The 144,179-nt window shown below is 42.5% G+C and overlaps 1 protein-coding gene and 2 pseudogenes across 2 annotated transcripts; all 3 read right to left on the bottom strand.

Annotated features, from left to right (window-relative positions):
• Nucleotides 1-3,174: 3,174 nt before the first annotated feature.
• LOC135705534 (uncharacterized) lies at nucleotides 3,175-8,574 on the bottom strand (annotated as a pseudogene).
• A 51,479-nt stretch (nucleotides 8,575-60,053) lies between these two features.
• Nucleotides 60,054-94,165, bottom strand: LOC135705521 (uncharacterized). Of its 2 annotated transcripts, XR_010517845.1 has the most exons (5): nucleotides 93,244-94,165; nucleotides 63,840-63,887; nucleotides 61,605-62,108; nucleotides 60,816-61,366; nucleotides 60,054-60,662 (listed from the first exon to the last, which is right to left on the bottom strand). XR_010517845.1 is itself a non-coding variant. In XM_065227297.1 (4 exons), exons 1-4 carry the CDS (start codon nucleotides 93,604-93,606, stop codon nucleotides 60,878-60,880), a joined length of 1,404 nt encoding a protein of 467 aa, XP_065083369.1. In that variant the 5' UTR covers nucleotides 93,607-94,165; the 3' UTR covers nucleotides 60,054-60,877. The 2 variants fall into 2 exon arrangements, 1 of the variants encoding a protein (XP_065083369.1); XM_065227297.1 differs by having other exon boundaries at nucleotides 60,054-61,366.
• A 7,933-nt stretch (nucleotides 94,166-102,098) lies between these two features.
• Nucleotides 102,099-129,571, bottom strand: LOC135705555 (uncharacterized; annotated as a pseudogene).
• Nucleotides 129,572-144,179: the final 14,608 nt, after the last annotated feature.

Genomic DNA, 144,179 nt, shown 5'->3' with positions numbered 1-144,179 from the left:
GTCACGTCATTCGACACATTCAACATATTTTAGGAGCAGAAATCCATGGAATTCTAGGGATGTTTAAATGTGTTTACGAAAATTCCATTTATTTTAAAGCAGAACCGAGATCTTCATAAGAGTTGAGAGTTTTAGGGAAACTCCGACAACATCAAGACAGATCAGAGAATTAAAGGGCAGTTCTAACAACTTCAAGGAAATTGCAGGAAATTGCTTTTTACAACTATAAGTCACTAAAAGGTCACTTATTTCTTCAACATGGTCGCTAAAATCACTCTTTTTGACCGCATTGATCGCTACCAGTCCTGGATTTATGTTGTAGCCAATGAACTAACGCATCGGAACAAACCTATTATTGATTTGTGCACGGTGAAATCATTGATATTATTGATCTTTTCTGATCGATAGAACGGAAATGGGCGATTACGATGAAGTAGCGCTGTACCCTACATCAGAATTGATGGTCAACGAATAGTATCATTTCTGAATATATGATGGTGACTTCCATTTTTCAAAATTGCCTGCCTGCTCACCCCAGCAGGCCTGGGTTCAATACCAGTCGGCGCCGCCGGGATGTTCTGAGGCATAACATCTCTGATCACGCCTTCCTAGCCTAGGGAAGTAAAGCCGTTGGTCCCCGGTTCATGAGTTGAAGGGTCGATAGGTATGAGAGCTGCCTCCCAGGCGTCAGAAGCATTGGTGCTCAGCATGGAAAACAAGATCGACGGAAAACAAATCAAGGAAAAAAATTGCTTAAAATACACTTCACTTTTAGTTTTTTCGGGATCAGAGAAGACAAGACACATCAATTTTTCTGTAACGCTGCTTTCAAAGGCTGAAGACATAAATAGCATAAGTTTGATTTTAAAACTATTGATTATTTCGTTTGATTTACCTTCGCAGAACAGATTCGCCTTTTGCTATTGAATAAAGCAAAAAGCTTATCGTGCATTTCTATCAAAGAAGTCGTCTGCACTGCACGTTCTATGAAGCTCCCCTGTTTCTAGGCAGTATCTTGTTCCAGATCCTACAGACTGGCTCAGTGTCCTTGTTGCTAATGAGACGTTCATGGGTGCTAACGGAGGAACTCTCACGTGTTTCTCAGTTAGTTTTGGAACAAGTCGAGGATTTGATAGTGAATCAATGTTGTCGAAACTGGCAACAAGCTGGTTAAATGCAGCATTGTGCTCCTTCACTTGCACTTTTCCTGAAATGGGGTGGATCCCACCGGATATACACAGGTTTCCCATCTACTTAGGAGTAGGGATTCTCAGTAATGTCAGTAGTGGTACCAGCTTCTTTTGCCTTTTTGTTCGTAGATCCATTATTAATATCAGTGGATTAAGTCCAATATCCCTGACAGCACGAATGGTACTTTTCACCAGGTTCAATTGATCTTCGCTTCCAAGAGTATTGTGTGTTAGAAAGTAACCCAATGCCTAGAAGATTGAGTATTTATATTATGTATAATTGTGAATGAAATTCACATTTCACATTCTTGATTTGTAGTCTTGCCGGCGCCAGTGGTGTAGTGGTAAGCGTGACTGCTTTCTAACACCCCGATGGGTCTGGGTTCAATCCCAGCCGAGGTCGGTGGAATTTTTCTGAGGCATAAAAATCTCTGGTAAAGCCGTTGGTCCCGGCCCATGTGTGTTGGAGTGGGTGCAATATCCTACGCAGGTTTGGAAGCTGCCTTCCTGCACATTCGATTGCCGTCAATGGATGGTAATCGATGACCGTCGGTGATTGGCACTAGATTGCGGAACAGAGACCAACGTTGGTATGGATTCTAACCACTACGCCGGGATCGCCATTAACACGCTCTCACATATCGCATCAATACAACCAGACGTGAAAATATCTACACGGAAAGACGAAACAACTCTAAATTAAGTCATTTGCACTCATCTTGACAGCTAAGTGCAACCACTCAAAATTGAGTTCTTTGCTAAGTATCCAATTTAGAGTATTTTCAAAAGACATCTCTTTGAGTGAAATTGAACTGTTCCGTGATGAGTCAATAGTGGGTAAAAATGACGTAAAATCAAGTTTTGGGTTTGAAAATATTACTTGGGAAAAGAGGGCGTTTTGATTTATTTTTCTTCGATATTTCTAATAAAGAATCAACAGTTTATTAAATTTGAAATCAATACGACGTTTTTATTTGCTCTTATAAAACAACCCAGAAGGTTTTGACATTAAAAAACTTAAAGAGAGGAATTTTCGAACTCCCTTATGCGTAAGGTAAGTTCCGTTACCTTGGTGCTCGTGGAACATTGTTTAATATTCCAAACATTTATTGCAACAAGATCGTACAGCTTTTTGAGCAGGACGGGTACGTTTATGCCCAACACTGGAAAAAGCTTAAGCAAAACGCCAATCGCCAATTCTCCTGAGTTTCCACATGGAATAATGTATTCTGCAAAGACAACATATACGTCACCCTTTTTGAAGATTTCAGCGCAGCATACAATATGAGGAGGAAGATCACGGTGAGCATGTAGATGGTTGTTAAATGCAATCAAGTTGGTTGTATCATCGTCAATCTGTAAATAAACGAAACAACTGATAAATGAATTATGAAAACAAAATTTAAGCAAGATTTTCTCTAATAGGCTTGTATTATGATGATAATGCTATGCAAAAATATTACTAATAAGTTAAATTAAGTTTTTTACTCCTAACTCTTATATATTAAATCTCACTCAGCTTTACCCAGCAAATCAACGGTACCGCCAGGAACTCCTCATTTCTTCTTCCATCTTTCTCTTAATGCCACAAGTGTCATTTTTTTTAAAAATCGAAGGGCACCACGGATGTGAGCTGAAATAATTATCAATTATTTATAGTCAATTCTCTCTACCAGGATATTAAGGTGATTCGCTGTGACATCCTTATTCTCGGAACCACTTCGAAACATTAAGTGCACAAATATACGACATGTGCAACGTTCAAATTGTTACTCCACGTTTGCTGCACTGCAGCATACATGAAGTAGCAATTTCAGATGAAATTGGGCACTGATTTCCGCGATTTGTGTAATTGAAAATTTGAAGTGGAAGTGCATATATAGCCTACATAGCGGTCATTTGTGGACTCTACTAGAAATCACCTTAAAATTATTTAAAGGGCATCGAGTAAGAAAGAATATCGATTTGAATTGGAATAAGGGAATTAAATACCGTCTTCAACTGAGCTCCAAGCATTCGTTTCCACGAGGAGACCGATCTGTAAAAAAGAGCTCATGCTGCAGTCCTTATTTGCATCGGGATGGAGTCGCTCAAATACTTGCTGTATCTGAAATGTGCCGAAAGTAAGTCAGTTTAGAAATGACATAAATAAAACCAAATTCATAAGGTCATAATCTTACCATAAGTCCATTGTAGGCCAGCAAATGGGGAAATATTCTCAAAATTGAGTTGCAGACATCAGTTTTCTGCATGAGCAACCATTGATGCAAAACCGTGCAATGCACCATTTTTTCTGATAGTTCGCGAATATTTTGTAATGACGGTGTTAGTGTTGCTGTGTATGACGCGGTTTCGTGGATACCATCAGGCAATATAACGGGATCATTCTTTGGCCTTTGGAACAGTCGTTCCTCCGAGGGCAAATCCTTACGCATGTTTCCTACGCGCGTCTCTATTATTCCGTAATGGGCACCTTTTCCTCGTCCCTTGTTACGCCAGAAGAAGTATGACTAAAAAAAATATATATTCAATTTAAGGATAATTTATTTATATTTTGTTTTGTTAACTTACCTCTTTAGGAGCATCTGCATTCACTCTTGTTTTTTTCCAATTGTGGAAAAGCTTCAATGATTTTTACAGCTAATTCCTGTTTTTCATGCCATGATGGATATCTGTAAAAGAAAAAAAAAGTCAAGCAATAAAACGATGAATTTCTCGCGTAAAATTTGAAAACGGTCTAAATATTTTTGTAAACAAACTTTTGTAGGCCCTTTACCCGAGCAAAGTCGGTTAACAAACTGAAAGCAAATCGATATTAAAGTTTGCAGTTCCTATCACAATGAAAACTTATTTTGATTTCAATTGTCACGACATTAGTCTGATATCATATTGTGCTTCCATTATACAGTCAAGACTTTTTAAATGAAAGCAACTTTAATGTAAGCTCATCTGTCGTTTAACTAACGATTATTGTTTATTTGTTTTGTTTAACACATTTTAGAGCATTCGTTACTTGCCCGTGGTTAGATTTGAGCTTAAGCCTTTCAACGTGAGAAGCATGGATGCTAACGATTTACGCCAGGTCCGTATTCAGTTAAACATTATGTATACAAAATCAGAAATCAAAGTGATTTCTTTGAAAGCAAGATTAGTTTTCCGTTTGATTCAACAGTGTAAAATTTTGCTCTCATTTCTGCTGTTAAGTCAACCAAAATGAGATCAACTGGATTATTCAAAATAATTTACATCATAACAACAAATTTTGATTTCAATTTGATCTCCAACTTTGCTCGGGTACTCGCCACCCGAAGTACACCCACGCAAACCAACATCATCGGGAAGGGGAGAATTTGCGGGTAGTGAGCAAAGGGCCTACAAAAGTTGGTTTACACAAGTTTAAAGGCCGTTTTCAAATGTTACGCCTGATTTTCTTACCAAAGCCTTACCTTTTTTCTTCCTGGATCATGCGTTCAAAATAGAAATTTGTGAGAATTCTGTTCATTCTCAACAGATCTTTGTTATCGGGTATGGTACCAGCGTTAAGGGGCTTAAGAGCACGCTGGATCTCGGTTCGCTTGCCAAAACCGATTGAACTGTCTGCAATACATTATTAAATAATATTTCTATTAGAAATCATAATGCAAAAATTACTGTTTTCTGTATATGGAACAAAAGTAAGATACATATTTAATTGAAGTGATCATTACCTTTTCATGCAGTAGGTGAGTTGCCTCCGGAGGAGTCTCAATTGTTTCACGTTCCAAAATTAATTGAGCGATGACGCTGAGGATGATCTTTCTTGGGCCCATCTCCAGAATCCCTAATTCTGCCAGGTCATTTGCATCCAAATGGATCAACGACTCATCAGTGATAAGATTGGCTGTTAATAAATAAAACATTTTGATATTTAATTAGCACAGAAGTTTTGAAAAATGTGTCAGTAGTATTACCACAGGCAAACAGACATAACACATTGAATATTTCTCACTGTAAAACATCGTAGCTAAAACATTACCGCCATCTGTTGGGTACACTGTGGTGGGTAGTACACAGAACAGATGGCGGTAGTGTGTAAACGTCAAACTCATAGGAAATGACTATGCGCGCCTCAGTTGGCGGTACTACCAACTACGATTCTTTTAAATTGACCGTTAAATGCTTGTTCGATGAACAACTTGCGAGCGTTATGTCTGTTTGTCTGTGGTATAACCATAGAGGTAACTCTAAGACCAGCAGGTCCCGAAGAAACATGCTCAACTTTTTGGCTCAGTTCTAGTACTATCTTCGGTCCCAAGCTTATCGATGCACCCCTCGAAACATAAGAAAATCCATGAACCCCTCATTTTATCTGTCAAACTTTCATAGCGAATCAAAACAAACATAGTGTAGTACTAGAATTTCAACTAGAATGGGGTACGTTAACCGATTTGCTTGGGACCGATAGGCTCAAGTAGTGAGCCAATTTAAAATCGTTAGTTTCGACCGGTTGGTATTACTGTCAAATTGAAGTGAAAATTCACAAAATGGTTGGAACCCAGCCTAAGATCAAGAGATGAACTAGCCTTAGACTAAAAATTTCTCTAATAAAGGAAAAAAAAACAGCCTAAGATATAAATACTTTCGTGAGTAACGTGGAGTTCCAGGAAAGATCGAGTAAGGGAGACTTGACTGTATTAACAAAACGGCTAATTTTGAAAAATATTTTTAATCAACATGATACGACAACACATTCTATTACAATGTATGTAAGCCTACTTAATCGTCGTAGTATTTTAAACTAATATAATAATGAATATCATCTTTCTTTAGTTTCCACAAATTATAACATTTACGTGACAACAGTTTATCTTTTGTAACTCTAATCAGGTTCTGAGAAAGCTTGACTTTAAAAGCAAACAATGTAAAATCAAACTGATCAATATCTAATTCTTGATTAATAGTTATTATTTCATTTTGATGGCAAACTATTAATAGAATTATGCCATAGTAACTTCCAGTGTGCTTTAGATATTTTACTACATATCCTGGCCGGAAATCAGTTTTTTTTATTTGCAAGTGCTGAATTACCTTAATTTGTTGTGGGAGATCAAAAAGTAAACCATATGAATCTATGATTGTTTTGTCTATCATAGTGGATGTAATTATTAACGGATAATCTATGACATAAGAATGCTTCAAAATTGAGTTGATTTGTTTAAATGCCAATCTTTTCGTTAGGCTTAACGTAAGATTTTTATAATTTCCACAGGTCTTGCCTTGGCCCTTGGACTCCTTAAATTTGGCCTCATACAACAAACAACTAGCATTATATAGCGGTCCATTTTCTACACATGACTGTGCATAATGTGCAATATGGTGCATTTTATTAATAGCAATAGATGATGAGAAGCACTCTTTGAAAATACAATGAAAGTCTCGAATAGCATTATTCAGATCATTTACCATGTCTTGGGTCAATCTATGTGAAAAACAAACGTAGCTAATTAGGAGCAGCGATGAAACCAGTTGTCCTAATTTGGAGTCTTGCTGAAGGACTTCATCGAAAATGAACGGAAATGCACGCATGAGTAACCAAGTCTGAGATGCAGTTTGGCTCAAAGCATTTGTTTTCGAATTCAAAACTTGATTAGAAAAGTTTGAAGAGGGTTTGGCAGAGTCTTCACACTCTCCGTAATCGAATGTATTGATGAGATGGTTGATCTCTTGTTCTGTAGTTATTCTGGACTGTAGCTTCAAAATCAATTTGATAGTCATTGGAGAAATACCTTCCAATACATAATGCATTGGATCAAAACAAACTGTATTAGCCCATCTGAAGAATCGCAATTCATGTAACGCACAATCTGATCGTATCCCACATTCCTTTGGGGTTTTCTGCTGGTTTAATACGGAATCACGTTTTCTACGGTTCTGTGGGTAAAACTGTCGCCTAACTCACCGGATTTGAGATCTCGTCTCGAAATGCAGCACGATCATAAGAAAAGGTTGGCTGAAGGTCCAAGAAGCCCATATATCTCGTGGATAGCTAAAGTATCACCCAGAATATTTACAAGAACGGCGCGTAATGTCCAGTTTTCTGACTTTATTCTTGTAACTATTCCCTGCGGTGACTCAAGTGCAAGAAGATCTTTAAGCATGTCTTTTAGTACTATTGCATAGCCGTATTTCTTTAGTACACTCGATTTGACCATCAATGCCAAGTAAATCTTATCCATTGATGAATTAACTCGTGAGTCAAAATTTTGAACCTTAAAATAAAAAATTGTCAACTTGTTTTTCCCTTTACGCGATCCAAGTGGGTTCACATATTCGACATCGTCGCGTGTAAAGAAAGTCTCAATGCATAAGGATGGCTTTGAAGGAAGGGATGTTGTAAAAATTGCTTGCTGTCTTTGAAGGATACTATTGAGCCATCCGTTTTTGGCTCCTCAGCATCCACCATAGATCGAGCTTCTGGATTTGCCATGATCAGATGCAACGTGCCAACTATCGGAATGTAATGTACAACATCTTTCTGAATTTTGACAGTGGGAACAGAATTTGTCAATTTAACCCTTCTTTGAATTTTTTTTCCTCTTGCTCGTCCTAACAGCGTACAATTATTTAACCTAGTTTCTCCTAATATAGTTTCGATCGGTTCTAAAACCGTACAATCAGCTTTGGCAATCAAAAAATTCATGTTGTCTTCAAATGTGAGCGCGTTTTTGGTTATATCGGGGATAAACAAAGAATTTATCAAATTTATCGAAGGTTCTTGATCAAAAGAGTAGTTTTCGTTATTCAAGAACCGCTTCACTTGTGACATAGCGTGTCGTTGACTCCAAAGAACAATCGAGGAAAACCCAGAAAGAAACTTCTGCACCTTTTTTTCTGGAAGAGACACATCACAGCGAAGTTCCGTGATCATCTCCATAAATTTTGCCGTTATATCTTCCAGCGACACGTCGTTCTGGTAAAACACTGGGTTTTCAATTGCGGTAAACGGCATCGGATCATCCTCAAGGGTCGGCACTGGTGAGGGCGAAAGAACTGCTAGCTCAAAAGAGTTTTCTTCAACATCTTCCGTGTTGCCCGGAAGAGGGTTATGAGTAAGAAAATGCTTTTTGAAGCTTAAAAAAAAGCTGAAAATCGAGCCACATAGGGGACATCTCAACGGGACTGACGACTTCCGACTTGTTGCGATTTTATGGACCGTGGAAAGGTGCTGCTTAAAAAGCTCCAGATCACCTTTGATGAATTCGCTGCATCCATCAACGCAACATTTCATCCCTCAAGAATTTAAAGTTGAAAATGTACGTAATATCCACTGATAAATTAAATAATAAAGCTTACCTGTCAGCTTTTGGTAGCTTCCTTCGTCGATCTTTTTCTTTAGATGCTCCATTTTAATTGTTTCCACCAATTCACGCAATTTTAACACGGTAATACCTTCAAAACTTTGCAAAGCGATTGCTTCCAGGAGGACGACAGAGCTTAAATGAAATAAATAGGATTTTTTCATCCAAAATAAAGTGAAATCGCAACACTTCATTTTGGATACTTTCAAAAAGTGGAAAAGGAAACAACTCAAAATCAAGATAGAAAGCCCTCAAAACAAATAACTCTCAAAAGACTACAGTTCTGAGCACAATAAATGTAAAAGTAACTATTTTTGTTATACTTCAAGATTAAGTTAAAAGTACTTATCAATCAGAATAACAATGTTTCCAAAATAGTAGTCTTTCGAGAGTACTTATTTTTAAGTACTTTCTACCTCGATTTTAAGTTGTTTCGTTTCTCCGTGTATACTTTGACCATATTTTGCGTACACTGCGGGAAATCAGACTATGGTAATGGTGATATGAGCTCTGTTTAATATTAACCCACTAAATCGCCGTTAAGCAACTATTACAAAGTCAAACTGTTTTATCTGAAGTTTATAACCTCGCTCAAAACGAAAGGGTCAAAGTCCAACCACGTCAAACATTAGGCATAAAGGCCCAAGCGCAATGACAGCGGAAGCCGAGCGTCAGCGATAGCGAAAAGCCCGATCTGAGTAAGCCTGAAAACTATTTAGAACCAAATCGACTTTGGTTAGGCTTCTTGATGTCATTTGTAACAACTGTCAAACTTGCCATTTCCGTTCCACTTCCGCCCACATTGCGTTTGATCCTTAAGTGTTGCTATCAAAGCAAGAACGGCATCATCAGGTTACGAATCGGTGTCGCATCTCCATAGTTCACAAAGGGCCACCGACAGTGTAGCAAATGCACTAGTTCCCGTAGAATTTAGCCAGCACAGAGGGTGCGTGAATAAATTATGCCAGCAAACAATCCTTGTACCAACCGAAACGACGATGACTGACGACGAAGGACAGACTAATACAGCTAATGGCCAGGCAGGCAACAGTAGCAGAACACCCTCATCAGGAAAGATGCATCCTCACGCTTTGCTGATCAAAAAGATGCAACCACCGAGATGGAACGGAAAGCATCCACTGTGCGTACGAACGTACCTACGTATATTTGCATAGCTGCACATAGTTGCAGCATTCGTATTGAGTGTGGGGAACTTTTTTTATGTTGTACCTCCAAGTGATCATCGGAAGATAGGAAACTATTCTGAACGCTGGCAGAGCGGAGTCTAATGCTAATTTCTATGGAATGGAAGTTAAAAGAGATTATGTCAATAGTTTTTCCTGTTTGTTTTTTTTTTCGAGTAGAAAAGGCAAACGGTGGCCTTTTTGGAGCAAGGTTTAAAAAGTAGCATCGGCAAGCATGGAATTGAATTTGAAAGCTGATACTCTTTGCATGAGTTAGATTTACTACATAGTTGAAAAGGAAGACTATATATCACACATGAAAACACATCAAGTCAAGTGTCAACGATTTACAAATTTACGGTTAAGTTTTAAGTTGAAATCAAATATTATAAATTAACCATATGGTTCACTTCCAGATAAAATTAGGGGTTCGTGGATTTTCCTATGTTTTTAGGGGTGCATCGTCCGAAGAGAGTACCAGAGCTGAGCCAAAAAGTTGAGCACGTTTCTTCGGGACCTACTATTCTTAGAGTTACCTCTATGGTGATACCCTCTCGCGGTGAGAAAGGTGTCTAAAACCATTCGTGGTATTATTATTTAAGCGTGTAATCAATTCATATTAGTTAAGTAAATTAAAAGGTGTGGCAAACAGTATAAGCTTTCTCATGCATTCTTATACGCCTACCCTGACGTCATGATATTATACTACGGTCGGATTATAGTTGGTATCACCTATATTACGTGATATCAGCTATAGTATTGAGACCTATTCTAAGCCGCGAGTGGGGTGAGGTGACTCGCTGTCACTAGTGAGGTGACAATAGTCACCGCGAGTGAGGTACCTCTCCAATTGATTTGCACGGAGAGTCACCTCACTGATGACAGCGAGTAACCTTACCTCACTTGCGGCGCAGAATAAGGGGACTTAGCTTAAAGGCGAACGAAACAAAGGAAAGGTAGCTTATATCTGCCATCCCTTTTTACATACCAGATTGGTAACTGATAGGAAGCAAACTGCCAACACGCTAAGAATGATTAACCCAAATTTGGGTAAACAATTTATACGGCCACTGAGAATAGCACTAAGTACCTGCAGATTTTTAAAAATTTCTCATACAACTGAGTAAAAGTGGCTCTCTCTGGGGGCAGGATCGGAGTTCAGATTTAGTAAGACGTCAATGAATGATTGATTGATGAGACTTAGAATGATTTTATTGAAACGAAATATGGAGAAGGCAAGTTCGGTGAGCGAAGCGAAGCGTTGGTGACAATGTTTGTAAAATAGAGTTTATTGTTGATGCTCATGTGGTAACAATTACGAAGGTCTCAAAATAAGGAAAACGGAAAAGGTTTAGCTGCTGACTGTGAGGTCGCAGTTTTGAATGCATAAAGTGTGTCATAAAATCTAGGAAGGATGAATCTATATTGTTGGGTTTTGACACATGTTAGTCTTGTGTGCATTGTTAGATACTACTTTACATGGGAATTAAGGAAGAGTAGTATGGCTACTACACTCTATCTGAGTTATTCTCAGTGGCCATGTACACAGATTTAGGGCCTCCCTTAGCTCAGTCGGTAAAGGCACAGCTACAAAGCAAGACCATGCTGGAGGTGGCTGGGTTGAATTCCCGGTCCGGTCTAGGAATTTTTCGGGTTGGAAAATTTCTCGACTTCCCTGGGCATAGAAGTATGATTGGACTTGCCACACAATTATACCAATGCAAAAATGGTACAGGCATCGAAAGCTCTCAATTAATAACTGTGGAAGTGCATCTAGAACACTAAGTTGAGAGCACGCAATAAGCTAATATGCGATATGCAATAAGCTTGAAATACCAAGAAGAAGAAGAAGAAGAAGATGTACACAGATTTGAATTCACATGCAATTATCACCGATTGCCTGCAAAAAACGCTGTCCCTAACACAGATTTCAAAATCGAATTCTCGCCGAACGACCAGTGTGTGGTGGTGTCCGATCAGTCGTCATCAGCAACAGCAGTGCTTTCGGCGCGTGGCGTTGAACATTGTTCTCCAGTAAACAACGAAAAGCTGCCCGCAAGCAGCTATCTATCAAAGCAGTCCTCAAGAGCCCTCGATTCACCGAAGAAGGAGGAAGAAGCCGCACCGCTACTGATCGGATTCAGTAGCTCTTCGTGAGCCGTTGTGGGCCATCTATGTCAAGCGCGTCACCCTCGTTCCAAACAACATATACAGCTCGCCAGCCTCATCTGCATTGAACACGAAAAAACGATCCTTTTCAGGATCACCATATTTTTTTTCAAAGAGTATCTGGACATTTTTCAAGAGGAGTAATTAAATTGAGTTGTTAACTGAATGCAGGCTATCTTTCATTAAATTCCATTTAAATAATTTTGGTATCTCTGACAGATACGTATTTCGATTTCAATGGGCAGTCTTCATCAGTGTCATTCCCACTAAAGAACTTATCAAAATCTAACTACATAACTAAAACAAAACAAAGACTTAAAGTAAAGGAGACAAATCTATACAACTCTTTAATAAGGCAAAATTCCCAAAGGCTTGGTAGCCATTATAATGAAGTAATGAAATTGGGTTGTTAGCTGAATGCTTAAAGGTTATCTTCCATTTATTCCGGGAGATTTTCAGATCGCACGCCCCAAAACAAATTGGCACCTTCCCATTCTGGATACCTTATGAGAAGGTTGTGCTCCGTTACCATTTGCAACGTACCCAGGAGCACATCGCCCCTAGTGATGTCCACTTGCGCTTTCGTTTGCGTTTGCACGTTTTGCAGTTTTTGTTCCAGGTCACTAGTCTCCTCAACGATATCTCTGATGTTCTTAAAACTACCCGGAAGTTTGCGCGGTTCTCATGAAAAAAAATTGAACTAGAGAAATTGGATGTAATGTCGGCCTAAATGTCCCCAATTTGGGCCCATACATAAACTCAGCAAATAACTAAATTTTCAATAGCAAAAATATCCATTGGTACCGTCCCAATGACGCGTTCATCCAGGTAAAATTGATAAATTCCAAATTTTTAACGATGAGCCCAATCTTAGATCCATAGGCCAACATTGGAGCCATTTCTCTGAAGTTTTCTTTAAAGGGTGTCCCACATCAAATTGCATCACGTAAAAAACGCTTTAGAAAATTAACCATTGGGTATTTTTTCTTGAAAATTCGGGTAGAAGTAGTTAAGAGTGGATTGTTTACACTGTATTTTTATCGCTGTCAGTTTTTCGAAAGTTGGAAAAAATGGCGTCACCCGAAAACGAACTTCACGAATTGATTTTGCGCAAGCACCAGGTAAATCTTCAACTCTCTCCTCGGGACATTGGAAAACAACTCGGAATCGTGCAGTCAACCATGAGCCGTGTGATTAAACTTTACTACGAAACTCTGAGCATCGAACGGAACGAGAAATGCGGTCAGAATGGATGTTCTATTAGTGATCAGGATCACAAGCGTGTCGTGAAAGCGTTTAAGCGGAATCCCAATGCTTCGGTCAGGGATGTGGCCAAAAAGTTGAATCTGTCCAAGTATTTCATTCAGAGAGCCAAGGACCGTACAAAGTGCAGAAGGTTCCAAATCGTGACGAACGGCAAAATACGGTGGGAAAGTCACGGGCCCGGAAACTGTACACCCAGATGCTGACGAAGCCTCATTGTCTCATCATGGATGATGAGACTTACGTCAAGGCGGACTTCCGGCAGCTTCCAGGGCTACTGTTCTTTACCGCCCAGCACAAGTTTGATGCTCCGGAGGAAGTAAGGAAGCAGAAACTTGCAAAGTTTGCCAAAAAATACATGATTTGGCAAGCGATCTGCTCATGTGGCAAACGGAGTGCGCCGTTCGTGACTACCGAGACTGTAAACTAAAATGGTTTTTCGGATGGATGCGGAAATTCAATAAGAATTCGACACAACTTCGAGAGTTAGTTTAATTATTCGTGATTAGAAAAAAACAACATTGAACATAATGACATTTGATATTAAAACAGTCAAGTCTCTGTAAACGGTACACAGTACAGGCGATGTATGAACATAGGCCTGGTTGCCAGAGTTACTCCTTTACACTCCTGCTCAATCGCTGCGACCAGATAAGCCGATGCTTGCACGATGCCGTTCAAATGCAGCCACTGGTAATCCTTTAGTCAGCATGTCTGCTGGTTGCTCTGTCGACGGGATGAACTATAGACGAATTCGGTTTTGCTTGATCAAATCCCGCAAGAAATGAAACTTGACGTCCACATGTTTCAGCCTTCCGTAATCCTTGGAATCCTCGGAAATTCGCATGGCCGACTGGTTATCCTCATAGAACGTTACCGGCTGTTTCGCTGAACACCACAAATCTCGCAACAATCGGACCAGCCACATTTCGTGACAGTAGACAATGCAGCAAGCTCTGCTTCCGTAGAGTATAGTGCAACTGTTTGTTGTTTCCGAGTGATCCAGGACACGGTACTTCCGAAAACCTTGAATAAACAGCCACTAACAGATCGTCTGTCAGATAAATCGTTAGCCCAATCTGTGTCAGAAAACACTTCTATCATCGGTGAATTCCCATTTCTCCTGTAGACCAAGCCAATGTCGATCGTGCCTTTGATGTAACGCAAAATCCGTTTTAGATGTACCCAGTGTATCTCGTTAGGGCAGCTCTGGAATTGGCTTAGAAAGTTCACTGCTGCTCCCAAATCCGGTCTGGTCGTCATCGTAGCATACGTCAGGCATCCAACCAATTCACGGTAAGGTTTCGTCATTCTATCCTGCTCAACACCCTTCGGAAGCTTCAGCCGATTCTCCAATGGAGTCGAAATAGGCTTACAATCGGTCATTTGGAAACGCTTCAGAACGTCCAGGAAGTATTGCTGCTATCCAATCCGCAAAACTCCACCACTCATGTTGTAATCAATCAGCATTCCCAAGAAACTTCGTATCTCCCCGATATCCGTCATCTCGAACTCACGAGCAAAACAGGATTTGATCATCTTCACAGCTTTCAGGGAACCAGCAATGATAATATCATCGACGTACAGGACCATAATTATCTTCTCTGATCCCACTCGACGTGTATAGAGGCACTGATCGTTCTTGCTCCGCTCAAACTTCAATCGGTTCACCACAAAACCATCGAACCTGTCATTCCATGCCCGAGAAGCCTGCTTCAAACCGTATATCGATTTTTCCAACCGACACACAAGCCCATTGTCCTCTTCAAAACCCTCGGGTAGATGCATGTACAACTCCTTCGAAAGTGTTCCATTTAGGAAAGCCGTCTGATGAACGGCCATCCTCTCCTGATTGGCAAGCGCCAGCACAGTCCGAAGAGTATCCAATTTGGCGACTGGTGAGTAGGTCTCCGAGTAGTCAATACCGTATTTTTGGCTAAAACCTCTAGCCACCAGTTGCGCCTTATAGCGATCGGGTGTGCCATCTACACCTCGCTTTATTTTGAAACCCCATTTGTTGCATACTGGTGAACGGGATTCCGGAAGCTTCACTAACTGCCAAGTCTTGTTCTTTAACAATGAATCCAACTCTTCTTGGATAGCCACCTTCCATTTTCCCCAATCACTACGAGTTCGGGCTTCAACTACTGAGCTAGGCAGATTCTCTACATAGCTGGTTGCATTAAGAGCATATGCCGCATACTCAACGTCGTAGTCTTGATGCCACGAGGGAGCCGCCCTATTGCACTGCGGTCGTCGTCGATCATTCGGTTCCACTAGTTCGTCAACACGAGTTTCTTCATCCAAGTCAGGTTCTACTTTCGGCTCCTCATCATCCTGAAAACTGTCAAATTCATCATCAGACTCCTCTGATGAAACAGACGCTGAACCATTGCTGTCTTCCTGTTTTCTCTCCGAGGGAATAGTTAAAACGTCACCCACCGACACTCCACTTCCACCGTCAGAACCCTCAAATTCAACGAAGTCTACATCTCGAGCATGTACTATGCGCCTTGCTGACGGATTCCACAACCGATAACTATTGTGCGCATAACCCAAGACAATGCCTTTCCATGCCTTGGCATCTAGCTTGGTCCGAACCTCCTTCGGGATGTGTAAGTATACGTCACAGCCAAACGCACGTAGCTTGCTAACGTCGGGCTTGTGTCCTTCCCACAACTCGTACGGCGTCACATCCGAAGCAATGGAAGACGAAGGACTACGGTTCAATAAGTACGCAGCTGTTTGGATAGCCTGACCCCAACATCGTTTTTCAATCTTAGAGTCATCCAACATCGAACGAGCTCTCTTAACGAGAGTGCGGTTCAACCGCTCGCTAACCCCGTTCTGCTGAGCTTGTAGGGGACCGTCCATTCCACCTGGATGCCTTTCTCTTTACAAAATCGCTCAAAATCTTTACTTTTGTACTCACCGCCGTTGTCGCAGCATAACCGGTGTACCCTTTGTTTAAACTTCGCCGTTACCAAAGCCTCGTTAGCCTGAAAACATTCGAAGACTTCATCCTTTGACGCGATCAGCGGTGCAGTGCATCCCAAATATCCTTCGGGAACCGCTTGTCGTGTATGTATTCGAGCTGGGAGTCGTGAATTCTCGACACGAGCAAAGCCTTACACTATCTGTCCCTTTTGTCACGCCTCTCCCGTTTGATCTGCCTTTGCACTTTCACTTCCGCGGTATCCGATACTAGCTCCTGGAACTCCGGCAACTCCGCCACATTTGTCCAGACACACTCGTGCTCCTCCAGGAGTATCATCATCCGGAACTTCCATGCCGCGAAATTCGTTCCGTCAAAGAGTGGCAGGAAAACACGTTCGATTTTTCCAATTACATCACAAAAACTGTCCACAGCACTACGCGATTACTGGGCCCATAACCTAAAATGGTTTTTCGGATGGACGCGGAAATTCAATAAGAATTCGACACAACTTCGAGAGATAAAAAAACACACCATTTAATTATTCGTGATTAAAAAAACAACATTGAACATAATGACATTTGATATTAAAATAGTCAAGTCTCTGTAAACGGTACACAGTACAGGCGATGTTTTAACATAGGCCTGGTTGCCAGAGTTGCTCCTTTACATAAACGGGGAGATCTACCTCAAGTTCAGAAGCGTCTCTGTACTCTGTTGAAGTAACACGAGGGCCCTACGATCTGTTGGACGAAGCGGACAGGTTCACAGTGGAATTGCGTCAGAATACGGAATAAACTACCGGAAAACCGAGGACCAAAAACGAATAAAAACTCGAACGTGTTGTACACATGAAAAACGTTTAATACTTTGTAAAATACTATATAATGTTAGGTTAGTCACATCTGTCAAAACACTTGTCATAATCTTGAGACGTTAAGCATACCAGTGGTGTCGGCTAGGATAGTCGACACTAGGGGTTCGGTAAACTGGTCTAATGTAGGGGTTACCGTTGCATTCCTCAACGGTGTTCCCTCAGCCTTTAACGAAACCTAGAAGCTCGGTAAAGCGGTCATGCTTCACCGTTCCAAGCGCCTTGGTAAAGATGTCCGCCTTCATTTCATCAGTGGGACAATATTGAAGTTTCACTACGCCACGGTCACAGAGATCCCTGATGAAACACTCCTTCGTCTCGATGTGCTTGGTCCTCTTGCTCGCTCGCTCGGACCTGACGAAGCACAAGCAGCCCTGGTTGTCTTGGTGCACCATTGTGGCACACTTCTGCTTCTCATCCATGTCGTTCAGCAATCTTCTCAACCACAGCACATCTTGGCAAGTCTCGCCCAGCGCCACATATTCGGCCTCCATGGACGAAAGACTCACGCAATCCTGTCTTCTGCTAGCCCACGACACAGCTCCTCCTGCATAGAATACTACAAAACCGGTAGTATACTTGCGTGTATCTGGGTCACCAGCCCAGTCAGAGTCCGAATACGCCTCCAGCAGCTCTACGCCTACGCCACCGAACTTCAACTTCCAAGCCGAGAAAACACTTTGCATCGCCCAGCCAACACATCTCAAATTCTTTGCGAAGCTCTTCGTACACATTGGTTATCTCCTACTCAGAAGCACATCCAACTAGCAGATCATCCACATACACGATTAGGTACACCTTCTATACGGATCAGCACTGCACGCCACGAATCCAATCTTCAGCAGGACGTCCGACAGCTTCCGGTTCCAACACCTCGCCGATTGCTTTAAGCCATATATGCTGCGCTTCAATCGACAAACCTTCTGCTTCTGTCCGCGAACTTCACAACCGGGTGGCTGGCGCATGTACAACTCCTCGTCAATCCTACCGTAGAGATAGGCGGTCTTGACGTCCAGATGCTTTAGCAATAATCGCTCCTTGCCAGCCAGCACCAATAATGTCCGCAACGTAGCGTACTTGGTGACCGGAGCGAACACTTCGTCGAAATCAACTCCGTATCGCTGCGCGTATCCTTGCGCCACCAGCCGTGCCTTGAATCGAACAACTGCTCCCGTTTCATCCTGCTTGATCTTGTAGACCCATCGGCTTCCAATGACACGCTTCCCAGCCGGAGGGTCCACCAGCTCCCACGTGCCGTTGCCCACCAATTGTTCTTTTTCATTCACAGGTTCAACCACTGGCTCTTCTGCCGGTGGCTGCTTGCCACTTGCCGACTCTTCACATAGAATCAATTCCGTGTCACTTTCTTCTGGGGCCGGGAGTACAGCCACCTCCTCCTGACATTGAACCTCATCTAGCTCCAAAAACTTAGCGTCCCTACTAATCGTCACTTTCTCCGTCACCAGGTCAACAAAACGATACGCTTTATGTTGTTCCGAGTATCCTATGAAGGTTAGCTTCCGGGCCTTGCTATCGAACTTTCCCCGCTTCACATCAGGAATGTGTACCCACGCCTTGCACCCATACACACGCAAATGTCCCAGGTTCGGCTTCCTACCGTACCACTTCTCAAACGGAGTAACTTCAACTGACCGTGACGGCAATCGATTCTGGAGGTACGCCGCTGTCACGACTGCTTCTCCCCAGAATTTCTTCTCGAGCTTCGCATCCAGCAGCACCGTTGTCGCCATCTCTTGCAAGTAGCGATTTCGTCTTTCGGCGACACCATTCTGCTGCGGCGTGTAGGCTGTCGTATATTGGCACTTAATCCCCTCACTTTGGAAAAAATTCTGCAGTCGCTCGTTCACATACTCGCCGCCACCCTCCGATCGCACTATCCTGGGCTTACGGTTAAACAGGGTTTCCACATACCTGACATACTCAACCATCCGATCAGCAACTTCCGACTTCTTGCACAGCAGGTAAACAACAGTATATCGACTATAGTCGTCGATCATTGTCATTAGATATCTGCTCCCACTCGCTGTGGGCGTCCTCATTGGTCCACAAAGGTCCGTGTGCACCAAATCCAGGACTTGCGTTGACTTCCGCTCAGCCGCTCGTGGAATCGGAGTACGTGACAACTTTCCTTCCATGCAGGTCTCACATGCCAGTCGAATCCCGCAATCCTTCACCTTCGGCGAGTTTTTCCTTACACAGCTTGTTCACAATCGTCGGATCTCGGTGGCCAAATTTACGGTGCCACTGATGCTGGCAGAACTCGTTGTGTTGCTTACTCTCAACCTTCAGTGCTTCTTCGGCTATCCTTAGCTGGTACAGGTTGCCACAGCGGTCTCCTTTAGCTACCACCTTGCCGGCTTCATCCGTGATGTCACAATCATTCTTCCTGAAGATCACCAGAAATCCCTTCGACGTCAACATTGTCACAGACAGCAGCCCACTGTTCAGCGACGGAACATACAACGCTTTCTCCAGGGTTACATCGACCACTCCGCCAGAACCATTGACGGTACACACCTTCAAAGTGCCACATCCAGCCGATTTAACAGACGATCCATCAGCTAAAAACACTTCTTGAACGTCCGTCTCATCGATCGATTCGAAAAATCGCTTCTCGTTCGACATATGAACGCTTGCTCCGCTATCGATGATCCAGCTGTTCCGCCGAATCCCATCCATCAGGAACAAAACAGCGCTCTTGTCATTTGCCACGACTTGCTTCGCAGCCGGTGAATCGTCCTTCTTCTTCTTATCGCCTTTATGCTTCTGCTGCTCTGACAGCACTGGGCAATCCTTGCGTAAATGCCCTTTCTGTTTGCAAAAGAAACATGCACGTTCTGAAATGGAGACATTCCGCTTGCTGAAACTTTTCAGCGCTTTCGCTTCTCCAGATCTTCCACTGGAACCGGGTACTAGACGTTCCTTTCGACGCTCGAATTCATCCAGCAGCTTTGGCTTGACGAGCACAACTGTTAAATCTGCATCCGGTCTACTCTCAAGTGCAGTAGCGAGTCCAGAATAAGAGTCTGGCAGACTGCGCAATATCATTGCAACTTTAAGTGAATCGCTTAACTCCTGTCCAGCTTGTGTCAATTTGTCGAATAGATCCTCCACTTCAAACAGATGGATCTCCAGATCACCTCCTTCGAACAGATTCAGGCTACACAACCGCTTCAACAGGGATACTCTCGACGTCACCGTTACCTTCTCGTGGTACTGCTTCAGGCTGTTCCAAAAATCGCTGGCAGTAGCTGCTGTTTTAATTAGTTCGTATTGGTTCTCCTCGACACACAGTCCCATCGTCGCTCGGGCTTTCTTATCGTCCTTCACCCACTGCTCAGGGTCTTTTTCCGGCTTCGGAGAAACGATGACGTACCACAGATCCTCCCTCGTAAGGAGCATCTCCATACGGAACTTCCATGTTTGCCAGTTGTGGTTGTTCAACCGGACAAACTTATTCAGCGCTTCCATCGTCGCTCTGCTGCCGATGATGTCAACACGAAAACACGCACGCAAGCTTCCGAACGACCGATTACTTTCGCGAACCGTTTACACTGTTTTTCACGCAACTTCCCCTGGGCCCATAACCTGTTGGACGAAGCGGACAGGTACACAGTGGAATTGCGTCAGAATACGGAATAAACTACCAGAAAACCGAGGACCAAAACGAATAAAAACTCGAACGTGTTGTACACATGAAAAACGTTTAATACTTTGTAAAATACTATATAATGTTAGGTTAGTCACATCTGTCAAAACCCTTGTCATAATCTTGAGACGTTAAGCATACCAGTGGTGTCGGCTAGGATAGTCGACACTAGGGGTTCGGTAAACTGGTCGAATGTAGGGGTTACCGTTGCATTCTGCTAACACGATCTTCTGGCCGGATCTAGCTTCGTGCAACTATTCATATGGTGCCTTGGAGTGGTATAAAGCCGACGGGGTCACTTGCGTATCCAAGGACACTAAGGAACTACGGCCCATCGAGAAATACTGGGCTAATATGAAGCAGGCACTACGGAAGCATCCCAAGGAGGTAAAATCTGAGGAACACATGCAGAAAAAGTGGGTTTCCGTACAGAAAAAGCTGCAGCCAGATGTTGTACAGAATCTAATGAGTGGAGTAAATCGTAAGGTGTGAGCGTACGGTTATGGTATTGAGTTATATTTTATACTCTGAAAATTTGAAAAGGATCGGTCAACTCGGTAATTTTCTACAGCGTTTTTTCCGTGATGCAATTTGATGTGGAACACACCCTTTACTTCCCTGACGATTTTAAAACTGCTCAAAAGTTTCTGCAGTTTCCATGAAGCTGATGGAACCACCTTGCATTTCTCAAAGCTTCCCAGAAAATTTAATACAAGTTCTCAGATGATACCCCGCAGTCTGTTCTTGAAATTTTCCTGAAATTCCAAGTATTTTATATCAGTTCTCGACTCTTCTTAAAGTTTTTAAACAATATGTGGACCCCTCTTAAGGCCCAAGCGCAATGACAGCGGAAGCGGAACGGCAACGGTAGCGGAACGGCAACGGCAGCGGAAAAGCCCGATCTGAGTAAGCCAACTTGTCGGATTGAAAACTTGTTGGAACCAAATCGACTTCGGTTAGGCATCTTGATGTCATTTGTGACAACTGTCAAGATTTCCGTTTCCGTTCCGCTTCCGTCCACATTGCGTTTGGGCCTTTAAGTTCTCTAATCGATCCTAAGGGTCTCGTTATTCTTCTGATGATGTTTGTGGAACTGCCCTAAAATCAATGAAACTGTCCTGAAAATCTCGACGTTTTTGCAGTTCCTTGACTTTATTAGAGCTTCTGTAAAGTTTTCGAAATGTTTACTGAGTTCTTTCAACTTCCTTGAAGTTCTCTGATTTTTTTATTTTTTGGCAGTACAAAATATATTCTCAAAATATATTTGAAGCTCCCATAAGTTTCCTTAAGCTCCCGAAATTTTCCTTTTATTAATGGATCTGATTTCAAAATATCAGAACCACCACAAAGTACACAAAACTTCCCTTGAAATCTTTAAACTCAATTGAATTCATTGAAAATCTTTAAACTTCTGATGAGTTGCTGCAATTTCCCTGAATGTGATGGAGCAGTTCTTTAAATTTTCCTGAAATTTATGGAAAAGTCCAGATACTATTGGAAGCTAATATTAAGGATCTTAGAACTTTCCCGAAGTTCTTAAAGCTATCCTGAAGTTATCAGAAGCTCCTTGAAATTCTCGGACTTATCATGAAATTCTCAATACTATGATTCCCGCAAAATTTCTTGTGTTAAGGAGAAGTGATAATGTAGTCAGCAACGAACATGAATCATCTAAATTTGTAACGAAATTAAATTAATAAAGCTAAATAAAAGTGAACTAACAACTGCGTTTGTGACTGCCTCGATAACAGTAATGTGAAAGAGGTTGCACGAAATTACAAGACGACGAAAAAACGAATGCGTTTTTGACGCAGGTTTAATAATTCTGTCAATACCGCGTGAAAACCTTCAATGACAATTCACAGCACTGCCTATAATCATTTAGATGGCTACATACATACGTTCAAACTTTTTCCTGACCTTCAATAAGCAACCGAATAAATCCATTCAAAGAGTCGATTTCCAGTCAAATGGAAATGAAACCATCCAAAAGAAAAAAAAGCACTAACCTCCCCGGACAAAAGTCGTCCATTATACCATTTTCGAAGTTGGACCCGAACCAAAAAAGTTGTTAAAAACACGCAATAAATAACTGCCAGGGCGGGGATTAGCTCCTGTGTTCCGCATCGCACACGGATTATAAGAACAGCTCCAGAGGCCGCAAAAGTGGCCGCTTTTCCACCATTTTTCCTCGGTGCACTTTGCGTCGGAAGAAAGCCAACCGCCGGGGGCCAGTCATTAACCTCGGAACAGCCCCGACCGACGCAAAAGTGCGCGCTTTATCGTCCGGTTCTTGGTGGGAAATTCATCCGCAAAGTGCGCCATAAATTTGAGTTCTTCCGGAAAATGTATTGCTGTCCTCGTGGCTTTCTTTTTTTTTTTTAGTTTTCTTTTGGGCACATTTGGAACCACTATACATTTGGTAGCTAATGTAAAGAAGCGCCTCCAATATATGGAATTGGTTCGGAATAATCCGCACAGTTCCCCGCTAGTCTCCGAATGTTCGAACACGCAAACCCACCTGCTCACGTCTACAAAATGCAAAATGCAAAATGCAAATGCATCCGTAAATCGAAATCGATAGCCCCCACAACTACCAACAGCCAACAGGACCGCCAAGTTCGATTGTTATCTTTGGCATGATTTCGGAATCGGTCTCGCACGCAAATTTCGCCCGCGGCAGGCAGCTGGCCATCAGATACCAAAACCGATATTACATGGTTTCCAACACTTTCATCAGTTCTCACACCGTCAGAGGCGCTGCACCAATCAATGGTGCTGGTGTCGGAGTGAGGGAAGAGCCGCCGGTCATTGCGATACCATCCTTCTGGTAAACCACCACCATCAGTCCTGCTAGCAGTTGCATGGTGGTGGTGCTGCTACATCGTCGAATGCACAAACAGAGAACGAGAAGCCGAGCAGCAGAAGGATGAATGGATGGACACAACCTTCGTCGGCCGGTCGGTCGTCGTTCAAGTGTGCATAATATAAATATCGCAATATCTCATCATCACCATCGGAAACGTCGGCACACTTTTCACCTCTTGACTCTTTGGTTTTGGGGTTTGGTATTGGATCGGCACTGCTGCGTGCTGCTTCTTCCGGAGGTTGTCGAAGGTGCGGTGGAAGGCTGATCCAGAAGAAGTTTTCACCGAAGCAGTGAATGGCAGCCAGGACAGGAATGGGTTACATGCGCTACTGGAAGATTTGAGCCTTCGATTGGATTTGCTACGAATGCACGGTGGGTTTTCTGTGGCTGTGAATTGTGAATTGAGGATTGCAATTGGTTTAGTTGATTATTGTACGAGACGACGAAGGCCTTTGTATAAGACCTCTGGGATTGTGCTTTAAGTCTTCTTAACTCGTGCAGGAAGACCATGTCTTGGGCCGCCTTTGGACCAGTTCTCTCGATCACTGTCCGAATTACATCCACCGTAGATCTCCCTTTCCCAAATACGAACTGCATCTTCGAAAAACCATGCTAACTCTCCGTAAATTTTGTCAGCCTGTTGAGGATCATCCTTTCCAAGAATTTTCCGAGTCTATCCAGCAGGAGTAGAGGCCTATTGAGGAATAGGATGCCCCGAAGGCTTTCCTGGTTTCAGCTGCAGTTTCTGTATCTTACATCTGTCGGGGAAGTAACCTTACAGCAACGTCCTGAACATGTTCGGGAACGCCTGAATTGCCGTTCTCAAGGCCACAATGGGTATAGGATACCTGACAATGTGACTTTTTAGTGACTGGCTTGAAAAAAGTGACTCACTACCAACCTTGTGGATGTAGCTAAATTTTGGCTGCAGGTAGATTATATAAGGTTTATCGATATACGGTTGAGGAGTGACATCTCCGTCCCCTTTAAACTACAACCCTGATGTCCACTGGATATAACTGCGACCGCTTCCTATTGTTCTGCCGATCATCCATCCAGTAGACAAGTCAGAGCAGAAACTGGTAGGAAGCCTGAAATGATAAACAACCCTTCGTGTCTACCTACAATGAGAGTAGCCGATACGGAGTGAGATGCCAGGCTGTATGGGAGATTGTAGGAGTCACTGCGTATTCTAAACGCAGTGGTGAATATGCTCGTGGGAGTTGAGCCATTAGTAATGCTGGGTTTAGACTAGGCAAGTCAAATGATCAACTCAGTTGAATTCAATTGGCTTGAAAAGTTGAGACCAGTCCAACTTTTTTCAGTTCAAGTGAGTTGATCAAGTCAGTTGAATGGCATGGTTTACACGTTCAATTCGCGTTCAAGTCAGATAATATCCGATCTACGAACTCATCAACGCCAATCTGGTCATCCGGTTTGATGCTGCTGGAAGTCAGTCGTTCGAACAATGTCCAATCTGCTTGGTCGTAGAGCCATCTTCTTCGCTTCGTGGCGATCTGTGAGAATTCAGGTGAAGAGACGGTGATTGGAAAGTGGTCGCTGCTGTGGATATCCGGAAGTGTTCGCCAGATAAATCTGGGAGCTAACACCTCTGAACAGATCGAAAGATCTATGGCAGAAAACGAACCGTTTGCTGGATCCACCCGCGTGTGTGATCCGTCATTCAGGATTATCAGATGCTCCGTCAGTGTCTTTTCAGCGATGTAGCGGCCAAGCACATTCGATGCCGTAGAACCCCAGGCGGGATGGTGCGCATTGAAGTCGCCAAGTACCAACATTGGCGGGGGCAGACGTTCCAAGAAATCATTTAGTTCTGTTTGGCACTGTTGCTGGGAGTTCGGAGATATGTAGATCGACACTACCGTCATTGGTGTCGGAAGATGGATGCGAACTGCAATGGCTTGAATATCACAATTGATATCGATGCGCTCGAATGAAACCCCTTCACGGATGGCAAGGCCCACTCCTTGCTACCAGTATCGACGACTACCGGTTTGAAGAAGCAGGGTGTAGTTCTTGCCGGCAAAGTCTGGCGCGACCACACGATTATCCACTTTCGTCTCTTGCAGCGCTATAACGGACGGTTCATGCTGGCTGATGAGCAATTTGAGCTCGCTGATGTTGGCACGTAGACCACGTATGTTCCACTGGAGGGCAATACATTTCGTGGGATGACTACTGCTGACTGTTGCTGATGACGAAGATGATGCTGACGGTCTACGCGTTGGACTTGACATATCGGCCGGATTCCAGGAGGAAACAGAGGGTGCAAGACACTCGTGACTGGTCCCACTCTCGTCCCCCTGAACATCCACTTCCCTCCTGGGAAGGGGGAGGTTACTTCACGCTCTCCCTCCCCACACCGATTTCGGAATACTGTCTGTTGCAGTAATGCTGACGGTGGAGATGAATCTCGACTTTGCTGTTGACGATGAACTTCACCGGCGGAAAAATTCCTGAACCGGTTACTAGGAATAATAGTGCCTTTGGCTACACTTGAGACTGGATTTCACATTTCGCTTGAATTTGGGCTTTACACGTTGACGTTGAGCATCCCTACGAATCACCCCTGAGTTACAATTTTGGATTGCAAGTTGCACGTTTCGCATTGGGTTCCACCTGTAGTTTTGGAAGGTAAATTACTATAGTATGTGGCCGCCGAAGCTAGGGCTATGAGATATTACAGTCGGTTTTCCTCCTCTTCTCCCATAAACTGAACTGGTAACGAGCTGTATTAGTACGTGTAGTAGTAGTTTGTGACATCAGAACAACAACATCGTGAGACGATTCGTTTTTGGATGAGGTGTACTTGATCGCGGCACTGTATGCTGTTCTGTCAGGTAGGCTTCAACAGTATATGTCAGCCAAAGCCTTGGACTTTCGGATCTCTACACCATCCAATTCTTCTCTTATCGGTTTGAGCAACGCATATCAACCATGCCGACCCACGACAAGAAGCCAGCACCACTCAAGCTGTTCATGGTCCAGTTTAAGAACATCCAGGCAACCTTGGACGATATCTGGAGATTTGTGCAAGGTGGCTCAACAGCTACTTCAAGTCAGGTCACTCTACGCTTGCATAAGATTGATGAGTTGTGGGAGAGGTTTGGGGAAGTATTAGTAGATATTCAGGCTCACGATGACTTTGAAGATGAGGATGAGGCTTTCGATAAGACTAGATTAGTGTATAGCGATCGTTACAACCATTGTAAATCGGTTCTTATGGATCAGTCTAAGGCACTTCAGGGATGCGAGCAAATGAGACGCTCACGCACGGGCACGGTACACTTGATCACGTTCGCTTACCCCAGATCAAGCTCCAGGTTTTTAACGGGGATATCGATGAATGGATCAGTTTCCGCGATTTATACGTTTCACTCATCCACAGAAAGACCGACTTGCCTGAAGTGGAAAAGTTCCACTATCTCAAGGGTTGTCTTCAGGGAGAACAAAAAGGCCTTATTGACTCCTTGAAGATCACGAAGGCCAACTACCAAATTGCGTGGGACATGTTGTTAAAACGGTACGATAACAGCAAGCAATTGAAAAAGCCCCAGGTACAAGCTTTGTTCAATTTGCCAACACTGTCCAAGGAATCAGTGGCTGATCTGCACATTCTGATAGACGGCTTCGAAAGGGTGGTGCAGAATCTGGATCAGGTGATCAAACCAGAAGATCACAAGGACCTTGTACTGGTAAACTTACTCTCAACCCGATTGGACCCAGTAACCCGCAGAGGGTGGGAGGAACATTCTTCGACCAAGAATCAAGATACGTTGGCGGATCTCTCGGAACTTTTGCATCGTAGGATTCGCATCCTGGAATCACTTCCACCGAAGACTTCAGACTCCAAGGCCTCGCTTCAAGTCCAACAACCAAGGCACAAATCATCAGCTGTGAAGGCCAGCTATGGTTCTTTGCAATCGTCTGGGGGACGTTGTGCAGCGTATAAGGAGAACCATCCTCTCTACCAGTGCTCTTCTTTCCAACGGTTGTCGGTACGAGAAAGGGAACTGCTTTAGAACAGGACATCTGGCAAACAATTGTCCATTGAAATACTCGTGTCGAAGCTGCAAGGGTCGCCACCATACATTGGTTTATTTCAAGCTGGAGAAGGATAGTTCTGCAAAGGTCGCAGCGGTTGCTGGGGGCAACCATCCTTCACGCTCAAAGGATCCTGCGCGTTCCTTTCAGGTGGTCAACATGGCGGTCACCGACGTTTCGGTTACGGGTGTGACTCAACAGTGTTCATCGCATGTTTTATTGGCAACTGCGGTCATCGTCGTGGAAGACGACGAAGGTGGACGTATTCCTGCCCGAGCTCTCTTAGATTCTGGTTCGGAGAGTAACTTCATCACGGAGCGGTTGAGTCAACGGATGAAGACCCAACGCGAACATTTCGGTTTGCGGCATTGGTCAAGTGGAAACCAAGGTTAAGCATAAAATCCAGGTGGTAGTGCGCTCGCGAGTCTCTTCATTCTCGCAAACAATGAGCTTCCTCGTACTCCCGAAGGTAACAGTGAATCTGCTAACTGCTACGTTGAACACAACGGATTGGGCAATTTCTCCCGGGATCAAATTGGCCGATCCCGCCTTTTTCGAGTCCAACCGAGTGGACATAGTACTCGGTATCGAGTCATTTTTTGATCTTTTCGAATCTGGCCAAAGGATATTCCTAGGCAACACTCAATTAATCAGTCTTCGGATGGGTGGTGGGTGGAGGTTTGTCCAAGTCAAGCCAGAGTCTTGCAATGTTCCGACAACAGAGAACCTGGAAACTCTGGTTGCTCGATTTTGGTCCAGCGAAGAAGTTGATACGGTCAAGGTTCTCTGTCCGGAAGAAAAACGATGCGAGGATCAATTCCAAAATACAGTCCAGAGGAATCAGGATGGTAGATTGATGAAGTAGGATGAAAATTTTGTAGCACGATTAGGAGAGTCCAAAGAAATTGCAATCCGGCGCCTTCAAGGAACCGAACGCCGATTGGAAAGGAATGCGAATCTTCACAAGAGTTACCATGAGTTCATGGAAGAGTATGAATCTATGGTACACATGGAAAAAGTCGAAGGTGCTGCCTTAACCTCAAAATACCGGTGTTTCCTACCACATCATCCTGTTTTTAAGGAAGACAGTACGACCATAGAGGTAACTCTAAGACTAGTAGGTCCCGAAGAAACGAGCACAACTTTTTGGCTCAGCTCTGGTACTATCTTCGGTCCCAAGCTAATCGATTCACCCCTCGAAACATAGGAAAATCCACTAACCCCTCATTTTATCTGTCAAACTTTCATAGCGAATCAAAACAAACATTGTATAGTACTAGAATTTCGACTTGAATGGGGTACGTTAATCGATTTGCTTGGGACCAATAGGCTAGTCAAATAGTGAGCCAATTTAAAATCGATAGTTTCGTATTGATTGTTGGTACTACCAAAAGGTCAGAGTGGTCTTTGACGCTTCTTGTGTAACGTCATCCGGCGTTTCACTCAACGATGTGTTACTTATTTGGGCCGGTTATACAGGAAGACTTAAGGTCAATCATTCTGTGAAGTGTTATCAAGCAGATCATGCTCGTTTCGGATGTCGAAAAGATGTTCCGACAGATATGGATGCATCCGGAAGACAGACGGTGGCTATGCATACTGTGGCGCTCCAATCCGAAGGATGAGATTATCGTATATGAACTCAAGACTGTAACTTATGGTACCAAGCCAGCACCGTATCTTGCCACAAGAACCCTGAAGCAGTTAGCGATGGATGAAGAAGCTGCATATCCTGTAGGAGCTCGAGCGCTGAGTGAAGACACATATATGGATGATGTCATCACGGGAGTGAATTCAGTGCAAGAAGCATGCCAATTGCGTGAGCAGCTTAGCGACTTGGCAATTAAAGTGAGCTTCCAATTGTCCTGATGTTTTGGAAGGAGTCTCTCACGAAAATTTGGCGATTCGAGAGGTGAACGGAATCAATTTGCACCCAGATCCATCTGTGAAGACTCTCGGATTAATCTGGATGCCAAAGACTGATCAGCTGAAGTTCAAGTTCAATATCCCTACTGTGCAAGCAGATCAGCAACTTACCAAGAGACAAGTACTTTCCATTGTGGCAACATTGTTCGATCCCCTTGGTCTGCTCGGTGCAGCAATCACAACGGCAAAAATCGTGATGCAACTACTTTGGAAATTTTGCGACAGCAACGATCAAGCGCTAGATTGGGACCATCCACTGCCTTCCACGGTGGGTGAGGTTTGGAGAAAGTATCACGGACAGCTTACTCTGCTGAACGAAATCAGAATCGATCGCTGTGTCATAATACCTGATGCGGTTTCTATCGAAATCTACTGCTTCTCAGACGCCTCTGAGAAAGCCTATGGTTGTTGTGTTTACGTGAAGAGTGTAAATACAGCAGGGTTGGTTAAGGTGCGGCTACTTTCTTCTAAATCGCGAATAGCCTCATTAAAATGTCAAAGAATTCCCCGCTTGGAGCTATGCGGCACTCTGCTATCAGCGCAACTCTTCGACAAGGTTCGAAACTTTCTAAAAATACCTATGCAGGCGTATTTTTGGACAGATTCCACCTGCGTGCTGCGTTGGATCCTAGCTGCACCAACAACCTGGACTACGTATGTCGCCAACCGAGTAGCAAGGATTCACCCGTTCACCAATCCAGATCAGTGGAGGCACGTTCAAGTCCTGCTGACTTGATTTCCAGAGGTATCATGCCGGAGGACATCATCCAGAGCGATTTTTGGTAGCGAGGCCCCAGGTGGCTGGAGCAGAAGCCAGAACAGTGGCCAACATCAACAGAATCCCCGATTACGATGGAAGCTGAACAGGAAAGACGACGTACGGCGGTCGTTTACACCAGCTCTGTAATCTCAGAATTCAACAATTGGTATTTAGGTCAATGTTCCTCGTATACCGAACTCATAAGACGAACGGCGTACTGGTTGCGGTATCTGAAGTTGCTGCGTACTCCACGGGAACAACGAACACCACCGAAGTTTCTCACGTCAACCGAACTGAGGATAGCAGAGATCACCCTAGTACGGAAGGTTCAAGGGGAATGCTTTGCGGAAGAATGGAAGGCAATTTCGAAGGGAGAATAGGTTCCCAGGAAGTCACCGCTACGGTGGTTTAATCCGTACATATCCGAGGATCGAGTCATACGAATTGGAGGAAGGCTACGTCACTCAGAGGAAGCTGAGGATGTCAAGCACCCAATGGTTTTGCCAACCCGTCATCAACTCACCAAGATGATACTGCGCCCTTATCATTAGAAGTTATTGCACGCTGGGCCACAATTACTACTGGCAACCATACGCTTACGCTTTTGGCCGTTGGGAGGAAGAAGTGTAGAAGTGTATTCCTTAAACGGCCAACATTTGGGTTTTATTGAATAAGTAATCTTAGTGAAACCCTTATTTTGAGCGGCTATTGCTTCAAGAACATCAATCCAAATTAGCGGAAATTTTGCCTAAATCAGTAATGAAATAATATAAATATAATATTAAATATTTCTGTTGCATTCTCGTCCAACTTCCAGCCAACTATCAATTCCCATCGCACCCACTGTGTGCACATTCTCATCTACACTCATACCCAAGTTAAACTACTGAAACATGGTGCTCCTTGGGATCGACTTCAAGTGCCAAGGAAGGCAGCACAATCAGAGATACCGATAGTGCTGATTTTGATTTGCCTACACCTGGTACTACACACGTAAGCTTCTCGCTCTTTGGTGATCCCGATGGCCGAGCCAGACCGGGGCCCTTGTAGTGGGTCGGTTCTACACTCCATTCTTCTGTGTTCGGTAGCACGCTGCCCTGCACACATAGACGAGGTGAATTTATTCCCAGCCCTTAAACTGTCGGGAGATAAGACGACGACGGACCGACTTGCTTGGGCTTCTGTCTGCTAGTTGGGTACTACTGCTCCTACTGGTCGCTGCAGCTCCTGCATTGATGGACTGTCGACGACCTTGTTAGCCATATCGAAAATCTAAAGCTGTCGTCGACACTGGCTCCGAGCAGAGCAGTCAGTGTAGCAGTTAGAGTATGCAAAACGAAGATCTCACACCTCCGATAAAGCGGTGTCCGTTCGAGTGCAAAGTGTGAAATTTTACTACGGAACTGGAAGAAGGAATCGAATGCCGCCGCCGTTCTGAACCATGCACCACCACCAGAGTGTAATTGATGAAGAGAAATTGCACTTTTCGTCTTTTGGGACGCAAAAGGACGAGGGCTTTCGGTGGGAAGTAATTGATATTCACAGACGTAAAACCTCCAAAAAAAAAAAACTGGTTGGCGAGGAGTCATCTGCTGGCGGTGGAGCGAACTCATCTATCATCATCATTACCCTATCAGTGAAATTTATCTAAATTGTCGTGTCGCAGCAGCAATTTTCTCGCGCACCCATCTATCTGGTTGGAAACACCAGCAGGCAGCCAAAAAGTGACACATGATCTCTCCGGGTCTCTCCATAACTAATATGTCTTACGTGCTCTCAGCCAAATTTTTATGACATCTCAACTTTATCGACTTGTTTTCCTTTCTGCCACTTGCCTTGGATCTAGATCTCGTTGGACGGTGCCGAGAAGGGGAAGCAAAGTGCCATTCAGTAAACCTAAACTGGCGTGTAATTTATCGCTCCGATCAATCATCGTGATTTCTTGGAGGATTTTCCGTTCGACTATCGCTGCTTCCTCCCGCGGTGAAGGAAGGAGAAATCATGATTTTATGATACACACTCACACACTGCTGTTTTGAATAAATTGTGCGACGGTAGCATATAGGTATAGGAAAAGCGTTGATACGTATCGGAAGTCGCGTTCTCTCTGCCTCCCTCAGCGCCACTGGAGTTCCCCGGATTTTATCTTCAGTTCAAAATTTGACTCCACTCGACACTGTTCCGTTGCTACAGTGGGGAACGAAACATTCGAATAAAACTTGACGGGAGATTCTGTCTTTGCACACAAATCACTTTGTTTTCACTTCACAACACTTTTCACAAAACTTATAAATGCTCGACTATAGACACCTAATCGAAACCAATCGAAACGAAATAACTCAACATCAGCTCTCGACTACTTTTGGAACGAATTTGACAGCTAACCGCTGCGTGCACACTCAACTTGCGTCACACAATTCCACCGCAAAATTAACCCTTCCGTATCTTTTCGTCCTGCTTTTTCGCAAAACTCGGTTGCAAATGCTTTGCCAGCTACTGTCAGGCCAGGCGTTTCGTGAACAGAATTCATTCATTATTTACCGCGCGGGATGCAACCTCATCAAACTCCGCGGCCACAATGGTGCTGATGGAAACGGATGGAATAATTAGGACTTTATCCGGAGCCAACGTGGTGCGAAGTGAAAGTCGAAAAAACAGTCAGTAGAAGGTGGCTTTCACGGTGACAAGCAGGATGACGCCGTCGGTCGCTTCCTCTATACAGCACCAAAGATGACAACCGGACAGAGATGAGCTTCCTCGAAAAACTATGCAAATTTGCTCTTCATTTGATGAATAATTACCGAATCGGGTGGTCAGCGGAAACAGGAACTGAGCCGGCGGGGACTCCTTTTCGGTATGGAGTTTTATCTTTTTTTTTCGAGTTAGTTTGAAGTACATTAACGTTGCTGGTAGATTACCGGGCAACAAATTTGCTGATGAAGCAGGACGTCTGAACGTGACGGGATTATATTTGCAAGAATGTTGATGGTTTGTTTTTTTTATTATTTCAATCAGAACACTAATTGAGAGTACTACGAAGGATTTTTTTTTTAATTAGCTAGGATACTTTAAAACCTGAACGAAATTCTCAAATTCCCATAAAAGATTCTCAAAATCCTAGGACACCATCCGGATGTATATTTATGCGGTTGGTTTGTCTATTCAGCAAAAAAATCCCGTTCCACCAAATTAGGGTACACATTCATCCACCAAATGCAAACGGAACGGAACGCAGTCATGAATTTATCTTGATCTCGCCTTGGCCTTCGCCGCCCGAATCAACTTAATTACTTCGCTGACTGCCGAGCACCGTCGACCCTTCCCGGAGCATTTAGTTTTAATTAATTCACTATTTTCGGCTGATATTTAAATGAGACACTGGGAAATGAATAAAACTATTACCATCACAATGCGCACCCGTTTCGTTCGTCCGGGGGTCTCAATCTTTCTGTCTCTTATTCTCCGTTGAACACCACACAGCAGTGAGAATAAATGACGAACTACGCGGTACGGTTCTCAAGGCACAAGTCGGGGAAAAATTTTCACCCGAAAAGGGAAATTTTCCGCCCAAGCAGCCGTGTAATTTTCCACTCTACGTGGCCCCCGTCTGCGCTGTGATGGCGTGAATAAGCGAAGCGAAGCTGATGCTGATTGTGGATCTTTCTGAGAAATAGTTTCGTCCCGTGCAATTCCTATGGGTACCTATAAAGGGAACAATGGGACGCGAATGAAAGATTACTGCCTTGCTCACGGTCTGGCAGGGGCGTGCGGAGGTGCGGGGATAATTGTGTGGCAAGTACATTCGTAACTCTATGCCCAGAGAAGTCGAGATATTTTCCAACCCAAAAAAATCCTAGACCGGACCGGGAACCGAACCCAGCCACCTCTAGCATGGTCTTGCTTTGAAGCTGCGCCTTAACCGACCGGGCTAAGGGAGGCCCCAACATGGAGCTTTCAGTATTCCTAAATGATTGTGTATTCCGAGTGTAGTAGATAGAGTCAGTGTGGAATAGAAATGAGTAGAATCGAGTGAGCGTGAAGTGTGATAGACCATATGTAAACAAATTCTGATTGGTTCGGGAATTTTGATACAGCTAGAGGTATAAATAGGAGGTACCTAAGTTCAAAGACGGCATCATTCTAGACTAACATTTGAAAGGGGCGGAAGAGCTAAAATGTAAACAAACCATAGTTTGCCACATATAGAGAGAATAGTTCACAAACTACTCGATAAACACGAAAAAGTAGAAGAAAATATCACTTCAAATCATCAAAAACGTTTCTTCTTACATGGCGTATTTCCAACATTCAACTCTATGATGAATCTAGTTGTTACGCCTTGCACCAGAACTACGAATTATATTGTTTTAATATGCCAAATGTTTTGATTCTGCAGTATCTAGTCACACCCGATTCATTTGAAATGCATCCGATTGATAGTTCACGTGTAAACAACGAACAAAAAGAAGACCAAAAAATCTCCGGGCGTAATTCCACTCTCACAAAATTTGCGAACGAAGAACCAAGGCGGAACAACAAACAAAAAATCCCGAGGGTGTACTTCCACGGCATATCACCAGTGTTGGCAGTTCAAAAGGTGGAAGATCTGGGGGGTAACAACACGTATGAAATTATCAGGGCGTATGATGTTTTCTTCTCAATTTCACGACAAAGAAAACTTTTTTTGAGTTTTTAGTGATGCATGATGATAGATTACACTATTAACTATATGTCAAGCTTATAAAATCAACCAGAAAATGGAAAGTCGTGAAATAGGATTAATTTTTAGGTCAACAAAACTCAGAAGCGATTTTTTAGATATGGTCATTTTGGAATTACGTTATTTTCAAATGTTAGTCTAGCATTCATTTCGTTGCTAGACCGTCTAGCAGTATAGTTCGTTCGTTCGTTCGCTTCGCTATCGAGTTTTTTCTAGTTCGTTTTATTGCTACGTTCGCGTCGTGAAAGTGCCGTCATCGACAGGCGCATTGGCAAGTCTAATTGCATTTGCCAATAAACAAAGCATGGTACGCAAGCGTACTACTGCTCCTGCATCGGAGGGCCCTAGCAAGAAGGCCCAAACGGATCCCAGCGCTGCTTCGGATGACGCAGCAAATCGGTTGGTACAGAGCAACCAATTCTCGGTGCTCGGAGTAGAAAATGGCGGTGGTGACGCCGCTGAAATTTCGAAAAAGGAGCGGATTCCCCCGCTGTTTACCCCGATGAAGTACGTCGCCCAGCTTAGGGATGAGCTGGCAAAACGCAAATTGTTCCCGCGATTCAAAATCTGTAGCGTTGGAACAACGATCATGTGCTCCAGCCTACAGCAGCACAAGTCGGTCGGTGACCTGCTGAAGAACAGCACAGAGGAGTTTTACACTCACGATTTGCCTTCGATGAAACCATTGAAGGTTGTTTTACGAGGTCTGCCGTCGTACGAAGCGGCTACCGTAAAAGATGAGCTGGTGAGGCTCGGATTGAAACCAGAGGCAGTCCACCCAATGAATCGACGACCTATGCCCAATACCAACTATCGTGACCAACTGTTTCTGGTCCACCTCACGAAGGGCTCCACCACCCTTGCTGCGCTCAAGAGCAACATACGTGACCTGTTTCAGGTCATTATCGACTGGGAATACTACAAGCCGCAACACCGTGATGTGACCCAATGCACAAGTTGCCTCTCCTTCGGCCATGGCACGAAGAACTGTCATATGAAACCACGCTGCGACAAGTGTGCTATGGCCCACTCGACGGCGACCTGTGCTCAAGCTAATGACACCGACCCGAAGTGCGTGAATTGCGGCGGAACCAACCGTGCCACTACTCGGGACTGTCTCAAGCGAACTGAACTCATCACCATGAGGAAGAAGGTGGCTACTAGCAACCAGCCAGGCCGGCATCGAAATAAACGTGCACCACCAGCCATCACGGACGAACAATACCCGGCAATCCATCCTCGTCGTCTGGTCCCAAATCTTCCACCGCTACCTCTCAACAACAGCCAACGAGCGGCCCCTTCAACTCAGCATCGCCTCACTGCTGCTGCAGCTCTGCCAAATCAAGCTTCTGCCTCGGCGCCTGGACTATCGTTTGCCCGTGTTGCCTCAGGTGACTCAGTTGACGAATCTCCGTTAACATCAGAGGAACTAGTAACGCTGGTTGCAGAGGTGATCGTCATTCTGCGCACCTGCAAGACTCGATCTGAACAGCTTCATGCTGCCTTGTCACTCGTCACCAAGTATGGACCGTGAAGCTATAAAAATTGCAAATTGGAACGCTTGCTCACTGACGAACAAGCATAGAGAGCTACTCGATTTCCTCAACACCAAGGAGGTCGACATTGCTATCATCACCGAGACGCATCTGAAGCCCGAACTGAACGTATTCCTTCCCGACTTCCGGCTCGTCAGACTTGATCGCACCTGCTCTGGAGGTGGCCATCGCTGCAAGACAGAACATCAGTTGCCGGCTGCTACCAAACTTCCAGCTGAAAACAATTGAAGCCATCGGAGTGGAGGTGAGCACATCACTTGGCCCAATCACCATCATCGCGGCCTACTGCCCCAAGCAAACCAACATCAGGGACGGGTCGTCAGTGGCCCTCCGCAAAGACATCAAAGACTTTATCATCGCTGGCGATCTGAACGCAAAACATCAAGCTTGGGGCAACGGTCGGAGCAATAGAAACGGCATCATCCTCAATGAAGACCTGCAAGAGGGCCACTATACCATCTTGGCCCCGGACTCTCCCTACCGGTTGAGTCGGTCTGGGGTCCATGCGACCATCGACATCTTCGTAAGCAACATGGGACACAACGTCTCGCAACCTGTGGCATTCCAGGAGCTGAGCTCGGACCACTACCCGGTGGTGGCCGAAGTTGGATCCTCGGTAAACCGATTCGAAGCTTCCCGGCGCAACTACCATCGAGTCAACTGGGCGCAATATCAACACTGCGTCGATACAACCATCGACTACGATGTCCAACCGGGGACGTCGGAAGATTTTGACCGGTGTCTACAAAGCATCGAGGAGGCGATTTCCCGGGCCAGGGAACAACACGTGCCAGTATCCAGACAGGTGAGTAACACTCTGAACCTTGACAGCCCTACCAAAGATCTCATTAGACTCCGTAACACCATTCGTAGGCAGTACCAGCGTACTGGCCTGCCTAACTTGAAGACCAATTGTAATCGATTAACAAAGATCATTCAGGCCAGGTTGGTGGATCTCAGAAATAACGATTTTGCTAGTAAGATCCGCTCTCTCCCAGATTGTGCTAAGCCGTTCTGGAAACTTACAAAAATTCTTAAAAACAAGCCTAGGCCCATTGCCCCACTGACCCCAATGGATCGTCCCGGCGACCCAGTGGTTCATCTGATAACTCCTGAAGAGAAGGCTGCCGCGATAGGTCAACACTTCGTCAGCTCCCATAATCTCGGACAAAACATCGTCAGCCCTCATGAATCTGAGGTTGCTGAAAATGCAACCAATCTTCTTCAGATTCCTAACATTTTTCCAGAGGAATCCGAGATTACGGCTGACGAACTGTTGGCCTATATCAAATCATCTAAAAACATGAAGGCCCCAGGTTTCGACAACATCCTGAATCTGGAACTCAAACACTTGAGTTCCAGATTCTACAACCATCTGGCACTTCCTTCCCCTCGTGTTGGAAGTCAGCTAAAGTCATACCCATCCGGAAACCTGGGAAGGATCCGTCCTCTCCTTCAAGTTATCGACCGATCAGCCTTCTCTCAGGGTTATCAAAACTGTTCGAAAGAGCATTGTACCACCGGCTCCTAACATCTGCCGATGAAAACAACTTGTTACTCGAGGAACAGTTTGGTTTTCGGAAAGGTCGTTCGACCGTCCACCAGCTGACTCGAGTAACAAACATTCTCAGACGGAACAAGTCTGTTTCGAAAACATCTGCCATGGCGTTGTTGGACGTTGAAAAGCGTTCGACAATGTCTGGCATGATGGCCTGGTGTTCAAATTGCAGCAGTACGGTCTTCCTATCTTCCTAGTGAAGATCATAAACAACTATCTATCAGACAGGACGTTCCGAGTCTCTCTAAATGGCATCACATCGGATGCTTTCAACATCGGTGCCGGGGTTCCACAAGGAAGCATCCTTGGCCCCATCCTATTCAACCTGTTCACCTCCGATATGCCGGCTCTCCCTGATGGTGGATCGTTGTCTCTGTTCGCAGATGACACATCCATCGTCTACAAGGGTAGGGTCATCGGAGCTCTGACTGCCAAACTTCAGAGAGGCCTGGACGTCCTGTCTGAATATTTCAACAGCTGGAAGATCCGTATCAACGCGGCAAAGACCCAGGTCATTATCTTTCCACACTAAATCTCCTAGACTTGTTCCGTCGGAGAATAACAAGATCTGCCTGAACGGCACAGTGGTGGAATGGTCCAAAGAGGTCGTGTACCTCGGGCTAACACTAGACAGCAAGCTTCTTTTCAGGGAGCACGTTGACAAAACATAAACCAAGTGCAACATCTTGATAAGATCGTTGTATCCACTTATCAACAGGAAGTCAACCCTGTCCCTGAAAAATAAGCTTGCTGTCTACAAACAAATCATCCTTCCTGTAATCGAGTACGGTATGCCAATCTGGGAGAGTTGCGCTAAATGCCATCACCTTAAACTCCAAAGGGTCCAGAACAAGATCCTTAGGATGGTCCTAAACAGTCCCCCGCGGACTAGAAATTCTGAGATCCACCTCCTGGCTGGAATTCAGACATTAGAAGAACGGAGAGTATTCATTCTGGAAAGGTTCAGAGACACCTGTCTGAGATCAAATCATCAGATCATACGTGATCTAGCACGTTAGGTTAAGTTTTACTCGTAGTTAGGTAGATTATCACTTTTTTCAATTCAAATAAAACACATCCCCAAAGGGATATTCTGTAAACTAGTTGAAAAACGCAAATATTAAATTAGAATATCAAATTAAACAAAGATGAAGAGCCAAGTAGGCTAATCAATTAAAATGATAAATCAATGTACTACCATAATCAACAGAAATAAACATAATTTTATTACTACTACTTCAAAGACGGCATTCTTATGACGGACTGTGGAGAGAGCGGACAACCAGCAAAGGACCACCAGCAGAAGGGATAGCGACACTAGCGGACCAACAGAGGGATCAGCAGATTCGTGGAACCGTGACCGAGGCTGGAAACCTCGGTCCAGTCATGACATTGGCGCAACTTGGTAAGTGAAAACCATCCTTTTTCTTGCGAGGATACTACTGGCGCTCCCTGTGAGGGCAGTTGAAATTCCCCCGAGAGAGTAGAAGAAACTCCTCTGAAAGGGTAGAAGAAATTCCTCCAAGGTGGTTAAAGAACTTCCTCCGAGAAGGTAGAATAGATTTCTCCGAGAAGGTAGAATAAAGTCCTCCGAGAAGGTAGAAGAAATTCCTCCAGTCACGACACCGAGTAATCTCAATTCTTAGATGAATGAAAAACATCATTCTAGCGAATTAATCTTCTTTCAACTACCGCATCTAATTCTTAGATGTATGGAACATCTCATGCTAGCAAAGATTTCCTGCAAAATCATAGAGTGCGATGCGAGAAAATGAATTTAGAATGAAAATGAATGAAGATTTATTAAACCTTTAAATCAGATGGTCGAAATTTGCATACCCGGATTTCCCAGTTTAACATATCTCAAAATCTTTTATTTGTCGGCTGGTGCATTTCCCAAACCTTTAAATCGATTTATCTCCGTAAATATGGCTCTAATCGCGATTTGGGGGGTGTTCAGATGGTCGAAATGTTCATACCCGGATTGCCCAGTATAAAATGTCTCAAAATCCTTTTTTTGTCGGCTGGTGCATTTTCCAAACCTTTGAATCGATTTATCTCCGTAAATATGGCTCCAATCGCGATTTGGAGGGTGTTCAGATGGTCGAAATTTTTATGCCCGGATTGTGTGACTCAACGATGGGACGAACAACTGAACTAACGATGAAATGAACTCGCTGAGCAACTAGAAATCGTATCCTGGGCCTGGTTTTCACCAGTTCAGCAACTGATTATAGAAACAAAAACTCCAAAGAAAAAATCAAACGTTACGTTCGATCACACGCACAGCCTACTCTCCCAACAACAAGGCGTTTAAGGTGACTCTAGAAATTCGATGATTATTTTGATGACTTTGAAGTAGCTACAGACGTAAAGGATGATCACCGATAAACCGACATGCCACTGAAGCATTTATTTTGTCCGCAATTCGATTTGTCAGATGAGCGATTTGATCGGTCGAACGGGCGATCAGATCTGTCAAACGATGTGAGACGCAAACCCAGACAGTATAATTTTAACGTGTATTCGTGTCCTTGCTCACGCGATCAGATGAGTAGATGGCGATAGTGTTCAACGTATGTTGAATGTGGCGTCTTGGGCAAGAATTTGAATGCAGCTTCTATGAGCTGTCATGTCGGTTCGTCGGTGGGATGACTATTAAACTTATACCAAAATATGGGAGATTGATCTGCAACTAAGGGCGTTTGAGATGTTACTCGAAACTTCATGATTTTTTGGATGATTTCGAAGTATCCCAAGGGTGCTTAATAACGCTACAGATCTCATCAAAATTTTGTTTAGAGGTTGAACTGTAACAGCAGTGATGATGATTTTTTAGATGATTGTGAAGTAGCAGGTGGACGTTCTAAGTAACTATTGTTCTTTTATGAAAATAATAACAGGGAGAATGGGTTGTCTACATAAATTTTATAACAGTTTGGATAGCTTAAAAGTATGAGGAGGGCACATGGGGTCCGAACTCAAATGTACTTGAGGGGTCTATGGCATCGCACCCCCTCCCCTTGTGCACGCCAGTGTCTGTAACTACACCATTCTATGATTCAGATTGTAATCCTACACTTCAACGCTGCTTTCGAGAGAACCATCCCTTCAACACATTCCTAACCACGTCCCTCAATTCGCCTGAATTTTATTCATTAGCATTCCCATCTCCCGAAAGTTTTCGCCTTCGTTCGTTTCTTCCAGTACCTTAAGGTGCTCTTTTGTCTGGTGGATATTCAGCGCCAGCGACTGGCAAAGTCATGCAGAGCAGCACCAGAATTGAATATGTTAATTAGAGATAGTGGAGCGCATCGTCGTCGTCGTCGTCGTCCTGCACAAAGGAGTGTGTTATTTTCGTCCAATGTCATTGTTCCAAACATTTTAATGTCGTTGGAAAATCCCGCCCGGACCAAATCAAAACATCCACGTGAAGCATTCACTATGGTACAAGCACACCGCACCAACTGACAACAGTAAGTAATCATTACTGTTGCGCCCGGAGCACTGCAGTAGCAATTATCTTATATTTTTATTTGCTTTTCCTCCATGCATTACCCCCCACCCCACCCCCTCCCAAAGCCCCTCGACTTCAACCACATTACTTACGCATTAATTATGATTATCAATTGGCTTAATTATTTCGGTATACTCTATGTGGGCCGGGAGGGATGGTGGTCTTCCGTCGTAAGTGGGCTGGTTGGTTGGTTACTGATACTGGGCATCACAATTAGCCAACCGCCCTCCCTTTTCAGAAACGAACAACTCCGCGATCATCGAACTGTGGTCAGTGCATAACTTCCATCCATCCATCCATCGCCAGAGCCGCAGATCGCGCTTCGCAGATCATAGCAGGCAGGGCAGGATGCGAGGACGAGGACCAGGACCGAGGACGAGTGAAATAACACACACAGAAATTGAAATAATGATTTAATTGCATGATTTCAGCCTGCGAGGGCTGGGCCCCCAAAGGGATACAACTTCGCAGACTGGACCGGACTGTGCGGACTCCACTGCTGACAGACAGGCAGAAAAAATAAGTTTCTCGTTTTATTTTCACGATTTTTTTTTTGCGGTGCATTTTGCGAGCGCGCACACACAAAATGGCTTCATTAGTGGTGCACTGTGTGCTGCACGCGGGGGTATTAACGTTTATGCGTGTGGGAAAGGGATGGCGAGCGATTGGATTTTTTTATTATTATGGGAAGGCAACCCAAGTTCCTCCAGTAGAGGGCAACTACAGGCAGCAGTTTCCTACTCAGCCGGGCCAGTGCGGTAGATTGGCTTGAAGTTCGAAGCGCAGGGTAATTACTGTGACGATCGGACTGCTCAAATGAGACCAGCTGTCAGTTTGCGGTTCGAGTCGGAGTTTCGGAAAGCAGGGTGTGTGGTCCCGGACCAGGTTTGATGAGTTGGCAAGCAGTGGAACGGAAAAGATTGGTGGAATAAGCTTTCCTATAAGTGTCCTTTCAAGATGGTTGGGCGATTCAATGTTCAGACGAGAGATAAAATACCTATCTCGAGCAAATATTCAAACCGATATTTGTAAACAATGTCCTGAGTCAATTTATCGGAACCGAATCCTTCACTATTTTAAAATAGTCCATTTTCCTATTTATATATATTTTAGTTCAATCTTATTGCCATTATTGTCTCTTTTTTTCTAGTCAAGGATAGCCCCTTTTTAGTGAAACCTCAACTGCGCTAGGCTTAAAACATTCAATATTTTCTAACGAAGTTTACAATACATGCACTTTCCAGTGATCTGAATTGCTTACTTATAATACTTATAATCTATAACAATGCACAAATAGAAGGAAATATAGATGAAACAAGCGATGCCAAATACTGGTGACGACGATGAAGGCATAAGTGGTGGAAGCTCTGGTACTATTGATTAACTTCATTAGGGGCGTAATATCTCTAGCTTCGACCAGTCACAAAGGGTATCCCACATCAAATTGCATCACGGAAAAAACGCTCTATAAAATTACCGATTGGGTATTTTCTCTTGAAAATTTGGGTAGAAATAGTTTAGAGTGTATTGTTTGCAATGTATTGTTATCGCTGTCAGTTTTTCGAAGGTTGGAAAAAATGGCGTCACCCGAAAAGCAACGTCGCGAATTGATTTTGCGCAAGCACCTGGAAAATCCTCAACTCTCTCATCGGAAAACAACTCGGAATCGTGCAGTCAACGGTGAGTCGTGTGATTAAACGTTACTACGAAACTCTGAGCATCGAACGGAAGGAGAAATACAGTCAGAATGGATGTTCTATTAGTGATCAGGATCACAAGCGTGTCGTGAAAGCGTTTAAGCGGAATCCCAATGCTTCGGTCAGGGATGTGGCCAAAAAGTTGAATCTGTCCAAGTCTTTCGTTCAAAGAGCCAAGGACCGGGATGGACTGCATACGCACAAAGTCGGGCACGGGCCCGGAAACTGTACACCCAGATGCTGATGAAGCCTCATTGTCTCATCATGGATGATGAGACTTACGTCAAGGTGGACTTCCGACAGTTTCCGGGGCTACTGTTCTTCACCGCCCAGCACAAGTTTGATGTTCCAGATGAATTAAGATAGCAGAAACTTGCAAAGTTTGCCAAGAAGTACATGATTTGGCAAGCGATCTGCTCATGTGGAGTGCGCCGTTCATGACTACCGGGACTGTAAACGGGGAGATCTACCTCAAGGAGTGTCTATAGAAGCGTCTGCTTCCTCTGTTGAAGCAACACGAGCGCCGTACGATCTTCTGGCCGGATATAGATTCGTGCCACTATTCAAATGTTGTCCTGGAGTGGTACGGAGCCAACGGGGTCACTTTCGTACCCAAGGACATGAACCCCCCCACCAACGCACCGGAACTAAGGCTCATCGAAAAATACTGGCCTAATATGGTTGTTGATCAGAGCAAAAACGGACATTTATCAAACATATGAATTTAATGAGTCTATTATATGTCATCCATATTTTGTATACAGAATATTATCAAACATATTCCAAAGCATTAGTTGATCACAACTATCATGCATTTAAGCCTGTTTTTCATGTTTTATGCTTTTCTTAGGGGAACCATATTACCCCCATCTACGCTAATACAACTGAAAACATTGAGCAAATATTAAAAAAGCGCGTTTTAGTACAATGTCGCTTTCCACACAACGGGGGGATTCTAGATAGAGCTGGAATTAGGACGAAACAGCTTTTGTAAACAATGACTTCTCTCGATGATTTCTCGGAAGCCATGGCTCTCCCTGGCAAATCGACATCACCATCGAGTAGAGGAGGACTTCTCCTACCCGGTGGCGTGCCTTGAATTCCGAGAAATCAACAAGAGAAGTCAATGTTTACAAAGGGTGTTACGCCTTAATTCCAGCTCCAGCACGAACAAATTTCATATTAATATTGATGTGTAAATTTTCAAATTAAAATACGTTAGAAATGGCTTGCTCACTAGCACCGCCTGCATTTCAGTGGACGCCCCATCACACTTTCTAGCGCTCGTCGCAAATCGCTCTCAATGCATTAAAGTGGACGACCCATCACACTTTCTAGCGGTCGTCCCGATTCACTCTCTCAATGCATTTAAGTGGACGTCCCAGCACACTTTCTAAAGGTCGTCCCAAATCGCTCTCAATGCATTCCAGTGGACGTCCCATCACACTTTCTAGAGGTCATCCCGATTCGCACTCTATGTATTTAAGTGGACGTCCCATCACACTTTCTAGTGGTCGTCCCAAATCGCTCTCAATGCATTTAAGTGGACGTCCCACCACACTTTCTAGCGGTCGTCACAATCCGCTCTTAATGCATTTAAGTGAACGTCCCATCACACTCTCTAGCGGTCGTCCCAATTCACTCTCAATGCATTTAAGTGGACGTCCCATCACACTTTCTAGCGGTCGTCACAATCCGCTCTTAATGCATTTAAGTGAACGTCCCATCACACTCTCTAGCGGTCGTCCCAATTCACTCTCAATGCATTTAAGTGGACGTCCCATCACACTTTCTAGCGGTCGTCACAATCCGCTCTTAATGCATTTAAGTGAACGTCCCATCACACTCTCTAGCGGTCGTCCCAATTCACTCTCAATCCCACGGTCGTCCCAAATCGCTCTCAATGCATTTAAGTGGACGTCCCATCACACTTTCTAGCGGTCGTCCCAATCCGCTCTTAATGCATTTAAGTGAACGTCCCATCACACTCTCTAGCGGTCTTCCCATTTCACTCTCAATGCATTTAAGTGGACGTCCCATCACACTTTCTAGCGGTCGTCACAATCCGCTCTTAATGCATTTAAGTGAACGTCTCATCACACTCTCTAGCGGTCGTCCCAATTCACTCTCAATGCATTTAAGTGGACGTCCCATCACACTTTCTAGCGGTCGTCACAATCCGCTCTTAATGCATTTAAGTGAACGTCCCATCACACTCTCTAGCGGTCGTCCCAATTCACTCTCAATCCCACGGTCGCCCCAAATCGCTCTCAATGCATTTAAGTGGACGTCCCATCACACTTTCTAGTGGTCGTCCCAATCCGCTCTTAATGCATTTAAGTGAACGTCCCATCACACTCTCTAGCGGTCGTCCCAATTCACTCTCAATGCATTTCAGTGGACGTCCCATCACACTTTCTAGCGGTCGTCACAATCCGCTCTTAATGCATTTAATTGAACGTCCCATCACACTCTCTAGCGGTCGTCCCAATTCACTCTCAATGCATTTAACTGGACGTCCCATCACACTTTCTAGCGGTCGTCACAATCCGCTCTCAATGCATTTCAGTGCACGTCCCATCACTCTTTCTAGCGGTCGTCCCGATTCACTCTCTCAATGCATTTAAGTGGACGTCCCATCACACTTTCTAGCGGTCGTCCCAAATCGCTCTCAATGCATTTCAGTGGACGTCCCATCACACTTTCTAGAGGTCGTCCCGATTCGCACTCTATGTATTTAAGTGGACGTCCCATCACACTTTCTAGCGGTCGTCCCAAATCGCTCTCAATGCATTTAAGTGGACGTCCCATTACACTTTCTAGCGGTCGTCACAATCCGCTCTCATTGCATTTAAGTGGACGTCCCGTCACACTACCTAGCGGTTGTCCCGATTCGCTCTCAACGCATGAGTGGACGTCCCATAACACTCTCTAGTGGTCGTCCCGATTCACTCTCTCAATGTATTTAAGTGGACGTCCCATCACGCTTTTTAGCGGTCGTCCCAAATCGCTCTCAATGCGGTGCTTATATTTGAAATGACGTTTCACATTCATCTAGTGATGGCCGATTTTCATTCGAATAATTGATTAATCAATTAACGAACTGAAAGTAAAATATTTGTAATCGGTTATATCATGCCGATATAAGCATTAACTTATTCAGAGGATCATCACCCATCGTTTCAAACATATGCTGCACTCTCATTGGTGGAAAAATGGCAACACAGCGAACAAAAAATAATCGATTAGTTGTTAATCGAGTAATTAAAAAATGGGTCACCCACCGAAAAAAGCCCGAATGCCGTGCTTACTGACTGAGCTGCTGACGCTGCCGTTAAACGGAAAAGGGATGCTTGTTCATCCAACTGACAGATGAACGAGGGGTAAGACGATAAGTGCACACGACGAAGAGTAGTAATTAATTAAGCCCTGTGCACACCCTATAGATATTTTCCGGAATAATAAAACCAAAAGATGGTATGATCTCGAAAACAGTAGGCTGTGGAGTTTTGACTTTTTCAGAAGAGTTGTTTATTTTATCAAGATAAATAACTTTGCCGTCGTCTTCAAAACGCCATTTTAATGCATTAAAAAAAGTTATAGAAAAAAATACATGCTCCACTAAAATGATGAAATCTCAAAAACACCAAAATATACCTCTCTCAAATTTTGATATTTTGTTTATCGAGTATTGCTTAATTTTTGCTGAAAATGTCAGGTAGCGATTTTTTGCGCTTTGGGAGATATTAAAGTTTAAAAATTGTTGTTTTTTTCGGTTTTTCAACAATATATTTAAAATTTGAAGCTTAAACCAGTATTTTTCTTGAAAAAAGTTATTTATTTAATGCATCTGCGTAAGAGAAAAATATAACATTATATGGTTGTCTGCAAAAAAACCTAAACAGAAAGAAAAAAGCATATTTTCGACATTTTTTTTCTTTAACTCCATATAACTCGGAATCAGTAGGCTGTGGAAATTTTACGTCTTCAAAAGAGTTGTCTATTTTGTCAAGGCAAACAACTTTGCCCAAGACATCAAGTCTCCAAATCGTCAGAGAAAGCAGTTAGATTGTGGCGCTATCTTTGCTGAAGAGTTTTGAACTATTTGTTTATGTCAGTAGATGGTTCTTATTATGATGAGAAACTTTGCCGAAGACACCAAGTCGCGGAAATTCTTCGTTTCGGAGATATTAATTTTGCTCCGCTAGATTGCATTTCTGGCCCAGTGTGCATTGAAATAACATTTAAAGATTTAAGCAAAAGAAAACAATTTTGCAAAATGATGAAATCTAGGACGTATGAAGAAAACATCTACAAACCACATATAAAACGTGGGATGATTTCTGCATCACTTATAAATACAAGGTTGCAAATACTTCTTTTAATCTAGAATGATGTTTTTCGGAATCATAAAACCAAAATATGGTATGATCACGTGTTTTACTTGTGAGGTACAGGAGAAGCAACCTGTGAACACTCGTGTTTATTTCAGTTACCGTGGGATGTAATTTGTGATTAGTCCCGGTCCCTTTCAAATTGTATCATTATTTATGTACGGTCTATAAGGAAATGACGTTTCACATTCATTTAGTGATGGCCGATTTGCATTCGAATTATCGATTAATCGATTAACGAACCGAAAAGTAAAATATTTGTAATCGGTTATATCATGCCGATATAAGCATTAACTTCTCCAGAGGATCATCACCGATCGTTTCAAACATGTGATGCACTCTTATTGGTGGAAAATTGACAACACAGCGAACAAAAAAAATTGATCCATTGTAATTAAAAAATGGGACATCTCTGATTTTGGTGTGATTGTTTTGATAAAAAAAAATGCGTCAAATTTCATCTCTACCGAGAGGGCAGCAAAACCACAAAACTACCTTGCATACGGTGGGTATTAATTGGATGAAAAGAACAGTGAAAGAGAACACTAAAATAGAATGTTTTTCATCCGACAGTTTCATCTTAGTATTCTTCTTTGGGAGAAGGCTGCTATATGTGTGTTTGACACATGGAATTTGTCAATTTAGCATTCTATGAGTCACAATCAGCAATTTGCTGATCGCTGAGTGAGGGAGCGAGTGAGTGAAAAATCAGGGTTTGTGACTCCCATGAAGTTAATTTCTCAAACACATTCTTTGCAACCTCTTCTTGTATCTTACCGGTGCAAAATGCGATCATAGCACAAGGGGTAGGTCACCCCGCACACCAATCTTGAGTCATCCTTTTTGTCAGTGTGTCGCAAGTGTGCCACAGGCGTGCTGATTGTGCCGGTCATAGAGCAAGCTGCGATTTTTTTGTAAAATACCCATCTCGGCAACCCGATATTTCAGACACCTCGGATGTTTTGGTTTGCAATAATAATATCGTTTTTTATCGATCACATCTCTGTAATATCGGGTCACATCTCTAACTATCTCATGACAGATTACGGTATTTGAGGACGCCGCGAAGATTTTGTCGTCTCTTTCATTCTCCCACTGTTTGAATGGTTGATGGGATGGAGAAACATTCACATTGCCTACCCTGTTTACATCACATTAGTGCTCGTATGGGGGAAGAAACCAGAGTATTTTTCGGTTTCAATAGAGAAGAAGTTAACAGTTAAAAAAGGAAAACGAAAAGATGAAGACGATGATAATGTCACGGTTAGGAGGTTATCCAAGTTGGAACTTCCAACTCAAAGGCGGGAGTGGTTGCGAAGGCAAACGAATTTCGGCTGACGGCTGGATTTCAGAAAAAAATTCGGTGAGGAATGGAGGCTTAGATCCTATGAAAGAAATTCGTTGGTTGGGAGCTTCATACGAAAAGCTTTGGAGTGTGCTTCTGCTGTAGATGGTTAGGGGAATATAAAATTTGGGTGGGTTAATGTTATTTCCTAGGTTATTTCCGCACAACTTTTTGAAAATATCAAAAAGCAGCTGCTGCTGGCTAGCTATGAGTGGTCCGAGGCGAGGGGGACGACTCTATCTACGATGCAAAAAAGATTGTGTTTTGCTGTGGCTAGCTGGGCGCACGCTGAGTAGATAGAAAGAAGATTTATGACGATTCTGAAGATTTCCTGCAAAAAATTGATGAGCGGTGCAAGTAGATGCGACAAATGAAAGAAGATTGTTCGAAGATTGATTCGCTAGTGTGAGATTTGTTGACCATCTAAACTTGAGATTTAGATGTGTCGCCCCCCTCGGTCCGAGGTGCGATAGTGACAGACAGTCAAACCGTGATACACTCTAAACATTAAATGAGAGAACGGATGGATAATTCTGACTCATTCAAGATTATCGATGAAAAGTGGATGAAATCGGATGATATCGGCAAGCACATGGGGAAACATCCTCAAAAATCCAATTTATGAAGAAAATTTTATTGAAATCCGTTAAATTAACTGTAGAATGGATTACTTGCGCACCCCTTGGCTGAGTTACTTACTTGTCATAGCATCTAATTATTTTGTAGTTCATAAAAGCATTGTTTTGGCTTAAGTGAGTACGCATATCTAATTCTTAAAAAAAATGTATGTGTTACTTAGGAGTCACTCCTCGACTGCAATCAAATGCAAATAGATTGCCTTTTCTGAGATTCTGTCTCCTGAGTGATGTATGGAAAATCGGAGAGTGAACTACAGTTTACTGATAGAAGTAAAGTGCTCAGTAGAACCCTTTTTCTTAAAAATGCAATTTTTGTTGTTGTAAGGTAAACACTCCTCGGTACGCTAGAAGCGTTAGGATCCTATAGTTGGGCATGAAGACTCCATACACAACTATAGGAACCTAACGCTTCTAACGTACCGCAACTGTAGCAGCGTTTACCCTATCAATATAAAAGTTTAATGTTTAAAAAACAACATTTTCAGTGCATCAACACAATTCAAAATTTAAACATTGATAGAAATCACTTCAATAAATTACAATGACAGATTATGTTTACATGCACTCTTGGCCCTGGCAGAAAAAAAGTGCTCATTAGTGTGGGCCCATGCATTAATTATGTCACTTTAAATCGAGCAAAAAATTACCCCCTTCCCCCCTATTGTGACATTTCTCCTATACCTAATGCATTGCTTGTCACAAAATCTTAGACCCCCCCCCTCCCCCCTTAGAGCGTGACATAATATATGCATCAACCCTGTTCGTAATTTTAGATGAGCGCACCTCTCACTTCATTCACCTTGAATCTGTCATAGCTCATGCTCGAGGGGAACGACACATCTAAATCTGAATTCTAGATGCTTAACGAGTCTCACACTAGCGAATCAATCTTAGAAAAATCTTCTTTCATTTCTCGCATCTACTTGCATCGCGCATCATCTTTTTCCAGGAAATCTTCAGAGTCGTCGTCAATCTTCTTTCTATCTAATCAGCGTGCGTGCAGCTAACCACAGCAAAGCACAATTTTTCTTGCATCGTAGATAGAGTCACCCCCCTCGCTCATGCTGCTTATCACCTGGGACGGGACTTGATATTCGGGTAGCGATTTCGAGCCAATTTGCTGTCAAATCCGAGCCAGTTGCTGATTGGTCGATTTGACAGTAGCAATCGTGGAATATAAAGGACAGCACATCACTCTGACTGGCAGTGATGCCGGAATCAATGTTGACGTCAATGGCGTTGTTAATTGTTTATATTTCAGTGCCAACATTTCAAAGGGGCGTAATTGCTTTTGTAAACAATGGCTTTAGCCGTCGATTTCTCGCAAATAGAAGCTTACCCCTCCAAATTAACAATGCTAGCTGGTAGAGGAAATATCTTCATGAGTGAGTTTTTATTCGCGAGAAATCGACGGCTATAGCCATTGTTGACAAATTATCGAATCGAATAAAAATAAAAATAGAAGAATCATTCTGCAATCCTGGCATCATTGGTCAACTCCGTCAAACACCACGAACTAATTTTCGACGGGCATTCATCAAAAACATTAAAAAGAGTGAGAAGCTGGATTGTCAAGTCCCGTCCCGGCTTATCACGAGATATTGTTTACAGTTCATTTGGACAGATTTGGACGTGTTCGACGCAAATTTGGATATACTTTTTACGTTCTAAAATATAAACCAAGCAAATTGCCGTTGCTGTGCGAAAACTCATCGTGCGAGACTGTAAATATCAAATACCTTTGCGTAAAGTTGCAGCCATGTAAAGGGTGATACGGTCAAAATTTGGTCAAGGGAAAACGCGTGTAAATCGGTGAAATCGTTTATTTAAAAAATCAAATTAAATTTCTTTTTCAAGTTCAATTAGTATAAAATTCAAGAAAAATATTCAGTTAGGCTTCCGCTTTTCCAAATCCGAATTGCCGGGCCTTACGCTTGACCCCTGCCATCAGATTTTGTACAGCCACCTTGTCCACCTTCTTCGCCGCAGAAAGCCAGTTTGCCTTGAACTGCTGCTCGCCCTTAGCAGTTTTTTTGGTCTTCTTTAGGTTCCGCTTGACAATAGCCCAGTATTTCTCAATTGGGCGGACCTCTGGCGTGTTGGGAGGGTTCTTGTCCTTGGGAACCACCTGCACGTTGTTGGCGGCGTACCACTCCATGGCCTTTTTACCGTAATGGCAAGATGCAAATCCGGCCAAAACAGTACGGAACAACCGTGTTTCTTCAGGAAAGGCAGCAGACGTTTATTCAAACACTCTTTCACGTAAATTTCTTGGTTGACAGTCCCGGAAGCTATGAAAATGCTGCTTTTCAAGCCACAGGTACAGATGGCTTGCCAAACCAGATATTTCTTTGCGAACTTTGACAGTTTCATGTGCTTGAAAACATCTGCTACCTTTCCCCTTCCTTTTGCCGTATAAAACTCCTGTCCCGGAAGCTGCTTGTAGTCGGCTTTGACGTAGGTTTCGTCGTCCATTACCACGCAGTCAAACTTCGTCAGCATCGTCGTGTACTGCCTCCGGGATCGCGCTTTGGCCGTCGTATTTTGTTTATCATCGCGATTTGGAGTCACTACCTTCTTGTAAGTCGATAGTCCGGCTCGTTTTTTGGCTCGATGCACGGTTGTAGACGATACACCCAGCTTATTTGCGGCATCTCGGAGAGAGAGGTTAGGGTTTCGCTTGAAACTACCGGCAACTCTCTTTGTCGTCTCAGCGGCTTCCGGTTTTCGATTTCCCCCCGATCCAGACTTCCTGGCTGTCGACAAACGTTCCCCAAACACTTTAATTACATTTGTAACGGTTGATTTGGCAACTTTTAGCGATTTTGCCAACTTTGCGTGCGAGTAGCTCGGATTTTCGCGATGCGCGAGCAAAATTTTGATACGCTGCTCTTCTTGCTTGGACGGCATTTTGACAACTGAAGAGTGAATTCCAAAATCAAAATAGGAGCAACATTCTACACACACACACCTTCCAAATGAGGGGTGTTCAGGTTTTTTAAATGCAAAATTGAAAGAAATACGTCAAGTTGATATTGACCAAATTTTGACCGTATCACCCTTTACGCAGTAAGTTATTCTGGGACACAAAAGGTATGGAAAAAGGATTCAGGAAACCGGATCGGTGACGGATAAGTCAGGACGTGGCCGAAAACGGATTACTACTACTTGTGAAGATGCAAATATTGTTCGTCATGCACGGAAAAATCCAAGAATAACAAGCCGAGTGATCAAAGAAAACCTGCAGCCAGGGTTGCTTTCACTCACTTGCTATAAAAAAAAAATTTGGAATTATGAAATAATTTGATGATGAAACGATATGTTGTACTTGTAAGTAACAAGAAGAGGGTGTAGAGTATGTGTTTGACTCATAAAACCTGTCAATTTCGCTTGCAGAGCGTCACAATCAGCGATCGTATGATTCGTGAGCGTTCACTCAGAGTGAATCGTAAAATCGCTAATTGCGACGCACTGAAAGCAATATTGACAGGTTTTATGTGTCAAACACATACTTAACGATCTCTTCTTGTAAGTTACAAGTACTAATCATCATAATAACATCTAATGATTTCATAATTCTGAAAAACATTTTTATATAGAAAGTGAGTGGAAGTAACCCTGCCTGCAGCTAACCATATCTGTACGTACTGTGCGCTCTAGATTCCGTGAATCAGGATTGAAAAATAAACTGGCAGGGCGTCGCCTATTGATTCGAAAGCAGAAGAAAATCAAACGTTGAGTTTTGGAAACAAATTCGATGGAGTGATGAGAGTAAATTTGGCCTCTTCGGGACCAAAAGGCGTCAAAAAGTTTAGATAAAACCAAGTGAAATTGTTAGACCGGAATGTTCATAAAACCGTCAAACATGGTGGAGGAAACATCATGGTGTGGGGTTATGCTTCGCGTGGTCAGGAGTTGGCAATTTGACGAAAATTGATGGAATAATGACAGCTGACAGGTATACTGACATCATCAACGAGAATTTGGAGGAGTAGCTGTTGAAGGTTGGACTTGAGGATAGGTACATCGCAATCCTCAGACTTGAACCCAATCGAGAATTTGGGCAAGGTCACAAACAAAAATAAACTGTTTGAAGCCCTCGCTGAAGCATAGCTGGCAGAATATTGACGAAAATCATTTGCAGAACCTGGTTGAAAGTATGCCACGGCAGGAGGACACACGAAATACTAAATTATATGTTCATGGTTTTGAAGAATCGAAAACAGGTTCGTGCACTTTCTTGCTGCCACTGATATTCCATGAATAAATGACGATTTTATTGATAATTAAAAGCATATTAACAGTATCAGTAGTTTTATTTCATGGGTCAAAAGAAAATTCAAAGTACTGCATTTTGTTCAAATACACAAAATTTCCCGAATAGAAATTGTAATGTAGGAAACATCAGCAGACATCTTCAATACATTAAATTTTAATGTGTATTGCTGTACCCTTAATGTATTCAGACTTCAGTGTGACATCCAAGTACATAAAAATACATTAGCCTCAAACGTTACATCAGAATCAAACGTCTTGACGATGTAAAATTTGACATCAGAATACATCCAATGACAACAGAACCAAACGTTACATAAGAATCAAACTTCATCACGATGTAATTTGTTGCACGCATAAAACATCAGAATACATCCAATTACAACAGAACCTAACGTTACATTAGAATCAAACTTCATCACGATGTAATTTGTTGCACGCATAAAACATCAGAATACATCCAATGACAACAGAACCTAACGTTACATTAGAATCAAACTTCATCACGATGTAAATTGTTGTCCTTCGGTCCCTCGTCGCATGCAAAGTTTGTTTTGTCCTGAGTCAGCACTACACGGCGAATGAGAACACCCAAATTTGAGTTTAGTTCACTCATAAATCGCAAAAAGTACAGGAACTCAGTTTTGAGTTAATTTACCTCTGTTTTTCCAGGTTTTCCAGGTTTTTCCAGTAAAATTTTTCCGAATATAAGAAAAGTAAAGATTGGATTCTGTGGATTTTCGTCAATCCTAATTTTCCGGAAGATTTTTGAAGTTTTCCACCGGAAAACATGAGGCAAATCTCGAGGCAAATTTACTCATCGCTGCGTTCCTGCATTTTTTGCGATTTTGAGTACACTGTATTCAAATTTGGGTTGATCACATTGGCCGTGTACAGTTTTTTTTCGCGGTGTCCGTCGCGAGTTTTGGTGGCGATTCGGTGTCCGGCGTTGCGGCAAATCCTTTGGTTTGTTTTTTCCGTCGATCTTGTTTTCCGTGCTGAGCACCAATGCTACCGACGTGCCAGGAAGGCAGCTCCCACACCTGGACCCCCGCCAGTTTCGAAGATTGCGAGTCCCGCGATCGCCCTTGGAAAAGGAAGGCTGTTTTTCAGGTAAGTAAAATTTAAAATTTTAAATTAATGTACTGTAATTATGTTTTTTTTTTAGGAAAGTGAACCAGTGCGAAGCCGGATCCCGGTAGGGAGTCCGAAGCTGGATCCCGGCGGGGATTTCGAAGCCGGATCTCTTTGCAGGTTAGTGAATGTGTTTATTGTTTTTTTTTTATTTGATTGACAAATAAATAAATAAATAGGGGGAAGAGGGGCATAGTGAGCATCCCGCAGTTTGGCTTTGGATCTCCAGCTGCATGAAACAAATCAACTGGTAGTAGGTTCAATATCATTATGATATTGATCCTACCACCAACAATTTTTTTTTCCGAACAGCCGGAAGTTCAAGCTGGATGCTCACTATGCCCCACCTGTTCACTATGCCCCTCTTACCCCTACTAAAAGCTAAAATAAAGTGGAAAATGACGGGTTCCGTAGGCGGATCCCGATGACGGGTTCCGTAGACGGATCCCGATGACGGGTTCCGTAGACGGATCCCGATGACGGGTTCCATCGACAGATCCCGATGGGGAAACCGAATACGGGTCCCGATGGGGATTCCGTAGACGGATCCCGATGGGGATTTCGTAGACGGATTCCGATGGGGAAACCGAATACGAATCCCGATGGGGAAACCGAATACGGATCCCGATGGGGAAACCGAATACGCATCCCGATGGGGATTCCGTAGACGGATCCCTATGGGGATTTCGTAGACGGATCCCGATGGGGAAACCGAATACGGATCCCGATGGGCAAACCGAATACGGATCCCGATGGGGAAACCGAATACGCATCCCAATAGGGATTCCGTAGACGGATCCCGATGGGGAAACCGAATACGGATCCCGATGGGCAAACCGAATACGGATCCCGATTGGGAAACCGAATACGCATCCCAATAGGGATTCCGTAGACGGATCCCGATGGGGAAACCGAATACGAATCCCGATGGGGAAACCGAATACGGATCCCGATGGGGAAACCGAATACGCATCCCGATGGGGATTCCGTAGACGGATCCCGATGGGGATTTCGTAGACGGATCCCGATGGGGAAACCGAATACGGATCCCGATGGGGAAACCGAATACGGATCCCGATGGGGAAACCGAATACGCATCCCAATAGGGATTCCGTAGACGGATCCCGATGGGGAAACCGAATACGAATCCCGATGGGGAAACCGAATACGGATCCCGATGGGGAAACCGAGTACGTGTCCCAATGGGGAAACCGAATACGGATCCCGATATTAAATATTAATTTCTTTAAATTAAATCAAGAACTTTATTATTCTCTTCCGCAATCGTGGGGATGGGAGTGATAGGGCTGCAGATAGCAGTGGTGGGGGACTTGGTGACTAATCCGATGAAACTGTTACTTCTTGATGCTAATCTTTTTCGTATTCCTTTCATTATCTTTTCGCACTTTGCATATGACACCATCTATGTACATTGATATCTACATATCTACATTGATCCTACATTGATTCAATGATGTGTGGAGAGCTCATTCCGAATGATCAGTGGACCAGCCTCATCCCAGATGACCATGGCAATGCAAGAAAATTAGTTTTCATTGAAGGAAGTATCACAACACAGGTAACTGCTATTAAATATTTTTGCAGACAATGACAGATGGTGAACATGACGATCCAGTTATGCTGTTATATAGTACTATACGTACATTTAAAATTAACCATCAATCGCAGAAACTATACGAATTATCGCGTATCTCTGTTGTTCATTACATACCAAGTGAAAACCTAATCATATATTGTCGTGGAATGTTGGCAAACGTATAAGATACTTACTTTACTTTTGCTGGTCCGACGTCCCTCAAGATTTGACCTGTATAACAAAGTTGCGCCAACTAACTCGGTCCCTGACTGCTTGTCTCCAATTTCTCGAGCATCCCACACTTCCTACATCTTGCTCCACTTGGTCTAACCACCTAGCACGCTGTATTTTTCTTTGTCTTGTACCGGCCGGATTTGAGGAAAACACCATTTTTGCGGGATTGTTGTCCGGCATTCCTAAGCACGCGTCGTTCGAAAACTCCCAGTGTTCCTCGAGCATTGTACATTGTCATATTTTTCATGCACAATAATTTTGTTTATTATATATTTGCAGTTCGTCAATTAGGTAGAAGACTGGTAGCCCAAAACTTTCCGCATTTGTGGATCATCCCGATCCACGTCCAAAGTGTCATGCATTATTGACAAATTGGCACAGCGGGTCGATTTAAAGGGAGATCTGGAGGCGCAGCGATCTTATTGTCATGATTGTCTGGTAGTTCACTCAAAAATGCTATAACAATCGCCAAGCTTGCTGTAATGTCACCAAGTGCCTCGTCACCCACGAATAGGCGCCTATGTCAGTGGTCTAACAACTCTTAGCGCGCAAATGGCATAGTTCCCCTGCCGCATAGAGAGTTGCCACAATGATATTAGGTTAGCTAAGGTCAGTTAACTGACTGGTGGGAAACGGGAGCTTAAGCAATGGCTATTCTGTATGCATTTAAGAGATAGTCTACCAGAATGGATGTTTTTTTTTGTACTATTTTATGTTTTCTGATGGTTTCGGTTATGCAAAACATGAGAATTAACTTTTCCAATGCTTTCAATTGTACAAAGCATTAGAGCTAGAAACATGATCTTGTAAACACTACACACCTTAACTGGTAGTTTGCTAAAAAAAATGCTACAACAATCGTCAAGCTCGCTGTAATGTCACCAAGTGCCTCGTCACCTACAAATTGGCGCCTATGTCAGTGGTCTAATAACTCTTAGCGCACTAATGGCATAGTTCCCCTGCCGCATAGAGAGTTGCCGCAATGATATTTGGTTAGCTAAGGTCAGTTATCTGACTGGTGGGAAACGGGAGCTTCAGCATTGACTATTATGTACGCATTTTTATGATGTTATCTAACAACAATGGTGTGTAGTGTTTACACGATCATGTTTCTAATTCTAATGTGTTGTAAATATAATTGAAAGCATTTGAAAAGTAAGATTCTAGTGTTTTGTATATCTAAAAACATTAGTAAACATCTACATTTGAAAACATTCAAACAACGTTTACTTTAAACGTTTTGTGCATCTGAAAACATCAGAGAACAACAAACACGAAGTACAATTGAAAACATCCGAACAACGTTTAGTTCTAACGTTGTGTACATCCGAAAACATCCAAAAAATGTTTGGTTCTAGCATCGGGAAACATCTACGTTAGAAAACATCAGAATACATTTACATATAAAAACATCCGAACAACGTTTAGTTCTAACGTTTTTTACATCCGAAAACAACCGAAAAACGTTTGATTCTAACATCAGGAAACATCTACATTAGAAAACATCAGAATACATTTACATATAAAAACATCCGAACAACGTTTAGTTCTAACGTTATGTACATCCGAAAACATCCAAAAACGTTTGGTTCTAACATCAGGAAACATCTACATTAGAAAACATCAGAAAACGTTTACATTTAAAAACATCCGAACAACGTTTAGTTCTAACGTTTTTTACATCTGAAAACATCCTTAAAACGTTTGATTCTAATGTCAATAGATTGAAATTTTTGACGTCAGACCGACATTAGAATGGCAAAATTTTGTTCCAAAATTTCTGATGTATACACCATGTTACGTTGCTTAAATACAACTAAATCATAATGTTTTCTAATGTTTGACATCAGGCATACATTTGATTTCGATGCTGATGTAGACATCAAAATCAAACGTTGGGCTAATGTAAATTTCTATTCGGGTTCTACAACTGCAAATTACCAACCGGTGGAAACTAACGATTTTAAATTGGCTCACTACTTGACTAGCCTATTGGTCCCACGCAAATCGATTAACGTACCCCATTCTAGTCGAAATTCTATTACTTACTATTGTTTTGATTTGCTATGAAAGTTTGACAGGTAAAATGAGGGGTTCGTGGATTTTTCTATGTTTCGAGGGGTGAATCGATTAGCTTGGGACCGAAGAGAGTACCAGAGCTGAGCCAAAAAGTTGAGCACGTTTCTCCGGGACCTTCTGGTCTTAGAGTTATCTTTATGATATTATCGTGCCAATTTTAAATTCGTACACAGCAAAAAAAATGTAATATCGATCAACGTAATTCAAGCTGATGTATGAAATAATGATGTAATAGCAAAAAGCAGATACAATATTACATCAACGGATGTAATCTTGTTCGCAAAATCGATGTACATCGTACAATGTGATATTACACAACCGATGGATTGACCAGGTTGCAGCAGTTTCGATGTAATATTCAACAACTTTTTTTGCAGAACGTCACAAATTAATGCATACCATTGCCGTGTAGCTGATAAATCATGGTTTCTGTTTTTTCAAAACCACTTTCATTTGAAAAAAAAAATAAAAGCCTAGCCAAATGACACATAACACACATCAACGACACGACACATATTTTCATATTTTCATACCTCTCATTGCAAACTCTTTGGCAGAAGTCTTTATGTTTTATTAATGATTTATGGAAAACTTTTGGAAATTTGGTGAAGCATTAAGTGCTTCTTGGAGTACTATCTGTAATGCCCTGCATAAACTTGAACACTTTCCTTTTACTTAACACTTATAAATTGCACTTTTTTCTCGTTTTCACACTGTTAAAACGACGAAAATCTGATACAGATCCTCCACATTTCAGGTCTGCCAGATTCTCTCCCGGACTCCCTATCAGTGATCAGTGATGTTGTCGAAAAACACCGAAGGCAAAACACGACTGCAGAACTATTCACAATCGTTATCAATTTATTAACGCCGCCGCGAAAAATCTTCATTTTCAAAGAATCACACAACCGAACTTCGTGACAGCGCAAGAAACTCAACCGTTCGCGAGCAGAACCTACTTCGATCAATCCTGTAAATTCAAAGTGATCAAATAATATAACTTACCATTCTGCATCTCATGAGAAATTTCTTTCAAAGATAAACCAAAACAAGCACTGCATCCATTATTTCATTATTTCGAGTTTATTTATTTTACATTATTTTCAGTCTTTTTACACAATGTACACAAGGATGATTGGTTTTCTTTTTCTTTCAGTTAGTTCTCACCTATTTTACAATTTCATTTATTCGTATTTGCCTCAATATTTGTTTTTGTTTTATTTGTATTGATTCTCCTAGTAACTTTGATAAAATTTTCCCATTTTCCCGTACTTTTGTTTTCCCCCGTCTTACTATCTGCTCTAACTATAAACACATTCACTTCTAATAATAAAGACTTGACATTTTTACTTTCTCTCGCTCTCTATCTTTCTTTTCAATCTTCCCCTCGCCTTGCTAATTTCCCTGTCAAATTGCTCATCACAGCACTTCCATGTTCGCATCTTTCCATAAACACTCGCTATCTGTCTCATCTCTGTCCCATCGCTTTCACTCATTCTCAAAAAAAAAGGACTAGTATCATTCTTTAATTTCTGCGATTAGTTTTTAATTATGTTTCACGATTTCCTGCTCAATACGATCGCTGCTGCCCGTTTAGGTTTAGCTTAATTTTGACATTATTGGATATTTTCTGGACCTTTGCCAATGCTGCAGTGCTCGCCGCACACGATGATAACCTAATCGGAAATCAGAATGTCGATCAAATCAATAATTTACATACTGGAAAGGAGTGAGCTGGCATTAAATTAGAAAGAAAGCTTTTTTTCATATTTGTTATTTAAGTAGGAGGAGCAAAAGGGAGTAGAAGCCTAATAAAAACAGCTATTTACAGAAAACACCCTCCGACTTCGTTGTCGTCGTCATCGCCATAGCCGTCCAGCCGACTATCCTATCAAACGTGCAGGATCTTCGGTAGGACCTCGCTCTCGATCAGCAGTTCCCGGTCTTCGATTTGGTCCTGCTTCCGCCGGACCAGAATGACGACGGTCAGCACGATCAGCACGAAAGCCAGTATCGCAACGAACACTCCGAGGATCAGCACTTCCTTGGAGTTTCCCGGCAGCTCGGTGGCACTGCTGTAGATTGGCCACAGACTGTGGCGATGTTGAGCCGGGTTCGGTTTTGTTTTTTGGTAGCTGACAGCATTCTCGTCGTCGTCGTCTGCGTCATCATCGGTGTCGACGTCAGCGGCGCTTTCGAACGCGGTAGCCTCCTGAACCACTTCGATTTCCTCGATCACCGAGCGATTGATAGCGGCCAGGGGCCGAGGCGTCGAGGTTGTTGTGGTTGTGGTAGTGGTTGTGGTCCCGTGAAGGCTCACAACCAATGCATCACTGGTGTCGATCAACAGCGGAGCCGACCGGATCAGTTGGTCGGTTTCCTGTTTCCGGAGAGGGGGGAGGAATGGAAGGTATTTGAGGTTAGAACCGTATTTTTGCACTTTCAGAGACGTGTTGCTAGTCCGTTATAATTTTTGAGTAACGTTGAATAAGCGTGCATAACTGAGAACACTGAAGCAAAACTTTTCTTTTAACCAGTGTCTTCAGTTTGTCTAAATGAAACTAAATTCAGAAATTCGCAATTTTCCTACGTGGTGGTTAATAATTTCTTCAACTTACCCTATTCCGACAGGTGACGTGCACGTGGTATTTGGTGTTTGGCCACAGGGAGAGCTCAACTTTGGCAGTTTCGGTAAGCAGGTTGCCGGTGAGACCTCCACCGGAAATCTCCCACGATACTAGACACTGATGGAAGGTTTTATCGCCACCGCTGCCGTTAGTACTGCTGCTACTGGTCACCGTTTTCGATTCCGGTCCCAGCAGTGAAGACGCCTGACTGAGGGCCTGAATGATTTTCGATACCGACGAGGATGAAGTCCCATTCGAACCGCTTCCACCGTCCCTCGCGATTCGACTCAGCCGTTCTACGTTTTCGCTGGCTGCCAGCGGTGACGGAGCGCCCGGATGCGGCTGGTGTTCGAGCAGTTCCTCCGGCGTGGTCCACTCGATGTCCGCCGTCACGACGGATTCGTTCCGGATCATGCGATTCAGGCTCAGAAGCAGCCGGTGCACTAGTTCGTTCTCCTTCCTAATCTGGTGGTTACGGTTGCACACGTCCCAGCACTCTAGAAAGAAGGACCGGTTAGAGAACTTCTGACGCACAGGGAGAAGAAGAGGTTAGGAAAGGGACTAAATTCTCCGAAATGACCAGTCATAAACGAAAAGGGGAAAACATCAAACTAGAAAACGAAACATTCTCGAGAATCATCGTTTCCTTATCTGGCAAACAAGCGGAGGTTATTTTTATCCATTTTGGCTCCTTCACTCGGTCTCATTTATTTTTACGACATCGACCTAAGGTAGCGCGCGTCTCCTCCCGGTCGTTTGTTTTAAGAGGGAAATTCCTCCACCGGCATCTTTCTCTCGCTCTGGAAGGCAAAGCCCTGGAGACGTTCGTCTAATAAATTATCAAACCTTCCTCTTTGCCCGGCGCAGCCAGCGGCCGGTGGCGGCGGCGGTGTTTCCAGAGAAGATTTGTTTATTGGCTACCAAAATTAAAATCCAGTTTCAACCTGGACCACGGATGGTCGACGGACGGCTCCTGCAGAGTGCACTCCTCAGCCGTAAATTACGGGCATGTTTTTTAGATAACCACGCCGAATAGCAGGTGCACTCTAAATTCCAACGAAGAGAAAAAAAAAGGGCACAACTAGTCTCTTTTTTTCCAAACGGTGGCAGCCTAAAACTAGAGTGCTGTCAACTGACGTGTCATCTGAAGTAGCACGAAAGAGGGCGTACCTATATGAAGATTAAATGAAGCGGAACGCTCTCACGGCGGCATCGATGCGCGTCGCCATTAAGAGTACTGAAATATAGCCTGAAGCCCCATAATACTACAACAAACACAGGAATTGTCATCTCCCTCCGTCCGATGGCGACGGCTTCGTCGTCGACGACGACGACGACGATGACATTGGCCGGAAGGAAAACTAACACATTTAATTGCTTCCCTTTCTTTCGGCGCTGTTGGGCCTGGACGACGCTTTTCCTGAGTCGGCCGGTGAAAGGGAAAATTGTAAAAACACACCAATTTCCGGTCTCGCTTTACACTTCTCCAGATGTGGAGAGGGCAAGGCAGCCCGAACAGAAATTCCTAAGATTATCATTGAATGCTGGAGCATTACGATTGAAACATGACATCTTTAAAAAAAAAAAGATTTGCTGATGCGTGGATATTTGACGTGCATATTTAACACAGTGTAAGAAATTTTGACACAACACAGGAATGCACGGTAAAACAGTTCTGAGGATGTTTATTCAAATTGCCACTCAGCTGTGGATACTGAGGTGGATACTCAACGTGAGCCAAAATAGACCTTTCTAATCGGGTTACCATCGTCTTGTTCTTGAAACGTTTGTTTACAGTGATCGACCAGAATCTCACCGCTAAATTTCCTCTGCCAGCGAACCGGGGAGGAAAAACGGTCACTTATCACTTCCAATAATCGTCGCCTTCAGAACCAGCTCACACCATAAACGATTCCAAAGTCGATGTACCGGAAGTAATCGGGGTCGTGTCCTTCTCCGGCTCCGTTCGCATCTGGTTCGGTAGCGACTGACTGTGGCTGTTTGCCGCCGATAAACGTCACCAGTTTCAATTAAACCCGGACCAGACCCGCTCCCAAAGGAGAACGCAAGCAGGCAGGCAGTCAGGAAGCTGTAAAAGGACAAATGGTCCTTTCCGGGCTTCGATCCAACTGTGCCCAAACAGAAGGAGAAGCAGAAGGATAACGACGGTCATTGCGGAGAAAGCATACGTACATATGTACATACGAGAACGGAAATATAGCTTACCATGGCGCACTCGCGCTGCTGGGTGCACAGGATGTCCTTGATAGAGCGCTGAAACGAGAAGCAAAAGCGAAAAAGGCAAGTTTAGATTCTTGTTTACCACTAGAACTGAGATCAAATTTGTCAAAAATTAACGAAAATACAAGCTTCATTACACACAAAATACACGTGGCCATGTTGTTTTGATTGAAACTATTGGTATTGTTGCTTTTTCAGAACTAAATTACGCCGTCAACAGGCTCGAAACCATCACCAAAGACGAATTCATCACTAACATCCGGCTGACGTTGCGACTGGGACGCATTATACGAACTGAGACACATTTTGCATATCGAAGCAACCTATTAATTTTGCCATGGAATCTGAATATGCCTCTATACCGAAACATCTAGTCCCATAGGTACCAGAACGTCAAAATTTTGTGAAAGTGGAAGTATTTGAAGAGTGGAGAGGACCAAGACATCAACCTTTCCAAGTAACCAGAGGATTCTTTTGAATCATCAAGCAAGTCAATTTTTACAAAACAGAACAGCGCTTCTGATCTTCTCGACAGCATACCAACCGACCTGTCAGATGCTCTAGTAGGCGCTGGTCATTCGTCAGACATACCATCTGCTCACTGTACAGTACTTTCTGCACGAAACGAAAATTAATCATTTTGATCATGTGTTTCTCTTATACATTTTTTTTTTGCTAGGGGGACAAAAGTAATCCATTATACGTTTCATTTAACAGTTAAATAAAATTTACTCAATAAGTGTTAGTTTCACTTTCTTGATCGCGAAGAAGAAAATCTCGAGCTTAATTGTTGGCCACTACACTGCCGTTCTACGCATAACTGTCCCATGTTCTATGCACCTCACCTGCCAATATTCCGTCCAGTTGATGCAATCTTGGCCCCAAGCAATGGCAGCCGATCAGCTACTGCAAATATGACCGGGAAAAGGATCCAGCAGATGCACATCTTAGTTTCCTAAATTTAATTCCAACGTCTGGAAGGACAGAACTAGAATCCACCATCGAGGTCAAGTCAGCCGATCCAAACTCTCCACTCCACTTCATAGGGAATCCGTCTTAAATACACATCCCTTCCCTCCTCTGTCTCTGGTCCATGACCACCGTCCCAAACGCCGACCCACAGACTCCAATCGCAATAATCTGCCTGAATATCAGCGACAACACCTCGCAAATCACCTATCCACTCCCCGGTTGGCAACCCATCAGCAGCAGAAGGAGAATCCTAACTCCGGCACTCGTCCTATACCGCTCCCAACCAATAACTTCCCTCGCAAGATCCCGACATCCTTTACTCCGAGTACTCCCGAAATCCATCCATCAAGCAATGCTCGTTTCCTCTTGCAACCACCTCAGCCTCCCACCTGGAAGATACCCAATTTAATGATTTTAATCAGTGCAAGTATCCAAGCAAGTACCGCAAACCTGCTGCTGCTCTGTCAGACGTCGGTCTCACCTTTTCGGACAGAACTCGTTATCCAGGTTGTAATCAGTGATGTCGAAGCACCTACATTTCATGATCAAACTCTGACGAAATCCTCCTCAACATCTCAGTTCGACACTGAGAGTTTATAAGGGCAAATGCCGCAAACGTAAACAATGTCTTCTTTCGAAAAATTTCCGTATTTCAAAGTCTATCAATATAAGCCACTAATTATGTCGGATAGGGGGACTCTTCCTTTACACAATCATGTGGTGGTTTACTTGAGCGAGTTTTCATCGTCGAGAAATTCGTGGAAGAAGTAATTCAGTGCCAACATTTCAAAGGGGCGTAATTGCTTTTGTAAACAATGGCTTTAGACGTCGATTTCTCGCAAATCAAAACCCACCCCTCCAAATTACAAATGCTAGCTGATACAGGAAACATTCCTCTGCATGCTGGTGTCATTCATTTTCATGAGTGAGCTTTCATTCGCGAGAAATCGACGACTAAAGCCATTGTTTACAAATGCAATTACGCCCCTTTGAAATGTTGGCACTGAATTGTCTACGTTTATGACATTGGCCTTCATGAAAGAACAGGAGGGAGTTGTTAGTTGTTAGTTAAGAGGAAGAGCAGACAACTGGCTTCTTTTTGTCTGTGACGAGTTGTGACGTGTGCGGAAACGACCGTGCAAAAACTGTTTCATTATGGGCGACGTAGTCGACTGTCAAAATACAAGAAAATAGATTCCCTGTTGTAAAAATTCTCGCGTTTCAATTAGAGGTGGGCAAAATATCTCATCTGGCTGAGCGGATCAGACCCGTCCAGCTCATTAAAAGGAGTCGATTCTTTCAAACAGCTCTTTAGCTCACCATGAAATTATAGAAATTTTGACACAAATTTCACACGCAATGATATGATCGACATCGTGTTACACGATGTTACGCCTTTTCACAAGCTATACATTCAAGTCTACATACAGATTTTATTTCTGATGTTAATTCTTCCGCAGATTTGCTCTCACTAGTCTCGGCTTCAGCTCCAGATCATCAGCTCAGATCTAGAGATGGGCTCTCGAGCTGTTCTATAGACCCGACTCACTAAAGTCAGCTGATGACCCGTGGCTCATTTTTAAGGAACCGCAGCTCATCAGCTGACTGATATCATAAGTCTAATGGTGTATTCAGATCTGAGCGGGCATTAGCGGAGCGGAGTAGAATTTGCGTTGGAATGAGAGAGACAACTAGTACTTCTCTGCCTTTCGTACATTCGCAAAATCTCGCCCCGCGCGTGAAATATCGCTCGGGACGGAATCCACCTTGATTCTCCAACACAATTGCTCGCACTATTCTCGGCTTCTGCTCCAGATCATCAGCTTGGATCCGGATCCGGAGCTGAATCGTGACGAATCGAGATAAAAAAAGATCCGAAGAGCTGGACGGGTCCGAGAGCTGTTATATCAGTGAATCATTCGAGCCGATTATTCGGATCCGGAGCTGAGCTGATAAGCTGGAGAGAATTATGGGAGGAGAGATAAGAGCACATATACTGGAGGGATAACAGCAGAAATAAGAGCCGGATATGTAAATACATTGGATAATACCAGTAGAAATTAAAGATCGTCTAATCGTAGGTACATGTTGAATTACGCGCGCATCTTGGTTTACGCGGTGGCTGCATAGAGGTAACTCTAAGACCACTGGGTCCCGAAGAAAATCATTATTATTTTTGGCTCACTCAGTACCTGAATAACGGTCCCAAGCAGTCCCAAGCTATTTCACTCACCCCTGCATGTTCTGCATGAATCCACACACCTCTGATGTTATCTGTCAAACTTTCATAGCGAATCAAAACAAACATAGTGTAGTAATAGAATTTCAACTAGAATAGGGTACGTTAATCGTTTGCTTGGGACCAATAGGCTACTAAAGTGGTGAGCCAATTTAAAATCGTTAGTTTCGTATTGATTGTTGGTGGCTGCTCAATGCGTAAAGGAGCAATGCGTGCTTTTTGGATAAACTCCGCTATAAGTGACGGATTGAGTGAGATTTCTGATAACAGTGTGCTGATGAGCTGCGGTTCCTAAAAAAAATGAACCGCGGGTCATCAGCTCACTTTAGTGAATCGGGTCTTTAGAACAGCTCCGGAGCGGATCGCCCATCTCTAGTTTCAATGCGTTTGACAGAAAATTGATTCATAAAAATCACCCTATTATCAACAATCAATACGAAACTATCGATTTAAAATTGGCTCACCACTTTAGTAGCCTATTGGTCCCAAGCAAATCGATTAACGTACCACATTCTAGTCGAAATTCTAGTACTACACTATGTTTGTTTTGATTCTCTATGAAAGTTTGACAGATAAAATGAGAGGTGTGTGGCAATCAAGTTTATCAGTCTCATTAACCCATGAGTTTGGCAACTCTGCACTTATGACTTTTGAGATTGTTTGTTTACATTTTCAAGTCAAGGACGGAAAAAGTCGTGAAACTTAATTCCAATATAATATTCAACGAGCTGGTTGTCGGTCATCCGCTTCGAGAAAATGGCACTCGAAGATAAGCCCCTCCGCGAGAAGCAGCAGGGTGACTGATGGCAGAAGCTGCTCATCCAGGAGAAGACAGCTCTCTACCGTGCATCATTCTTTCAAACGTTTGCCGAAAGCAAGTACCCAACCGGCAAGTGGAAGATGAATCTTGTCTGCAATATCAATAGGAAGGACTCTCGACCTAAAATGCCCACCGGCGGTAGTAGTAGCAGCAATAGACCTGCAGTAGCTTCCCAGTGTCAGCAGTCGTGGTTAGGTACTAAATTCGTCTGACTGCCCATCGAAATGTCGGTCCAGAATCTCGATACTGGTTGTAGTCGTTTGATGACTACCTCCTCCTTGTTTCTTCCTGTTGTTCCTTCATATTTTTTATCCTTGGTCATGCCAGAATCGCATATTAATCTCCCTGAAACGGCTGCTGGTTCCGATTGCGTTCATTAAGACCGCGATTCAGATTGGCTATGTTTCCTCCGGTGTGGTTACCTTCATAACTCTGTTAGCAGCATCTTTCTTAATGTTGCTGTTGCCGTCGGTGATACGAATAGTTGCGAAAAAGCGTAGAGAGAACCTCCACAGTCAATCGAATCCGAGTTCAGTCCATAGAATGAGCTGTACGGCTGACTGATTGGTGAACCATCAATCGTACCAGGTGTTCTGCGGGAGAAACAGCAGCGATTGTCGATACATCTGAAGAATGGTAGGATCGTTCGGCACCGGGGTGTTGTTGACATCGTACATTATCGCTGTAATCCTTAGTCATACAATTAAATCTCGGTTCGGATCCTATGGCCATCTAGTTACTATAATACTTAGTTTTCGTTAGTTTCGGCCTATTCTGTGGGGCGTGGTGACTCTGACTAGTTCGTTTGAACTTCCCTGAAACTATGGACATCTCTCAAAAGCCGTGTGAACTTTATGTAGAGGTTCATCTCCCAGAAGGCAGAAGGACAAAAAGCGTCTTGTCAATTATACAATCTCTTATAATTTCGCTGGAAAATGGCGATGGCAAAAAAAATCCCTTTCCCCTTACTTTGAAGTTAACGAAAAAGCACAGACAAACAGACATAACACTCGCAAGATGTTCATCGAACAAGCATCATCAATCATGTCGAAAAGCTCATGTAATTTTTATGGCCACACAAATAAACAAATGCAGTAAAAGCAGCGTAATGTCAGTTCATGCATTGTATTAATGATAATTTTGTCCTTTTTAGCAAGTAATATTACACCATATTTTCGACACGATTGAAGTGCATCCACTTTGAGGTGATATTAAAATTAATTTTTTGCTGTGTACGGGATATAAGATCTACCACCTATTCCTAGTCCTGACTACTTAAAATTAGGAGAACAGGATTTTTCAGTAATCAAAGGAACACATCTTAGCCCTTGTTAATTTTTACGCCTTGTTGATAGTGACAAGACTCGGCTTTGTCTACCGAGGATGATCTTGAAACAAGGAAAAAATGAGCTAGTTAGTCTGACTATGTGATTCCTAATCTTCTATTAGTTGTTCTCTAGTTTGAAGTGGTTAAGACTAGGGTTCTGATGCATGGTTATTATCGGTGTCATTGTTTAATTTTGTTGCTAAGGAATTCAATTTTGACTGACAAAGGGACGCTTTGATGGGTGTTTCAACACTCCGAAGGGTACACAGCAAAAAAATAATTTTGATATCACATCAAAGTGGATGCACTTCAACTGTGTCAAAAATATGGTGTAACATTACTTTTCAAAAAGGATAAAATGATCATAAATACAGTGCAGGAACTGACATTAGTGACGCTGCTTTTACTGCATTTGTTTACTTTTGCGGCCATAAAAATTAAATGAGATTTCGGACATGATTGAAGTGTATTCTCTTGGGTGTAATCTTAAAATTTATGTTTTGCTGTGTATAAATAGTGAGCCCTTTCAATTATTGCCGGATCCTTGCGATGAATGCAAAAAAAATCGAATACTTCATCATGCGAGATGAGAGATCTCAATAGTGATGGAGTAATAGGACATGCACGAAACTAAGGACATGGGATATACTGCAATAAATAGATCAAATTACTGGTCGCAGTGGTGTTAGGTCCCGAACAGAGGAAAAAACGGTCCTAGCTAAAATATTCCGGAAATCTGGATCTGATACAGATTCTCGGGAAGTCATTCTGGACTTATGATCCTGGCTTAAGTTTTCCATAGAGTGTGGCACTCCAACCCACCCAAGAAAAAGCATTTTATTGAATATTTCTGGTGTAAAAATATCATTAAGGTGGTGCATGGAGGGACTAATCAAACCGAATAACATGGAGGGACTAATCAAAATGAATGACTAATCATAATGAATTAATTTAATCACGCTAAAAATCTGGAGCTGCACATTTAACTTAAAATTTCTGGTGGAAATTTCGCAACATGTGAATGTAATAGCAAGGTTTATTAATTTTTCTGGTACATAATTTACATCAAATTCTGGTGCAAAATTTGCATCGCTCTGATAAATGAAATGAACTGAAAATTTCTGGTGGAAAACTTGCACTGGTCTGCACAAGCTTTATTTAAAATTAAGCTATATTGAAAATATCTGGTGGAAAGTCTGCACCACAACAATGAACGGATAGGTAAGCTTTTCGGAGCATATTGGTCTTAAATTTACATCCTTCTGTTGAATAGAGAAACATACTTTAATAATAATTTCTGGTGTAAAATTTACACCATTCTGATGATTGAAGGGAAGCTGCTTTACTGAAATTTTTTGATGAAAAATCTGAAAATAGGGCAAACTTTATTTGGTGGAAAACCTGCAACATTCTGATGATAGGAGAAGCAAGCTATATTGAAAATTACTGGTGGAAAATGAAAAAAGGAAATCTGCACCAATCAGAAGATTTTTAGATGCAATTTTTATTAAACATTAACGGTGGAAAATTTGCATCGTTCTGGCCAAATGATATTTTCTGATATAAAATTTTCTGGGGACAAGTTTGTATTGCAAATTTCTGGTGTAAGATTTGCAACAGATTGCATGGAGTGTCAAGCTGAATTAAAAATTCCTGATGTAAAAATTGCACAGTTCTGGTGAATGGAGGGACAAGCTTTATTGAACATTTCTGGTAGAAAAACTACAACGTTTTGGTGGATGGACCGACAACTTAAGCTTGAATTCCGAGAAGAACCTCAAGGGTATTGAATACTGAAGATTGTTCCAAAAGAAAAGATTTCTGGGGATGATTCCAAGAAAATTCTACGAATGATTTCTAGTGAATCTTGCAGATAGTTCCAAGATAATTTCGAAGAGAATAACCAGAGAATTAAATTTTGAATGAAATTACAAAGGGATGTTGGGAAAAATTTCAAGGAAATTCCGAGGATAATTTCAAGCTCATTTTGGGAAGAATTTCTGGAGAATACAGAGGAAGTTCTTCTGAAACTTTAAGGGAATTTCTGTTCCAAGGTGTTCTGAGAAAAAAAGGTCTAAAATATTCCGAGAAGAACCTCAAATATATTGAATTCTTAGCCAGAGACGAACCAGCCCAAGGCTGAAAGTCTCTTTAATGAAAAAAAAAAGAATTCTTAGGACAGTTCTAAAATATTTCTGGGTAGAGTTCAAAGAAAATTCTGCGGATAATTTGTAGGGCATCCTGCAGATAGTCCAAGATAATTTAGAAAAGAATACCGAGAAAATCAAATTTGAAGTGAAATTCCAAAGGGATTTTTACGCTAAATTTAAAGCGAATTCCGAGGATAATCTCAAGCTCATTACGGGAAAAAAAATTCTGAAACTCTAAACGAATTTCAGTTTAATGTGTTCTGAGAAAAAAACATGAAGAGTTCTAAATATAATTCCAGTGGACTTCTGAGAAGAATTTCAAAAGAGCTCTTAGGAGAGTTCTATAAAAATCCGAGAAGAACCTTAAGGATATTGAATTCTGAGGACAGTTCCAAAGGATTTCTGGGGAGTATTCCAAGAAAATTCTGCGAAAAAAAATTCTAGTGAATCCTGCAGATAGTTCCAAGATAATTCCGAAAAGAATACCGAGAAAAATTAGATTTTAGAGTGAAATTCCAAAGGGATTTTGAGGAAAATTTCAATGGAGTACCGATAATTTCTAGCTCATTCCGGGAATAATTTCTGGACAATACTGAGGAAATTTTTCTGAAACTCTAAGGAAATTTCAGTTCCAAGGTGTTCTGAGTAAAAGTCAAGAAGAGTTCTAAAAATAATTCCAGAGGACTTCTGAGAAGAATTTCAAAAGAGCTCATTGAGTTCTAAAAATTTAGAAAAGAACATCAAGGTATTCTGAGGATGAACTTTTTCGCAACTGTACCAAGGTTGAAGATGCTTTTGGATTCCCTAATTGAATAGTGCGTATACTACCCATAATCGCATATCAGTCCCATCTTTGCTTGATTTCCTATCCATATGGGACTGATATGCGATTATGGGCAGTATAAGTATGCTATTTATTAATTTTATCTAGATGAATGCATCATTGGGATGGTACTAATGGATATTTTTGGTCGCTATTGAAAATTTAGTAGATTGCTGAATTTATCTATGGGCCCAAATTAGCGGCATAGACCGACATTACATCAATTTTCCGTATATTGATATTGATCGGCCGATCAAGAGCAATATACTGTTTGTTCACTGCTATGTGCACTGTTTGAACCTTGTACTCGTCGAAGCAGTGTGCATGCGAAAGGAGAATGCGATTCTTATTGGTCATTCATGTCGGTTTGTCGGTGCTATCACCCCCATCTGATGTGACTTCAGCTGAATCCAATCACCAAGGCAACAACATTGCAGCAAATTAATCATTTCGGTTAAAGCCCTAATATCGCAACCATTTGACGAACCGATCATCATCAGTTTGCGTTAAAGAGGATGAACCACCACCGGAAAAAATAAATAAAATTAACTAAATTGAACAGTAGGGAAATAGTGGGAGGTGGACAGCACCATCCAACACATACTTTGGAGTACTCCCCATATAAAAAAAATTGCCCCTCCTTAACAAGATTCCTGTGCACGCTAGTGAATTTGTTCCCTGTAAATCATTCCAGATCAATGACTGCACCATAGAGTGCGACATATCAAATCACAGTTAAGAATTTCCTTCCACTGATTTGGAAAAAAAATATTTTAGGAGCTTTAACTCCGTATTTATTTACTGATCACTTGATTTTTTTTTTTTTTTTTTTTTTTCATTTCTATATTTAACGTCGGTCTCTGTTCCGCAATCTAGTGCCAATCACCGACGGACATCGATTGCCATCCATTGACGGCAATCGAATGTGCAGGAAGGCAGCTTCCACACCTGCGTAGGATTTCGCACCCATTCCACACACATACACATGGGCCGGGACCAACGGCTTTACTTCCCTTCCGAAGGAAGACGTGACCAGAGATTTTTATGCCTCAGAAAAATCCCACCGACCTCGGCTGGGATTGAACGCAGACCCATTGGGGTGTTAGAAAGCAGTCACGCTTACCACTACACCACCGGCGCCGGCTCACTGATCACTTAAGACTAATTACATTTTTATTCTAATGTTTCCAAGAAGGTTCTCTATCTGATGAATGCGTAGTATGTTTATGTTTACGCTCCGGTGCTGGCTATCGTAGGGTGGTCACAAGCTATCGTTGGGATATGATGATATCAGCAACTGATTATGATTGTTTATCCGGTGCATCCGGGGGTTCGGCGGTTCGGCGTGAGAAGTAAACACTTCGATCGTTCGATGGATTGGCGTGTGAATATGCTGAGCTTGTAAATCGCGTCGTCCGTTTAATAACTGCGTCGTCCGTTTCTAACTTCACTATAGAAGGTATATTGCCTATTTACTTCTCGACGCAATATCGCACTAATCCAACCTAGCGAGCGTAGCCGTGTAAAATCGACTTGTTTATTATTTTCAACCACGAAATCAGCTGTCAAAGTGTTCGACTTGACAGCGGTTTGTTTTTTTTTATTTTCAACCGGTAAAATGCATGTATTAGTGAAACTTCTCACTAATACTAACGGTGATAGAGAACTCTATTGTAAATATTATATTAGGTGAGCGAAAACAGTGGATCATGGATTAAACCTGGCAGAATATTGTGGAGCGTAGCGAAGCAAAAACCGCGATAGAGCGGGTGAGAATCAGAGGAGCCAACAACGAAGCCTGTCAAAGGTAGTCGGCTCTAGAGAAGGAAGTAAACCACAATTGCAGACGGGACAAGCAAGTGTGGGTGAACTCCCTGACCGACGAAGGAGAGAATGCCACAACAACCGGCGATATCCACCTCCTCTGCGATATATCACGACATCTGATTGGAGCAAGGATGAATCCAAATATGCCTATGAAAGATGCGGCTGAACAGTTGCTCACTGACGCCAGTAACCAGCTGAAACGTTGTAATTTTAACATTCATTTGGGCTTGTTATGTTGCACTCCATGGAATATTTCAGCCAGAACCATTAGTTCAAAATTACTTCCGGAGAACCTGGATCAGATTTCATATGAAGGAATGTTCTCTCAATTTCCTGAATGATTGGCATTGTAATATTCATATGCGTTTGCTATGGTAATTTGATTTTTTGCGCTCTATGAAATATGTTAGCCTCATTTATTGGGCGGGAATGATTTCCGGAGAACCTGGATTAGATCGCGGATGGTTATACTCTTTGGAATATTGTAGCTAATACCGGGATCAGATCGTGGGTGGTGACTACTGTCCTTAGATTAATTGCATTAGGGGCGATCCATTCCATTTATTATGTCACGCTAAATTGAGGAAAAAAACTAACCTCCTTCCCTCTTTCGTCACGTTTTTCCTATACCTAATGCATTGCTTGTCACAAAATCATAAACCCAACCCCCCCCCCCCTCCTTGAGTGTGACATAATATATACATCACTCCTTATAATATTCACCTCGGTTGAACATGCATGATTTTACATACCGCGCAATATAATAGATTCAAATATATCATTTCTAGTCAAAATCCAGAATTTACAGAACCAAACACTGTTAAGGGCCACCCACATTAGATCCGTTTGCGTTGCGTTGACGTAAATTTGACATTTAGACTCTAATGTGCGTGGGCCTTTAGCCTTGAAACAGATGCCAATGTGTCTATATGACAATGAAATTATTTGAAACAATCGTACATGGCCATATCCTATGCTTTGCTTCTTTCCTTTATTTAACGTCGGTCTCTGTTCCGCAATCTAGTGCCAATCACCGACGGACATCGATTGCCATCCATTGACGGCAATCGAATGTGCAGGAAGGCAGCTTCCACACCTGCGTAGGATATCACACCCATTCAACACACATGGGCCGGGACCAACGGCTTTTATGCCTCTGAAAAATCCCACCGACCTCGGCTGGAATTGAACCCAGACCCATTGGGGTGAGAAAGCAGTCAAGCTTACCACTACACCACCGACGCTGGCTAAACTGCCTAACATGATTGGTGCTCATTTTCTAAAGGCGCGGCATGGAAAGGTTAGGTACTCCACTCTGAAATCTGTGAAAGGGGAATCTAGTATCATGTAGAACAAAACGTAACACTCATTGATTATGGCATTGAGAAAAGCCGTCCGATGTAACATGTCCGATGTACAACTTGACTTGTCAATACGTCCTATGTGGTGTTTTCTATATTGTAGCATGAAATTCAAAGTAAAATTGTGAGTTTACCGTTTCTACAGAATTTTCAACGTTATTATTCACTGCCTGCAGTAAAAATAGTATTGCACGTTGTTCGCATTGTACCACTCGATTGCCTTTTTCCCATAGTGGCAGCTCGACAAGTCCGGCCAGAACAGCAGAGGTTGCTTTAGTATTGGTAGCAGCCGCTTTTCCAGGCACTCCTGGAGGTAGATCTCTTGATTGATGGTGCCCGTAGTAATGAAAATGCCTACCAGACGAGATATTTTTTTGGGAACTTCGATAGTTTGATGGTTTTGAAAATTTCAGCCACCTTCCCTTTTCCTGATGCGGTATAAAACTACTGTCCCGGAAGCTGCTTGAAACCCGCCTTCATGACGACACAGTCGAACTTTGTGAGCAGATTCGTATACAGCTTTCGGGACCGCTGCTTTGCCGACGAGTTTTCTCGGTTCGCCACCTTCACCTTCTTAAACTTCGACAACCCGGCTCGTTTTGAGCTTGCCAGGGACGTCCCGGATGGATTAGGATTCCGCTAATATTTCACCGCCACCTTCTTCGTCGTCGCTGCCACGTCAGGATTACGATTGCCAACGCTTCCAGGCTGCCTGGCGGTCGATAGACGCTCCCCCAAACACTTTAAAAACGTTTGTCACGGTCGACTTGACGACATTCAGCAATTTTGCAACTTGGCGTGTGAGAACGTCGGATTCTCTTACCGCGCGAGCAAAATTTTGACACGCTGCTCCTCTTGCTTGGACGTCATTTTGAAAACTGGAGAACAAACGGTGAAAACTCATCATAGCAACCATTGTATATACACTCAAATTCCAATGCAGCATTTCAGGTTTTTCTATGCATTTTTAACAAAACATACACCCAACCGAGGGATGTAAGATTCGCTTACAATTATGTGGGATTCATCATCAGAGGATGTTAGTGGAGACCGCATGAACCGAGGATGCGATATACCTAGCTGCGGTCGCAAGTAAATCGATTAACGTACCCCATTCTAGTCGAAATTCTAGTACTACACTATGTTTGTTTTGATTCGCTTTAAAAGTATGACAGATAAAATGAGGGGTTCGTGGATTTTACTATATTTCGAGGGGTGCATCGATTAGCTTGGGACCGAAGATAGTACCAAAGCTGAGCCAGAAAGTTGAGCACGTTTCTTCGGGGCCTTCTGGTCTTAGAGTTACCTCTATGATGATACTAAATTTGACCGGTGAGGAATAAAACCTATCAGATGACATAACAAATTACTTCAAAATTTGATAACCAAATCAATTCTGGCCATTTCGAGCACCGCGGTCATTGATCAGTTCCGGGCATGTCCCAGATACCACCGGCGAATTAACCAGACCAGACTAAGGAAAACAATGCAACATCCGTAATACGTCTCACTCAAAATTTATTCTTGGCTTGCTTTCGACGTCCACATGAAGTGAAACAAAAGCATGTTTTCTGATGTGAAAAATGTTGAACCAACAACGATGGCTGACCCCATTGTTTACGTACGGTGGAGACATCTACAATATGTAAGTAGGTACGTGAATCTAAGGTTTTCTAAGGTTTTCTAGATATTCGAGGGCAGGCTTGCAATTTCTCATTACAGCTAAAATACTATTTTTCGGTATTATGAAACAATGGGATAATGATAATTTTTATTTGTAAGATGCAAGAAGAGGTGGTAAAGTTTGTATACGACATATAAAATTTGTCAATTTTGCTTTCAGAAGGTCACAACTAGCGATTAGCTGTAACGATGAGCAATGCGATGAGCGAGCAATCAGCGATCATAAAATCGCTAGTTGTGACCTTCTGAAAGCAAAATTGACAAATTTTATATGTCATATACAAACTTTATCTCCTCTTCTTGCATCTTACAAATAAAAAAATTATCTTTATAGTATCCCATTGTTTCATAATACCGAAAAATAGCATTTTAGCTGTAATGAGCAATTGCAAGCCTGTTGGAGGGTGACGAATGCAAGTATACTTGCGACTGTGATGCTAACAGTTTGACAGCAAGCCGTTTATGTTAGCTGCATTTTTCGACAAAAATATCATTTGCTGTTTTTCAGTAAGGCATTGGCTTGCTGATCAGCGATCCGTTTGACTGATATTGAAAACTTAAATTTGGTGAATATATCCCCTTCAAGCAGCTGACGATCCTACCACAGACCAAATGTTCCGTAAAATATAGTCACGAAACTCACACTCACAGCAATTCACGGAAAAATCTTGTTTTCTAAGTCTCAAACAATGTTGCATACAAGTTCGATAGAATGTCTAGAAACTTCAAAGTGATCCGACGCCAGCGCTGTGGTGAGGGATGCGCGAAACCAATAATACTTAAATTGAACATTATATGCGTATATGACGATTGAGAAGAAAGTGATACCGTCTGTTTGTCTGTGGTGTAGTGTTAATCAAGTAATAACTGTAATCGAATCAATAACAATGAAACACCTGTGTAAAGACCAAAAAAGCAATCAAATATTAAATTCGAAAAAAAGCAGATGGCAGGAAGTAAATAAGGATAAAAACAGGAAATGCAATCAATCAATAATCTCGTTAACATAGGTATTTTCAAACAGTAACAATCAACCCGTTCTGTATTGCGCCCTCCTAACATTGTCACTATAGTAAAATTAAAAAAAAAACTCTAACATCTATGAACCACCCTCGAATTCCACCAGTTAATTTTAGAAGAAATATCTAAAAATACCTATATCTTTGAACGGATGATAGGACATCTTTATTGGAGAGAATTTCAGCCTCAGGCTGGTTCATCTCTTATTTCGAACGGATGCTACCGACATTCGAAAAATAGTTCCGGCAACTCTGGTGCGGCGATGTGCGGCCCTTACGGAAAATTTTCACGCACGCATTTCCGGGCACGTACCGAAACGACGAACAGCGATCGAAAAGCTGTCAGCATCCACAACGAATTAAAAGCGTGCGGCGGAGACTCCAAGTTTGATTGATTTCTGTATTCGGTACATATTCTGATTCGTATTCCGAAGGGGGCGTGTGGTGCAATCCCTCTTCTTATTTTTTTTTTGCGCTAGCAAAATGTGCGTCCCCTACTACTAAAGGGTGCCTACAGATGGCAGCACCTGACAACGACGGTGCAAAGGTAAACGAAACGGATTAACCTCTTCCCGAACCCGGAGCGGGGCGAATGGTTCTGGAAGGCACTCACGACGAGAGAGAAAAACGTGCTCGGAATGCTGAATAAGGAAACACCATTTGGCGCGCGGAATAACCGTATATATAAGCAGATTATTAAAACGATCGGTGGAGGAAAGTTGTCAATCATGCGAAAATTCGCACTGCCAAACGAGGTGCGTATTCCATCAATTTTGAGAGACGAAATCGCACGGACGCACGCGAACGAACGAACGAACGAACGAAGGAACGTGGTTGGAATTCTTGAAGCGAAGAAGACCCAGAGATGCTGCGTCAAATTGTCGATTGCCTCGCATATGGGGAATGATACACAACGCAACCACACTCGCTGAGCGCTGTTTCAGAAAGTCCATTCCGTGAGCTAATGAGTACGAACGATGATTGAGGTTAGATGTGATTCGTAGGTGGTCCCCGTCCCATGCGACGGACCGCGGCCGGCTCTAGAACTGCTAGAAGCGGAGAGCGATAAGGAAATTACGAGCTCGGGAAGTCAATCACTCACGCACCGTCATGTACGGAGGCTTTCAGTTGGATTGATGGAGGCCGTTATGATGAAAAGGCGGCGGATTGATGGGGTCAAGTGGGGTGAATCAGAGCGTGCGGAGGAGAGCTTGATTCGGGAAGTAGTAAGTGTTGCTGTTATCACTAATATTGTATGCGATTGCTAAAATGCGGATGCTATTAAGCCCCTTTTTAACCAAATGAAATGTGTTGCTGTCGGGAATATTTTATGATAGCGGTACGTGGTTTTCCACACGAATGGATTATTGCTCGATGGCGACAGGAATATAATCTTGATGGTTACTAGTTGACTTATTTCGGTGGCAACACTATGACAGTTTGTGCTCTCAAAATGATCGGGATTGTAGCGTTACAGCTAGAGGAAATCCTTCTGCGGATTTTTTAAGAAAGTACAATCTAGAAGACTTGGATCATCACGTGAAGATCATTATCTGGAAGACGTGGATGGAAAATTCGTTCGTAAATTTTAAATTCAAATACATTGTCTACACAAGTTCTCTAAACCGCCAAAGAAAGTGAGGTTAAACCTTTCCGTGTAATGATCAGTAAACCTTCAAGAGCTGAATTACGTTCAGAAACATTGAAATTGAAGCCGTGACCAAACTATTATCATGATGATTGAATGTAAGCATAGGGGCATCCAAAACATGTTATTGACACTCTTAAGGACAAGAATGATAGAAGCCTCAAATGGCCGCTATGATGGCTGGTTTTACAAGGCACGCCTACTCTCAACATAGTGTTTTTGAGCATTACATTTAATTTAGTGCAGTTGTCAAAAGAGGTAATCCAGAAATAATTTGTGACAGATTGGTAGTACTCTTTTGAGCCATGGTATCTACTAGGCTGCCGTGAGATGATAATGTGACGTATATACATTTATTGAATTGTTTAAAAAACAGAAACGCTGTGTTTATCCTCGCAATGATTTCAAAAATTTGCAAAAAAATATGACTTGATCTAACGAATATGATCTAAACAAAGCTAAAAATGTTGATGTTTAAAACAGCTTTTAATTTGTCAGCACTTATTTATGGTGAAAGTCACTTTAGTGTAGAAACAGTGAAATTCGACATTAAGGCTCAAGACACCGCCACTCAAATTGTATTTTTCTTCTTTTTTGAATATTCTTTAATCATCATCATTAGTATAGACTAGGATATTGCGGTATTTGGTGAATTTTATTTTGCAAGCCATTGGAGAACTACTTGAACCAACAATCAATACGAAACTAACGATTTTAAATTGGCTCACTACTTGACTAGCCTATTGGTCCTAAGCAAACGATTAACGTACCCCATTCTAGTCGAAATTCTAGTACTACACAATGTTTGTTTTGATTCGCTATGAAAGTTTGACAGATAAAATGAGGGGCTAGTGGAATTTCCTATGTTTCGAGGGGTGAATCGATTAGCTTGGGACCGAAGAGTGTACCAGAGCTGACCCAAAAAGTTGAGCATGTTTCTTCGGGACCTTCTAGTCTTAGAGTTACCTCTATGCTTGAACCAAGGGGTAATCAACTCTGCACATTGTGCCGAAACACAGCATGGCACACTGTTCGGCACGTTAGGCCACACATTGAGAAGTAGAATGCAAAAAAAAATAATATAAAATGTCATCACTATCGAGCGTTGACGTTTTGCCAACCCTAAGGATGAATACTTTGTTTACTCCAATGTGAAGCCCAATAAGTTCGTGGATTGTGACATACCACATTTCGAAAATCTGCGATCGGCGAAATCGTTGAGTTTTCCTTTGGTGTAAACAGGCGTTTAAAAACAAACCGGTAGACATTGAACGTCAGTTTATGCATGTTCGCAGTACATATCTCTGTAGAGACGAATCTCCTCTGAACGGTGACTAAATTGTGCCGGCTGCAGAAGAAATGTTGAACAAGTCTGTTTTCTACGGTATTCGAGCGGACTTCCGGAAAGAGTGACTGTATGTAAGTAGATTAGATTCTTTCGTCCAAAAATCCCTTGAAAATGTTGCTCTTCATTACAGCTTATTTGTTACAAGTGGAGATGTTCCTGACACAGGTGCGCAAAACGTACAACAAAGCCATAACCGAAACGGGAACGACTGGAAAAATATCCTTCATCATGCGATGGTCAAATTTACATTTGGAACGAAGGATAGGGCAGGATATTTTCTATGAGAGTCGAGCTACGCTTACAAGTTTGTTATGTAAAATTACTGATAAATGTACATCAGTCTAAAAGCCTTCAGCCTAACGTACTTCGGCTTAATGGCCCAGTACCGAATAATCAATAAAGACAAAAGTATTATCATAGGGGTTTTCGGCCAGGTTCGAATATCGGTTTTGCCAAGGATCTTCCAGTATGGAATTTGTCTCGTTTTCCACTGAGAAATTATTTCTTGCTATTCAGGCTTATACCATAGAGGTAACTCTAAGACTAGAAGGTCCCAAAATAACGTGCTCAACTTTTTGGCTCAGCTCTGGTACTTTCTTCGGTCCCAAGCTAATCGATTCACCCCTCGAAACATAGGAAAATCCACTAACCCCACATTTTATCTGTCAAACTTTCATAGCGAATCAAAACAAACATTGTGTAGTACCAGAATTTCGACTAGAATGGGGTACGTTAATCGTTTGCTTGGGACCAATAGGCTAGTCAAGTAGTGAGCCAATTTCAAATCGATAGTTTCGTATTGATTGTTGCTTATCGTGTGCTTAGAATCGTGTGACTATATGTCACTCGTGAGATGACCATAGTCACGTCGTGTGACGTGACTCTCCTAGGCCTATTCTACGAGTCGTGTGACTCTCTGTCACTCCATTTGTTTTGCACGGAGATTCACGAGTTCAACTTGTTCATCGCAAGAGGCCCCAGTGCGATGGATGGCCTACCGATCGCTCAACGGTTCCCACTTGACGACCCTAAGCAATTTTTTGAGCAGATGAGCCAACTAGAGGGTGCAACACAGATTTCCTCATTCATTATCAAAGTTTGTTCACATACATGTTTGGCCAAAGTCATGAGTCATCAAAACTATGCTGGTTTTTATACTTTCATCACTCAGCCTGTTCGGTTTTGCATTTGAGTTAACACATTCATAAGAATGTGTTATGAAAAGATATGGATCATTTTTATGATATTACAATGGTTGACGATATATAAGAATAGTAATTGCATTTGTTGCGTCCAAATGTTTAGCTATCGTTTGGTTCACACTTGCTCACAAGTGACAAACGCATTGGGTGAATCCGCAGTAAACAGGTAGTCATCCGAAAATTGAAACCAAGTATTTCCTGATTTTTCAACGAAAACTTTCCGTATCAAAAACACCAACTTGTGTTCTTCGCGATATTCCACAATTTCATGCAATCGAATACACTAGATTAAAAAAATGGTTTTAAAATCTCTAGGTGAACTCAATAAAACACCAAGAAAACCACTGCGACTCTACTACCACAAACGAAAGTACAGACTCGAAAACTTTGGTGACGAAACTGCTATTGCATGTTTTCAGTGTACCGCACGGAAACACTACTACTGGATTGTACTAGCATTTTCACCAAATGTACTAGAATGTTTTGGTTCTATCACTTTCACTCTACTCAAAACTGAAAATCAACAAAATGATGCACTCTTTGCACACTGTCAAAGATCATTGCACACAAAATCATCTTTGTTCACATCAAAACAAAAATACTACCCCATCTGGAGGCTGATGGCACAAGCTTCTAAGAAAATTCTATTACAGCAAACCACACTATTTTAATTGATTTCTTCGCCAGTTAGTCGTCTGTCACTTCGTTTGTGCTACTACATTGCTAGCGATCGCAATGTAAGCGTTGCCAGATTCATTGTCTCTAGCAATGAATTTAATAAGCAAATACGAAGTTTGACTCGTTAACATATTTAGATAAGTGGATGTATTTCATAGTGAATAAATATCAAAAACTGAGAGAGAAAGATTAGTAATTTCCATTTAATTCCACTACCTTATTTGCTAATCCTTGACAGATACGCGTATTTCGTCTACAATGTGCAGACTTCTTCAGTGTCTTGTACTAATACTCGAGTACAAGACATTGAAGAAGTCTGCACATTGTAGACGAAATACGCGGATCTGTCAAGGATAAGCAAATAGGGTAGTGGAATTAAATGGAAATTACTAATCTTTCTCTCTCTCTCTCTCTCTCTCTTTATACAGGTATTCCACTAAGACGCCCACATTCATCAGTATTCATCAAAAACTGAATAAATAAAACCAAAAGAAACATCTTTTGAACTCTAGCTAGATAATGATCTTAGAAGAGGGTAGGTGGATAGTTTCGTTAGAGTACGGCCATTAGGTAGTGATTCCAAGTAACATTGCAAGTTGTATGGAGGTTTTAAAGCATGCTACAAGTCAAAATCATGGTCTACAGAACCCTTATAAAACCGAAATTGTTACTTGGGATGAAACGTCGCTAAAACTATTCCACAGCCGCAGACAGTAATGAGCAAAGGCGGGCGCACACTTTTTGCCTGTAGATTTGAAGACATTCTTCAAATCTCCGCGTACATCGTACGGGTTGGGCAAAAGGTGTGCGTATGACTTTGTACTGTCAATGGCCCTTCGCTCATTTTCAACTTCTATTCAATTTTCATACTGCCGTACTCTAACGGAACTATCCACCTAGCCTATTCTAAGATCATTCTCTAGCTAATAAATTATCACACTTAAGCTTCATTTTAGACAGCATTTCCAACCAACTCTCAATATAATAGATCTTCGAAAAATGTTAATGTCATGGGAAGACAATATTAATTATTCTTGAATTTCGTTTGAACCTTGAACCTAGAGAATTTCTGAAGAATTTTGAGGCATTCTAAAATATTCTAAAAGAATTCTGACTGAAATTCAATTTTAATCTTGAGGGGAACTTCAAGTGAAATCTATGGAATGCCTTCAAGATAAATCTGATGACCTTTTGATTCCTGGTAAATGCTCAGGAGATTTACAAGGGTGTTCTGAGAGAGTTAGTGGGATATTCCAATGCAATTCCTGTGAGAATTTTATGGAAACTAAAAGTGAAATTCCATGAGAGTTCTAAAGCATATTTTGAGGAACTCATGATAACTTTTGTAGGAATACTAATGAAATACTGAAGTAAATTCCAAAACAATCAGAAAAATACAAGCCTAGTACCCAGAGTTGGTATGCACAAAACAATGCATCTTGTACCACGTGTGAGTGTGTAGTGGCGTCACATCGAAATGACCTTCGAGCACAGAGAACAGACATCCAAGCTTGAACAAATGTTTCGAAAAATTGTGTGTAAGAATTCAAATTAAAATAGGTTAGAAACACTAGCGCTGCCATACGGAATGTTGCCACTCGAGTTTGCGATTAATGAGTAAACTGAACTAAAATTTGGGTTGATCTTATTCGCCGTACCCAACTAACTGTCAAATCAGTTCAAAACAAACAAGACTAAAACTAAGCGGTGAAATTTTAGTTACTGTGGAATTTATTGCAACAGTGATTTGTTTCAAAAAATTTCAAAGAGGAATTTGAAAAGCCTCCGGGGGAAGTGGTCGTAACATAATTTTTTCGTTGCTAGCGCTTGGACTCCACGTGAGAAGAAAATCTCCTGTAGTTCGGGCAACTCGCAGCGATTTATTCAGTGGCTGCACCTACAATTTGGAAGGATGTTTATGAATGAATCGATGTAAAACAAAACAAAAAGCAAATAGGGTTTTTGATCTAATTTCCGTCCTACTAAGCACAACCTGCGCTTTACCTCTCTTTTCTGAACGAGTTTAAACAAAAAATGGAATATTTCTATCAAAGATGACTTGCAAATTGATTCACCTTTCCATATGTACCGTTGCATTTGATAAAGAGTCACAAATTGTTGAGATATTGTCTAAAATCTAACACTGCTTCTTGATTCTAAATTCGTTCTACGAGTTTCAATTCCGTCCTAGTGCATTGAAACGCCATTAGATTTTCTTCGTCCTACGGATAAACGTAGAAAAAGGGGATTCGCTAGGAGCGCTTCTTTTGTTTTGAGAACAATGAGCGTAAATATTCATATAATGCGCTCTAACAGGATTTATGTTGTAGCTAATGAACTAACGCATCGGAACAAACCTATTATTGATTTGTGCACGGTGAAATCATTGATATTATTGATCTTTTCTGATCGATAGAACGGAAATGGGCGATTATGTCGAAGTAGCGCTCTACCCTACTTACAATTAAGCTTGTTTTGATCGGTTTTAAACAATGTTTTGCTCACACAAATTTTGACATTTATGTAAATATGACGTCTGCCGGTCGTCGACGTCGATGGGCAGCGACACTAGCGCCACCACGATAGCTAGTTTCAAATGTCCATTCAACATAGCTGTTAAATTTCTTACACACTTTAGGAATTTGACTTCGATGTCTGTTCTCTGTGCTTCGAGTGCGGCAGTAGGAGTTGTAAAGAATTCTCCGTTGAAGATAGCTCAATTTAGACCGAACCGTTCTTATCTCTTCTATCTGTCATCTAGATATCTAGATGAACGCGTCATTGGTACGGTAGTAATAGATATTTTTGGTCGCTATTGAAAATTTAGTCGATTGCTGAATATATGTATGGGCCCAAATTAGGAGCATTTAGGCCGACATTACATCCCCTACATCATATAATAGATGTTTTGTTCGGATTAACCGAAAGATCAACAAGGTGACATCAACCTTCAACTACACAGTAGTGTAGTGTTCTACATAAGATCAAATACAGTCCTTATTATACAGATGCAAAATTTAAAATTTCCGCTCCACAGTGCTCAAACGGTTCCAAATTGGGCCCTGATTAGCCTCCCAAATTTTTGAACTCATTTAGTGAGAAACTGACTTAGCACAAAGCATTTGAAGTTTATATGGGAATTACTATGGAGAAACCATAATTTCGGTTCATATCTATCTCAAAATTCACCAGTTCACTCTACTTTAGAAAATAATAGCTAAGCTTGTTGAAAATTTCTCAGCTTCAACATTGTTGAAGACCACTTTTCGATCAAATGTAAGGAACAAAAATTATGATTGATTCAAGTCACTGATGTCTTATGATTATGCTCAATCAACTGTTCAGCAGGCAACATTGGTATTTGGCGCGTAGAATAGAGGACAAAAATCATGACTACTATGTCACACTGCAGAATACAGTGTTGCCCACAATACAGTTGCTTAATCTTGTCATAGGAATATCAATCTCTGAAACAATTAATAACTATTTAATTTGACGTTTGGCTGAAAAACGATTTTGTGCAAAGTTGTAGCTGATAAAAATTCCCATAAGAACAGCAATAGAACTTGTTAACAGTACAATATGTAAAAAGGTTAGAAGACAATAAACAAAAAGTTTTGTTTTCCCATAGTAATTTCCATATAAACTTCAAATGGTTTGTGCCAAGTCAGTTTCTTATCAAATGAGTTTATACTTTCGGAGGCTAATCAGGACCCGATTTGAAACCGTTTGAACACTGTGGAGCGAAAATTTCAAATTTTGCATCAGTCTAGTGCTTATGCACAAACCAACCATCAGGATGAGATAAGAAACCCGCAGTTGTTGAGTTCGTATCCGCAATGAGATTCAACAAAAGTGGTGACAAGACTCCTCCTTGAGGGCATCCACAGAAACTCAATTTTCAAAGCTCTGCTTGATGAAGAGTCGAGAAGAGATTTCAGTTCATGAGCATCTAGTAAATACAATTGGTAATAATAGACGGTATCCCAGGATACCGCGCAGCTTCGATTATGACATCCAAACCTACGTTATCAAAAGCATCCTCATTATCTTAAAAAGCACCCAAGCAGTATTGGTTTTGAGTAAACCCGCTAGACATTCAGAAATTACGACCAATAAAAAATATTGGCATTTGAATGAGGCTCTTCGAAAAGAATTCTAATTTTTTTAAACCGAGGTGGGAGTCATTTTAGTTGGATTTGATTGCATCTGAAACTGGATTGCCCCTAAAATGCAAATCATATTGGTGTCATGGGAGCACTTAGGCTGTGTTCCATTAGGTGAATTTTCACTTACATTTGACGCTTCGAAAATAAGTTATAATGTTCGAAAATCACTATATTGTTGATCATCCGATTTTTGAGATGGTGTTTGTCAAAATTGATTCCTGCCCTAATAAAAATAACCATAAAAGAAAGCTTAACGACGTGTTCGGGGTTCATCCGAACCATTTGTAGGATAGTTAACCCATCTGGGATACAGTTCGTTTATGGTATTTGATTATTAGGGTGGTCTGTCAAAAGTATGTCTTGTACAATAGCAGATTTATTTGAAAATTTTCCATCTGTCAAATGTAAGTGAAAATTCACCAAATGGAACACAGCTTTATTGCTTGCATCATATCTTTTATCACACTTTTTAATAAGTGAAAAAGGCGCTTATTAGTCCAGTTTTGAGTGAAATGCACAATAACACAAATCTTGACCTATCCAGCTTTTTATGCTCGCTATCAAGGGGTAAGTCACTCAGCATTTTGTGTCAAAATTAGGTTCGGCACAACTTAGGCAGATCCATCGGCACACCTTCGGCTTAATCGTGTATGCATTGGATTGTTGTAAATAAAATGGGAGCACTGCTGGACAACTGTCATTGTTGTTCACAACATTACGTGCAGTTTAACTGTATATTCAGGAACCCCATTAATATCCTTAATTAAAATAATGCTGCAACTCACACAAAACAAACTACAGAAGTCTATTCATCATCCTCTACACAGTAAGATTATTTCACCGAAATCTGTTAAATTTTACCGAAATGTCAACAGCTGAACGTTCGGTAAACAGTTCGGTGATTTTTCACAGATTTCCAGTAATTTTTCACCGAATATCTGTGAAAAATTACAGGAAATCTGTGAAAAATCATCGAACTGCTTACCGAACGCTCAGCTGTTGAGATTTCGGTAAAATTTCACAGATTTCGGTAAAATAATCTTAGTGTGTATAGTCGGTCTCCAACAATATTCCCCACCGGGACCAATTATTTCCGGCTGCTGATAGAATGTTGCTTTTGACATCACGAAAGGCTAGCTTTCTGGTCTGCCTTTGAGGGCAATATAAAACCCTAAAACACAGGACTTTTATTATCCTACGAACGCAAAACACCAAAATTTCAAACACCCGCCACTTCCCGCGTCATCCTTGATCCGATTTATCCTTGCGATTTCAAACCAAAACATTCAAGGGGTCAGAAATACCGGGTTGCCGGGATGGATATTTTACAAACAATCGCAGCTCACTCTATGACCGGCACAATCGACACACCTGGGCTCACTGACAAAAAAGATGACCCACGATTGGTGTGCGAAGTGACCTACCCCTTGCTCGCCATAGTTTCGCCGAGGGCTGATTTATCTTTTACAGACGCTTACCATTGTTATGGCACAGTTGTAGAAGGCTATGATTTATTGAATTGTGTTCAAAAGTGACAGGTGAAAATTTAACCATTCAACATCCCTAGCACGTCGCAGCATATCCCCGGACAGACCAAGGAGAAAGTCCCAGGATCAGGATCAGACCAAGCTAAGCCAGGATTATCAGGACTACCAGAGGAAGCTCGAACTGCAAAATGAAAAATACCATAGAGGTAACTCTAAGACTAGAAGGTTTATACTCTTTAGCACTTGACATATATGGCCCACAGCGACTCAGTAAGAGCTACTGATTCCGATCAATAGCTGTGCGACTTCTTCCTCCTTCTATGGATGGTCATGTAGGCTGCCGCTCGCTGCTTGCAGGCAGTCTTTCGTTGTGAACTGGAGAACATCACCACTCACCACGCGGTGATTGAATAAACACCGTTTGGTGAGATCGGAAGGAATTCGACTTTGAAATATGCGCTAGGGAAATGGCTTTTCGCAGGCAATTGGTGATTATTTTAACTATCATAGCAATAGTTGCATTCGTGCAATTTTCAATAGTGACATTTTGAAAAATGAAAAAGAGTCTTTACTTACGCAGATGTACAGGAATATTTCTGAACGAGTGGTGATAAAATTAGTGAAATTGGTTCAGGGGCAGCTGAGTTATTAACGTTCCAAATCTTTCATAATTTTGTTACATGTTCCATTTTCGGTTTTCACAAAGTGTACCTCCATATAGAAATCACAGACGTAGTTTTACGTCAAAATTTGGCTCACCACTTTAAAAAGCATGTATATATTTGGAATGACTGTTTTAGGAAATGGTCATTAGCTTTAGCAATAATTAACGTAATGGAAACAAATTTACCTATCTACGGTTCGTACTCCATGAAAAGTAAACAACACTGATTACACCCCAGATCGCTTTCGGGAGCACCATTCCCCGTCACGGAGTTGATGCGTTGCTGCGAAATCAGAACGAGTTGGTTCACTCGGTTACCGAGATCCGTTCGAGTATAGACGAAGTGAATGCCCGAGCGGGCTCGATTCTGAACAACCATATACCATATTAAACTATTGGAAATGTCTCTTCCTCTCATGCCTACGGCTTCAATCCACAGTTCTCTTCGAATATTATCACGCACCGTTAGATATTTAGGAAAATGATTAAAGCTTACTTTATGTGGCATGGCACCCATCCACGCAACACTTTCCAGGCATTCTTCTGTATCTGAGACATTAAGACACTTCTGAATAATTTGCTCTGATCGCTTCTCGTATCAACGTTCATCTCCTATTCGAGAGGAGTATCATCTGATTACAGAACACCCGTAATCCGGTTGCAGCTATCATTTGAAAAAGCGATTTCGATGTTTCGATTTGAATGGTCTGAGGTTTCATTCGAATGAATGAAGGAGGATGATGTTTTGGTACAGTGTAGTGATGTACGAGTTTCATCCATTCATAATTGAAAGAGAAAATCGACGAAAATAATCGATCAATGCAGATAGGATCTATTGAAATGATTATCAAGATATTCGAATACAGAAATGGAATAAACTTAAAAAAAGTTCTCAAACAAAACCAACTTCAAGACAATGTTCCAGTTGGTACGTAATGGAAAAAAAAGTAGGATAAACTGCCTTCATTCGTTTCGTGCAACATATCGTTCTCAGTGCTGGGACACTATAGTCACCAGCTGAGTCAGTTAAGTGTAACCATCCATGTTGCAGTCGAGAATGAGAAATGCACAGATGTTAAACATCAAATTCCATTGTATAGAAATAACAAGAGAAGCCAAAACGAAACAAAAACAGCTGTCAAACATTCCAAATTCCATTTCTCACATGCACTGTCGCCTCTAGGAAAGTACTTAATCTGCACAATTTTTTTTTTTTTTGAACATTCCAAAACTGACTGAATATGAAAAACCATCTTCGTCTTCAGCCACATGTTCAAACGGACGGATAATTACATTTTTCATGTTCCAACCAAACAGAGCATTTCTACCAAACCTCCTATCAGCCCGTACAACCGGAACCATCGATTCAACACCTGATAGAAGTCACTCCTCACTGGCCCCCAAAACTAGTCATCCAGCCCCATTTAGCAGTGCCATCATCCGAAAGGAGAACCACAAACTCAAACCGAGCAGCTGTCACACACTACACCCGGACAAGATGTGTAATTATGCAGCCCAGAACACTCCGAACAGAAAACTGGGCAGTGGCCATGCAATCGCATGTATCTGTCGCCGTAAGTACATATAGAACGTAACAGCGGTCAGATCACCGCATGCGATTTGTCAGCATTCCTAACGAGTCCGCCCGAGTCGTACCTGCCTACCAACCGTTCGTCGACGGTCGATGTGACCGATGAGACAGAACTCAACCGAAACCACAATTGAAAGTATCAGAATTGTAGGTTAGGTTGCTGCCGGTGGTGGTGCGGTAGATCGAACTACTACCGGGAACAAATTCGTTCGCTGTTACCACTAATTAATTGGAGTAATTGAAAGCGTACATCTCTCACGTTCCAAGCCATGGATGGTGAAGAAGGAAGTCGTACGAGAAAGTTCCTGCGGTGTACAAGCACAGGGCTTAGCCCGCAAATGAATAATTGAAAGTGACATTTGCACACGTGCAGAGGCGCACATACACAACCAATGAAATCACAATGTGCCGAGGTTGATGCCAAGAAGCTGCTTGCTACACACCGCTCTTGTGCGGAAACACCAGATGCAAATTCTGCATCAAAGTCAAAGTAGACCGTTATTGGTGAAGCCAGATGGCAGCACCGTACGTGACGCATTTGTCATACATTTCCCCCGTCGGCGCACCAACCTCAAAAGGTAATCGAAACCAATTCCACCCAATGAGACGGATCATTTGCACTAATAAGGATGCAAAATATTGAGATAAATTACATATAAACATAAAATTGCGCGGTAGCCATGGCAGCACCGAGTCCGACACTCAAAACACATCAAATGCAGGCGGTGCGTCTGTTGGATGATAAGCGAGACCGGACCACGCTCCCTCAGTGACAGTGCGCAAAAAAAAATAGTATCCATATTATGTGAGTCACGCTTCGTCTGAGGTTAATAAAAATGATTTATGTCCCAAGCAGCAGCCTCCAGGTTCAGCTACTCTTCATGAAGACCTTTGACGAGAGAGAGAGACGTGAGGGCATCGTCCAGACAAAGCGTAACAACTGTCAGCTGCCTTCGTCGTCGTCGTCGTCGTCGTTTGACAAGCTGCCGCCTTTTCACTTCCCAACCGAACTTCACGACCGACAATGATGGAACGGGATGGGAAGGTGAAACTAATTTAATCTTCGTCTCCATTTTCGCTTTTTAGCACTGTCATTCGGCGTGAAATTAGTGTGGATTACCGTGCCGCTGCTGCTCATTCAGGTGTGCGCTCGCTCAAAGGTTCAATTTTGCACGGACGGGTTTGTCACTTTCTTCTGGTGCACTTTGAACCGAACGATTCACAGAGCGGTGGAATCGGAGAGCGGAGGGGGAAGGCAAATTAAATTTCCACGAATTAAAATCGTTTATGAGGAGAGCCGGGCTTTGTACACGCAATTTCCAAATAGATCAAAGCACACCGGTCCGAAACGAAGGTGAGAGAAGTAAGTGTGAAATGACTACTGTCACAGTGAGCGGTGAATGTTCCCGGAGGGCATATATTTACTCTTCTGATGTCGTTTGTTTACAAGAAGATTTTCGTGTAAAACAAAATATGTGTGTTTTTCGCTGGTTATTGGCAAATATGACCAGATTTTTGTTTGTGAACCATGGGCAAGAAGGACAATCAAAACAAAAGCAATCCAATCGGAGCATCATCTTAGTGGCAATCTGCTGATCAACGGATTTACTCCGAGCCTTCGATCCGGCAACGCAGCAACAAAAACAACAACAACAACAACAAAAAGGTAACGGCTGTTCACAGACTTCAAAAGATGTTTATCTATTGCCCCTGTCTCCGCTTTCAACATAACAATAACAAGAACATCAACAACAACAGCAGCCAGCATCCGAGGCAGCCAGAAATCGAGTTTCACGGATTACCATCGCACACAAAGACGCCGAAATTCGTTCGGGAAAAATAGCAAAATCATGTAGTCTAACCCCGCTTCCCAGTGGCTGGCTCCTCTCAGGCCATCTCATCCCTCTTCCAAGTGCACTTCAAAAATCTAGTTTTCTCACTTCTTGGCGTTCTTCTCGACGCAGTTGAAACCCCGAAATGCTTACAACAACCCACCATATTGGTATAAATCATCTGTCAAGCAGCCGGATTGCGTTTCACGTCTAATCTTTGTTCCTTTCCGAGTGTCTGCCCTTTTCTCCAAGTTCCCTCGAATCAGGTTCTCCTACCTGATGATCATTTTTCATTCTTCTAGTCGGAATTTCTCGTCACTGTCTTTGAGAACAATTTAAGCTAAGTTCGTAATCTACAGGTGCAGATTCAAATGACCAAACTAACGATTTGTCAGTAAACAGTTTTCCGTTTTTTGTTAGACTGCAACTACGGCTCCGAGATTGATCGATAATCTCCCAGGGCCCTCGAAAAAGAAACAACATCCTAACTTTCCATCCCATCTTCAACCCGCGCCCGAATGCCCCATTACTTAATGAGATTATAATTACCTTTCCTAGGCAACCTTGACGGCACTGCCGACTGCGATTCTTGTGGTTACTGCCATTGTCGTTGGTACTGTTATCAACTGCTCCGGCACTTCGGCTAGAGCCAGCCAGCATCTTCTCCAACGATGATGATGATGACTTGAGCTCTGCTGCAGCCGCAGAAGAGCCTTGAAAGATGGCATGGAACAGCCGGGGCGGTCCCGAACCATTCGCTGATGACATTTTATCGCCACTTGTTGTTGGCGGTGCCACCGCACCCTCCTCGACTGCAGCTCCTGCGCCCGTGCTTGCCAGCAGCAGTGTCAACACCAGCATGGCACAGCTTACGGTCGGAACCGAGGCCAGGATGTTACCCTTTGACGACATCGTTGAGTTGTGCTTTCGTTGAGTTTCGTTCGTTTTGTAAATTGTTAGGAACTTTGCGCCGATTTATCACTGGGGTACGTTGAACTTTGTATACACATCCACACTTTACACTTGCTTCATGCTTTTCGTTGTCGTTAACTCAAACATTACCAATTCTTCTAAATATTTGGCTTCCAGCAGCAGCTTCACTTTATCATATTTCCGAAATACTCGCTTTCGCTTCACTAGCAGGGCACAGCTTCTTTTCATCACACACGCACTCACCAATCCGGACCCCGACGTAGTCGCGTTCGTCGTCTTCTCCTTGTTTTCCTCGAGCACAGTTCTCCTCCTCCTTATTATTATTCAGCTTCAACTCATAATTTCTTCAATTTCTTCTGTTCTCAAACACGAACAGCGTACGCGGCGACAGCGAAGCCAAGACCTGTCTTCTTTTACCCGATGTACCCGTCGTTCGTTGTCGTCAGCCAGACAGGATCCGTAGATCCACGCAAACTTCGCGAGCAAAGAAAATCCGGACCACTCTCGAGAACCGTTCGAATAGAACTAAACAACCCTCGCCGAGTTCGTTACCAAGTCTACCTCGTTCGAAGCCCTCTTCAGAGCCGCTGCCTACTCACGCTCTCACTCACTTCTCTTTTGCACTCGCTCTCTGTACTTTACTTCCTCTCCACCCGTCTTTATCCGCTCCGCTCCACACTGCACCTACGCGCATACAAGCATAATCATCATAATTCCCTTCGATTTTTCCTGTCCTGTCCATTACTGCTTTTTATTCGAGTTTACGTTTCCCATTCTTCTCGATTCTTCACGCACCCCATGAAACGTTTAGCTCACGCTCTTTCTTTCTCTCACTCGCATCGCGTGCTGCTGACCCTCGCCTGTGAATACGAGGGGCTTTGCACTTTGTTCTCTCTCTCTCTCTCGCGCGCTCTTTGTCGCACTTTGTTCTCTTCATGCTTCTCGCTTTATCGGTTCTGTCCTCACACTATCTTTACACTATGTTCACATCAGTCGAAGCTAAATGTTAACACACCCAAGAAACTGCTCGAATCGTTTGAGCTAAAACGCATTTTTATGGCATGCTATAATCTGAAGCGATTTTTTTTTTTTTTCGAAATACAATTCTCCACAAACAAAGTTTGACAAATTTTGACAGCTGTCGCCTTTGTTAGCACTCATTCAAATTCCAAACGGAAAATTTACGTCCGGGCCCTTAATTTTAATTACTCACGCATAAATGTCACCCGAATGTTGTTCTGTCTCGCTCCATCATCATCATCAACATCAGCATAACATAATCCATAACGGCGCGCGATAGTGCGCGCCACGAAGTGCCTCGTAAAAACTGTCTTCCGCTCCACTCTCGGCGCCCGTCGCGTAGCCGTCTGCATCGTCGTTCGAAGGTTGAGGGGTCCTGTAGAACGGTAAGAATATTATTTTTATGGGATCCATTCCCGCTCTAGAGAGTTGTCGGTTTTGTTCGTTCCCTTCACCGAACATCAATCGCAGGGTCTTGCTGGGTTGCGTTTCACTTTCTCCCGTCTATGTTCATGCGAAGAACCATAAAATTTTCCCAAATAAAACCCATTAAGAGATGGTTTCGAGACAGACAGGCTTTGTGTTCAGAACTGGCCTGGTCGGGGCCGCCGCGCGTAAGCCTGTTTTGCAGTAAACATAATTATGGGATTAGTTTTCCACGATTGGAGATGTGCATCTGATGGATGAAGGTCAGCCGTGGTGATTGGACTAAGTGAAATAAATGGGCATCTGCTTTTTTCTACAACCACAAATGATTTTTAAATCTGTTTCATAACCTCTTTCGATCATCTGTTAAACTTGTTTAGAATTTTAATTTGTCACCGTGGGATTAAGAAACATAAGTTGGCCTTGACTATGTTAACCATGTTGGCAAATTTCAATGTAAAATCTACAACGGTGGCGCAGATTGAAACTAAATTAAATTAAAGAAAACTAATTTTAAAATTTTAGGATATATTCATTCATTTTAAAAAGTTTAACAAGCACCACCACATTAAAAATGGAGAATTATATGGGCACTACAATCAACGATAATCATCACACACTCGTGTTTTTTTAAAGTTACCGTGAGGACGTCATTAGTGATTGGCTCCGGCCCCTTTCTAATTGTCTCATTATTTAAATATGTAGGGCCCACTCATTAGACATTGACGTTGGATGTCGAAATTGTGTTTCACAGTAATCTTGTGATGCCCGATTTTTATTCGAATAATCGATTAATTAATTAACGTTCCGAAAAATCTAATATTTTTGACCTCCAGAGGATCATCACCCATCGTTTAAAAAGGGATCTGCACTCTCATTGTATTGGTGGAAAAAATGACAGCACATCGGTCAAAAATTCATCTATTAATTATTAATCGAAATGAAACATCACTGATTTTTCAGCGATCAGAGATCAGGAAGAGAAGTAAGATAATTTTTGAATGACTTGTGTGTTCGTTTGTGTTCGAATTTTCGTGCGAAACGTTTTGACTACTTGGATTATCAGGGAATTGAGCCATCAATCAGAGAATTTTCGTAAAGTACACTCAAAAAATTCCACACATTTTTATTGGCGAATTTCCATGTAATATTCCACATGATTTTCAATTGATCGCACATAAACAGAATCCACTCAGAAGTACACATGAAATTTATGTGTCAAATGAATAGTATGTGTGGTCACACGTGGTTTTTATGTGTACACATATTAAGCATGTGTCCGACACATAGATATCATTTGTTGATCACATTGCAAAAAATCATGTGTGGGACACATAAAAACAATCTTTGAAATTTTCTTTGTGTAGGTTCATTGAATTTGTTGAATCTGTTCAAATTTTTTAGGCCGTTCGCAATGCTGAGTTTCAAAATTGTTTTAAACTACTCGACAATTCTATAATTTGAAACTGTCAAAAATAAAACTGCAACACGATCAGCGCAACGCATAGTTCTAGAAGATGTTTGTAATCATCATGTTCCATAAACATTACTATTATCTATGAAGTTCTCCGTTTTTTTTTGTGAAGCTCTTCGAAACATCTTTAAATACATCCAAAGAAATTTGAAACAGAGTTCCATTCGTGTTTCAAACTCGCTCAGAAATAAAACAGAATAGTCGAGCAGTTGCAAATCTGGTGCAAAATAGTGCTCGAATAATGAAACTGCAACTCAGCATTGCGAGAGGTGCGTTTCTGTTCTAGTTTCAAATTGAAACAGTCCTTATAAAATACAACAGCATTGCGAACAGCCTTAGTTTGTATTCATGTTTTATAACATGTAATAAGCCAAGGGGCACTCTACCACTTTGTCCTAACACCCACAAAAACACACTTCGGCACACTTAAAACACCCATAAAAACCTTTCCAGCGCATGATAAGCAAATGTATTAATCAATTCTGGCACCACTGCTAATAATGTTTACATTCGATTGTTGATATTTTGAAAAATTCGCGATCTTCCAATTCCATGATGTCGTTGCGGATTAGGTCGCACAGCTTGATAATTCCACTGGTTTTCAGGATGTGAATTTTGACTGCATGAGCATTTCATCGAGCTGTATAGAGATTGTTTCAATTATTAAGTTCTTAGTTCTAAAAGAAAAATACTTACATCAACATTTCCATCGCTCTTACCGATAAACCAATTCCTCTGCACGACCACGATAGCACTTTAGATGTGCAGCAAGTTGGTGATACAGCTGGCTTTCCTTTTCTGGTCTCACTCCGAAAGCTGGTGTCCTGGGATGGGATAGGATTTGCTCCAAATAATTCTCCCACCAGATGTACTTTTTTGCATTAAGCAAAGCGCGAATGAGTCGAGGGGGGGGGGGGATCCGTCATTTTCAGCGTTTTGTTATGCTTGAGGATATAGTTGCCAGTAGGCACATTTTATCGATCGACACGAAGAAACACACAGAAACACCTTACGACACCCAAAAACACACATGAAACACAACAAACACAGACACAAGGTGGCAGAGTGACTTAAGACCCAAGCGCAATGATAGCGGAAGCGGAACGGCAGCGGAAAAACACGATCTAAGTAAGCCTACTAGTCAGATTGAAAACTAGTTAGAACCAAATCGGATTCAGTTGGGCATGATGCCATTTTTGACAACTGTCAAACTTTCCGTTTCCGTTTCGCTTCCGCCGCAGATAACAACTCAAGAAGACTGACAACTCTTCCATTTTCTCATACATACGCTATGAGACAGCCCAACCAACCATTCGTGAAACTTCTGCAAAGTTCTATATACAAAAATAAAGATTAATGTCGGTAATTCCTAACTTTCATGTTTCTTTTAATTCGATGAATATATTTAAAAACCTTTATTGATCGATACTTACATTTAAGATAATTTCTTTATCGGTCGCATGATAGTAATCTATAAAGTTGCCATACTAATTTTTTTCTAATTTCGAGGTGTCACAAGGACTATAGTTTTCTTTATAAATACTCATGTAAAAATATTTGAATACTGATACCATCGTAACGTTAAACCACATACAAACAGACATAACACTCACAATCACAATCATCGCAAATAATGTTTTAGTTGGGAATGTGCTTGCATTTGTCATGGTGGCGCCACCGAAGCATTGAGCAAGCCACCACATTTCGTACTTATCAGTGATGCCAGTTCTTTTTAAAGTCTAGTTAGTAGATGTCAGCTCTTGAGAATGATAAGTGGTCAAGGCATCCCACTGGAGACACATACCACATCTGACGAATACACAAAAAAAAATTGTTGAACATTACATCTGCTGCACATAAGTCATTCCGTTCCTAATATTACATTGTACGATGTACACAGAATTCGAGAACAAATCATGTTGATGACTGTAATATTCAATCAACTTTTACCAGTTATTGATGTTGAATACTTCACCATGAATATCATTGATTGATACAGAAAGGGCACTATTAAGTGATGCAATACGGATCCGTATTTCTGCAGAATTCAATAAATTCTATAGATCTACGGAAAATTTCGTAGAACCGACATCACTAACTTTTATCTGTTTTGTTTTTAGTCAACACAGCTGACGCGTTGACAGAACAGGGGAAAAGCAACTAGTGAAAAAATTGCGTGAACGAGGGATGGTCCGGTTGCAAAACAATGCTTGGGGATATGGATGATAGATGGTGCTAGTGCGGATGCAAAATACGCTTGATGATATTTTTGAAGAATTGTCTTTTTAGTTTTATGTCTGTTTGTCTGTGGTTAAACTTTGGCAAAGAACATTAACAAAGAACATCAAACAATAAAGATTCCCATCGATGCACATTTATAATCTCCTTGTTATCGATTTGCATCGCTGGTTAAAGAGAGTTTGATACACACTAGATGACAGATTGCAATGTTTATATTAGTTATCGACAAATTTGGTTCTTCATCGAGAGAAGAATGATCTGCCGGACAATTAATTAACGATGATACAAATGTGCTGTGCTACTACAAACAGAGAGTAGCAATTTCAAATTTGTATGTTTTGTGGAAGCTGACATTTGTGCTTATGAAGTTTCACGCTAAGGCTTCCTTAGAGTATAACCTTAAGTTTACGTCGATACGATCTCGGCCATTTCTTAAGAATCAGCAAAAGCAAGCGTGGTAGAATTCTCGACATTTTGACATGAGGGAACTTGATACTTTTGTTATGGATATGACAAATAATGTTTGAATTCATGCTTGAAAAGATGTACATAAATTTCAAAACACCATATACTAGAGCGTGATTGCCAGTCGTTAAGAAGCTCATCAACAGCAGCTGTAGACCCGAAGATTAGCTACCAACAACGAAATCTGTACACCCTAGATGGCATGGGATCGAAACCTAGCAATTATGCAGATAAAAAAAAAATCCCAAAAATATCAGTACCGTGTATTGTTATTTTGATCCGACAAGAGAAATCGATATTTTGATCTGGCAACACGGATCGATATTTTTACATAGGTAACGATTAGTAGCAACATTTTAATAAAGATGTTTATAATTGATTCATAAGGCTTTTAGTATCTTTACATTTATTCATTTAATTGTGACGATCGCTATCGATTTTTCATATGAAAGTTTTTGAAGATCGATGTATCGAAAATTAAAGAAATTTAACGAAATGGTTGGTCGGGAGGTACAATCGCGTCGTTTGCCGCTCACAGGTAAATGCTTCGAACGAATCTGATAGCAAAGATTACATCCTCAGAAGAAGGGTTTGTGTATTTGCTCATTTTTCTATGCGTTGCTTCCACCTTCACTCAAGTGCAACGCTACTGTATCTGTCGCTTGGATTCTGGCAAAGTTGCCAGTCTTCTTGATTTGTTGTCTTCGCTTCCGCCCACATTTTGCTTGGGCTTTTACCCTTGAATGAGCCTATCTTGATGACAGTTTTTTCTCGTCGATTTTGTAACATGTAGTCTGTAGTCTGAACGTGGTATTTCATATGAAGTGGTTTTATGACTAAACTGAGTGTCATTGAATTCAAATTATAAGTGCCTAAGGGCCCCTAATTTGGACCCATACATAAAATCAGCTACCGACTAAATTTTCAATAGCGACCAAAAATATCCATAAGTACCGCCCCAATGACGCGTTCGTCTAGATAAAATTTATAAATATCAGATTTTTAGCGATGGGCTCAATCTTAGATCCATAGGCCAACATTTGAGCCATTTCCCCTATCAAGAAATTTTAGAATTTTCGTCAAATTTATAGAGATTTATTAAGGAATTACCTACATTTAGGGGCAACTGTGTATTTTAAGAAATCTATCTTGTTATGTTTGCTAAAAATACACTACCTATGCACAAGAATTCTATCGTCTGATTCGGAAACAGGAAAACCTATGTAACTTATAAAGCACATCAACTATGAATGTACTGGGAAGCGATTTGAAGAGTTGATCAATTTCACTCCATATCGAAAGTTTCAAATTTGGTATTTCAAAAATTTCTAAAAATAAACAAAACAAACGGAGAACTTCGAGATTAGGGCGTAATTGCTTTTGTAAACAAACACTTCATTTGACGGTTTCTCGTGAATTAAAGCTCAATCTATAAAAAAAAAACAACAACACAAACAGGAAGATGAATGGTTTCTCTATCATTTGGTATAGTTTTTTTCACGATATTGTTCTTTTATTCCCGAGAAATCAGCGATTGACATGTTTGTTTTTAAAAGCAATTACGCTTAAATCTCAAAGTTCTCCGGAAGTTATCGATGGGGTGTTTACACTTATGCTATTTCACTAGCAAACGAGCCAGCCGCTAGCAAAAAAGCACACCAGCATAATGTAAACTGGGCAGCAGCGTCTACCAGCATGAGATTTCAGAAGCAACAACCCTGGACACTGGGGGAGCTCCAGATTGGCAGTTGCAAAAAAGAGTTGTTTTGCCTCGGTGAGAAGGAAAACTCCCTCGTCAGGGCCAACTGTCTTCTCGGCGAAACTTATTGCCCGCTTACAGATAGTTTGTGTGGTCAGTCGGTCAAAAGGAAGCATTCCACTCTCGATGCAGGTTGCCACGCAGGTTGGACAAAAGATGACCAGAACAAATACGGATAGCTTCTCGATACGTGGGAGCGAATTTGGAGATTAGCAGATCGCGGGCGAGACAAATGATTTCGATGTCGTAGAAAAGACGCGACTCGAGAACACGGAGCCGGGTGGTTACTGTCAGGGTGCCGTCCAGCGATAGAATGGTTTTTCTTCTTCTTTGCATTTCAAGCTTATTGCATATCGCATATAAGCTTATTGCGTGCTCTCAACTTAGTGTTCTAGATGCACTTCCACAGTTATTAATTGAGAGCTTTCGATGCCTTTACCATTTTTGCATTGGTATAATTGTGTGGCAAGTCCAATCATACTTCTATGCCCAGGGAAGTTCAGAAATTTTCCAACCCGAACAATTCCTAGACTGGACCGGGAATTGAACCCAGCCACCTCCAGCCTGGTCTTGCTTTGTAGCTGCGCCTTTACCGACTGAGCTAAGGGAGGCCCCTTACCGACGGAGCTAAGGGAGGGAGCGATAGAACGGTACCGTCCAGCGAAGATTCAGTCTCGTTTTACAACCGCTTTTGACGTCATCGAAATGTGCAGTGAAAGTCAGATGCTGATCAAGACGAACCCCTAGGACGCGAACTGTCTTTTTTTTACGGGACAACGGTTCCGTCGATGTAGATAGGGGTGCTGAGAGGACGGTGATGATGGGTACAATTGTGAATAAGGAAGCTGTACTGATATTAAAAATCTATCATATCTGGTTTTTGTTCGAGCGCAGCAACGTAATTGCCGGTTTTGTAATAAAAGGCACAACAGTCTTTTGCACACACCCAAAAGGTCAGCACAGAGCTCAACTAATCAGGAATCGAATAAACAATCCCAATCCTCTCAAGAACCTAACTCTAGCACCTCTGGTATGGTATCCATCCCTGCGTCCTCCAATACGTCAGCCTCCCCTCAAAGATTGCAATCACTTGTGACGTCTCGATCTAACCGCTCCCCCCAAGATCAAGTCTTCTTGTCCACGGCACTTGTAAAAGTCATCGGTCCGAAAGGGAACATTGCTGTCGCTAGGCATAACGCTTCGCAACCAAATCTCATGCCCGAGCGATTCCGTCGTTTTCTGCGGAAAACACCAACAAATGCGGAACTATTTGGCGTTGGCGCTGAAAGGAAATCGGTCACTTATACCACGGTGGCTACAGTATCCTCACGGTTCAACAGTTTCCGGGCAGCTTTGGAGTTTCTCGTTCTTCCTAGAGTGACAACCGATCTTCCAACATTATCGGTGGACATCGCGAATTGGGGAATTCCAGATCACATTCAAGCTGGCTGATCCAACATTCGCAACATCTAATCCAGTTGACATGGTTATTGGCTGCGAGATATTTTTTGATATTCTGCGGCGAGGTCACATGCGGATTGATGAGAACAAGCCTCTTATCCAGAATTCGGTTTTTGGGTGGTTAGTTTCGGGTGCGTACCAGGGCACAAGCATTACAAACCAAATGGTTAGCTACGTCATCACAACGGAGAGTCTCGAACAGTAAATTGCAAGATTTTAGGAATTGGAATCCTGTAGGTCTGACAGCATCTGGTCAGTTGAAGAGTGGTTATGCGAGGAAATCTTCGTCCCCACCACGCATAGAAATTCCACTGGTCGATATGTTGTGACGCTCCCGAAACATGCAGAGCTTGTTGGAAATCTTGGCGATTCCCGTTCTATCGCAACTCGGCGTGTTTTTGCTATGGAAAGGAAACTTGAAAGGGATCTCGACTTGAAACATGAATATTCTACATTCATGGATGAATACATCCGTTTAGGCCACATGGAGTTGGCCGACGCTACTGATGAAGTCCCGGGTGAACACTTCTATCTACCCATTATGCAGTAATTAAGCCTGATAGTACGACCACAATGCTAAGGGTTGTATTTGATGGCTCGTGCAAATCCACCTCAGATTTCTCCTTGAACGACATTCTCTTGAAAGGACCAACGGTTCAAGACGATATGGTCTGCTTATTGTTTCGTTTTCGCATAAAACGAATTGTAATCAAGGCGGATGTGGCGAAAATGTTCCGCCAGATGCTTGTAGCTGAAATCGATCGACGTTACCTGAAAGTTGTTTGGCGTAAATCTCCAACTTGAACCCCTTCAAACCTATCAGCTCACCACGGTGACATACGGGACCACCACTGCACCACCGTACCTTGCTACATGCTGTTTGCAACAGCTTTCGGTCGATGAAGAAGCAAACTTTCCAGCTGCTGCACCAATAGTAAGGAAATGGTTTTATGTGGATGATCTGATGAGTGGTTTCGACACTCTCCAAGAAGCAATTACGGCCACCAAACAACTACAGCTAATGATGGAATCAGCAGGTCTCACACTTCGGAAATGGTCATCAAATTCAAGAGAGCTTATGTGTGAGATTCCCACAGAGCTTTGGGAAACAAAGCAGATTCTGGACCTGGACCAATCATCTCCTATACAAGCTTTGGGATTACTTTGGGAGCCTTCGTCCGATGAATTCCTCTTCAAAATTCCCAAATTTGTCGATAATGATAAGTTTACCAAACGCATAGTGCTGTCTCAGACAGCTAGTCTGTTTGACCCATTAGGACTGGCAGGCCCTGTGATCGTTATAGCAAAGCTGTTCATTCAAGGCCTGTGGGAACGAAAACTAGATTGGGACGAGCAACTCCCAACAGATCTTCACGACACCTGGTTCAGTTTCATCAAGAATTTTCCACATCTCCAGAAACTACAAATTCCTCGGTTTGTTTTAACGGACCAGATCACATCTTTGGAGCTTCATGGATTTTCCGATGCTTCACTCCAAGCGTAGGGAGCATGTGTCTATTTTCGGACAGTTTCTGCTTCACGGGCTGTATCGATTCAGCTGATGGCTGTGAAATCTCATGTGGCTCCTTCTGAAAAACGACGTCCATCACTCGCTCGCCTAGAATTATGTGCTGCATTGCTGTTGGCTAACCTTCATAAGAAAGTTCTCGACAGCGTCGAAGTCAATTGCACTGGTTTTTTCTGGTCGGATTCCACGATCGTACTACACTGGCTTGCAGGAGAACCATCGTCATGGAAGATCTTCGTTGCCAACCGAGTCGCTGAAGTGCAACAACTTACTCAAGGTGCATCCTGGAATTATGTCTCAACACATGATAACCCTGCAGACCACATTTCACGCGGCTTAGACGAGGATCTCGTCACGAATCAATTGTGGTGGCAGGCTCCAGATTGGCTGCGGAAACCTATGCAAAGCTGGCCAGAATCATCAACGTCTTGGAGAAGCCGTCCTGTTCTTCGCGAGCATTTGGAATCGCGTGAATGACCAGTAGTTTCCCACGTCATCGTGCATCAAGATTGTTCGTTTGAGGCAACATTTGAAGGCTACGAGTCATTCTACAGGGTTTTGAGAGTTCTTGGACTCTGCAATCGTTTCATCACTAATTGTAAACGCACGTCATCGTAGTCAGTAGCAGAGCTGAGATCAACTGAGAGGCAAGTTATTCGTCAAATACAACTTGTATCCTTTTCGGAAGAGTTTCGGCAACTGTCCCAAGGCGTGCAAATCACCAAGCGCTCTCTTTGCGTCTACTAAATCCATTCATACGAACGAACGACCAAATCATTCGAGTTGGTGGTCGACTTAGAAATGCGACGATCCCTTACAGCCGAAAACATCCTATGCTTCTGCCGAAGAATCATTTCCTGTCCGCAGGAAGTTCTGGCCAGTGGATGGACGAAATAAGGCACGATATGTAACACACACATGCATCACCTGTTTCCGATATCGGCCATCCGTCGCTGAGCAAATTATGGGAGACCTACCAGCAGTACGTGTCAACCAGGAACGAGTTTTTCGCAACGTTGGGATTGATTATTGTGGTCCCTTGCATTTTTGTATGTATGTCAACAAAAGCAGCACACATTGAACTGGTTACCAATCTGACAACCGAAGCCTTTATTGGAGCTCTAAAGCGATTCTGGGCTAGACGTGGGTATCCAAGCAACATATATTGTGATAATGCCACGATGGCACAACAATTCAACACTCAGCAACACAAATCATCGGTAGCAGAGGTATCATCTCGACTGGGGATCCAATTTCACTTCATTCCCGCACGTTCTCCATCGTGCGGAGGATTATGAGAAGCATGCGTTAAGTTAACGAAGGAGATACTACAGAAAGGAACCATGGATGTCCTGCTTACCCATGAAGAACTGCTCACCACTTTAGCTCAAGTTGAAGCGTGTTTAACCTCGCGCCTCCTCACTCCACTCTCCTCTGATCCTCAAGATCTAGAACCTTTGACCTCTGGCCATTTCATTATCGGTGGGCCCATTGGCCCAGGCCTTCCCAGAACCTGATCTCCAAAATATTCCTTGCATTCGCCTGTCACGGCGAATGGCAGCGAATGCAATGTGTATTCCAAGAATTTTGGTCCAGATGGCACAAAGAATATCTCCCAACCCTTCAAAAACGCTACAAATGGCCTGGCAGTAAACCAAATCTTGATGTTGGTGATATGGTACTGCTCCAAGATGACAACCAACCACCGTTCAAATGGTCGATTCCCGACCATTCCCGGTGCAGATGGCAACGTTCGATTAGCAGAAGTACTAGTCGAAAACAACACAACTTATCGCCGCAGCATTCACAAGCTCTGTCCGCTTCCAAAGGACTCCTCCTCTGGCACTGCTCCTCCGTCCCTGAGCTCTGAACCAATTGAAACCTCACAAACAAACTCTTCCTCCGCCGTCACGCCTCTGGCGCCCAAGACCTCTTTCGTTGCAGTTCCGATGACTCCAACGACTGGCAACACAATAGCGGCAGTCGCTACGAGGGAAAGGTGAACCGTTCCAGAAATTAAGATGACTACAACGACTGGCAGACGTTCGAGCGCAGCGCTGAAATCAAAAGAAGAAAATGAAATGTATAATTATTCACAACATCACACACTCATTTTACTAACCAATCTTACCTACCTAGAACCTAGAAATTCACCACACCTACACTATCAACCAGTAGAGATAAGAAATGTACTTTGAGATAAGCGATGAGAGAAATATAAAGGAGTTGAAAACGTACAGTTGGAGAGTGCACACTAGACTGATGCAAAATTTGACTTTTTCGCTTCACAGTGCTTAAATGGTTTCAAATCGGGTCCTGATTAGCCTCCCAATGTTACAACTCATTTGGTTAGAAACAGACTTCGCACAAGCCATTTGAAGTTTACATGTAAATTATTATGGGAATTCTCAACTTTTTGTTCATTGCCTTCTAGTCTTTTTCCATATTGAGCTGCGAAACAGCTCGATAGCAATTATTAAAGAAAATTTTCTCAGCTACAACTTTGCTGAAGATCGTTTCTATGTAAAACGAGACAGGAAAAAGTTATTAATTATTTAAGAGATTGGTAAACTTATGACATGATCAAGCAGCTGCTCTGTAGGCAACACTGTATTTTGCAGTGTGACATAGTAGCCATGATTTTTGTGTCCTATTCAACGCCCCAGAAACACCAATGTTGCCTGCTGAGCAGTTGATTGAGCATGATCGTAAGACATCAGCGCATTGAACCATTGATAACTTTCGATCCTTGCATTAAATCAAAAAGTGGTCTTGGGCAAAGTTGTAGCTGGGAAAATTTCCTACAAGTACAGTTGAAAGTTTGTGAAGCAGACCGATATGGTGAATTATTAGATAGACATGAACAAATATCTTGGTTTTACCATAGTAATTCCCATACAAACTTCAAATGGTTTGTGCCATCTCAGTTTTTCACCAAAGGGGTTCAAATTTTGAGAGGTTAGTCAGGATCCGATTTGGAATCGCTTAAGTATTGTTGAGCGAAAAAGTCAAATTTTGCATCAGTCTAGTGCACACGCATCTCTGTTCGCGTCAGTGAGTCCGATACTTTTATCACGTCGGTAGATTGCATGCTGATCGAGGATAGCTTCACCGGTCTGAATTCGGTCCATCTCCACCCTTGGGACTCCGGACAATTGGTGAACGGAGACACGCCAAGCGAGCATTGGGCTCGTACAAATTTCATGTTTGCTGAAAATGAGTTAAAATAAATATTTTGCCTTGTTGCAAGGCTGCAAGCCCTATTATATGTTATTCAGAATATGACCATAAAATATAAGCCGGCGCCGGTGGTGTAGTGGTAAGCGTGACTGCTTTCTTACACCCCAACGGGTCTGGGTTCAATCCCAGCCGAGGTCGGTGGGATTTTTCTGAGGCATAAAAATCTCTGGTCACGTCTTCCTTCGGAAGGGAAGTAAAGCCGTTGGTCCCGGCCCAGGTGTGTTGTTGTGAATGGGTGCGATATCCTACGCAGGTGTGGAAGCTGCCTTCCTGCACATTCGGTTGCCGTCAATGGATGGCAATCGATGTCCGTGGGTGATTGGCACTAGATTGCGGAACAGAGACCGACATTAAATAAAGGAAAATAACTACCCAGATCACATGTTTCCAAGTGATATTAAACAACATTACAAGGCTTGTAGTAGAAGCAAGACGAGACATTGAGCAACAAATTTGATAAGTTTGACAATGTTTTGTAATAGAACTTATACCCGTCCAGACTATGGCTTATATCATGTAATATAGGCTGTCTTGCAATGAGAACTCATATGTACATCTAGTTTTCACTGGAAATCCTATGTATGAGTGCTCATTGCAAGACAGCCTATATTCCATGATATAAGCCATAGTATGTACGGGGTATTACCTGAATAATTCACTATTATTGAATATGTACAGCAACAATTTCGGTATACTCACGCTCTAGAATGCAAATTATTTCGGTTGAAATGGAGAATTAACGCTTTCTTGCTCTAAATTAATTTTTTGTTGACTTGCCATCTTCGCGAGTAATGTTTGGCATGTGCGTTTTTGACATTTGCTTCCAAAAGCAAAACTAATCTAATTTAATGGATGAAAACAGTGGGGCCAATTCAAATGATAATCATTTTGATTTAAAGGTGTTATACAGTACATATTTTTCAACGACAAATCACTTTGTTTCAAAACGCAAAACACTTGAAAATCAATGATAAATCACCTCGATTCGAAGTGCCGCATGACAGACTGAGTCAAGTGCAAGAGCATTTGGATTAGGTGTGACCACTTTTTACCGTGTAGAGTGGAGATAGTGGAACAAATAAATAATTTCATGGCAATTTGCAATAAATGTAAATAATGAAATATTTTGCCAATTTGAGAGCAAAACAAAATTTTCGAAAAGCAATTAGTGCCACTTTCGGAATTCCTACAATCTCCGGAAAGAAAACAAATGGATAAATTTAAACATCAGTCTTACGACTCTGACTCCCGGATCAATCCACGCAAAAAAAAAGCACCTGACCGAAGAAAAGGCACAGTTTCCACGATGCACACCGAATGCAAAGAAGATTAATGAATTCCTTGCTTGGGATTCGGTTTGCGCTGAATTCGGGGTCAAAACCGAAAATTTATTAATGTCACTCATTAATACCTGCGACGACGACGACGACGACGAGGTAGGAGCGCAAATTTTGACAGCTGTCGGATGATGGCCAGCAATGAACAGACTTCCAAAAAACGGATCGCCACTTTGAACGGGCATCAGTGAAGACGAATAAATGCAAATCCCGAGCTGCATTACGAATCGCAGTGCTACCAGAATGGGCTTATTCTGGGCAGGATCTACATGGCTCTGAAAACTGGCAACACTGAGACACCGTTCAATTTTGATTGCAGTTTTCCTCCGGTATTTTTTAACGTTTAGCCCCTCGGACGATCAGCCGCCAGGGGCAACGCGCGAAGGTCACTCAACGCTAAAGTGTGTAATTAATAATTTTGTTGTGGCAAGTGTAGATGTTGCGCTACTCGGTTCCCGAGAGAAATCTTCATCTCTACCCAAACAGCAGAAGTCAATTAATTTGCATTCCACCTGTCTTCTGCGACGGGAGACATCCAAAGAGAAGAATGCCGCCGCTGGGAATCGAGGCCAGCTTTTACGAATTCATCGTTCTTTTTTTCTGTCGTTTTAGGATCTGCTGAGCTGACGTTATCACATAAGAGGTCTTTCAGGGCAACGACGTTTTGTCATCTTCGGAGCGGCGTAATTCTAGGGCACCCGAAGTTACTCGATTATTACGAACTAATAAATTCAGTTCACGAACAAAGCGGCCGGGGAAGGAAATTGTCCGCTCTCCGGATGCATATTATTCAAATCTTTCCTTGGCAGAAAGGCGAACAGAACAGACCGGGAGAAAAAAAATGATAATTGAATGCCGTGCCGTACCCGTCGTGAACGGCCACGTGAGGCTAATAAAATTTCCAGGATATATTCGATTGAGGTCAGAAGCTATAAAACGAAATTTGATTATTAATATTCCTTCTGCACGGGGTCGTGCTATCTATAAATCGCTGCTGCTGCTGATGCTCATTTTCCAGAGCATTTTCTTTGTGATAATTCCGCACCACAATTTTCCATCAGTTGAGAGCACTGATTATGCAATGCCATCTCTGGAAAAGCATAAAACTATATCAAAGAAACGGAGCACCAGGGACTGGTCAAGCGAACAAACGGCCGGTTCAACGAAGGCGGGCATAGAATCACGTTCAGGCTAGCTTGGAGCAGCGGTGCGGCCTCCGTCGTCTGTCTGTCAAAGCAGATTATCGAGGAAAATTAAATCCAATTAATTAGAGAAATAATAATTAAATTAGACGCTAATTAGATAACTGGTTGAGTGGGAAAGGTTCGCTCACAGTTTACTATGAAATATTGGTTTGTCTCGTAGCTGTGATCGTGATAGGTGTGTCGGTGCTTGGCTGTGGCGGGGAATATTTATTTTCGTGTTGATTGTATTTTAATTGGATTCGATCAGTTGCAGAAGCAATGACTTGACGGGTTTAATAGAAAAATGGGACTCTCATTTCGTGAGGATTTTTCGGAGTGACATTCACTTGAAACATAATAAAGACCCCCCAAGTTAGTCAGCGTGAACCACGTGATCTAGGGCTCGGATTATGTGAAAATTGTAGAAAAATTTAGCATTCTCCAGTTGAGTTGAACGACAGTTGAAGTAATCTGTAACTGAGTGAACGTTCTAGTCTCGCATTCTCCACACCTATAAAGGCTCCTACCTCTCTAAGTGCTGTTCCATCAATTCCTTCGATAAGACTTTCAATGGCGACAAAACTGTTGTAACTGGTACAAGTTCCTTGCGAGCCTCTCATTCACACACACACACAATGAGTTGGAATGGAGAGTTTAATGCAAATTGGTTTGGCACATGCGACCTTGAGCTTCTGCTGCTGCCGTTACATGGTCGTCTTCATCGTCCTATCTCGAACCGCCACCATCCACTACTTATGTGCAGAAGTAGCCATTAACTAATGAAATGGCCCAAGAGGAAAATCTTCGCCAGCAGCCAGCGCGACTAACGACCCAAACGACGACGACGACGTCCGCATATGGTTTCCCATTTATGGAATTGGGCTGTTGGAAGAAACTGCGCGACCAGAAATGGATGGAATTTTTACAACACGACACCACCGGTCGGTCGGTCCCATCACATGGGAAGGTGGCGAAAAGAATTAAATTGAAATTTGTTTCCTCGCCAGCTCCAGCTACCTATTGGATTGGATTCTTTCCTCTCTGCTCCGACAGAAACGGCAACCACGGGAGGAATGCAAAATTGGCTTATCGGGAATCTAGCACGAAACAGAAGGGAGAGTAGGCTGCATGGCATGCATGCGGGGGATGCTGCCGGATGACTGGCTCTGTGGTCGCACTTTATGGTTCGACAGGGAGCAAACCCAACGTGCCTGGATTTGGAGGATGATCTTCCCGGGCTCAATTTGTTCGCGAAACCTGGCCAACGTGAAATTGTTAAATGAGCAAATGAAATAATGGCACGAAGTTGTCGAGGCACGGAAGATCGGATCTATGGTGCTGGTACCGAAGAGCGGTGTAATGGACGGTGGTAAATTAGCCGTGGAAGAAGATTGGGGATTGTTGGGGAGTCGCTGGAGTTCTTAAAACCGAGAATTTCAAATGTAACTTTTGAAAGAATATCTACTGTAATTCTACAAAAAATATTAATAATTTCCGCCAGCCTATGGCTGAAAGTTTAGTCAATCACTTTCAATTTCCAAGCTATTTTATTGGAAAAAATATTAATTTTCTTGCCTTTGTTTACATCCTCTCAACACCGCCCACAAATTGGCACCTTTTGACGTAGGATTATGTCTTTCGGCAACATATTGTACATACAATTTAAAAAAAACAAAATCGCCTGCGTTACGAAAAGTGGTCAGGTTTTGACCACTTATAACTCTGTCAATAGCGGATGGATTTTAATTCTAAACAAACCAATCGATTAGAAATTTTTCTACAAATCTGCTAAAATAAACACTTTATCAATTTTTAATAGGTCACTATTAAAAATTACACAAATGTCCAACTGTTGCAATGGTGATCATAATTATCACCGATTGCCTTCAAAAAGATATCAGTGGTGGTAGATAAAAATTCTCGCAATGACCGATTACTACATGACCTTGTCAATTAAGTAGAAACACTTCCAATTAAGGTAAGGTTTTCTCGGGGGCGCTAGAAAAACAGCAAAAGACCTCGAATTTATATAATTGATCGCGAATATCTCGCGATTGGAAATTTTAGCAAGAAATTTCTTCAGTCAATTTTGGTTTTTTTTTTTTATCAGTAGAATAAACTAAAAATTCCGTTCGTTTTTTGCACGAAAATGCGTAATTTTATCATCAGAAAATGAGGCGTTTCCGTGATGGAAAAAAGTGGTTTCCCCAACACAGTCACCGAATATTCACGTAATCCTTCGTCAAATCTACGGTCGTGTCTTGGATACAACCACTTACTTTTCCTCCACACATTTTTAGACCCAGCGCGGCAAGCAAATTATTCCGGATAATACGATAGTACGCTTAACTACACGTTAACTCGTGGTCAAATTCCTCCAGTGACAAATCGTAAAAAAACACCGCTTTCACCTCCAACATTCTATAAGTTGATTCCATCTCAATTGCAATAACAGCAATATTGCAATACTAAAACTTAACTGCGTAGCTAATTTTCCGAGCTAACCAAGTTTACAATGGAGACCTAGAATACTCAACCTTTACTATTCTTGCATTAACTCAAGGGCGCTCAAAGTATTGATTTTTGTTCGAGCGTGCCAACATCCAGTAGTCAGTGGGAGCTGAATTTACATTAGGCCCTAGATCATCGAAATATCCCTTTATTTTAGTTATTTTTGCTCATCTTGCAACATACAACATCAAGCATTGATCAACCACATGTTCACAACTCTATTTAAAAGTTGAAATGAACAACCATCCCCAAACTATAGCGAGTAATTTAGTTGTTTGAAACTAGCGAAGTCAGTCATACGATTTAATAAGTTTTAGGGCGTAAGAAATATTTCCCTCTATTAGACTAAAATTTCCTGAGATTCCCTGATATTCAAGGTCCAAACATGAATTCCCTGGTATTCATTGATTTTACAAGGTTTTCAGATAGTTGACACCCTGAATATTAGACTGATACAAAATTTGAATTTTTCGCTACACAGTTCCAAATCGGGTACTGATTAGCAAATTTTGAACTCATTTAGCAAGAAACTGACTTGGCAGAAACCATTTGAAGTTTATATAGAAATCCATATTGCTCTTCTTTAAAAAAGCGATAACTATGCTTTTAGGAAATTTTCTTTACTACAACTTTGTGTGGAGATAACGGTTTGATAAAATGAAAGGAACAAAAGTTATTGATGATTAAAGTCACCGGTGTTTTATGATTATGCTGAGCTGCAACATTGGTGTTTCTGGCGTGTAGAATAGAGCACACACTTTCAAAATTTTAGAGACAGATGCTGCGTCATCCTTATCGACGACGGGGGCAACGTTGAACAGCAGCGATAGAGAAAACAAACACACACATACGCATGACCGAACCCACAGCGAAGCGGAAAGTATGCACCAAACCATAGTAACCGATGCGAACGGACCTTCGGACGGATGTCATTTTCAATGAAAGATCTCACGCGATATTTACAGAAATTCTTCTGTCACTATCATCGGATGAGAAAACGATGATACCTAGAGATTTTCTTCCAAATCTCATCAAATTTTTTGTCATGACAGAACGTGACAGTGTTGTGATTATCGTAATTACTAGCTCATTTATTGCTATTAAAGTTACTTGTACCGAGATAATCTCAATAATATAATCACTCTACCGATTACATACCGTTGCTTGCTTAAATTCATCTAAATTAGTTAGAAATTTTGATATCAAACCCGCATAAGAATTATTCTCATGAGTGCTTGATCATTGAAAAAGGACCTGTTTTTCATTGTTACATGACGGCCGTGATGTTTACCAGCTCTGGTCTCGTGTTGCATGTATTATGATTGATTTCACAAGTAACATTGCAAGTTTTATCGAGGTTTTTAAGCACTCTACAAGTCTAAATCATGGTCTACAGAACCCGCACAAAACCCAAATTTTTACTTGGGTTAGATCTTTATCTTTGCACGATCTATTTCTTCTATCTCTTTTTAAATTTTACATTATAACAATTAATAAGTTGTCTAGTTGTCTAATGAGTGATTAATTATTCGATAATTAGTGATGAGTTGTACTGTTTCCGGTTGCCTCAATGGCACAATAGGAATATCTACAAAAATCTTGCTTTAAAGCGTCCGACAAAAACAGGTTTGAGATATGTAACATTAGAGCACAGACAAACAGACATAACAAATTGAATATTTCGCACTGTAAAACATCGTCGCTAAAACATTACCGCCATCTGTTGATTATACTGTGGTGGGTAGTACCATAGAGGTAACTCTAAGACCACTGGGTCCCGAAGAAAATCATTATTATTTTTGGCTCACTCAGTACCAGAACAACGGTCCCAAGCAGTCCCAAGCTATTTCACTCACCCCTGCATGTTCTGCATGAATCCACACACCCCTGATGTTATCTGTCAAACTTTCATAGCGTATCAAAACAAACATAGTGTAGTAATAGAATTTCAACTAGAATAGGGTACGTTAATCGTTTGCTTGGGACCAATAGGCTACTTAAGTGGTGAGCCAATTTAAAATCGTTAGTTTCGTATTGATTGTTGGTAGTACGCTGAACAGATGGCGGTAGTGTGTAAACGTCAAACTCAAAGGAATTAACTATGCGCGCTGCAGGTGGCAGTACTACCAACTAAGATACTTTTAAATTGACCGTTAAATGCATGTTCGATGAACAACTTGCGAGTGTTATGTCTGCTTGTCTGTGATTAGAGCATGTCCCATTAAATTAAAATATACCCATTATTGTAATAGTTTAAAAGATAGGAGCTAGAACTAGAAATTGTTATAATATTTAAAATAAACTCGCCTATTTGAGCGCCGTCCGCTACCAAAACTGCTCGAGTAGACAACTACCACCCCTTCTCAAGGGTTGGCAAAAGTGTGTGGGAAGGAAGTTCAGTCCTCCCATTGCGAGCGAGGGAGAAGATAAATAGGCGCTCGATCGCTTGATGGGTCTCTTTTGTGGAAAACCTTCTGGATAGTACGGACGCGCGGAATAAAGTCAAGTGTTAAAAAAAGGAAAGACGGATTTTTGCCTTCGCGTGTGTGACGCCTAGTGTGGCGAGTGAAACGGGCTGTTAACCTGGCCAGAAGAAGCTAAACCCAGTATCGGTAGTGCGTAATTCTAGTGTTCGGACGAAGTATCCCGAAACCTGCAAGTGGCGTGCGTATTAATTACCGCCGAGCTGGTCCCCAATCCCCGCCAATAGATACAGGCGTTCTCGACTGCATGGGATTGGTAGTTCGCGAGTGTCCGTCGGTTGTGTGGTAGCCGAAGGAGTGAAGAATTGCCTCCTTCGTGATCCTAGTGTTGGTCCGAGAAACCAGACCAGAATCTGCCCTTTAGAACGGTCCACAATAGTGCGCGAGTGGATGAAATTTTGACCCTACGTCCGAAAAGTGCGCCGACCAAAAAATATTAACCACGTGTGCTCACAGGATTCCTACGAGAATCCCTGCAGAAAGTGCCCCGACGCCTGCGACGACGCAGAGAACAACGAGCGACGGTGCGGGCTTAACGTAACCTCTCAATCGACAGAGTAGGCAGCCCCTGAGGGAAAAGGTAAGTTGCATGCTACCTTCATAATGTTATAGATATGATCATCAAAAAGGGATTCGATTGATAAACATAAGCTTTTCTAATAATTATTAGATCTTTCGCGTCTTGGATAACAATTTTACCAAAATGATGGAATGACCCATGGTGTATGATAATCATGTTATGGAAAGTGATTTTATTAACAACGATAATCACGCACAAGGGTAAGTGATGTATATTGTAAGTTGCGGCTTACCTGCCAGCCTATAGCTGGCCCGATTTACCCCGGCGGGGCGGCTACGAGCAGAGTACTTCCCCTAAAGAAGTTCGGATTTGGATGGATTGATGAACAAAAAGAGAAAGAAATTTGAAATTTAAGACGTCTATTGATAATCTAACCTTCTCTTTCTCCTCGCTGATTCTCGGTGACACACGGTGGGGCCCTTTGACGATAGCGGCGGCGGTTGCGGCTTGTTCACGTCGGCTCCAGACACGGTCTGTGCCGAGCGTCTCCTACTTCACTTTAGCTGCGTAGCAGCGGTCCTTGGCGTTTAGCGGAGGAGATGAGCAAGGCTCCTTTATCGGAACCCCCCCCCCCCCCCCCGGCGACGATGGTGACGAATCACCGGACCAACTACTCGCCGTAGATGGTCCCGGTAGTCACCGCAGTGCACTACCCAGGCGAACGCAATGAGGACGGTGGGTGTTCGGGGATCCTTGGGGCTAAGATGGCAGCCCCATCACGGCGGATAGGAGACCTTAGGCCAACCACCTACTGTCTCTGAAACCTTTACAATTGTTACAGAAACCAACAGAGAAAGACATCGAACTGATATAACGGCAACGACTTTTAGCGTAAAACAACGGACACGAATTGGATCATGGAATGTATTAACGTTAGCCCAGCAGGGTAAACTGGCACAACTCGCCAACGAGGCGCGACGCATGAAGCAAGAAATCCTGGGACTGAGTGAAGTTCGTTGGCCAAACTTTGGAGAACACAAACTGCCGTCGGGACAGGTACTACTATAATCTGGTATTCGAGGTGAAAACGCTCCCCGCCATCGTGGAGTTGGTCTCCTACTTAGCGTCCAGGCAAGTGCTGCGCTCATCAAGTGGGAGCCTGTTAATGAGAGGATAATCGTTGCCAGATTTAGAACACGGGTTCGTAACCTTACCATAATTCAATGTTATACGCCAACCGATGCTACCGAGCTACAGGACAAGGAGAATTTTTACAGTCAACTGAATGCCGTCGCTCCGACAACACGGACTATGAGCGTGTCATGGGACGCCATGGTCTCGGCGAAATGAGCGAGAACGGTGAGCTGTTTGCAGAATTTTGTGGCAATAACGACATGGTGATCGGGGGCTCGCTCTTCCCCCATCGGCCAGTGCACAAAGTCACATGGGTTTCCCGTGATGGACATACCGAGAATCAGATCGACCACATCTGCATCAGCCGAAAATGGAGACGGAGCCTTCTTGATGTCCGGAATAAACGCAGCGCTGACATCGCGTCTGACCATCACCTTCTAATCGGTGAAATCCGCCTACGCATGGCGCGGATTCAGCGACGGGAGGAGAGACTCGGGCGGCGGTTCAAGACACGCCGACTTGAAGATCCAGCGGTAAAAAGGTATTTTGTTCATGAACTTGAGACTCGAGCTGCGGACGTTCCAGAAGGTGGCAGCGTAGAAGAACAATGGACGGCCATCAAGAATGGCCTTATAGAAACAAGCGAGAACAACTTGGGTGAGCTGCGCACCCAGAGGAAAGAGTGGATCACAGATGAAACCTGGCGGAAGATTGAGGAGCGTAGAGAAGCAAAAGCCGCGATAGAGCGGGCGAGAACCAGAGGAGCCAAGAACGAAGCCCGTCAACGGTACTCGGCTCTAGAGAAGGAAGTCAAGCGAGCGTGGGTAAACTCCCTGGCCGACGAAGGGGCTGAAAGCCGCAAACACTGGCGATATACGCCTCCTCTACGATATCTCACGACGCCTGAGTGGAGCAAGGATGAACCTGAAGATGCCAGTGAAGGACACAACTGGACAATTGCTTACCGACCCCACTGACCAGCTGAAACGCTGGTTTGAGCACTTCGAACAACTTCTTCAAGTTTCGACGGCCAACCAGCCATCAACATCTCGGCATGATCCGCCTAGGGTGCGGCGCATCACTCGCGTCAATTCCGAGGCCCGAGATTGAAGCAACTATCCGAAGCATGAAATCCAACAATGCTCCAGGGGTCGATCGCATATCAGCAGAGATGCTCAAAGCTGACCCCATGCTATCCGCACAAATGTTGCATCAACTATTCTGTAATATCTGGGACACCGCGACTTTTCCGGCCGACTGGATGCAGGCCATCTTAGTGAAGGTCCCAAAGAAGGGGGATCTGACTGTGTGCGACAATTGGCGAGGCATCATGTTACTGTGTATTGTTCTCAAAGTTCTGTGCAAAGTTATCCTGAATCGGATACAGGAGAAGATCGACGCGACTCTCCGACGGCAGCAGGCAGGATTCCGTGCCGGAAGATCTTGTGTGGACCATATTGTCACGCTCCGCATCATCCTGGAGCAGGTCAATGAATTCCAAGAGTCCCTTTATTTGGTATTCATTGACTACGAAAAAGCTTTCGACCGTCTCAATCACGAGAATCTGTAGGGCACCCTGAGACGCAAGGGAGTCCCGGATAAAATCGTCAACCTCATCGAAGCGCAGTATGAGGGTTTCACGTGCAGAGTTCTGCATAACGGAGCCTTGTCCGACCCTATACGGGTAGTCGCTGGTGTGAGACAAGGATGTATACTATCACCGCTACTGTTTCTCATCGTAATCGACGAGATCATGGTAGGTGCAATTGACCGCCTATCACCATGGAGCATCTCAACGACTTCGATTTGGCTGATGATGTTGCTCTACTAGCACAACGGCGCTCTGATATGCAGAGTAAGCTCAATGACCTAGCCGAACGCTCCTCTGCGGGTCTCACCATAAACGTCAACAAGACCAAATCGTTGGATATCAACACGGGCAACCCTTCCAACTTTACGGTAGCGGGGCAAGCAGTGGAGAAGGTCGAAAGTTTTCAATATCTTGGCAGCCAAATAGCGTCGGACGGCGGGACGAAGAGCGACATAGGTGCACGAATCAAGAAGGCTAGGGCTGCCTTCCGCATCAAAATCCGAATTTTCAACTCGAACGTGAAATCTGTGTTGTTATACGCCAGCGAGACGTGGTGTGTACCAGCGGAGAACACTCAAAAGCTGCAGGTCTTTATCAACCGATGTCTGCGGTATATAATTCGTGCCTGGTGGCCTCACAACTGGATCTCGAATGCCGAGCTCCATCGTCGATGTCATCAGCAGCCGATAGCAAAAGAAATTCGAGAGCGAAAGTGGAGGCGGGTCGGCCACACACTTCGACGGGGCGGAAACGAAATCTGCAAGCAAGCGCTGGATTGGAATCCGGCAGGACATTGCATCAGAGGCAGACCCAGGGGCTCATGGCGGCGAAGCCTCAATAAGGAAATTAAGCAAGTCGATAGGAATCTGACCTGGGCCCAGGTCATGACAAAAGCGAGCAGCCGCCCAGGATGGAAGTCAGTACTTCAGAGCCTAACATTATCAAGGGATTGTGGATTTGACATAGCAATAGTTTTTTTTTATGAATTTAAAAGAATTTTTAAGTAACAATGAATTGTACAACTTTACAACAGATTGCCGGCTTTTTAACGTACCAATTGTGATACCATTTTGAATGGAAGAAAAATAAACAAGGTGATACAAATTGAAAAATGTTAATAGATGAAATCAACACACTTATATCAATAGAAAAAATAGCAATAAATTTGCAAGTTGTGTTTTGTGAAAAAAAATTGTGTTCCTCAATGAGGAATATAGTTTTATCTGATATCGTTAAAGAAATCTTTTTTTTTTTTTTTTTTTTTTTTTTATTTAAGAGATTTTTAGCCTTAGGCTAGTTCATCTCTACGTTAAAGAAATCGATTTTTTCGTTTTATAGGGGAAAGAGCTCTACTGTTGGCCTATGGATCCAAAGATTGGGTCCTGCTTCGTCCAGGGTTGACCAGGCCCTACGTTGTGAATTTGTTCCGTGGTCCGGCGAAGAAGAGTATTCCAACCGTCGAAATACTGAGGCAAATCCAAAGTGAAAATGAAACTCACAATTCGCTGGTCTCCGAGAGGCAACGTGCCTCTGTGGAGTCTAAATGGTATAGGGTAGATGAGCCAGTTTTGACACTAGTTAGTGAGCATATTTAGTTTTCAAATTTTATAAAATCGAAACGCACTAGTTGTGCAGCAAGTGATACAATTAAATTGAAATTTAAACGATTCTGAATAATAAAAAAGATCTAGAATGGGTTTAATTTGTACCGAAAACGTAAAAAAAATAGATTATAAACTTCTAGCTTCAGTACCAGTTTTGACAGCACATGGTCCTTTATTGGCCGTAAGCATGTTTCAGTTTTTGGCCGCATAAACAGTATAAACAGATTTTGATTACCAATTGATTTACAGATAAGTTCCTCTTTTATGCCATTTGATGTATCAATTTGATTGTTGGTTCTGGTTGTTGATGATAGAGTCTCGGTATGATTGTTATCGCCTATATCGTAAAACTGCTCTTGGACGCTATTTCCTTGGATATATTAAATAGATTTCATATTAGTTTTGAATACATAATTATTGAATTTAAAGCACTCTCGACTTCTCCAACAAAATCATTGTTGAGCAAATTCTTTGAATGTAAGGATCCACCAGAGTCTATAGGATAAAAATCAAGTGAAAATTTAAGTAAACAATGTTTTATAATAAATTAATAATTTTCAAATTTGAATGTTATTGTGAGTAGTTTCACATATCTCATTCTCAATCGCCGTTATTTCGGTATGAGAAACACAATAGTAATCCTGCGACTGTCTTGTTATTTCGTATCTTGCTGAACGATTTACCAATCCGAAGCTTTCTTCTGGCGTGAAGTTGCTGGTTGCATCAATATACGGTTGTACGAACTTGAGAAAAAAGAATCGAATGATACGTTCCTCTCGAGTAAGATTAGATACATCGCCTTGTATCTTTTGCATTGTCTGACAACCAATCATGTCAACTGCTTGAATGATGTCATCTACAGGAACGGGGAAATGCTTAGACGATGATGGTGATGTTGATTGCGGAGGAATAGCTTGTAGCACTCTTGGCAGATCCATAGTGTCCAGCGTTGGTGGATTTGGCTCTGTTGCATCCATAAGGCCGTGGCAATCGAGACAGGTAGTATCTATATCCACATCATGAGCAGCTGTATCGATGGTCTCTGCTACTTCCACTACAGCATTTCGAGTAATATACTTTGTCCGGATTGAAAAGATGCAACCCACAAACGCGGAAGCCGTTAATAATGCTCTGTGGCTTGATTCCATCTTCTACAGCCTTAGCCAACGCTTTGCCAAAATGTGGCAACGTGAATACTTCACCATAGTGTGCCAACCACCATTCCTCCACAACCTGCCTCCATTTATCTTTAAGTGGCTTAAAAACCGGCAACATCGCACGGTTGCGTAATGTGGGTAGTATTTGGATACAATGCAATTAATATAATACCCAATGATTGGCATAAATCCACCACTTCCAGGGCCTTATGGGAAATGTGACCGTCCACAAAAAATATCACTGGGAACTGTACATTTTATTTGACAAGAAAAGGATGAAAGTCTTTTCTTATCTACTTGGCAAAGTTATGAGCAGTCATCCAACCACGTTCGCTTACCCCAATAAGCCAGTCAGGAGAAAATCCTTCAGCGACCTCTTTGTGTACTCGCTGTCCAGGTAAAATTATCTACGGAGTCACAACTGCACCTGCCGCGCTAAAGGAGAACATTGCAGTAACATTTTGTTTTCCTGCAGCCTGGTCCACTTCGTAAACGTTTCTAGATCCTTTTCGAGCGATCACTTCTCTCGTTTTTGGGTGGAGGTAAAACGACGTATCATTACCGTTCCATACCCTAGAAAAGCATCTAGCAGTATCTCTGAGACATCGTTCTTCTCTATCCAATCCTTTGTCATAGTAAACCATCCTCGGATGTCACCTTCACTTACACGGGCACTGGCAGTTTTTATAGATTCCGGTGTGCGCAAAGAAAACCCAGGATTTCTGCGCATGAACGATTTGAACCATTTTCGCCCTAAGACCATAATTTGATGTCACTTTGTAACTCATTACCCAGGATGACCTGTTGCTTACCTGGTTGACCATCCTTGAAAGGTGTTTTCCGAGAGTCTTGCACAATGAATTCGTTCACTTTGAATTTTAAAGTTGCTTATGAGACCGGAAACCCCCTTTCCTGCATATTGGTTAACCACTGAATGATTTTCTTCTCTTCTGAATCCGTCAGTACCGATCGTGGTCCCCGGGTGATTTGATTCTTCCACTTGCCGATCATCCTATACTTTTTACATGCTGTGTGGCGGGACATTCCATTTTATTCGTTGGATCAAAACTGTATTGACTCTTCTACGCACTTTTCACTCCTGGGTTTCTCAGCCGTCTTTCCCATTTCACTAAAAAAAATTCATATTCGTACACTGGTCAAGTTATGAAACAATGTTTCTCCTTACCTTGAAATACGATCCAATCCAAGTTGAAGTAGGAATTCCGAACCGAAGAACTATTAGCAAGAACCAACAATAAACGCTGTCAAAGGCTCGCTACCACACTAGTGCCAATCAGCGCACACTATGATCTGATTGTCCAGTTTTTGGCCGTAGTTAAAAAGTATAAAATAAAGCGAAATATCGACTTCTTTTGCTTTCAAGTTTAAAACTTCAATAGTTTGCTCAACAATTACATGATAAATCAAATTATTTGCTCCATATTTCCATTGTTACACACTAAATCAAAGTGACTGACTTTTAGCCAAATGGTTAACGAATTGTATCATATGACGGAGTCATTACATACTTCAAACAAGTCCCATCGCTTCAATTTGAATTGTAAAACATTGCAACTTTTGCCTACAGCTCAAGTATGTATTGCTCTTTGAAATTATAATCATTCAAAGATCTATATTTGTGTAGCATCGTATAATTTTAATGATTTATCCACTAATTACTGGATCAAACTGGCTCACTTTCCCTACTGTGTTTTGTTTTAGGAATCTGCTTTTAGGAATATTTGCTGTAGAAGATTTTCCCTTCATTTGACATTTAGCTATATGACAAAAGACGCAAACAAAAACACTTCAAAAATGGTAAGCTGCAACAGGCCCATCGATCTTATTTTTTCTTGGAACAATGCGTCATCTGGACAATGCTATTGAAAAAAATTGCACAAAATGCATTCCTTGGAAATTTATGAATCGGCTCAATATAAGAGACATTAACCCTATTGTTTGCAACGTAAGTAAATGAGATGCCACATTTGAGCTTAGTCCCCCTCTCCATACACGCTATTTTAAAACTACCCAAATTTGGGTAGAATCCACCCAGATCCGTCAAAACTGAACCTACCCAAAAATGGGTAAACTGTGTTGGGAGTGAAAAGTTGACAAATGGACAACGTCGATCGGATTGATGTCAATGTTGTTCATTTGTCAACTTGTCACTCCCAACACAGTTTACCCATTTTTGGGTAAGTTCAGTTTTGACGGATCTGGGTGGATTCTACCCAAATTTGGGTAGTTTTGAAATAGCGTGTATGTCACAAATTCCGGAGTGATTTGAGATTTGGGCGTAATTGCTTTTGTAAACAAACACGTCAATTACTAATTTCTCTTGTCTCTCAATCTCACAAACAAACTATACCAAATGATAGAGGAATCATTCCTCTACCTCATAGTGTTATTACTTTTCGAGATTGAGCTTTTATTCGCGAGAAATCGGTGATTGACGTGTTTGTTTACAAATACAATTACGCCCAAATCTCAAATCACTCCGGAATTGTCACGTTTCTTCGAACCTCATCGCCCCCCTAAATGCATAATTTATGGATGGCACCTAAACCATGCCCGGTTGAGCGCAAATTTTGCACAGGGTCTTTTTTCGAGGTAAATCAAATTTTGTACGTGGTCGGTTTTTGGAAATTCAAGAAGACCATTTTCAGTGGCACCCAACTGTACATACCATGTTTGCATTAGTATTATTGTGTGGCAATTACAGTCATACCCCAACCCGAAAAAATTCTAGATCGGCACCGGGAATCCCGATATCCGCCGCCCCCATCCAGCATGGTCCTGCTTAGAAGCTGCGCCTTTACCGACTGAGCCCCTAAAACAAAAACAACTACAGATTCAAAGGATCAGGGAGCACATCAGCGTTCCAAAGATACAATTACAGAGCCTCCAATATAAATCATGCCTAAGTAGCCAAATCACACAATCTATTCAAACACTATCCATCACCCGAACCGCCGCACCAACCGTTCGCCTCAAAACCCATAAATATCGAATATTGCCCCTCAATCTGCCAAATCTGACACGTGCTGACATATACAACAACGATATGTGTTCATTACCTGGCCTGGCACACACGGCGTACGGTGCTGCTCAAAGAAGAAATTACTTTGTATCGCGACCACATCGCCTTCGTTTCTCCACTCGCTGATGTTGGCTTCAAATTCCCATACCGTTCAATGACGACGCCTCATGGCTGCACTTGAGATCCCCGTTCGATGCAGTGTGCCCACCATCCACATGAAGACAGGGCAAAGGCGCCAATTTCCGTGCGGAGGTGCGAAGAGTCGGTCCAAAACAAAGTCACCGATAATTTATGTACCAATTGTCAAAGGTGTGGCGTGTTTGGGTTTAAACGTGGTACTTTATGGTCGGTGGAGGGTCGTTGGGGGAGGGACGTCAATTGTTGGTCGTCGTCCCCACTCTTCTTCACTCTCTCTCTCTCTCTCACTCTCTACAGGGGGGCAATTTTCTTGATGGGGACCGATCAAGTTTCATACGCCTTGTGATTCGAGAAACATAGAGTTCATATGTCAAATTTTGGGGCCGCAATTCTTTCCCTCTAACTTCTAGGAACTCGGCAAGACGATCCGTTCCATGTCCCATGAGGCAGGGGGTCCATGGACGGAGGTGTTCACCCACGATGGTTAAACGATATCGCTGTCAATTTTTCATTCGTTTCGCTTTTGTTTCTGGAAAAGCAGCAAAAATACGGTCGGTTGCTTGACATTTACCCGTAAATTGAGAAATTATACGAAAAATGGCGGTCATAAACCCTATACGCGGGACTGTGTGCGCCCTCGGTGACTCACGACTTTTGGACGATCCGTTGGGGGTCCCGAAAGTCGCACACACACTCCCGGCATGAGACCGTAATTAACGTTATGTGCTTTCACGCACGCCAAATGAGCGTCACGACTGTTTTCCTGCGGAATTGGCCCCCAGATCGGCCACCAAAAGAATAACAATAATAACTACAATAAACATTAAACGCAACGAAAAAAAAATACACACCGAGAATGATAAATCTCTGCTCCCCACGGTAGTAAGACACGCATCAGAGCCTCCGCATATTCTGAAGAAAGTAAGAAAGTTTGTGCAGCCGAAAGAACCTCGAGCTGGAAGAAAATAAAAAGGCCGTAAAATTTGTCCACCAACGATTTGTGCTTTCTCGGTGGAAAAGAGAAATGATGGTTTATGCTCTCCGTTCGACATAATTCATGATAAAAACCAATAAAATTATCATTCCCCTTCCTCATAACTCACAACGAACGCATACGGACGCAAGTTTGGTGTTTTTTTTTCCAGGCCCCCTCTGGTTCCCCTCCGTTCGAACGAAATACCGAACGCCTTACGGGGACTGGGGTGGAGGGGTCAAATATCAAGAAACCACCAACCCATCATAATCCCGTGTTTTGGTTCCGCTTTATCCATAACCGAACCGATGATGATGATGAACCTAACAGAGAAGTAAGGAAGGGGGAGAGGAAGGCAAAACAAACGTATCGAATTACGCATGGCTATGAGTGCGTACGTTTGTGTCGTAAGCATGGTACACGGGTTTCTTATGCTTGTTGTGATTCGGCTAATTATGGGATTAGGTATAAAGCAGGAACCATTGGTGATTGGTTTTAGCGACTTTGAATTTAGACAATCGATTTTTCTGACAAAGGAGTAAGATTCGGTTGTTGATATTTAGCAAAAAATCGAAAAACTTCAATCGACACATGTTTTAAAAACGTGATCTGTGATTTCTATATGGGGGTACACTATGTGAAAACCGAAAATGGAACATGTAACGAAATTATGAAAGATTTTGAACGTTGATTACTCAGCTGTCCCTGGACCAATTTCAATTATTTTATCATCAATTGATCAGAAATATTTCCATGCATCGATATCAATGCATTCAGCTGTTGATAAATGTCAAGCATTATCTAAAAGCGTCGAAATTACTAACAAATCCTCCAATTACGTACATGTATATGCTGCTTCCCCAACACTGTCATCAGAGAGTTGTTAGTAGACGAAACAAGTCGAAGTGGCATTCGCCTCCGATCTTCAGGTGTGTGGAAATAGGAAGGATGCAAATATCGCCATATTCGCGCCCAACGACCACACAAAATGCTCTCCGGAGTTGTAATCTTGTAACCAAACTTGGAAGCAGGAGTGCAAGTGATTTTGATCGATTCTCTTCATCGACTTTCTGTTTCGTTAATAGCTCGATGACAAACACATTGATTGATACGTTTGTTGTTCTGGATGATATCGAAGAGCATAGCAGAAATAGTGCGAAATAGGCTAGTGAAGCCATGGTCATCAAAAGAGGAAATCGATGAAGAGAATTTACTTTTACCCCTATGCTTCTAAGCCCCTTAATTCAATCGTCGTCATAGCAATGAAAACTACTGTGTTACCTGACTTATAACGAATATACGTTGTATACGAGTACCCCGAATACAACGTATGACTCGTCTAATTTTGTATAGCATTTGCAAGGTAAAATTAGACGAACAATACGTTGTATTTGGGGTACTCGTATACAACGTATATTCGTTTTAAGTCAGGTAACACAGTAGCACACACTTGCTGGTTGCAATTGTGCTGTTCGTAATTGTTGTGGGTAAGTTTCCAACTCCAGTGAGCAAACCGATATTTGTTGTGCGGTAAGCTTTAAGCTAAAATAAACAATTTATTAGATCTTTTCTCTTCAATATTCCTCGCAAACTTACAATTTTGGTGACCTTAGGAAATGTTAGGATCCTATCACGCCTTCACGGGTATTAATTTGGGAATTTACTGTACTGCATATAGGCATATTTAGGTTATGTAACAGCGATAATAATTTCATTTACTTACGATCTAATTATGATTATAAGTAGCTTTAATATGTTTAATAGTTGCGTTGAAGTTCTAACCCATGTAGTAGATGTCCTAAATTAAAGCATAAATCAGCGTAAGAATTCGGTTTCTACCGATTCCAAAGGAATACACATGTTACCTGGTGTAAACAATTCCCGTGATAGCACATATTAGCATTAATCACTAGCATGGGTTTCGTTCTAATTAATTTACGTAACTGTATTTACTCTAGGTAAGTTAGTTTAAGTTTTAGGATAATCAACTAGACTAACGTTAGACACTTTTACTGTAGGAATATTAAATTTTTATAGAACTCAATAAATCACTGAACATCTACGATCGATTTCTGAATACCGTATTGTTCCAATGATGTTTACGTTTTTCTCCTTTGTCCCGTCGTTGCCAGAAGATCGTCCGACAGGCCATTGTAGATCGGTCTGTCTCTGCCGGCCACAGTTGAGTTGCGACGGGGGGTCTCGACGTTACATTCCCCCACCCGTAAACTCTGGTGTTGCTGCTGGTCCACTCAATCAGGTTTACAATTTTCCGAAACGTCGAGAACCGCCAGCTTTACAGCTGGTCGTCGCAGTACTCCAGATGCTGTCCGGACTAAGGCCTGACGGATCCGTCCATCCCTTCCAGGTATAACTTCTTCCACTCGTCCTCGAATCCACTGGTCCCTCGCCGTTCCACTCACTACCAACACCAAATCGCCGACTGCTATGTCCCGAACCTCTTCGAACCATTTTCCTCTTCGCGTTATCACTGGCAGATACTCCTTCACCCATCTTGACCAGAACTCGTTGGTGATGGCCTGTGCTAGCTTCCAACTGCTACGCAGGACCGCCGGGCTATTAATAGGTTCGTCTGGCCGGATCTTGTCTCCATTGGAAGATCCCAGAAGAAAGTGGTTAGGCGTTAGAGCTTTTTGGTCTGCCGATTCGAGTGGGATGTAGGTGAGCGGTCGCGCGTTGATCATCGCTTCAGCTTCTACGAGAATCGTTTCCAGAACTTCATCACTTGATCTGCGAGGGGCGTCAGCTATGGCTCCAATTGCCACTTTCACTGATCGAACTAGACGCTCCCACGCTCCACCCATATGTGGAGCCGCTGGTGGAATGAATCTCCATTGAGTATTCGCAGTCGTGAACGTGATAGCTAGAGTATTGTTCCTTGCCTGAACTTCTTCCCTTTGCAGCTCTTTGCTAGCGCCTTGAAAACATGTTCCATTGTCCGAGTAGAACTCAGCAGGGGAACCACGACGTGCGATGAAACGGCGCACTGCCATGATGCACGACTCTGTCGATAAACTGTGCACGACCTCCAAGTGCACGGCACGAATAGTGAGACAGGTAAATAGGGCTACCCATCTTTTCACCTGACTTCTACCTACTTTCACCAATACAGGTCCGAAGTAATCCAATCCGACGTAGGTGAATGGTCGGACGAACGGTTGTAACCTGGGTTTCGGAAGCGGTGACATTGCGGGAGGACTGGGCATGGCTTTTCTCAGTCGACAAATCATGCAGGTCTTCGACACCTTCGCGATCAGTGCACGAAGCTTGGCGATTTCGAAACGTTGACGCATTTCGTTGGTTACGGTCTCTCGGTTGGCGTGGTGAAAACGGCGGTGGTACCAGTCTGTAAGAAGAAACGTAATTACGTGTTGCCTGGGAAGGATGGCGGGGTACTTAGCTTCGGTCGGTGCAAAGGATGCGGCACCGATTCGACCACGCATCCGAAGTATTCCACGCTCGTCGAGATATGGCCAGTTCTTGTAGATCGAACTTGAATTGGCAACACGGTCGTGTCGCGCTTCGGGAGACCCTTGTGACCCAGAAAGAGTGGTGATTTCTTCTGGAAAGGCTTCAGCTTGGGCTACCTTCCATAGTGCTTCTTCTGAACGTTTTAATTCGTGCTGATCGAAGACGCCCAGTTCCAGCTTGGAACCACATCTTTTACGGCGCAGGTTGTTGATGAATCGGAACACGAAAGCCATTGTTCGCTGTAGCTTTGTCCACCGGCTGAATCTGGATACGTCAATTAACTGAGGAGCTGTGTAATGAGTGTGACTTGATCGAAGTTCTTCTTTAGTTGGGCTGGTCTGGGGTGGTTGAGGCCAGCATTCCTCAGGTTGGTGAAGAAACACCGGACCACAAAACCATGGATTAGTTGGTAGGAAGTTGGGGCCATTCTTCCACTTGGTAGCGAGGTCGGCAGTGTTCATTTCAGAGGGGACCCATCGCCACTCGCGTGCGTCAGTTGCTGTGAGAATTTCACCGATGCGAACGGCCACGAATTTGTTGTAACGACGGTGGTCTGATCGAATCCAGGCTAGTACTGTACTGGAGTCACTCCAGAGAACTCGTCGACTTATGGAATAGTTGTGATAACCTTGGATAGCCTCAAGAAGGTTGATTCCAAGGACTGCAGCCTTCAATTCTAGACGAGGGATTGAAAGAACCTTGAGAGGTGCACCTTTCGTCTTTGCGCTTATGAAGGCCACCTGTATGCTGGATTGAGATGGAAGCCGGTAGTACGCTACGCAAGCGTAGGCAGAATCACTGGCATCGACGAATACATGAAGCTCTAGCTGATCGAAATTGTCCGGAAATGGCGTTTGAAAGTAGCACCGTGGAATTCGCAAGGTGTCCAGCTGGGGAAAATAACCAATCCACTGTCGCCAACGATCGTACAGTTCCTCGTTCACCGCTTCATCCCAATCGATTCCTGTTGCCCAGATGTTCTGCATCAACACCTTTCCATGCACTAGGAAGTACGATACAAAACCCATTGGATCAAATAAACTCATGACGACTTTCAGTACTTCGCGTTTTGTTGGGATGTGGGCTTCGTCGAGGATTGTTTGCAAGTCATTGCGCATTGCAAAGGTATAGGTGAAGACGTCTTCTTTGGGAATCCACCTCATGCCGAGCACGGATTCGGTTGTTTCCGCCGTACAAGAGAGAGATCCTTCGAGACTTCTGCATCCGCTACTCCGATTCCCCTCAGCACTTCTTCTTCATTGGATAGGAAATTTCGTATTTCTAATCCACCTTTTGAATGGACAAGCTTCACTTCGTTTACCACTTCGACCGCTTCGTGGATCGACCTGAAGCTGTCCAAGTAGTCGTCCACGTAGTGATGGTCCTTGATGGCGGATACTGCTGAGCGAATTCTTCAGCGTTCAAGTTCTTCACGAACTGTGCTGAAGCTGGAGAACAAGTGGACCCAAACATAGTAACGTCGATGACGTAGATTTGCAATGGCTGACCAGGGCTGTTGCGGAATACAAACATCTGCACTTTGCGATCCTTAGATTGTAGCTTGATTTGCAGAAACATCTCCCTGATATCTCCGGATGCAGCAACGGGAAATAAACGAAACCCACTCAAGACTTTAGGCAGGGAAGTGAGGAGGTCCGGGCCTTTCAATAGGTGTGAGTTGAACGAAATTCCATCTTTCCCGGTTTTTTCGGGTTGATGACTACACCTAGTGGAAGGAACCAAGTTGTTCGTGAGTCGATTTCAGCAATTTCTGTAACGCTGGCTTTGTGGATGTATCCTTTACACTCGAATTCCGTTATCTGCTCCTGAACTCTCTGCATCAATGATGGTTCTTTCTGCAGCTTCTTTTCCAACGACTTCATTCGACGGATTGCCATGGGATAGGTATCCGGGAACTCTCGTGCGTCAACTTTCCACAGTAAACCCGTTTCAAATCCACATGATGTACGCCGTGTGGTCTCGTTGAGCAATATTCTTGCTCTCCTGTCATCCTCCGATTCTAGTTTTTCTGAGGTAGTGGAGACTCCACAGTTTTCCATCGTGAAGAAATCCCTCAGTTGTTCGTTTAGCAGGTAGTCCGGATCGGGCGCAGCAGCAGTGTGGAAGTGGACTGAAGCCCTTGGTGCTGATTGCTTTGACGAACACCCATATATTCCCCAGCCGAGAGGACACTTAGCGGCTATTGGATCCTGGGGACCTCCCTCGCGCAGTTTCAGTGGAACTCCAAGTCGAAGATTGTCTAGTCCGATCAGTAATTTTGGTTGGACTAGATCGTGATCCTCTAATGGCAGGCCTTTGAGGTAAGGGAATCGTTGACTCATGTCCCGGTAGTTCAGGCGTTGAGAAGGTAGAACAAGACAGCTCACTGTACGTGCCTGGCGCAGGTCGTAACGAGCACTACTGTTTTTCCCCGCTATCTCAATGTTGATTTGCTGAGACCGCGGCTCCTTGCGTGTCATGTTTCCTGTCCACTGTAGGGTGAGTGGTTTCGTAGGGCTCACAACGCCAAGGTCTTTCGCAACGTTTTCCTCCAGAAGAGTTATTTGTGATCCTTCGTCGATGAAGTCAAAAATAGTTATGCTTTTCTCCTTTCCGTATAAAACTACCGGTAGAATCCGGAATAGTGGTTGAGCTTCGTTAGAGGAGAGTTGATTCAACGAAATATTCCCGGAATGCGATGACGAGGCGGGATTGGAATTGGAGTGGAGGAGTGTGTGATGTTTCAAACGGCACCCTTCTATTCCACAACCTTTCCATGACTTGCACGGCCATTTTCCGTGGTTGTTCAAGCACGTCTTGCACAAGCCTTTGTCCGTTACTAGTTTCCATCGTTCCTCCATACCTAGCTGCTTGAATTTTACACATTCGGCTATCTTATGGCCTTCATGACTACAAGATCCGCATGTTAGAACTGATTTGCGTGGATTTCCGGTCGCACTGAGCTGCTTGAAGTCGGCAGAATTTTCGGAAGAGTGGGTTTGAACCATTGCCTTCTCCTTTGACCGCTGCTTCTCATTTCTCGGAACTTTCTGATACCCAGGAAGCTCGAAACTCACTTCGCTGGCCGCCTTTACCAATCTTTCCATGAACTCCCCAAATGTCACAACAGTTACTCGAAGTCGTTGGCTCTTAAATGCAGCCCTATCCATCCTCATTGGTCCTGGCAACTTCTCTACCAGTTCCTGCATGAGCATCGGGTTCGAAAGATGGTCTACTTGCTGCGCTGCTTGGAGGTGATCAACGAAGTTTGGAACTACCAGTCCAAATTCGAGGATCGATTCGGGCCGGTCATGTTTAGGGCCTGGTGTCCTGCGGATAGTTTCGAGCAGGGACCTGATGAGTAGTTCCGGGCGTCCATAAAGTGTTCGCAGAGTGTTCATTACTTGTGGCACGCTGGCTGGCAGCAGAAGTCTGCTTCGTACTCCATCTCGAGCATGTCCAACGAGACACCGTTGTAGACGAACGAGGTTTTCAGCATTGGAGTATCCACAACTAATCGTAGACTGTTCAAAACTGCTGATGAACATCGGCCAGTCCACGGATTTTCCGTTGAAAGTGGGTAAATCCTTTCCGACCACTTGTCGGGCAGCTATTTTTTTTGTGAACCTCTCCATTGTAGTTGATTCCATGGTTAGAGTTCGGATAATCCTGCTGTCTATCCTCTCTCGAATGGTGATGAAATATTAGAGAAGTATGTTGAGGAACAACCGGTTCGGAAACCACCGGAGAACTTTGTCTTAAGGGTGTGTTCCATGGACTGTGACGCGGTGACGAAGTCGTGGAAACTGGATTATCATCGTGTAGAGGGCGTTGACCACAGACCGATGGGTGATACGGATCTGGTACGATAGGAGGCCATTTTTCTCGATGAATAGGTTCCGAGGTTGATATATATCGACGAAAAGGTTCTCTAACGATGAGTGATGGTATCTCTAGAGGTGGGATTGTGGTTTGCCGAGGTGATGTTTCTGTACATGAGTGAGCTGGTTGAGCAGAGGTCCCGCGTGGTTGATTTGTGACAGATATAGATGAAAGGGTACCACGGAAAGTGGGTACATTCACTGACATCGAAGAGACTCCTTCGGGCAGTAACTCTTCTGGGGCCGGAGGGACCATTCTGGAGTTGTTTCCATCTTGTGGTTCCAATTCTTTCCCGCCAGTCTTCCCATAGGGTTGATTAACTTTCAACCATACACGGTAAGAAAAGTGCGAACTTGTAAGAAATGGTCCAAAGTCGGGCCTTTTCTTTCTACCTCCCCCCCCCCCCCCCCCCCTTTGGGATCAAATCCTGGAGGATATTTCTCCACATAAAGGCCAGAATTGCGGAAGTTCCATCCGTCGATTAAGGGATTGACGCCCGAAGCACGTTGGTGTTCAGACGAAGCTTGCGGCCATCCCGGACGCCATCTTGAAGTGGATCTCTACAAAGGGTCGATTTCTGAGCACCATTCGGGCATTTTCAACAAGCCGTCGTACCCAGATTCAACCAGTGGTAGCAACGAAGACGGTGTTGTGGAACCAGGCTAGGCTCCCTGGCGGTCAGACGAGACGCCCCCTGCCAGCTGGTGTCAAACTGTTTCCGCTAATCCCACGGTATGCATGCCCCGTTCACCACCACTGATTAAACCGACCCCGGATCGGCCGGACAACTGCAAGTTGCCCTTGGGAGGCCCGCCCATCGGTTCGTCCGCCATCGTCTATGCATGTCAACGTAGTTCATCATCATCAAAAACAAGCCTCGCTCTTTTTGGTCCGCATTTAGAACCGCTACTTTGAATCATCTCCACCTAGTTTCTAAAAATTGATTGGTTGCTATTCGTTCAGGAACTGTCCACCGACAATTGTGTGGCGCCTGCCAAGGTAAGTGACTTGAGTTGAAGTTGCGTAACAGTGTTCAAGAATAAGCGACCCCGTGCTCTGCGAATATCCTTCCTAAGAGTATTCCCTTCGGAGCAGCCTGGGAGGTAACATAGCGCATTACACACATTAAAGGAAGTACGGAAACTCATATGTCACGAATGGGAATTCTCCGATATCTCCATTACTGATTTCCATCACTACCTCAATAGACTTTGGACGTTTGGTCTTGGGTTTGGTCAAGTTTGGCCATCAATTCTGTTGAGAAATCTCCGGGTAAATACCGTTGCTTCCAGAGTTTGAACATGCAAGAATCACAAAAGCAGGTGTTGGAATTTTTTTTGCAAAATGCAACGTATTAATATACTTATAAATTGCTCTTTTGACTGTCGATTTCTCTATATTTAGGAGGTGAAAAGATGAATCCATCACTAAGATGTGCTCGTTCCCCCGCTGCTGGCGTGCAAAATGACCAGTACTAAGTAACTAACGGATTTCCACACTATATGGCATATAATATCGACTCAAATTTAAGTTTAAATTACTCAAACTCTAGAAATCGTAGTTTACTTGTAGAATGAGTAAACATTTTCGAGTCTCATAAATCTTTTCGAATATAAAATAAATTCGACGAAATATTTACTCAATTTAGAAGTACACACTCAAAGAATAAATCACATATCCAATGGAAAATATTCATTAGAATTTCACATAACTTTCATGTGATATCATAATTGGGAATTTTACCACAAAATCACATGAACCTTATGTGTCAAATGAAATTTAAGTGACTTATCAAATAGAACTCATGAATGTTTTGTGAAATTCAGATAGAAATCATTGGTTTTGTTAATGGAAAAATATTATGTGTATTCCCGTGAAATCTTTTTTCCGTGTACTAATTTCAAATGTACATCGAGATGTTGCTCATATTAAAAAACAAATTCCTGTAAAAGCTCGGGAAGTTTTACTCAGCCTATGAGTTAACTACATTTGCAAGAATATTAGTGAACTAATCTCAACTTTGAGTTTACCTCATTTGTCGTGTAATCGTAATTTATCTTTTTATTCATTGATTTTAACCTATACGGCGTAAATTGATGCATTCCCAATTCCAATTAAATTCAATTCGTTTAAAGCAGGTCATTTTTGCTCGAACATGACTTTTACAGACATTTCAATGCAGCCCAATTACTGACATTTCTGAAATACACAGACATTTTTCGCAGGCTTCTGAAAAAAAATCCGGCATCCCTGCGCAGTAAAGACAATAAATAAATAAATGTACTAATTTATCTGAACAGGCATAAATTCGCCGAAAAAAGCGTTAAGCGTCTTTCTGCTAAAAGCTAAGATTGACCAACTTGTTGAGAGAAGGAGTTGAATGATAAAAACTGAAAAGAGGAGGAGCTTTAGCTGGGTGGACACTGATATTCTGCGGCTTTCCAACCTGTCGCAGACACCAGTTCAACCCATGTCCAGCAGCAGACGGGCCGAGACTCTTGCGAGTGCCCAATCATTGAACCGAATAATATGGGATTGTCCGGTCCGATTAGCTGATCCAGCTGCCTACACGTCATCATCTTCCAAAGGCTTTAAGCTTGTACTTTTCAGGGCCACCAAGATTTTCCAAAAGAGTTAAATTTCTGAACATGTCCTAAAATTCATATCAAAAGGTTCTTTTCATGGCAATCATAGTCATACTAAAAAGTATAAACGCTCAAATTCTTATTCCTACACAAAACACAAGCTCCTGCGGCAGTTAAAAAATAACATTTATTATATAAGACCACGTAGTCCTACGTCACCATTGCGTACAACCTCATAGGGCTGTCCCTTGTAGTTTTTTTTTAAGTTTATGTCTAAGAGAAGAGGTGACAACACCGACAAACCGACATGAATGACCATAGCAAAAACAATAAAATTTCTGACCAAGGCACACTACTGACATCTGGCTCCGTGTTCGGGAAATATTTAGCTAAGCCATGGACCCGCATGTAAAAGTTATAAATTGGTTCGTGTCTGATCTATTCTGGACAAATTATTATTAATCTAGATAAAAAAATCCTATGGTTTTGACAGTTCGGATCACTGCACATTTAAATCGGCCGTTTACGATTTTCGAGCATAAGTCAGAATTAAGTGTCATGTCGGTTTGTCGGTGGTGACAATACGGGGGCAAAAATGAACCACTTTTCTGTCAAACGTGAACCAGCTAGTGATTGGCTGATTTGATGTGCGTAAAATAGAGATACACATAGATAAAGATAGAGATAGGGATAGAAATTAAAGAGTAAGAAGCCAATTGTCGCCTCTTCCTCTTAGGTTGATGTGAGAAATTTTTCTTTAACCCTCCAACGCTCATAAAAGAATGTTAAACTTTCTATTTATTGGAAATTGTTGGAACGACTAAAAGATGTGTTTTCGTGAACCAGTTCATTTTACCTAGAAAATACAGTTGATCATCCATAAGCCGATTTTTGTGTAGCGGTTGATTTAACCGTTTCAAATCTGAATCAAGCTGAACATTGAATTAGGTCCTAAGTAACATTCTCTTCGTCGACTTTCTCCTTGTATCCCCTCGACCATGTAAAGACATTCCCAGGTATTTTCAGCACACAGATCGACCGATATCGAAGAGGCTGGGAAGATGATGCTATAACCGTGGCTCGTCCAATGACTCGGTTGTCAAACTCAGGGCAGAATGCGTGGTACCCCTACGGACTTGTACATTCAAATACAATTAATCATATTGTCGAGCAGTTTTGAGACGACCTTCTACCACCGATTTTCCGGAAATGAAACAATAAATTCCAGATTTTTCAAGCATATTACAAATAACACCTTATTTTCTCGAGCTTGTAGAAGAAAAAATATCAAAATATTGTTCCACGTTAAAGTTCGAGTGGTAGGAAACGTCATTTTAAACTGCTCGAATGATATGATCCATTGCTTACGGTTGGATGCGTCTTACTCGGGACCGTGTTGAGTAGTGAGCACGACCGCTACGTCGCCACATTAGCCGATATCTTCGACCGATACACAAGTGGGTCCAAAGTGGAACATAACGCCTGTCGTGCAACAGCTCTTGTTGATTTTCCTTGTCGCACGATCATTATGTTACAAAGTTTCTGTCAGTAGTGGTGAGATCAAACCTGACAGCATCCAATGCTCATGTAAGATTGATTCGATTGATTTTAAGAGTTTTCATAGCCTAAAATAAGAAAATTCCAAATAAATGATTTACGAATCAACTTGCTGCATTGCCGTTACCGTTTTCGATGAATAAAATTCTGAGATAAGGCTGACTGTCCTATAAAGGGCAATTTTGGTAGAAAACCACGCAAGAAAAGTTATTTCATGAAACAGCTGGTATCTCTGAACACTACCAAAATTAACGATTTGATTGGTGCAAGTTGTTAGGTACACCCTTCATCTTTTGGCTCGATAGCACAACTGAAAATTATTTTTTTTTTTAATTACTTTATTTGTAAAGGCTCAATCGAATAAACTTTACAGAGCCAAGTTATCATTTCCTTTATACATTATAAATGTCTTAAATCTAAAATTAAGGAATTTGACCGATTACTCGCGGTCTTCTCGAGGTTAGTGGATGACAATTGTTTTGATCGGGAGTGGGAAAAGGAGATTTGGAATATGATTTATGATTCGAAAATTTCACTATTTCTAAAACATATACTTACCTCTTCGATGTTATACTTTTATATTTTTATTTATTTATTTATTTGTCAGCATCAACAGACTCGATATGGTCCCAATGATGGTTTAACTTAAATTAAAATTAAAGTCATAAGTTAAAACTACAAAACATTAAAACATGATCATTGACTGTTTCCATTTCTGGAGAAGAATGAAGAGAAACGTCTCCGAAGTGTTAGTCGTGGCAGGTGAAAATCGAATACTGATAAAACTCGGTTAAATACTCGCTGCAGTCCGCGTATTGCACCGTTGATTGCATAGTTTGTCCTACGTAGTGGCATTCTCGGCATAACATTGTTCCGAAGCATTCGGGGTTGAACGTTAATGTTTACTTGCTCCAAGATTGCCATGCAATCAATTCTGTCATGTAACGTGTCCGCGACAAGCAGGGCTTTTGAAGTATCTCTTCTGGTGCGAAGAGGCTCCAAGTCGATCAGCTGGCAGCGACTTTCATTGCTGGGCAAATGATACGGGTCTCTCCAAGGTAACATTCTCAACGCGTATCGCAGAAAGCGGCGTTGAACGGACTCGACACTCTCAGTACCATTGCTGTAGTTCGAACTCCAAACCACAGAACAATATTCTAGAATGGAACGTACCAGGGAACAATACAGTGACTTGAGGCAAAGGATGTCGGATAAATTCTTAGCTGTTCTGAAGATAAAGCCCAATGTCCTTGACGACTTGTCGACGACGTACGAGATGTGTTGCTTATATGTAAGTTGAGAGTCCAGGATGCCACCTAGATCTTTTACATGGCTCACACGTTCAATAATGGTGTCCCGGAGAGCATAGTGAAAAATAACTGGTTCTTTCTTTCGGGTAAAAGTGATGACTGAACACATCGCAGAATTTACTGCCATTCGGTTCAAATGGCACCAGCTGGCAAACGCTTCAAACTGACGTTGGAGGAATTGACAATCATCGATCGAGCAGATCCATAAGTAGATTTTGAGATCGTCTGCATACGATGGTCGTGGACCTTCGATAACTAAATTCACGTCATTGATGTAGAGTAAGAAAATTAACGGTCCCATGACTTTCTTGAGGTATTCCTGACGTAGCTGCGAAAATGTCGGATTGGCAGTCACCACCAACTGACGATCGGCGAGATATAAGCAAAACCATCTCAAGAGATTTCCGCTAATCCCAAGTCGATCCAATTTGGCGATCGCGATGGCGTGATTTATCTTATCAAAGGCAGCAGACAAGTCAGTGTAGATGACGTCTGTTTGTGACCTTTCAACCATACTTTTCGTGATGTACGATGTCAGACACAGTAGATTCGTGGTAGTAGATCGACCAGAGGTGAAGCCATGTTGATCTTCATTTAGATACTGCTTGCAATGGGAGAGCAGAGGCTCTATGATGATTAACTCGAATAACTTCGAAATTGCGCACAACAATGCGTAGCGGTGACAGTAAGTTAGCGATATGCTTCTTCAGAAAGACTGAAGGGACACCATCCGGTCCAGGGTTGATAGAAGGCTTTAGTTTTAGTGCGGCAGTCGTTATCACTTCAGCGTTAACAACAATTCCACCCAGAGCTTGACCGGAAAGTGGAACGTTGCTTGCTGCTAGAGTCACGTATTCGTTGGTTAAGCTCTCGTCAGAGAAGACACTTGCAAACTTGATGGAGAACAAGCGGCAGACTTCCTGTGGAGTGGAAGCGACTTCGCCGTTCAATATCATGGATGATGGTAGACCAGACTCTCTGCGCTGCTCCTTCACGTACTTCCAGAAAGACTTCGGGTGCGACTTGAATTTCCTTTGAATCCCTCTCAGATAATGCAAGTAGCATTGACGGCTGACTCGCTTGAACTGATAATTGAGCTTAACGTAGTGACGTTTCAGTGACATCGTTCGACGCGGCTATCTTGATCGATTTCAGCTTATTCAATTCGTTCGTCTGCCAAGGGAGGTGCGATTCAATCTGGTGAACGCTCTTAGGTACGTGTCTGTCAATGACATAAGTCAAGCGGTTTCAACGTTATCAGAATCGAGTATGTTTTCCCAATCAATGCTTGACAGCACATCGGCAATGCTACGATGATCGGTTTTCCAGAAATTGTTAGACACCGTAGTGGAGATGTCTTCGAGATCCCGAATGTGATTGTCTTCAACAGTAATAACCAAAGGAGGATGATGAGGAACTTCCTTTACGAGTGGAGAAAGAGCCGACGAAATGAATGGAGCCGTATCCTGAGCGCTTACGAAACAGAGGTCTAAGCTACGATTGTTCTCGTTAACCACAGGATTGATTTGAGATAACGTCGCTGCGCTATAGCTGTCGAGAAGGCTAACTGATCCAGGATGGAAAGCAGACCCAGCGGGGTCCGGAAAGAGAAAGCCACTTTGGGAAGGTTTCCACGAAACACCAGCGAGATTAAAGTCGCCCAGAACAATAATCTCATCGATAGGTGACGCACAACCTAATATGGTGGAAACGGATCGACAATGAGTTTCGATAAGTTCAATATCGCGAACTCGGTCGGGTGTAATGTATATCACTCATAAGTACAGTGTGTGATCGTTCAGCTTGACAGCTACCCATGCCTGTTCAACGCAGTTCCACATGTCGTGCTCTATGGCTCTAGCATTCAACTCGGACGGAACAGCAATCAGGACACCGCCACCAGTGGACTTTCGACTTTTGTTCGGGTTTCGATCGCAGCGAAATACCTCGTACTCACATCCGAACGCTTGGCTGGAAAGCGTTCGAGAGTTTAGCCATGTCTCGGTTAAAACTATTACCAACAATCAATACGAAACTAACGATTTTAAATTGGCTCACTACTTGACGAGCCTATTGGTCCCAAGCAAACGATTAACGTACCCCATTCTAGTCGAAATTCTAGTACTACGCAATGTTTGTTTTGATTCGCTATGAAAGTTTGACAGATAAAATGAGGGGTTCGTGGATTTTCCTATGTTTCGAGGGGTGAATCAATTAGCTTGGGACCGAAGAGAGTACCAGAGCTGAGCCAAAAAGTTAAACACGTTTCTTCGGGACCTTCAAGTCTTAGAGTTACCTTCTTTTATACGATTTTAACTTAAACTGTAGCAATTTACGACTTCTGGTTGTCTGGGGATGTTCAGATTAAGGCATCTCAAATGGTACGCCTGATTGCAGAACCCAATACATTCGATGAATTCTTCATCCTTCACGGTCTTCGCACAGTGATCGTAAGCAGCAGCACTACTCATGATGCAGTCGTAAGTGCTACGAATCTTCGAACGATCGGATAAAGGTGGCGCAACGGTGATTCGATATTTCCCTATTACGAGACTACGGCGTTCAGATGAAGATGGCGCTCCAATCTTTCTTCAGCGAGGTAAGCGAAACCGATGAAAGGAATGGCCGGTCCAGAATTTCTGTATTGTTGCGATTCCACAACACAACAAATAGCACCTTATATTCAGTATTTGCGTAGAACTCCACTTTCCACGCACTTTATACACGTTAGGGATTAAAACAAAGTACAAAAAACAGTAGGTAGTGGCAAATAAACACGGAAATTATTGAAAATTTGAAGCGTACAGAAACAATAACAATCCTGTGCAATAACAATCGACGTGTGAACTCCGACGTTATATCAACTCTGTAATTATACAATTATTACAAAAACAAATATACAAACAAAACACAAGGTTAATCAAACTTACAATCTAAGGTTAATATTCTTAAAGAAAACATATATGAGTTGCATAAACTCCAGATCGCGTCTAGCCAAAATATCCCGAACTGGGACATTAGGTTGTCTACCTCAAGCCCGAAGGGAATCGTACAACTCGGATCTGACTCCACGGTGCTAAGCACATGACCAAATAATGTGATCTGCGTCCTGGTAACCTTGTCCACATTCACAGAGATTACTGTCCCCCAGCCCAACACAGAACAAGTGAGCGCTTAGCGAATAGTGATTGGACATGAGGCGAGACATCACACGAATGAAGTCTCGACCCACCTCCAAACCTTTGAAACTGAAAATTATGAAATAGTAGTTATTTTCAACAATACTGTTTGTTACTCGAAGTGGAGTATAATGCGCTCATCGAAATGTAGTGTGGAAGGCATAACCATCAGGCGTGAACTATTGAAGTTCAATAGAGGAAGACCATAGAAAAGCCTAAATGCATGTTTCGTTGGCATGAAATCGGTTTGCATATTTTGGCCTTTTTAATTTCACCGAATCAAACAAGAATTTAGCAATTTTCGATGAGCATATCAGTTGTAATATCTTGCCAATAGTCTAATACCACATTTAGATGACATTGCACTTAAGTGTCGATTCACTTTGTGGAGATCAGCTTTACCTCCATCTCCCCTACTTATTTTACATATTGTTACAGCATGCCAACAGCACTTGCTTAATATCTCATCTCAATCTCCATCATCTTGACTGATGACGAAAATGCAAAAATGGATGTTTGCCAGTAGTAATCCTGTGGTACTAGTTTAGTCCGATAAGAGAAGCATTGTCAGATGAAATAAATAAAGAATTAAAATGAAGTAGTTTCCGGAAAATTCTACACCCAGAGATTGATCGAGATGCTTTGTTGTTTGTTAAACTAAATTTACAGGAACCGTGCTGGAGGGAGAAAATTTATAACCTGTCCCCTTCTGTAGCAGAGTAATCTAGTTGTGCAAAGTTCCCCCGAACAAACTAACTTATTCTCACGCTCAGCTTCAGGTAACTAATTACCCTTAATGTTGCCACCCCTTGGTATACCGAATAGAGAAACCCAGAGCAGATAAACTGCATATGAAATGTTTATGGGCAAAATTAAGTTACACAAGTTTAAATTAGATAAAATTTACATTCTTGGCTCGGCAACCCATTTCCGATTCGAAGAACAGCAAAAAAATGAAAAGCGAAAGAGAATGGAAGAGGCGACCGCTCGTTCAAATAAATGAGCTGCTATACTGAGGCTGGCCAGTTTGTAACAAATAGCACCAGTTGTTGTCTTGAGCGATGTTTGGGATCGGAGTGCCAGGAAAAGTTTTTCCCCCTTTCGCCAGCAGCATCCATTCCGAAACGGAGCAGCAGCGTTGAAATGAGGCAACTTTTCCAAATGGAAAGTGCGAATGCACTTTGCACTTTCATCCCTACTGTACTGTATTGTTGTAAAGAAGGAGGGAAAATTTCGGTTGTTGGCAGCATACAGCAGCAACACATATGGTGAGTGGGTGGCTCTTGAGCGTCAGCATCGTCTTTTGTTTTCGAGCAACCGAGGATGGGAATAAGTTTTTCCTGCGATTTATGCATGAGCATCGAGGAGTGTTCACAGGTGGAGCAGAAGCAGTGCAATAAATAAACTATTTCGCAACTTTGAACAAGTTCAGATACAACAACGGAGCATACGTCGGAGCAAAGGCAGCAAAGTGCTTTTGTGAGTGAGCGTTTGTAAGTGCTGCAAGTGAGAGGGTTAAAAACTTAATAATTGCTGTTGGCAGCCAGGCAGGTGGATTTCGGTTCGCACAAACCCACATTCCAGCCCGCATCCTACACGCTTGTGACTTTGAAAAGTTTGTTCCATTCCAGGGGATGTTGCTCTGTACTTGGCTGAGTTCTACAGTTGAGTGAAGCGTTTCAAAGAAGTCTTTCTTAATTTAGTGATATGTCTTAATGCTGTACCGTCGGGTGCTACACTTTCTGCGAGCTATGGCTGTAACGAACTGAGCGCACTGAAGTCCGCTATGATGTGCTTGATATTCATGGCTGCACATTAGATTGATGTAAGTTTTGAAATGTTTGATCCACGGTGCTCAAACTGCTTCAAATCTTATCTTGATCATCCTTCCTAAGTTTCAACTCATTTGATTGAAAACTGATCAAGTACAAACCATATGACGTTTTTTTTATGGATATTATTACTATAAAAAAATCAATCTTTTTGTTCATAATTCCTAGCTTTTCTCCACCTTGCTGTACTAAATACTTGAAAAAATGCACTTCTTTTTAAGACTCTCCCGAACTCACGATTATCGCTGCTGAATTTCGCACTTAATTTTGCTATATGTCAAATGTATGCAAGCAAGGTGCATTTCACACATGGTTGGTTCATATTTTGACAGTTAAGTGTGTCACTCTACAAGAAATCAGTTACCTTGCTGTGCGACAAATTGTTACTATGCTCTGTCTGATAACTGTCAAAAAACCTGAAAACGTATCTATTGTGCGCCGGCCTTAAGTTGGTACAAATGTTGCAGCAAATTGATGATCGACTCTCTTCACTTTAATTCTGTGCTATAATCACACACTCATCACTAAATTTTTAAGATCATCACAAATTTGAAATCCGAAAGCGGCCATTTTCTGGTCCAGTTTTGGAGGGTGCCTGGCCTTGACTACGCCAATGAATGGTGGTTAAGAAAAAAGACGTAGAAATTACCCCGAGAATTGTTCGGTTAGACAAAGCCTTTTGTCCTATCTGCTTCGTTCTTCTTGAGTCCTGTGAATAATGTTTCCATTTCCCGGCGGAAAACAGCAGATGGCTGTCTTTGGAAACTCCCGAGCAAGGCTGCAGCCATTTCTTTCTGTTAAACATGTTTTTTGAAACATTGAAATCAATAGATTTTATTATATTTTATATCCTAGGACCTAGACGTCCCAAAGTGTTTCCGTATATTCTCGATGAGGATTCCAGCAGTTCCCGATGGAGATTCCAGGATCCAGGAAAGTCTCGAATCTTTATCGGGCACGTTTGGAATTGGGAACGTTTGAAATCTTACGTGTTGCATAGAGATTTCAGACATTTTCGATGGAGGTTCCACTCGTTCTTAACTTGGATTCGAGATGTTTTTTTTTGTTTATTGATTTATTTGATAACGCTCAATCGAATTAACTTTACAGAGGCGAGGATTCTTGTTCACTATACAAAATATCGTAAAATTAGAGTCAAAAGAACCACACAATAAAAACTTTATCTTCCGCTATCAAATAAGCCTCCTCCATCAGAATAGGATCCGCCTACAGTGGTTTAATTGTACGGTAGTATCGCCAACGGGGGGCAGAGCGCTTCCATTGCAGTAATGCACGCAGAACGTGGTCAGCACTCACACACTCATCACGAAACGGTTGCTTTCCAAATTCGATGACGCATCGACCGAAAGAACTGCTGATGAAGAAGAATGAGAAGGACCACACAATGATTGCTGCCGAGTAAACA

Source organism: Ochlerotatus camptorhynchus, unplaced genomic scaffold (genome assembly GCF_037179485.1).
Source record: "Ochlerotatus camptorhynchus isolate MF236.1 unplaced genomic scaffold, CSIRO-AGI_Acam_v1.1 ptg000268l, whole genome shotgun sequence".
NCBI lineage: Eukaryota > Metazoa > Arthropoda > Insecta > Diptera > Culicidae > Ochlerotatus > Ochlerotatus camptorhynchus.
The sequence above is the reverse complement of the archived record's forward strand: the minus strand, read 5'-3'. Positions and strand labels throughout refer to the sequence as shown.

What these genes read in the sequence shown, in the direction of transcription:
- LOC135705521 (XM_065227297.1), bottom strand. Translation starts at nt 93,606, where the DNA reads ATGTCGTCAAAGGGTAACATCCTGGCCTCGGTTCCGACCGTAAGCTGT. An exon ending in GTCAAGGTTGCCTAGGAAAG is followed by an intron (nt 63,888 to 93,243) that starts GTAATTATAATC and finishes TTCTCGTTTCAG; the next exon opens with CGCTCTATCAAGGACATCCT. An exon ending in AGCAGCGCGAGTGCGCCATG is followed by an intron (nt 62,109 to 63,839) that starts GTAAGCTATATT and finishes TTCTTTCTAGAG; the next exon opens with TGCTGGGACGTGTGCAACCG.